The sequence below is a fragment of the Leucopleurus acutus genome (assembly GCF_964270905.1).
Source record: "Leucopleurus acutus genome assembly, chromosome: 5".
Lineage (NCBI taxonomy): Eukaryota > Metazoa > Chordata > Mammalia > Artiodactyla > Delphinidae > Leucopleurus > Leucopleurus acutus.
Genome location: NC_139147.1, coordinates 9147319 through 9291497, shown reverse-complemented (window position 1 = coordinate 9291497; position 144179 = coordinate 9147319). Strand labels below are relative to the sequence as shown.

The 144179-nt window shown below is 44.4% G+C and overlaps 1 protein-coding gene across 3 annotated transcripts; it reads right to left on the bottom strand.

The window, feature by feature from the left end:
• Positions 1-32460: 32460 nt before the first annotated feature.
• Positions 32461-142896, bottom strand: SETD4 (SET domain containing 4). 3 transcript variants are annotated; one of them, XR_014326201.1, is made up of 13 exons: positions 142533-142896; positions 140802-140971; positions 137137-137232; positions 132805-132842; positions 130332-130420; positions 128376-128805; positions 126211-126385; positions 124653-124734; positions 123431-123511; positions 120778-120901; positions 119346-119512; positions 59619-59763; positions 32461-32536 (listed from the first exon to the last, which is right to left on the bottom strand). XR_014326201.1 is itself a non-coding variant. In XM_082839166.1 (11 exons), exons 2-11 carry the CDS (start codon positions 140872-140874, stop codon positions 119378-119380), a joined length of 1323 nt encoding a protein of 440 aa, XP_082695292.1. In that variant the 5' UTR covers positions 140875-140971; positions 142533-142896; the 3' UTR covers positions 119280-119377. The 3 variants fall into 3 exon arrangements, 1 of the variants encoding a protein (XP_082695292.1); XM_082839166.1 differs by lacking the exons at positions 32461-32536; positions 59619-59763 and having other exon boundaries at positions 119280-119512; XR_014326202.1 differs by lacking the exons at positions 132805-132842; positions 140802-140971; positions 142533-142896 and having other exon boundaries at positions 137137-137215.
• Between the last annotated feature and the right edge of the window lie 1283 nt (positions 142897-144179).

The window sequence follows — 144179 nt, the reverse complement described above, 5'->3', positions numbered from 1 at the left end:
CAGGGCTATCGGTAGTGGGGAAGCCACGTGTGTGTCGGGGCAGTGGGTGTATGGGAAATCTCTGAACCTTCTACTCAATTTTCCTGTGAACCTAAAACTGCTCTAAAAGGTAAAGTCTATTTTAAAAAAATAAGTAACCAATCCTGTTGGAAGAAGGTCTTCCTTAGTGCACTCATGGGCTCTGAAAGAATGCTTCCTTTTGAAACACAAGAAAGTATGGGTATATCGGAGAAGGTTACCTTTGGAAGTGGGAGATTTTAGGGTAGATTGTTACTCCCTTGAGATGTTTACACCTGATGGTCTCCCGACCCTGACATCTCTTCCCCCAGGTCTTTGCATGACTGATCCCTCCCTGTTACACTGAACTCAGTTGCAATGTCATCTCCTCGGAGGAGCTGCCCCTCCCCCCTCCCTCCCTCATCCACCTGAAATAGCTCTCTCTTAGTGTCACACCAGCATGTCCCCCTTCCATCCCTGCACCCCAGTTCTCCTCGACTGTAGTAGTTCTTTGTCCCTCTCCTTCCACATTAAAGTTTTCCCAGCGCATTCTGTAATATTTCCCGAGAGCCAACAAACTGCCAAAGTGAGGTGTCTGCCTATATTACCAGGACGCTGCCCAGTTGATACAGAGGAAGTCAGACCAGTTGGCTGCCACACGCTGTTTTCATGGGGCACCAGTGGCCTCCTTGTGGCCTGCTACCAGGTGGGCATCTAGGGAAGGAGAGACCCAGGCAGCTCCATCACTGCTGGGAGAGTCTCAAGGAGGAGGTGCGGACACACACGGCTGACCCAGATGTAGTACTATTCCCTGTCTGTAAACAAAATGTCCTTACTGCTAAGAGTTTTTGTGAAAGACTCTCCTCCCTGGCTTAAATGCAGTCTCGTCTCCTCCAGCTCAACCTAAGAGGATTGTGCCTGAAAACCATGGAAGCTGCTGACCCAGGAAGCTAGCGGGAACTTGCCAGGGGCCAGTGAATCAAAAATATAATCACAGGGACTTCCCTGGTGGCGCAGTGGTTAAGAATCCGCCTGCCAATGCAGGGGACATGGGATGGAGCCCTGGTCCGGGAAGATCCCACATACTGCAGAGCAACTAAGCCTGTGCACCACAACTACTGAAGCCCGCACGTCTACAGCCTGTGCTCCACAACAAGAGAAGCAACCGCAATGAGAAGCCCGTGCACCACAACGAAGAGTAGCCCCTGCTCGACACAACTAGAGAAAGCCCATGTGCAGCAACAAAGACGCAACGCAGCCCAAAATAAATAAATTTATATATATATATATATATATATATATATATATATATATATATATATATATATATAAAATCACAGATGAAAAGTTTAGGACGTTGTTTCTGTTCCAAAGGAGATCATCATCTAACAGGGCAGCTACAAACTCCCCAACCCCATATCACAGTGACTGAGCCAAAAAGAACTCTAAGACAGATGGGAGCATTCTCACCGGAATCTTATAGATAGATACATGAACTAGAATCGTACGCATATGGAATCACCTATACTGCAATATTATTCACTATGTATACTATACATAGTACATAATATAACAAAATACATTATATTCTTATATTTTACTTGCATTTACAGAGATGATTTTATATGTAGAATGGAGTCTCTCTCTCTCTCTCTCTCTCCATATATATATAAAGATTGGTCAAATCTTAACCCCTCTCTGCATCCACATCCTTGACCAGACCATTTTTTTCTTGCTTGTTGACTTTGGACTTGGCCATAGGACTTGCCTTGGCCATAGCATGTGGGTGGAAGGAAAGTGTGCCACTTCCCAGCCTAAGCCTAAGAAGCTCCCCTTGTTTCCATTTTCCTCCTGCACCTCTGCCACCACCTGGAGAAGAACCTGCCTCAGCTTACCCCGTGGTTAACCTCAGCACCAGGGGAGGTCTTGGAACAGGACCGTCCTAGCCACATCCATAGGCACAAGAGCAATCAAAATTAATTATAGTCAATGGCTTTTGGGGTGCTACTACGTGGCATTACATGGCAAATGAGAACTGATACATAGGAGATGCAGATATTTCTCCATAAAGGTCTGAAGCGCCCAGCGTACATTTGTCAGTTTGTCCTTTCTTACTACTCTCCACGTCAGCCTTCCAATCCCTCAACTGACGTTTTTATGTTTTGAAATTACAGAGGAGTACAGAGAAATTAACAAACACCCATGTCCCCAGTGCCCAAAACTGCTTATCATTGTAACATCCATCATTATTTGCTCCCAACCATTCTTAATATACAAGATTACCCATAAAGTTCAAGTCTGCTCTGAAGATGAACCAACACATCCCTCCACACTTTCCCAACTTGCCATGTTGTCCACAACATTTGTCTATTTGGAGGCTGGAGGAGCTGGAAGAGGACTGAAGGAGGGCAAAGGACAAGGGGGAAAGCATCATTCAGAAGTTAAGAAACTTCACTGTGCCTTGGTTAGGATCAACAGAATCTACTCCTTACAGAGACGTCACGTCCTGAGATACTCATGAAGATTGCAAAAGGGATCACACATCATCACTCCCTTGGGAAAGTGGCTTAAAAACTCAATGAGGCAATTGATAAGCTCACAAGTCTCCCAAGCAATCAGTGGAAAATTTATTTGGAGTTTCCATGATTTGTTTGCCAACTCCCAAGAATACGCACACACCACACACACACACACACATGCACTCACACACAGCAGCATCCAGACTTCTTCAGCTCCAGATCTTAACCTGGTGAGGTGAGACTTGCTAAGTCCCCTTGCTGAGATGGGACTTGCCTCTAATATGCTTTTTCCCAAGATCCACTTTCTGTGTCACCTCCCTTCCCACATTGTACTCCCCACCACCAAGCTACCAAAAAGTGCGCAGGGGCTACAGCCATGGTGGAGAAGCCAGGAGACACGTGTTCCCAGGGCATGTATTTGGTTTCCTCAGTGCATTAGAACACACACAGGGGACAAAAGTGAGCAGAGCGCACGGGAAAAGTTTCTTTGATCTTCAGTCTGGAAACAAAACATATTGGCGTGAAGCAATGAAGAGCCAGAAACGGCAAATGAGAAACCACAGCTTGACTCTCAGAATTAAACATCATTATCAAATTGGTGTAGGTCCCCGATGGCCCCTAAAAGCTCCATTTCAAAACAAACCAAAACTATGGCTGGAGCTGAAGAGGCTCTTATAATAGGTGAGCCCGCGGCCTGGGTGAGAGAGTCAATGTCTTACTCAGCTCCCCTCACCCAGGGGCATTAACACCTCCAAGCTTCACCCGAAATAACTCATCGCGGCCACTCTTTTTATCTTGGCAGCCTCTGGGAGACTTTCGCCAAGGTTCTGGGCTCTTTCAGTCAACATGACCAATTCCACATCCTTTATTAATCACTAACCATTTCCCCTTGTAGTCAGCCCTGAAATCCCTGCTTTGATCTGCCTGACATGTCACATGGTGTGTGCTTCTGAACACAACCTCTCCCGTAGCTGACCAAGCACCGGCAGGCCTGGCAGACACACACACGAGCAAGGGAGACATTTCCTGGAGACACTAGAAAAAGGGGAATTCTACCGGGAAATCAATGGCCATAAGCAGAGAATTTATTTTGTTCATTCCCTCTTTATTTATTGATTGATAGCCCTTTGGTATATGCTGAAAAATCCAATTTCAGTGGCTATCATAAACGCCCCACATCCCATCCAATGAGAGGGTCCATAACTTATTTAGCCCAAGAATTGACTGTGATTCTGAAAGTAAATTCTGATGAGCTGAATTAGGTGCTTAACCAAGAAGACTCACAGACAGGCCTTCTGGTAGCTTCCGTTAACTTTTCCAAAGGCACCAAGGTGTCTGCTGCTCCTAACCAAGTCAGAATGGCTTGTGATGAGATGCCTGTCTTGTAACCAAGACAAAGGACATGAGCAGATGCCCGTCATCCAGATCCACTTTCTTCCTGGGACCAGTCTCTACATAAACAGCCTTTATGATATTTCAAATCGGCATAACGATAAACCAGAAGCATTTCCAAAGGCACACGTACAAATCCGTTGTCTCCCTGGAGCCTGAAAGCAGATGCTTCCAGGGAAATCTGAGGGTAAGCACTGTACTGAATTTAGCAAAAGTAATTGAATTTTTGGAGCCCACCCCAAGGATCAAAAAGAAAATAGCCATTACCAGCAAGCATCCCATCTTACATGAGCTGAAACTGGCCACGTGATTAAAAGCATTAAATAACAAATGATTTGCCTTGATTAAATATTTAGACCATTTCTATTTAACAAAAATGTGAATCTTTTTTCTTTGCACAGCTTAAGATGCAGGTAAGCTAAAGCTTTACTTTTTCTTTACTTCCTCTTGGCAACCCCTACACATACAAGTCAGTCTTGCCTATTCCCCTGCAGTAAAAAAATACCAAGTCGACTCTGCTTCTGCTGAAATTGCTGTCTGGTGCAAAGATCAAAGGGGCCTCTTCCCCCTGCAGATTACTTGTCTATAGTTCCCTGGCTTCTCAGTGTGGTCTCAACTGCTCCCACTCGTCCAGGGCTGCTCCAGAGTTAGCAGCCGCCTAGATCTTCCAGCTATACAACTGGGCTTGTAATGACAGTAATTGCTAGTCTGTCAAGTCACCTCCAACCAAGAAGGAAAATGCCCTCCAGACACACTTCTCAGGCCCACATGAAGAGATAGGAATGAATTCAGTAAAAGAAAATTATCCAGTCCTGTTTATACAATGCCACTAAGACCAGGAGGCTTTTTTTTTCTTTTTGTTAATAGGGATATTAAACACTGCTGGGCCACAAAGTGGGGCAAAGGTTTTATGTCTGTTCCCTCAAATGTCCGTGTCCTTGACTTGCTTTGACCACCAGATATCCACCGAGAAGCAATAAGTCCTTGAGCATTTCACATCTCTCCAAGGTATTGTTGGGCTGGGGATGCCTTTGGGAGGATACCTGCACAGGCAAGGGGCCACCTGGTTTCTTATCCAAAGTGGAAGATGTTTCATCTCATTCCTTCTCTACCTTTTCTGTTTAAATTTGCTCCTTTTTTGTTATTGTAGAAAGATAGGATTAGTATGGCCAAGACCTAGGATGTAAATGATTGTTTTGGTCTTGTTTCTTACCAATAAAGCCAATTGGATAATTAGTCTGAATAAACATTAACATGAACCTTTTAAATATATTATCCATTAGCATCTATACAACTTCAGAGTTGTATGCATATGCTAGATTATAACGTTATATGATTCCACAGAGACGGGTTTAAAGAAGTGATAACTAGTAACAAAATGTATCTCATTCATTAATTTAATCAAGTAATGTGCATCTACTTTAAATTTACGTAGGATACGTCCTTGGAAATGGGTGCTGACTAGTCTTTTGTCCCTCAGCTCCACTCTCTCCCTTCTTTATTCTCCCATCTGGCCTTGGGGCAGAAAGCTTGAAAACCACATTTCCCAGGGTCCCTGGCCAACCAGCCCCCTGTTGGGTTCTACCAATGGGAGGCACCAGCAGCAAACCGGAAGGTGAGCGGAAGGGAGATGCTATTTTTCCACCTTCTTGCGGTGCTTCTGGCAACGGCGGCGGCAGCATTAAAGGCAGTGCTGTGGCTTCTGGGTTTCTGCTAAGTCAGCTCAGTTTTAGCAACAACAGTTTTGTGGCCAAGTAAACCAAAGCTGAGAGTCCCGCCATGTTCCTTGTGGCTTCTTCAAGCCTAATACACTACCATGTGTAAAACAGCGAGCTAGTGGGAACCTGCTGTGTAGCACAGGGAGCTCAGCTCGGTGCTCTGTGATGACCTAGGTGGGTGGGATGTGGGGGTGGGAGGGAGTTCCAAGAGGGAGGGGATATATGTGTATGTACAGCTGATTCACTTCGTTGTACAGCAGAAACTAACACAACATTGTAAAGCAACTATACTCCGATAAAAATAATTAATTAATTAATTTCTTTTAAAAAGCCTAAGGGGATAGTGGCTTCCCGCAGTTACTAATCTTTAGGTAACCCTGCCTCCTCATTTTTCCTCCTTCATCCCTCTCAAATCATGTACTGCATATTCTCTGTAGGAAGCACACCTCATTTTATTGCACTTTGCAAATATTGCATGCTTTACAAATTGGAGGTTCATGGCAACCACGTGTTGAGCAAGTCTATCGGTGCCACTTTTCCAACAGCATTTGCTCACTCCATGTCTTTGTGTCACATTTTGGCAATTCTTGCAATATTTCAAATTTTCCCATTACTATTATATTTGTGATGGTGCTCTGTGATCAGTGATCTTCGATGTTACTATTATGACTCACTGAAGGCTCAGATGATGGTTAGCATTTTTTAGCAACAAAGTATTTTTTAATTAAGGTATATACATTGTTTGGGGGGGTATAATGCTATTGCACACCTAAAACACTACAAAATAATGTAAACATACCTTTTACATATGCGCTGGGAAACCAAAAACTTCGTGTGACTCACTTTATTGCAATATTCACTTTATTGCAGTGGTCTGGAACCAAACCCACAATACCTCCAAGATACGCCTGTATCAGATTCCTTCTTTGAGACACCTACAGTGGTTTCTAACAGAAAATTGCACTGATTGGAAACCGATCGATTCATCTTGTCATACAAGACATTTATCCCCGTAAACTGCATTTCAATGAAGCAAAGTTTAACCAGATGTTTAAAGATGATACTAAAGTCATTTCATTCAGTCTGCCAAATCCATGGCAGAATTAGGAATAAAAGTTTAATTATATAAATTCTCCTTCTAAGACGCCATACAAGAGGCAGTGAGTGGTGCAATCCCTTTTCCAAACAGCTTTGGTTTGGATGTTACGCTTGTTGGGTTTGGGTTTGTCCGTGTGGGTCACGTGCCGGCCTGCTGCGGGATCTCAGGATCGTCACCAAGTTTGCACAGCTATTCCCTAACCTAACGAGGCAGATATTGGATGCCACAGCTCTGATCCACGCACACGCACAGGATATAGACATGACCAGACCAGACCAGACCAGACCAGCTGGAAAGTCCCCGTGGGAATACTCCACGACATAGTAATCAAAGTCAAATGGCAGAGCAAATTGAACTGGTTCATTAATTATGAAAATTCTCTCACAAAGTGACATCTTGTTAACTCTGTGGAAGCTTAGCACATTTTCACAAGGTCCTTGCTGTCTACTCAGATCTAAAATGTCGCATTTAGTAATAAATAGAGGAGGGTTTTTTTCTTGTTGAAGAAAAAAAGCTCTGTTATGCCTAACCCACACGTAAATATACACCGTGTGTTTCCCTACGCCCACTATGTTGTGGATAGAGGTAGCGAGCTGATAAAAGAAAGTTTACAACACCAGAATGTGTTTTACAAAGATGTATAGGAGGAATTAGGAAAATAGATGTTGATTATTTTCAAACCTCTAAATCCATGTCAACTGCCCATACACCTGGGCTTACTGGGAAAATTCAGCTGTCGTACCGAAAGCTGGCCTTATTTCTCTATGAATGCTGGCTAAAATAGTGAAAAGAATCTGTGCCTCGTATCCACTATCATTCAAAGGAGCTTCAGTTGCTTGGGTCTTTTCCTCCTTCAACATGTGGGGATGAGTAGTTTAAGTGACTAAATGTTCCCTTTCAATATTCAGACCTTTTACCTAAACTGAGACAGCCATTAGACACAGTTTGACTCACCTCCTGTAAGTCTCTTACCGCTCTGTAAGATGGGTGTCTCACCTACCCAATCTTACGACAAGGCCTGACCACTGGAAATCCTTTCTAGATCAGTTAGTTGGGTTACTGATTTGGCTGCTGTAACAACGGCCAAAGTAACAGTGTCTTAAACTGAGAGAAGTTTATTTCTTTCACATAATGGTCTAATCATAAGTATTTAAAGAGTGCAATGCCAGCCCATATCATCAAAGTCCCATCTCTGATTTCCTCCTCTGTCATTCAGAATACATGGCTTCCATTTTGCCGGTTACTGATATGTGCAGACCTAGGCCAGTCCACAGAGGCCAAATAACAGCCCCTGTCCACAGCCCCTCAAGGTCAGATCCCATTGGCCAGAACTTAGTTTCGCGGCACTCCTCACACAAGAGAATACGGGAAAGTCTTTATCCTGGGCTGCCGATCGCTCAACAATACTAAAGGAGGGCAGTGACTGGCCACCTCTGCCACGCTCTCCCTCTTGTTAAGGTGCAGTGTATCCCTAAGTATTGGCACAGGGAAGGCACAAAATAGATAACTGTTAAATGAACAAATAAACAAATGAGTGGATGAAATCCTTAAGGAAATGCTAATTTAAAAACAGATATGATGGGCTTCCCTGGTGGCGCAGTGGTTGAGAATCTGCCTGCTAATGCAGGGGACACGGGTTCGAGCCCTGGTCTGGGAAGATCCCACATGCCGCGGAGCAACTAGGCCCGTGCGCCACAACTACTGAGCCTGCGCGTCTGGAGCAACAAGAGAGGCCCGCGCACAGCGATGAAGAGTGGCCCCCGCTTGCCACACTAGAGAAAGCCCTCGCACAGAAACGAAGACCCAACACAGCCCAAAATAAATAAATTAATTAATTTAAAAAAAAAAACGAAACAGATATGAGGACAGATTGCTAGGAGGTCCATGGTTCGTTTCTTCATCACTCTCTCAGAAGTGAAATTTAGGTTTAATTAGATAATTAAGTTGACCAAGAAATCGTATATTTGTATGTCCGAATCAGAATAGTGATATAAATACCCAATGATGACTCCATCAGATTTTTCTCCAGAATTTCACAAACTCATACAGTCATGGAACCCTTTTGTCAGAGAATATTCACTAACAATTCATGAGACATTCATGAAAAACACTCTCCTGCCCAAAATCTTAGCAGAAAAGTAGAATTCAACCATTCATCTTCTCAAGTAGGACCTTAAAGAAATCATTCTATACACAGCAAAATATATATTTTTTAAAAGCAACAACACACAGCAAAACTACTCTGTTTGACATCATAATGGTGGATACATGCCATTAAACATTTGGCCAAACCCATAAAATATACAACACCAGGAGTGAACTGTAAGGTAAACTATGGACTTTGGGTGATTTTGATGTGTCAGTGGAGGTTCATTAATTGTGACAAGTGTAGCACTTTGGTGGGAGATGTTGATGGCGGAGGAGTCCATGCATGTGGAGGTGAGGGGGTATATGGGACATCCCTGTACATTCTGCTCAATTTTGCTGTGCACTAAAACGTCTCTAAAAAACTAAAATCTATTTCTGAAAAAAGCAAAAGAGGCTTTTCAGAGCACACTAATAATGGTTCCATGGTATCTTGCCATGACTGCGAATGGCTAGACGGGCTGACCTGCCACCTTACGTGACATCCTCTTCTCCCCAGTGATTTCCCAACAATCATGGAAGGTTAGAAATGGCAGGGACCTTCAAATGTCATCGAAGCCATCCGTGTTCAGATCCTGATGTCACCGCAGGACTGAGAGAAAACAACATCAGAACGAAACTTCATGACATGATCTCATTCATATGCAGGGTCTGGATAACATCACTTCCACTTTAAATAAACACTGAAAAGGGAAGATTATCCAGACAGACGATCTCAGATGCACTATATTTGTGGACTAGGCGACTGTAACCAACAGCCCCAGGAAATCTGGCATTTGTTTGGAAAACACGTCTGGAGTTTGAAAGGGCTCTGCCTTAACACCTTCAGTGTATGCCCAGAGGTCTCTGAGGAAGTGCACTCACAAAGAGGATGCGACTGTGCGAGGAATTTTGATTGATGCCACTTTCGTGCTGCAACTCTGGCTCAAAAGGGAAGTTAGTCCAGTTCCCCTTTGAAACTGCTTCTCAGCAGCAGGTGGCCACCAACCACTCAGAAGGCAGGCATGTGAACGCAGCTGTCTTGAAATTCCACTGTTTTGTAATGATTCTCCCTTAATCCATTAAAAGGGCATGCGAGGGAGGACAGAGAAGGTCGATGTTTAGTAGACAATAGTCTCTTGGAATTACAAAACTCAATATATCATGGAGACACTGGTTCCTTTCTCCCATTTCGAAGAATTGTTATAAAATACTGGAACTAACTGAAAGCTCAGCGTTGGAGACCCCTCTGTAATTAGCATGGTTTGGAGGTGGAGAGTTGAGGAGGAAGTCCGTTGAAAATAGTTTGGAGTAATCTATTAGGCAACTCTCTACACTTTTCCACCATAATTTTCATTTTTCCCCTAATAAGTTCTTTTTTTGTCTCAAGTTTCTATATTTAGTCTGGAAACCTTCCAGACTGGGAGATTGTTTTTATCACTTCCTTTTTAATTGAACTAGAGCTGATTTACAATATTGTGTTAGTTTCTGGTGTACAGCAAAGTGATTTAGTCATATATATATGTATATTCCTTTTTCAGATTCTTTTCCATTATCGGTTATTACAAGATACTGAATATAGTTCCCTGTGCTATACAGCAAATCCTTGTTGTTTGTTTTATATATAGTGGTGTGTATCTGTTAACCCCATACTCCTAATTTATCCCTCCTCCCTTTCCCCTTTGGTAACCATAAGTTTGTTTTCTATGTCCACCAATGAATTCTGAGTCTCCAGAAATTAGAAAGACTATTTCTCAATTTACCTGGGCAGTAATCCATTTTAATGAAACTAAGTCTGGAGACTGAGGGAAACTAGATAATAATAGAAATAACTGTGCTAATTTTAAAAAGAAAAGAAAAAGAGCAAGGTTAATGTTGGTTACGGTAAATATTAATGAAAAATATGTGTTATTCAAGGTAGTCACTAAAAGGATGGAAATATTTTCAAATGTGATTCATTCCAGTTGAAACAGGAAGGGGAGCAAAAACATCAACATCTGACAAGGCAGTTAACCTCACTAAGTGACAGCAGCTCAGCCCCCGTGGGGAGGAAACCGCCCTCCTCACAGTGGGGGGCTGGACCAGCTCACTCCAACCAGCAGCCTCTGGAGAAAGAGTCATGGAAACACACACACACACGCACACACGCACACAGAGAGACAAGAGCCAGCCACAGAGTGTGAAAGACAGAGGGGCTACACCAACCCCTTCAGGACCACACCAGCCAAAAGATATCCTTCAAGAAGGAAAGGAATCACGAAAAAGAGCTGAACGTGGAGGCGTCGGGGGCAGTCCTAGGCACTTCTGGTTTTGCGCTGCCCAGCTGGAACAGATTTTTGCTCAAATAAACTTACAATTTTTTTAAAAGAAAAAGAAAAACAGTTAATGGATAACTTAGGTCAAAATCTTCTTGGGAGAGGGTTGACCAGTTTTCTGGATTCAGGGGTCCTGAGACAAAAACCTAAATGTCATCAGCAGGCAATTCAGGTAAGGAAGCCAGAATAGACTCGGAATGAAAGGGGAATGGGGGCCCCCAGGAATAACACACTGTAAATGTTCAGGCCTTGGGGATTTGCAACTGGAAGAAAACGGCCAAAAGTTACTTCTGAAAGCTAGGAAAATGTACAGAAAACACAAGCATCTAAAAAAGGAGGGTTGTGAAGTGGGAGAAAGGGATGACCTTGGCTTCTATGAGTCTATGCACCTACTTTTAATTTCCTTCACTAAAAAAAAAAAAAAGTTTGTGCAATGATACTTTTAAAACCCGTAAGTAGAAAACCTAGCTGGGAAATAATCAGTGTGAGTTGGCAGAGCATAGATATAGTAAGACCCTTACATACGAACCTTCACGTTGCAGACTTTCAAAGATGAGAATGTGCGTTCACATGTCCAACCACGTAAGTCAGTTCACGTGCCTGGCGTACACTGTCACACGTGGGCATCCTCTACAAGCGGTTGTGCTTTTGTGTACTTACTTTGTGTAGCTTACTAATGAAGACCTGATGGAATTGGAGGCCCAGAGAAAGGACGAAGAGAGACAAGAGGAAGAAGAAGTAACTGAAGAACTGAAGAGATTCACGATGCAAGAAATGGCAAAGAGATTTTCTTTACATGAGGAGGCACTGTTGGGACTTCCCTCGTGGGGCAGTGGTTAAGAATCCACCTGCCAATGCAGGAGACATGGGTTTGATCCTTGGTCTGGGAAGATCCCACATGCTGTGGAGCAACTAAGCCCATGTGCCACAACTACTGAGCCTGAGCTCTAGAGCCTGTGAGCCACAAATACTGAGCCTTTGTGCCACAACTACTGAAGCCTGCGCACCTAGAGCCCATGATCCGCAACAAGAGAAGCCACCGCAATGAGAAACCCACTCGCCACAACTAGAGAAAATCCGCGCACAGCAACAAAGACCCAACGCAGCCAAAAATTAATTAACTAATTTATTAATTTTTAAAAAAGAAGGAGGCACTGTTAGTTTTTGAGGCACAGGACCCAAACGTAGAACGGTACACGAAGGCTGCAGCAGCCATTCAGAACGCAACCCAGTGCTACCATGTCATCTTTGATGAGAAAAAAAGAGCTACTACCCAGACATCACTAGATTGTTTTCTCAAGAGGGTAGATAGAATTGAATCCAGCAAGGAACCAGAACCTGTGCCACCAGCATCAGGCGAGAGTGAAATTGCAGCCTGCCCTCCGTCTCCTACTGCTGACAACCCTTCAGCTCTCCCGTCTCCCACCTCCTCTCCCTCCTCCAGGCAGTAACTCTTCTTGCCTGTTCTCTCGATGCCAGCCCCTGGATGCCAGCTGTTGTACTGTACCACTGTACTTTTCAAGGTACTGTACTGTAAGATTAAAAATGTTTTCTTTTTTTCTGTTTGTTTTTTATGTATTATTTGTGTGAAAAGTATTATAAATCTATTACAGCGCAGTACTACACAGCCAATTGTGTTAGTTGGGTACCTAGGCTAACTTTGTTGGACTTACAAACAAATTGGACTTAACGAACATGCTCTCAGAATGGAACTTGTTCGTATGTAGGGGACTTACTGTATTCTCCTATTTATCTAACTTCCCTGTAAGAGAAGCCACGGGCTCCACGTTACAGAAGGGTAAACGGGTGCCGTGTTTTAATTTTTTCAAGATTTTGATTTAATCTAATCAAGATATTGGGGTTTAGGGGGTGGAGTCAACTACCCTAGGGAGGCGGATCCAGTTACAGACTTGAGGTGCACTCATATCTAGACCCTTCCTCCTGACTTGACAGCTCAGCATCACCATCCGGCCGCACTGGGCACTCCACCAGGAGACCCTGCAGACCCTCAAGGAACTCAGTACCTTCCCTTCTCTCACCCTCTTTCCTCTTTCACTTTCATCTCCCTTCTCCTCTCAGCCTTCTCTGACACTGTCTTCTGCATCTCAGTTAATGAGGTCACTACCCATCTGATCTCCAATGCCAGGAATACTCAGGCACATCCCTGACTAAATAACTCTGCAACCTCCCTCACCTATAGGATAAAATCCAAACTTTTCCATCTCCATTGAGAAGAGCTTTTCACGTTCAGGTCCCCATCTACCTTTCAAACCCTCCCTACCCTATGCTCCCAATTCACCCAAGTGTCCTGCAAGACTCCACACCCGATCACGTTCCAGTGCCCTTGGACATACTCCCTTCATTGGGGGCACCCTCCTATTCTCCTTTGCCTCGGGAACTGCTGCCTCACTTCAAGGTTCTGCTGAAGCATCACCTCTTCTGTGAAGACCTCCCTAAGTCCCCAGGCAAAGTCTGTCTGTCTGTCTTTCATCCTCTTGGGTTTATAGAATAGCACTTGCCCTGCTGACTGCTAACCATTGAGTTTTTGAGACTCTCTTCCCCAGTGAGCTGTTAGAAGGCATGGAGATCTCTTATTCATCTTTGTGTGTGAGCAGTAAGCACCTTAGTCACCTTACTTAACACTGCAACATACACATACACACATCCTGCTGTGTTTTCACCACAGCACGAATGTATACACACTTTGCCTGTTTATTTATTCTCTGGCTCCCCCCACTAGAATACGAGCTCCATGAAAGCAGGTATTTTGGTCTATTCTGTTCTCCCCTCTACCACCGATTCCCAGAATAATACCTGGCATGTGGTGGACACTGAATAAACATTTTGATGAATGTGCATCCAAAATGACTACAATGGTGTCTACACATCCAACGTATTCATTGTTGAATGAATGCAAAAGTCCCACCTGCCTCTTAGAACTTTCCTCGGCTTTCTCCCACCTTTATTCACCTCCTCTGAACTCCTACAATAGCTACAGTGAGGTCCCACTACTCTCAGTACTTTGTTCCATTAATGTATTTTAATCTTGTCTCTCTAAGGAGATTATAAAAATTCCAAGGGCAGGCGCCACATCTTCTAAGAAAGATAATGTTAAATATAACTGGTGCCAGGTGCTTCCAAAGTGATTTATTGTATCACTTAATTATCTCCCAAACATCTACAAAACTAGTTCACTATTCCGATTTGGCATATGAGGTAACTGAGGTGCCGACATACCCACGTTCTCAAGGCCTTTAAGTAGCAAAATCAGGATTCAAACCAGGTTTGACTCTAACTTCTGTGTTCCTTCCACTAACCCACATTGCTTCTGGGTTAATGTAGCTCACTGTTCATGTTTCCAAAAATACAGAAAAGCCAAAAACAGAAAAACAATCACCCACAAACTCTTCATCCAAAGACGATCACTATTAACATTTATTCTATGACTTGGTCTTTTTTATTCTACACATTTTTAAATAGTTGTGGTCATACTATATCTAAAAAATGGTTACACCAACTTTCTAATTAAGATTTTAAGTTTGTGTCCCATATTTATAATAAATGTTAGGATATGATCATTATTGTCTGTTTATCCATGAAGCTAAACGTTTTTTCAAGGTTTTCTTAATGTGTACTTTTTCCCTTTGTGAATTATTTATTCTTTCCCTACTTACCTAGTCGAGGTCTTAATAATTTTCTTGTACATTTTATAAAGAATACTTTCTGAAAATTGTTGAGACATCAGATTTTTAAAATTTTAACCAAAAAGAATTGTAACTATGTGAGATGACGGATGTGATGGATATGTGAACAAGCTTATTGTGGTGATTTTTTCACCACATATACGTACATCCAATCGTTATGCTGTACACCTTAAACTTACACAGTTTATGTAATTCATATCTCAATGAAGCTGGAAAAAAAGAATACTTTCTTACCCATTTTTTCTGAGTTATTTTCTATGCTATTTCTCAATTCTCTTACCCAATAAGTGCCTAGCACTGTGCTGAGTGCAAAATGAACGTGACATAATAGTGCTGATTAATCATTTAAAATTATTCACCCAACCAAGTGATTGTGGTTCACATCATCAATAATGTCATATTGATATCATGTCTTCCTGATATGAAACAATAAGAAAAGCACTTCGGGTTTCCCTGGTGGCGCAGTGGTTGAGAGTCCGCCTGCCGATGCAGGGGACGTGGGTTCGTGCCCCGGTCCGGGAGGATCCCACATGCCACGAAGTGGCTGGGCCCGTGGGCCATGGCCGCTGAGCCTGCGCGTCCGGAGCCTGTGCTCTGCGACGGAAGAGGCCACAACAGTGAAAGGCCCACGTACCGCAAAAAAAAAAAAAAAAAAAGAAAAAGAAAAGCACTTCCTCTCCATGGTGTTCTTCCCCAAAATCCATAACCCCGGTCTCACCATGAGAAAACGTCCGACAAACTCAAGTTGAGGGACATTCTAAGAAATACTTGACCAGTTCCTTCAGAAATGTCAAGGTCTTGACAGATGAGGAAAGACTGAGAAATTGCCAGAGATTGGAGAAGATTAGGGAGACACAATGACCAAATGTAACGTGGTATCCTGGATTAGATTCTTTATAGAGAGCGGGCATTAGTGGAAAAGTGAGTGAGCTCAGAATAAAGCCTGTAGTCTGAGTAACAGTACTGTACCAATGTGGATGTCTTAGTTTTGATAAGATACCTTGTTAGATGAGATGCTGACATTAAGGGAAACGGGGTGGAGAGCATACAGGAAATCTCTGTACTATCTTTCCAACTCTTCTATAAATCTGGTTATTTCAACATAAAAATTTTTTTCTTTAAATGATTCACTCTGGATACATAACTATTATCATTTCACAGAAGAGCATAACTTTACCTGACACAACCTTAGTTCTTTCAACAACCTTAAATGCCAGAATAAAGAACTATTTATTGGCTTCATAATAAATTAGAGGATAGCTGAAACCCAGAAATATAATGTACTGGATGTGAGTTTGCCAAGTTGGAAAAGAGATCAGAAACAAGACTAGCTCAGTTAGACAGGTCAAAAATCACCTTTCTAAGGCAGAAAAAGTGGACCAGACAAACTAAATACAAGGTCCCCTAAAAGCAGGATGGTATGTTGGAAACAGCCCGAGTTCTGAAGTTGAATCCTGGCATTGCCCATCTCCAGTTGGTTGGGGACCTTAGGAAAGTAAACAACCTTCCAGAGTCTTGGTTTCTTCAAGTTTGAACTTGAAATAGTTATATTTCTTTCATGGGCCTCTAGAGGAGAGATCATCAAACTTTCTTCCTAAGATAAGAAATATGTTGGGTTTTGTGGGTCAGATGGTCTGAGTCACAGCCGTTCAACTCTGCCAATGTAGTCTGAAAGTAGCCACAGACAACACTTAAAAGTGTGGCCAGAGGCTCAAAGAAGAGATTAGCTGGGGAAGAAGAAGACAGAGTAGAAGAGATTGATAACTTCCATGTGCCACAGAATTCCCCCATTTCATTGCCAGGATGATGGTGAGGGTAGCACTGTCTACAGAGACCTTCATTTCCAAATGTAAATATTGTTCATGTATTAGCACCCTGGGAATACAGCAGCTATAACGTGTTTGCTGTATTTTTAAATATTCAGTACAATTATAGAGGACAAGAAAAATAAACGGGGTGGCTGAAACCCAAAGGGTACATTACTTAGATGGTAAGTAAGCTAGTGGCTCGTGCAAGGCAGGTGAAATTCATTGACGTGTTCACCGTAGGTAGTGAGTAAGCATATAGCATAATGCAGAAGATATGTATTTCTTGAAATAGCACAGTCATATAGGATGTATCCAAATATTCCTCTTCTTATAGGCATATCAATCATTTTAGATTAGGGCCCACCCTAGTGACCTCATTTTTTTTTGGCTGTGCCTTGAGGCACAGGATCTTAGCTCCCCGACGAGGGATCGAACCCACACCCCCTGCAGTGGAAGCATGGAATCGTAACCACTGAACCACCAGGGAAGTCCCGACCTCACTTTAATTTAATTACCTCTGCAAAGACCCTATCTCCAAACATGGTCACACCATGAGGCACTGATGGTTAGGATTTCAATATATGAATTTAACTGGGATGGGGGACACGATTCAGTCCATAACACTTGACTTTTCCAACGTCTAGATGCCACCTGCATTCCTTGGCTCATGGTCGCCTCCTTCGTCTTCAAAGCCAGCAGTATAGCATCTTCAAATAGACATCTAGGGCTTCCCTGGTGGCACAGTGGTTGAGAGTCCGTCTGCCAATGCAGGGGACACGGGTTCGTGCCCCGGTCCGGGAAGATCCCAGATGCCGCGGAGCAACTGGGCCCGTGAGTCACAACTACTGAACCTGCGCGTCTGGAGCCTGTGCTCCACAACAAGAGAGGCCGCGACAGTGAGAGGCCCGCGCACCGCGATGCAGAGTGACCCCCGCTCGCCGCAACTAGAGAAAGCCCTCGCACAGAAACGAAGACCCAACACAGCCCAAAATAAATTAATTGATTAATTTTAAAAAAACAGACATCTATCTCTCTGACCTCTGCTTCCATCATCACATCTTCTTCTCTAACTCTGATTCCCCAGCCTCCCACTTCCCTAAAAGGAATCTTGTGATTATATTGGACCCACCAGATAATCCAGGATAACCTCCCCATCGCAAGCCCCTGTATCACATCTACAAAGTCCCTTTGCCATGTAAAGTTACATATTCACAGTTCTAGGGACTAAGACGTGGGCATCCTTGGGTGCCATTATTCTGCCTAACACAACCAGTCAGCAGGTTGATTGGGGATCTATAGCTACTGGCTGGACATCATTCCAATACAGCAAGGATGTGCTGGTTACAGGCACCTTTCATCTACTGAACACCTTGTTTAACCTCAGCTCGAGTCCTTGTAAGCACACCATGGACAGACAAGGCTGATGCAGTGGACAGGCAGTCAGAACGTAGCCCAGGGTTCCAGAATCCTGGAATTATGGTCTTTCCATCCTGCAGGCACTGGATCCTAAGTGCGTTCATCACCCCATCAATTTCTCCTTGCTTTTCACTGCATGTCTTGAATTGGTTGAATACACCATGTGATTTGAGCATCTTCTGTGGTCTGTGAGCCTTTCTGTTCCGTGATAGCCTGCCTGGTAGGGTCTTAGAGGCTGCCACAGCATCAAGGTCATTTTCGATACATCATCAGCTTTCATACAGGAGCAGATTGTTGAGTCAACAGAACACAGTGAAATTTGATGGAGAAGGGTATGTAAGCCTCGGGCTCAGAGAGGGTGGAGTTGGGAGGAATCCAGCAACGAGCATCCCAGGATCCCACGAAGGCCTCTGCATCAGAGGACTGGGGGTGACCAAGAATCCACCATGGAGGAGGAAGACCCTGCCGGCCAACTTCCCCGGGCACGCTGCCCAGACCAGCCCTGTCCAACAGCGCCCGAGGCTCATGCCAGGCCAGATTCCAGGGCATTGTGTCATCTGAGGCAGTTAGACGCACCAATGAACACTGAATAGTGTGGGAAATCTGACAGTCAGGATACCAACAGGACGGCCAGGAAAGGAACAGCGAACAGAACTCCTGTTTCCTCTTTGTGTTGTTTCGGAGCCATAACTTCCATAATTTGTGAAATCCAAAGCAGAAAAAGAATGTTAAAAGACTTGTGCATACATAGGTTTAAAACACTTTCTGTCCTTTTCCCAAAATACCAAAATCAGAAGCATTCCAGATTTCAGGGAGGAAATACATATTTAATTTATGTTTTTTAAAGGAATGCCATTTGAAAAACATTAAGAGATGCTCTTGTATACCAAAAGCTGACTTTTAGAAATGAATTTATCTTCACTTTAAAAAGGCTTTAGGGCTTCCCCGGTGGCGCAGTGGTTGAGAGTCTGCCTGCCGATGCAGGGGACACGGGTTTGTGCCCCGGTCCGGGAAGATCCCACATGCCGTGGAGCGGCTGGGACCGTGAGCCATGGCCGCTGAGTCTGCGCGTCCAGAGCCTATGCTCCGCAACGGGAGAGGCCACAACAGTGAGAGGCCCGCGTACCACCAAAAAAAAAAAAGGCTTTAAAGAGTAAATATCCTTTTAATTCAATGTCAATCTTTTAAAAATTAAAAAAAGAGCTTTTCTCAATAGTAATTGTCACATTTCAAACCCCTACATTCTGGATTTTTTCGGAAAATGAAAATAAAATGTGTCCTATCTGTTGAAGACACATGGAGTGTTACTAGGACCACCCCCAAAACTCTGCCCTTTAGACTCCAAATTCTAGATCAGGACGAGCCCTGCGTCTGTCATCTACGTTAAGCCGCCGCCACCACAGTGATTGGAATAAAGTGTTTCCTTGAGTGATGGGCATCCTTAATAATTCACAGGTGACCACTCACAGGTCCCTCCAAGAGACAGAAGACCCTCTCAACCCTATAAAGCTGGGTAACTGAGCCCGTATCATAGGGTTATGAACAGCAACCTTTTCTGATAGAAACCTTCAGAGTTAAGTTTGCAGGAGAAACACGCTACCGGTGTCAGACCAGGAGAAAAATAGTTTATTTGCAAAGCACAACAATCCAGGTTTCCTAGCCCTAATGTTGTCTTATGTGAAGAGATGCTACATGAGAAACGCTTTCCAGACTTCAGGTACAATCCTAGGGGTCAGAATCCCCTGATCCAGCCCCGAGTTTATAACAAGAAAGAATACCAGCATATAACAAATGAAACATAATGAAAAGGATGGAGAATTCTTCCTGAGAAAGTTTGCATTCTGCTTTCATATCAAGAATACATGTGTCCTCCCTTTAATTCCAGTTACAGATATTTATTCTAAGGAATTAATCAGAGATGTGAAAAATGTATATATAACAATATTTATTTCAGCATCATTTCTGAAGTAAATTTGGAGCAACCCAAGTGTCCACCAATAGGAAAATGATTAAACAAAGTGGAGCACGGGCAAAAGATGGAATAATACGTTACCGTTAAAAGTTGGGTTTTGAAGAGTAATAATACAGGGGTATGTTCTTGATATAATGTAATATGAAAAGGAGGATATAAAATTATAAACACCATCTGATTTCAATTTTGTTTCTAAAACGGTAAGGATTGTTATTTTCATGATACTTTCCTGTTTTTTCCAAGTTTTCCACACTGGAAATGTATCACTTCCATAATCGTGGGGTGGGGAGTATATATTATTCAACGAAATGGATTTATCCCAGAAGACTCCCCCTTTTTAATTCTACTGTTTTTTTTTTTTTAACTCTACTGTTTAATTCTACTGTTTTTACAATAGCCCGGCACATGGATGTGAAAAGTGGCTACAATGAAGGCTGCAGTGACCACAACCCTGTGGGCTGTTTCTCCCCAGGCCTCAGCATCCCCCATCTAAGACTGCGTCTGCACCCCCAGGGGAAACCCTACAGACAGTCCGGGGAACCTGCCCAACGATGTCAGTTACTTTGATAATTCAAAGTTTGACCACAAGGCAGCATTCGTAGAGCGGGTCCTGTCTGTTCAACAGCAGACGGTCCTGCCCCCCAATAATCACAGATAAGCAGTTCAACAAATGTACTCTCCTCCTAAACAACACCTACAAGGCTCTAGCACACGTGTGTTGACACAGAAAGTGCCATCAAAGTGTGTGTGCGCGTGCAGGAGCCTGTGGGCAAGAGAGAAGGCGTGCGCGTGCAGGAGCCTGTGGGCAAGAGAAAAGGCGAGGGAGAGGAGAAGCGGGAGGGAGAAAGAGAAGGGAGGGAGAAGGGGAGGGGAGGGAGAAGGGGAGGAGGGGAGAAGGGGGAGAGGAGGGAACAAAGGGAGGGAGTGTTCACACCAATGACTCAAGTCTGTGCCTGGCTAATTTAAAAATTCGCTGACTCTAAAATTTTCCTAACATTTCCAGGATAGGGAAGAACTAAGAACTCCAATCCCGACTAAAGGAGAATAGCCCCTTCTGTTCCTTCTTCCAGCAACTTAACACGAACATCACCAGCTTTGTCTGTGTACACAAGTCGTCTAGAGCACTTGAAACTGGTGCCCAGCAAAAAAGGAGAATTGAGCCCTTCTTTCAGCAGGATTCCCTAGCCCGGGCTGCAGGCGTTATCTACATGCATTAATGTGTATGCAAATTACCGCCGATCTAGCACGGACACCGAGAGACATCTAGTGACAAGTCGGGTGAAAAACACGACAACATACGGACCACAGAGAGGAAGCAATGTGCCATCCACCTGCAATTGTACTTTATTCAATAAACTGTTATTAAACATCTAACGTGCTAGGCACCAAGCTAAGTTTGTGGGAATACGAAGAACAAGACAAACAAAAGAAGAATTTTCCATCATTTGTATCAGAATTTTCCATCATTTGTAAATATCTCTCATTAGAAAATGTCTTTCTTCTGCTGTCTCTATTTATGAGACACAAAACAAAGTCCCACATTCAAAACAGAGCATCTCTCAAAGGAAAGCCAAATTATTTGCTTTCCCATGGTAAGAAAATTATTTTCCAAAAGCTCTAGGATTAAAAGAATATTCTGTCAGTAATTCCAAATTTGCAGTCCTTGCAAAAGGCTGGGTTTTTTCTTTGATTTTTATAACACTTTCCCCATATTCCCTCTCCCAACCCAGAGGGCTGAGCAGAACAGAAATAGTGCTTTTAAAGTGAGTTTATATAAATTTTGTTCTGGTAAGTTTAGAAATTAATTTCATAACATTCTTTAATCAGTTCAAGCATCAGGCTCATAAACTAACCAAAAGAAAATATAAAACTAACATTCAGGGCTTCCCTGGTGGCGCAGTGGTTGGGAGTCCGCCTGCCGATGCAGGGGACACGGGTTCGTGTCCCGGTCTGGGAAGATCCCACATGCCGCGGAGTGGCTGGGCCCGTGAGCCATGGCAGCTGAGCCTGCACATCCGGAGCCTGTGCTCCGCAACGGGAGAGGCCACAGTGGTGAGAGCCCCGCGTACTGCAAAAAAAAAAAAAAAAAAACTAACATTCTGAATTCAGGTCTCCTTGATACTGTCGATAGTTTGTACACAGAAACTTTTCTATACTAAGAGTGGAAAGGTATCTCTGTGTGCGTGTGTGTGTATGTGTGTGTGTGTGTTTACTCTCTGTATACCTCCCATCACTAAGAAATATCAACATGTGGAAATTCTAAGCTGTATTTTATCTTCAATTATATCATAATGTATTGCATATATAAAATGGTACGTTGCAAATAACTCCATCATACATTTCTTTTCCTTGTAAGAGAAGGAAAACAGTTCAGTACTCTGTACCTCGAGTGCTAGAGAGGTTTGTGAGCAATCATAAGAAACGTTGGTACCTTTCTTCCAGGGAGGGCCGAAGGCAGTCCAAATCACCAGATCTCATAAGACCATATAAGTAAAAGCAACTCAACTTAGAGCTTGTCCTACTTAGCGGTTTTGGTGAATAAGAAATACAGGATATGCCATTCATTTTAAAAGCAAAGACCAAGAAACATAAAATTATTGTGTAAATGCAGTAAGTGAAAATAAACTTCCCTTCTACGTTATGCACATTTCAGGAAAAGACATAGTGATGGGGAGGGGGGAGTCTGGAAAAAAGACAGATTATGAGACCAACCTGGGTCTTACCATTTGCCATGTGCCCTGAAGGCAGGATGGCTTTCTTTGGGAAAAATCTCAACCCTTTAGATTAAAAGGATGAATAAATCTGGCCAAAATTTTTTCATTAAAAAATATGTTTAACTGTTGCCATTTGATATATTTTTGTCCCTCTTCATTTCCTTCCCAAATCACCAGAGTCCCATTGCATGCAGCCCTCCCAAATGCCTGCAGCCTACAACAGGGCATCCTGGATGTGCCTCTGTGATCTGTTTTACAGCCCTGCTTCTCTATCCCAGCAGCCTGTGACATTTCTTTCCAGACCTGCATTGCAGTAAGTGCAGACCCCTTGCACGGTACCTGCCTGCAGAAAAGCCAGGGTGGAGAGCACACTACATTTCCTACCTGTCACAGCTGAACCCCTGCCACCATCTCCTTCTCAACAGGTATCTTCCACCTGGCTTTGAATTCCAGCACCGCACCAGGCTGAGCCCGCCCGGGGAGGAACTGAGATAGGGCTTGACTCACACCTGTTTGACCCCATGAGTGCTGCATATACACAGTGCACACACGCACGCGCACACACACACAATCTTTGATAATTTTCTGAGATAACTGGTCAACACCGCTAGGTCAGAAGAAAGGACCATGTGCTTCCAAATGAAAAATACCCAGAGAAATTACTGAGAGAGGTATAGTAATTAATCACGTTGGCAGATACTTTCAAACAGGCTTTCTCTCGTGCCTCCGTTCACGACAGCACTTGCAGGTCCGTATCGGGACAGTCCAGCAGCCCAGCGACACCTGCATTCAGGCAGCCCTGGCTTGTGCTCTTGTTGCAGCCCCTAGTAGGGACCGTCACGCTGCCTCTCCCCCCAGGGCTGCACCCAGGTCTCTCTCAGCCCCGCAGCCTGCTGCAGGGTGGCCATCACCCCGTTAGCCCAGGACAGTCCCAGTTTACACTGGTTAACCTGTCATAATGATTATTAGCACCTTCTTTTATTCTGAAAAGAGCCCTGGTTTGGATAATAAATTTCATGGTACCTCACCTTTTAGGAACATTCTTCCCACCAACACACCTTTCCTATCTGTGCAACTGTACAGTCGGCTGAAAAACGGGACTTTGGCACTTGTGTATTCCCATGATTATATGCCCTGGGCCCATCCATGGTTCCCCAAGGCTGACGTTGGCCGCTTCTAGACCATCTACTGGTCCAACATAGACAGATCACACGTGTTCTCTACCTTCCCCTTTCCAACAGGTTGAACTCTAATCACATCAGATACACGTGTGCATGGATACTCATCAGGGACAAACTCTAACATATGGGGTCCTGTGGACTGATCTGTATTAGAAAAGAAGATAATGTAAGATAATGTAAAAATAAGATAAGATAATGTAAGTTAGGGAGGATACTCAGTTGTAAGTCCTCATCTGTGAAACCTTTTACAGAGGCTTCATTCAAAATTTAAATAGGATAAAATTCACAAACATCACGATTTGCTCCTAATCGTTGGTGACTCCAAAGAATGTCACAGACCTTCTTCAAGTTACTAATGAGAACTGAATTCAAGTGTCTTTAATTTATAAATGTCATCATTATTCTGTCCAACTGTGGACATGTACCTACCACCACTTGGTAGACACCCAAAGAGTACTTGTTGATTCATTTGTTAACAGAAGGGGAACCACTTCTCAGGCCACATTTGCAGGCAGCATTGCAGGGGTGAAGAGCTGGGGCATGTGGTCAGACATACCTGTCTCTGCAGCCTGGCTCTACCCTCTTAATTCTCTTCTACTTTGAATAGTCTCTGAACCTCTCTGAGGCTGTTTCCTACTCTGTGAAGTAGGGATAAGAGTCACCAACCCCCTAGCATTGTTATACTACTGCACCTAACAAATGAATGGATAAAGAGGGTTGTGGTATACAATGGAATACCACTCAGCCATAAAAAAGAACGAAATTTTGCCATTTGCAGCAACATGGATGGACTTGGAGGGCATGATGCTAAGTGAAACAAGTCAGAGAAAGGCAAATACTGTATGATATCGCTTATGTGTGTAATCTAAAAAGTACAACAAATGAGTGCATATAACAAAAAGCAGCAGACTCACAGAGAACAAACTAGTGGTTACCAGTGGGGAGGGTGGTGGGCAGGGGCAATTTAGGGGTGAGAGAGAACACAGCCAGTATTTTGCATTACATAACCGTAAACAGAAAGTAATGTTTAAAATGTATAAACATGTTTTTAATTTTAAAGAAAAATACCGCACTTAAGGTGTTTGATACAGTGCCTGGCATCTAATAAGCTTTCAATCATTATTTTTATCTAACAAATACACATTGTGCTTATTAAGTGTCACACCCAGTTCTAAGCACTTTGCAAATACAAATTCATTTAATCCTCGTAACAACCCCATGACATAGATAGTAAACATTAGTACTATCCCCATTTTACAGATAAAAACTGAGACAGAGAAAGTTTAGGTCCCCTGCCTGGGGTCCCACAGTTGGTTACCACCCAGTCAGACTGGCTTCAGACACTAACCTCTTCCCCGGTATGCTAGGCAGCTCTGCTAGTTTTCCACACTGGTTGAGCGCACAGATGGTATCATTAGGACCCACTGAGGCCAGCTGATCAGTGGAGCTGAGGTAGGAGCTCCACAGTAGCGTCTGGTACACAGACTTGGACACAAGGACACTTCCTGTCACCATGACACACCAGGATGGTGACCCACTGAGATAATCAGTGGCCAGATAACTCTAGCTTAAACCCAGATGCGTCCTGCATCAACTTCTATTACATTTTTTTAAAAGACTTCTGTTTTCTCCTTGCATTGATCTGAATCCACACGGAATCCACACCCAACAGCACAGGTTCTCCAGGTAAAGAACCAATGTCAAATTAATCCTTCAAAATGGACGTGTTTTGAAGGGCTCTGCTGCTTTCATTTTAGAAAAGACACATAACTCAAACTTCACATCAGAGATACATTCAGTCAAAAAACAGGATTTACTGAGTGCTAGCAGGACCTCCTGAGCTCACCAGTAGGTGAGGGGCAGGACCTGTGATGTTGAATTGTGTCCCCCAAAAAAGATACGGTGGAGTCCTAACCCTTAGTGCCTCAGAGTGTGACTTTATTTGGAAACAAGATCTTTACAGAGGTCATCAAGTTAAAATGAGGTCATTAGGGTGGGCCCCAATGCAGTATGACCGTGTCCTTATAAAAGAAGAGGAAATTTGGACACAGAAACAGGCAAACTCTGAGGGAAGATGATGTCAAGAGAGACAAGGAGAAGACAGCCAGCTACAAGCCAAGGAGAGAGATCTGGTACGGAAGACTTCCTCACAGCACTCAGAAGTAACCAACCCTGCTGATACCTTGATCTTGGACTTCCAGCCTCCAAGAGTGGGAGAGAATAAATTTCTATTGTTTAAGCCTCCCAGCTTGCGGCACTTTGTTACAGCAGCCATAGGAAATTAATACAGACAATGGTATCGGGAGTGGAGTGGCTTAAACTCAGAAACCTAACTGGCCAAGAACTGAGAGGCACCCCTGAGACACACAGTGAGCTGATGTGAGTTAGACAGTGGGCAGACGGGGCACCTGTGCCCCCAGGTGAGGCCAGAAGACTCTCTTCCTTGGCCTCGATTGGAGGGGGTAGGGGGTGGTCCACATGCTCTGAGCACTGAGGGTCACCTGTCCAGTGGAGCCAGGAGCAGGCTTTACTGTCCCCATCCAGCTCAGTGCCCCTGGCCATTCCAGCCAAGAGCACACATGTCTAATCTCTCCATGTCTAAACTCTCCAGGTCAGACCTCTGTCTCCTTCATGTTGAGAGTCCTCTCGACTGGCCTGTGGGTCTCTTGATGCCTCCTTGACTATGAAGAGGGACAGCCTCAGCTCCTAGAAGATGGGGCAGGCATATGTCAATGTGGGTTCCTCTCTACTTAAATTAACCCTTCACCTAGTTGGTACAGAGGTGTAGCCAATGAAGCCAGTTGAAACTGGGGGTGTTACCCCGTAAAAGCAGAAGCCCTTCCCCATATACTCTCACCTCTGTCCTTGACATCAAGCCTTCCCTAACAAGTAATCTACTGGCCTGTGTACTCCAACGCCTCTGTGCTGCCTCTGATGAACACGTCACTCTACCCTTTAAAATCCTAACCCCTCCACACCCTCAGTGATTACAATTCCGGGGCCGGTGCCATGGAACAGAGGCACAAGTGTAGCAGGGATGGTTTGATCTCTGTAAAATATTGCATTTACATTCAACATCATCTTGAGATGAACCCTCCAGATTTGGAGAAATCACTTCTCTTATTGAAATTTAATTACTCCTATTGAAATTTAATTACTCCTGTGATTTTGGTCTACCAGAAAAAAATACAATGTACAGAATATAAATAAGAAACAGAACAGGCAGTGCCAGATATCTGACTGCATTTTTCCTAATATAAAACATATAGGTCCTAATTCCCTTCAAACATCTCTTGCCCTGTAGATGAAATATAGATGCCTTTATTTTTAATAAACAAAGGGGAAAAGGATCCTTTATGCAATATTTTCTTGAAAATACCAAATATCTAGCCATGTCAAGGATCAAATAACCTAAAATTAACCAAATAAAGCCTTAACCATTCCTACTGTAGTCAAAGAATATTCAATAACATGGAGGAATTATTTGTACATCAATGTTAAAGGGAAAAAAGCAGAATTATATATTTGTTATATATATATATAATCACACAATGATTATATACATGTATAGAAAATAGAAAAAAGGAAATGCCTCAAATAATGGTAATTATAGCTGAGTGATAGATACCAGGTGCTTTCTGCACCTTTGTGTATTTTCCAGATTTACTAAAGTAAGTTTGGATTACTTTTTTTTTTTTTTTTACTTTTTTTAAAATTTATTTACTTATTTTTGGTTGTGTTGGGTCTTCATTGCTGCGTGCAGGCTTACTCTAGTTGCAGCAAGCAGAGGTTACTCTTCCCCGAGGTGCGTGGGCTTCTCACTGTGGTGGCTTGTTTTGTTGTGGAGCACGGGCTTTAGGTGTGTGGGCTTCAGTAGTTGTGGCACGCGGGCTCAGTAGTTGTGGCTCACGGGCTTAGTTGCTCCGTGGCATGTGGGATCTTCCAGGACCACGGCTCGAACCCGTGTCCCCTGCATTGGAAGGTGGATTCTTAACCACTGTGTCACCAGGGAAGTCCTGGATTACTTTTTAATCAGAGAAAAATGTTATATTTTATTCTGTTTATTAATAATACACATACTTTATAAAGTATATGAATACCTGATTACTTTTTGCATGTAAGCAATATTAGCCCATTAGGTAAAATTTTATGGCCAAACACAAAAGTCATTACGAGTTGTGTGTCGGACCCCATAGAAGCACACTACACACACCTGTAAATAACAATTAAAGAAAATATATAGCTTGTTATCACTTGAGCAAGTTTAGTTTTTGGTAACTGATTCTGTTTCCATTTGCCACAAGAAATATATCCTCTTTATCTATGTCCTCCCTTGCTTTTTTTAGGTGTATAAAATGACAGCTTATGTGGAAATCAAACTGAGGTCAAATTACCAATATTCTGTGTGTGGCTGGAGGTCAGAATTACCTTTGTAAAGAGCCCTGAGGCCCAGAATGAATTTCTATTTATTCAGCAGTCTACCTCCCAAACTCTGCTAACAAAAAAAGAAGAAAAGGGCAAAAGGTTCCCAAGCTCAGAGCTCAGCTTGTGTTTGCAAATGACCAGGAAAAAGAAAGATGGAAGCAGGCACAACCAGAGAGAATAGGGGCTAGAAGTCCCTTGTATTTGTAAAGGCAAATGCTTATTGGTTTGACTCAGTTTGCATCATTTCAGTTGCATGGTATTAGAGAGAAAAGAAAACTGTACACTGCCAGATGATGAAGAGACCCTTGATGTGCTTTGTGGGCTCCGTGTGTGTGTGTGTGTGTGTGTGTGTGTGTGTGTGTGTGTGTGTTCTTTTTAATTTAATGGGCACCTACTATGTGCCCAGCACAGCGCTAGGAGCATAGATCCCTGACAACTGACTGTGGCCCTAAACCCTAGGAAGAGTCTGGCCACTTCTTTCTCAATTGTTGACCATGTTCTCTATTTGGGGTTCTACTACATGTTATAGAGGCTTAATTCCCCTTCCAGAAATACCTGCTAAGTCCCATTGGCTTAATTGTGTATAATGCTTGTTCTGGCTTCAACAAAGAGACATCTGGATTATGGATTTCTGCAGAGATTGAAAAGTCAAGGCCTGCACGATGCAGCCCATGGAGCACTGCCTTTCCCATCATTATCCATCTCCCCCGCTCCTACTTCATGCTGCCTCACTGAGGTCAGTGATGCTAGTCTATTCAGGCTAATAGCACGTCCTTCTTAGTGAGCTGCTCCTAACAACGTGTGCTGCTTTTGCACACCCCTGGCTACTTTTATCTCATTTGTGCTTTACAACGTCTTTGAAAGATGGATGGGAAAAGAGATATAAGTTGAGACGTAGAATGTTCTAAAACCTTGCAACTTAACACCAGTTTCCACTTTGATACTACTTAGTTCCACAGGCTGCTAGCTTTCTCCTTGCCTTCTCCAGCCTTGTCCCATTCCCATCCATTCTCTGTTATGGCATCAAAGGGCTTTTTCAGAAATGCAAATCCGATCATGATATTCCCCAATCTAATCCTGCCCAATGGCTCTATGTCACCAACCAAGAACAGTTGGAACTACTCAGTGTGTCTTCCTGGCTGCCCCTTCTGGCTGCTTCCCTCCTGCTGGGGCCAGTGTTTCAGCCCCATCCAAGCCTCTGCATGTGCGTTCTCCCCACCTGGACCACCTTCACCACACCTCATCGCCAGCAGAGAAACTCCTTCTCATCCTCCAAGGGCCAGCACAAGCATTCCATCCTCCATGAAATGTGTTTCTTAGAAACACTCAGCTTTTAATAAGGAAAGACATTTGAGTCAGTATCTTCTTCGGAGGAGACAGGAGAGTGGTCTTGACCTTGGAGAGAAAGTTACACTCAACCTCGGATAACCTGCATCTGTGCTTTTTCTTTCATCCAGTTCCCATAACTAATGAAGAAGCGGACTCGGCACACCAGGATGAAAATCACATTGATTTTTACTACTAAAGCCCTAGGAAAATAAACAAGTCATGGAACCAGTCAGAGCTGGCAAGATCTCACAGGAAAATGCTCATGGAAACAAAAAATACACTTTGATATTTTCTGCCCTTGCAGAATATTTTTTCCACAGAAGTGTGTCTTTCACTATCATCACTATCCCCAAGAGCTTGGGGGAAATAAGATGGTTGGATTGAGGGCCCACCCGAATCCAAGATGATTTCATCTTGAGACACTCAATTTAAGTACATCTGCAAAGACCCTTTTTCCAAATAAGGTCACATTCACTGGTTCCAGGGGAATGCACCTTCTGGGGGACCACCATCCAACCTGCTACAGACAGCATGCCTCACTCTGATTGAAACCTCATCACTAACACCCCAGTTCTGAATCCTGGCCGACCACACTGCTTTCCAATTGTGGGTTCATTCCCAGGTAGCACGACCTCTCTGGAGTTCTGGAGACTTCAGCCTCTCTGCAGTTATGTTTCTTGTGGGAAATCAATGGACTGGAATTCTGGTTATACACTTGAGTCTCATAATTGACTCAAGTGCATAATTTCACTTGAGTGAAATAATTGTGTATCTGTGCTAGAGAGAGAAGAGCCCACCTCTTAATGTGTCAGCCCAATACTATTCCTGAGCCTGCAGACCTGGAGCCCAACTGAAGCCTGGGAAATTAAGGTAATTTTCCTAAGGTGAGCCATCTAGGGAGGCCCCTAGAGAGACTGCCCGCCGGCCATTCCACAGATGACCTTCCCTTAGGCCTGGCCAAGTGAGGACATAGAAGCACAGAGGACAGAGGACCAGAGCTCCTCGGGGAGCCTGTAGTCCATCCAGGTCTTTCCACCCAGTTTTGTGCTGGCCCTTTGAGTCAGTCTTCTGGAAGATAAGGAGTGGGGCCAGTCAAGATGGCAGAAGAGGTAGTGAAGGACCTTGAAGGCCACCCTGAGCCCTAATGAACCATGTCAGTGAGCAATGCCCACTGTCCAAACACAAGCAGCCAGGAAGCCATGTCTAAGAAGCACCTACCTCCTGAAGTGGAACTTGACATGCAACCTCGCCTCCTGGAGCAGGTGATGCCATATGCCAGCTGAAATCCTACTTTCAAAGCTCTCCCTTAGCTACTATCTAAAAAGGCAGTAGAAACAGACCTACACAGAGCCTTTTTTTAACTGAAGTATAGTTGATTTACAATGTTTCAGGTGGACAGCAAAGTGACTCAGTTATACATATACATATACTTTTTCAGATTCTTTTCCATTATAGGTTATTACAAGATATTGAATATAGCTCTCTGTGCTATGCAGTAGGTCCCTGTTGTTTATCTATTTTATCCATAGTAGTACACAGAGACTTCTTAACCTATTGTGTGCTGCTGGTTTCGTTATTGCTGTGGGTATTTCTGCATGATTTCCAACGGATCTGGCTTCTTGGAGAAGCTGGTAGTTTTCCAGTGATTAGAACTGTTCTCCATGAGAGGAAAAGGATGATAAACTGAGATCTTAAATGTCACGGTGACACTATGTGTGTGTCCTCAGAAAAACATTTCTGCTGAGAGATAAAAATCTTCTGGATGCTTTTATCTCTGAGCTTCTGGCAACTGCAGAAATTCCCTCATGGAGCACGTGCTCATTACCAGACCACAGACACTGAAACAGGGAAGAAGGACCTGATGTGAAAGGACGGAGGGAAGGGCAAGTTTGTGGGACCTGAGAGACAGCGCTAGCAGCAAGGAGCTTAGCGGCTCTGACTGAAGCGATCCTGGATTATGCTTTCTGAAGTTCACTTAACTTAAATTTACCTTCTTCTTTATGTGTGAGGTACATGGGCCTATACTGAGTGTCCTGCCTGGCTTCCCTCCATTTTCTGTGCCAAAACTCAGCCTAAATGCTGTGTCTTCCCAGTCCCCCATCAATTTTGGCCAACCAAGTGGAAATGCAGAGGCGAGGAGTTCCAGCACGTTCCTGCCCAGTCTCCTCCCAGGACCTACCTGTGTCCCCAGACATGGATGAGAGGCTGTCCAAAGGGACAGTGGTTTCTGGAGGCAAGAAAATGGCTTACCAGTATGAAGGGGCCAGGGAGAGGGCTGTGCATGTTTTGAATTTCATTTCAGACCTAACCTTCCCCTCAGTCTCTGCCTAATAGAAGAGAAATAGTGAAAGACTCACAGACCTAGAGAACGAATTTATGGTTACCGGGCAGGGGGAAGGGTGAGGGGAAGGGATAGTTAGGGAGTTTGGGACTGACATGTACACACTGCTATATTTTAAATGGATAACCAAGAAGTCCCTACTGTATAACACAGGGAACTCTGCTCAGTATTATGTGACAACCTAAATGGGCAAAGAATTTGAAAAAGAATAGATGCATGTATATGTATAACTGAATCACTTGGCTGTACACCTGAAATTATCACAGTGTTAATTATAACATTGTTAATCAACTATACTCCAATATAAAATAAAAAGTTTAAAAAAGAAAGAGTGAAACATTCTGGAAAAGATAAGCAGTGGAATCATTAAGTGCTTACTTTTAGGAGCAGTGTTCCAGAGACATATACCCTCACAGCTCTTCAGACAGGAAATAGCAATATAATTTCAGGAAATATCAATGATCTTCATGGCTTAGTATTTCCTGTAAAGGCGTAGAGAAAAGGGGGGAAATGACATACTCAGCTTGCAAAAACTGCAGCTTCTAAAAAAAACTGCAGCTTCTAACACATGCCAATTCTTACTTATCTAAAGGCTTCAAAAGTCAACCCCAACGTGAACAGAGAAACACCCTTGGTTGAGGACTGTGTTTATATTGGTTATTTACAATATTGTATCACACTGACACTCCAAATGCTAAGTTTCCTACAAGGATTTTGGAATACGTCATGTAAACCAACGACTAGTTTATAGTAGATAGTTTTGCTACATTGAAGAGTTTTTCACTCTCAGGTGACGATCAACCAAGAGCCTTAAGTGACAACGTTTTTAAAGCTGTCTGCCTTTTTAATGGAAGTTTGCTTTTTCGAAGGTGAAGTACGCTGTTCTTTATGACCGCTTTGTTGACACCAACAGAAATTCAAAGTAAAGCTCTGAAAGTGAATCAGGTAGGATTACCTACATGTTCTTGGAATTCAGCTCGGCTTATGGGAAATTTGTCAATTATTTTCATATTCCATTTCCCAGGAAAACATAGTCCATGATCAACAGAAGCTCATTATCCCAGAGCAGCCAATCAAGGAAGCATACCCTGTCACCCGGTGAGATACGGCTACATCTGGGTCAACATCATGAAGAAATACATCATCATCGTGTAAACATGAGCAGTTTCAGGAAGACAGCCTTTGCATTCCTGCCTTGTGTTTCATCGAAACCAGGACACGGAACTCACGCTTCCAGACACAAGTCAACTCTGCTTTGACCCTTGCTTCCACCAAGTTCACCGACACTTCAGGAAAGCAGAGAGTTGCCTGGATGAAACCAAAGAATCTTCTGGCAACCCCCAAATCCTGCCCCTGACAGCAGCCTATACAAAGTGAGTCTGAGAAATGTAATACATCTTAGGAATGCACCTGAAAAGCAGCAATATTATATCCACCAGGGGAAAAGTCTTCCTGGGGATTAGTGTGGGCTCTGAAACTTGATTCTTCCCAAGCTTTCATAATTGTTATCCCAATTAATGGAACTGCAGACACCATTCTTCTATTCCCAGGTACAATCATGTCACGTTCTTCTGAAGCTCACAAAGCCATTTCCTTCAACACTGCCCTCCGGGAGGGAGACTTGAGGTTAATGACCCTCCACAGAAGACTATCATTTACGTACTGTACAAGTGCATCTCCTTTGCATTTCAGTCATGCCCTGACCTTGGAGAGGACGATGGAAAGGGGGATGCCTGACCGCCTTCCCATTTATAAACCGATTATTTTCCTATTGGCACCTTCATTCTGCAATCACTGACATAAAATCTTTTACCAAACAAAATGTAAGAAATGAGAAATCGATTGGATTTCTAAAGTTTGCTTTGAACTCAGCCATTAATAAGAGGTTCTTTTAAGAAGAGAAGTCTATAGAAGTGACTCCACACCAGAACCCAGCTGTGCTACTTTCCGAGGAGATGCGGCCACAACCAATCGAAGCGTAGAAACTCTTAGTCATTTTTAACTGAATTGACAGAGAAGTACTATTTCTCTACCAAAAAAAAAAGGAAGGAAAGAATGCTTTCATGTAGATCTACGCAAGCTAAACTTACACCAAAAGCTCACGCAAGGTCAATGAATAACAAAGTTTTCTACTCCCACCACAGACTCCTTGCCATGACGTGGCCCTCCCAGACAATCTTCCCCAGAGGGCAGCTCAGCTGCTTCCTTTCTCTTCTGCAGGTCTTCATCCAAATGCCACCTTCAAGGCAAGGCCGTCCCTAATCACCTGTTGACAATTGTAAAGCCTCTGCCCTACCATGCCCACCTGCTTTCTCCACTCAACTTTCCTTTATAGCGCTTCTATATCTGAGATTCTCTACAGTTTGTCTAGTCCTTTATTCTGCCTATTGCATGTCTCCCCTCACGAGAAGGGATGCTCTATGAGGACCAGGAGATAACAACAACCCCTGAACAGAAATCATCACAGAGCAGACACTCCGTAAATATAATGATATAAGATGTTTAAAATGGAAAGTCAAAATAAAATCGCCCAGCTTTTTGTCGCTCTCCGGCATTCAAGATGTCAAAGCGAGGACATGGTGGGTCCTCTGGTGTGAAATTCTGGATTTCCTTGGGTTTTCTGGTTGGAGCCATGAACAGTTGTGCTGACAACACAGGAGCCAAAAGTCTGCATATCATCTCTGTGAAGGGGATCAAGGGACAACTGAATAGACTTCCTGCTGCTGGTGTGGGTGACGTGGTGATGGCCGCAGTCAAGAAAGGCAAACCAGAGCTCAGAAAGAAGTGGTAATTGGACAACGAAAGTCCTACCGGAGAAAAGATGGTATGTTTCTTTATTTTGAAGATAATGCAGGAGTCGTAGAAAACAGTAAGGCGAGATGAAAGAGTCCGCCTTTCACAGGACCAGCTGCAGAAGAAAGTGCAGACTCGTGGCACAGGACTGCATCCAATGCTTGCAGCATTGCATGATTCTTTGCTGTATTTGTAAAAAAAACCACCCCCCCGAAATAAAAATAAAATAAAATCGCCTGCCACGAACAAGTAACCACCTTCTCTCCACTAAGGTAGACAGTATGGTGAAGCCGTTGCCCAGAGAGCCAAGGACGAAATAGGAGGAGAAACACTGCTCATGCCCTGGCACATTGGATACTAAGCCTTGTGCCTTCCATTTCACCTTGGAGCCCTGATCCCTGTGCACACCTCCACCTGAGAGACTAGAGGGAAGAGCGGAGACGTTCCCTCTGGTTTCCAGCTTGCTTGTCAACTCACTGGTGAGTTGTATCCAGGACCGACTTCCCGGGAATGCAGCCTGCATCATGCCACAAGTCTCCGCACTTGGAAGGGACCCTATGTTTGGTTCAATGCTCTGCTGTCCATACCTTGAAATTCTTAATAATTTTACCTTCCAATTTGTCTTTTGTAAGTGAAATTCAGTGGGACAATGGAAGATGCGTATGAGCAGAGGAGAGTCATGAAATAAAGGAAAAACCTTCATATTTTAGACCTTTAATGGCACTTTTCCCTACCTTTCAACAAGCAGCCCCATTTCCACTTTGCACTGGGCCCCAAAATTATGTAGTCGGTCCTGGTTGTATCCATGTTATTTCTGGAGAGCAACAAAAACTTTCTAAGGTAGAGGAAATCCATTCTGTCCTATATGGTCTGTTCTCCCAGCTCGAAAGCAACGTGGTCATCTTTTTGGCTGGCAATGACCCCCATCACCAAGCTTAGATTCAATTAAAGTAGAAATTAAGGATAGCATTTGAGGCAATGAGTTGATTTTGGAAAGAAAGAAAAAAATAAAAGAAAATCCTGTTATAAAAATAATTACTGAAAATGTTAACAACAGTAGCTTGGAAACTCTTTTTGTTGTCTGAGAACTTTTCAAAAAGTTTTTTTGGTTTTTTTTTTTTATTGTTTCTTTTTTTTTTTTTGCGGTACGCGGGCCTCTCACTGCTGTGGCTTCTCCCGTTGCGGAGCACAGGCTCCAGACGCACAGGCTCAGCGGCCATGGCTCACGGGCCCAGCCGCTCCACGGCATGTGGGATCTTCCCGGACCAGGGCACGAACCCATGTCAGGCAGACCCTCAACCACTGCGCCACCAGGGAAGCCCTCAAAAAGTTATTTATTGGAATCATATGACTATATCTACTACAACTACACCATGTACGAAAAGAAAATGGTTTAATCCACCTCTTCCTGGGGAAGAGTAGAGATTAGTGACATTACCCAAAGAGTCTCAAATACTGGAGAGAATTTGGCCATTCGACAATGACGCAAATTAATAAAAGGCAATGCTCATCTTTATTTTCACAACTTCCTAATTTTGAGAAAACTCTATGAACTCACAGGTTAAATTAAAATAAGAGAAAATTTAAACGAGCTGCTAGTAAATAAAAGTTAGATGGGTCATTCATAAATTAAATGCTAATGACACCCAAATTTGGTAACTTGCAAGAAATAAAATAGTTTAACCTCATATTCCCAAATGACTAATATTTTTCTAATAGCCAGCCCTTCCCTATGTCTCTATTTCCAGGATGCTGTCAAAGAAGACGCAATACCTGAGCTGTAAAATCAAACACCTGTAGGGATCAGACACATAACACAAATGTGTGACTCAGATTAGATACAAGATAGCAGAGGAGATGGGACAGTAAGAACTGCATGTGTCCCTTATAAAGAAGTGTTTCATTTCGTTTTGTTTTGTTTTGAAGGGGGCCTGTGTTAGTCTGGGTCTTCTGAAAAGCAAAAACCAAGAGAGGATTAAACGTACAAGTAATTTATTAAGAGAAATACCTATGAAAGAACATGGGAAAGGAGCCAGTCTCCAAGAGGTGATGGACCGTGATGCAGGTCTGACGTGAGGGAAGGAGAGAGGGAAGGAAGGGAATTTGCATGGATGCCTCCTGGGCTGCCTGGAGCTCTACAGAAAGTTCGCCAAGGCCACTGGGGGAGGCCTAAAGCCACAGTCAGAGGCGTCCCATCTCTCCCAGAAATGGACCTGCCTCAGCTTCCTGCCTCACTCAGCCTTGGAAGGCATGGCCTCAGTACCAACCAGTGATGGATTTCAAAGCTCAGAAGCTGGGGCTTCTGAGAACCACTGGAGATATGAGGTCATTCTCACGGCCCTCAGGGTGCCCACAAAATACACCTGCAGACCAGCAGTTTGAGACTCTTCCTGGGCCCAGATTACAGTTACTTTCTTCATTCTCCCGACATCTCTCCCTTGATGAACCACTGTTGTCTTTCTGTGTCTATACATCTCTTCAGACACAAGGAGAGTGTAGTCATCCAGTTCAGAGGCATTGAAAGGATTCATCAGTTGAAAAACAGGACTTGCGCCGCTAGGAGAAACATTTTCAGAACCAGCTGTCCTTAGAGATCTGTTGGAAGTCAGTCACTGAAGTTGCCTTCAGGCCAGAAAAGTTGGATCAGGTATCAGATTGTTCCATGTCCCCACAGAGGTCACGGTGCCCTCTGCTGAATGTGGTTCCAGAACCAGAAAAGTTACGTAGGAACAACCAGCATTTTTTTAACCAATTAATTTTATACCAGTGTTTGAAACATAAAGGAATCTCTCACCCTCTTCTTTTTATACAGAAAAGTGTTCCCCTTGGGAAAGTTCCAATGATCCCACAGTTCCTCCCATGGATACAGAAATAGCATCAGTGTTACATTTAAGAAGTTGAGAAGACAAAACCCTGAGTACTACCAGACGCAGGGCCTGCAAAAATATTAGCAGCAGTGTTGCCACACAGCAGGGCTGAAAGTATCGTGGCTGTATCCCAAGGGGGCCTCAAGTTAGCAAAATTATTCTGCTGAAGGACTGAAAGAAAATAAAGGAGAAAGCTCCCTGTAAATACAGAACCAGTGAAGAGAACAAAAACAAAAGGGCATCCCTTTAAAAACACAAATGAAATATGAAACACGAAGGAAGGTTAACAGCTAAGCCCTCACAGGCGGGAACCAGAAAAAAAGGAAACTTGGTTGCTGACGTGTCCAAAATGCCACCTGAGAAAGCTGAGTGCAAGGGGCCTATCGGGGGGAACGATGGTCTTCTTCAAGATCTTTTCTCTAAAGGATCCAAGGCCCCTAAAATAACATGTCATGCGTTTTGGGGAACAGATGAGTAGAGAAATACTTTGTCAAGAACTAACATGGGGTGATTGCCAGGGAGCAAGCAGACGACTGAATAAAAGGGGAATGACAGTTATATGAAGGTGTAGACTGAAGAAAAACCATCTAAGTGTAAACTTAATACATGTACATTTTATTGATATAAGTTATGCTTCAATGAAGTTGAAAAATCTTAACAGAAAAAAAAACTAACATGGGGTATAGAAGAATAAAAAATGTGAGACTTGGGTGTGAGCCACATTTTACTGATACTGTTAACCAAGTGTGTGGTTACACTGTGTATTCTAAAAATGGAATTGTGACATGATCTGTGTGTTGCCTTTCCAGGTGATGTGTCTTCTACTAGGACATTCAAACATCCTCAGATCCATCCTCACCCCCAACAAACAGCCTGCCCTCATGTTTTCTTTCAGGAAATGGCAGCCCTGTCTATTCTGGAAACCTATCCATGTTGGAAGACGTCTCTTCTCCAGCCTTATACAACCCCTCATCAAGACCTCTCGGTTTCACTTTCTCTTGACTCCATCTGCTTCTTGTAACCGTAACCTCCACCCTGGTCTAAACGAAGGTCACTTTCTTCCAACTCTCCAGAGACAGCCATCCAACTGGTCCCCTTGATTCGACTCTGTCTCCACACCCCACGTCCTTCTCCAAAGAACAGCCAGTGACCTTCCCAAGACATAAATGGCTCATATTGTTCCACTGTAGTCTCAACCTCTCCGGTGGCTTCCAATTCTGCTTTACTTACAAAGACCTTCATCCTCAACATGCCCGACAAGATCTTCATGTGTGTAGCCCCCCTTGCTAATACATCCACCCCATCTGCTCAGTCCCTACACAGCATCAACGCCGCCTTCTTCCGGTTCTTCAAATACTGTGCTCTTTGTTGCCTCAGAGCCTTTGCAAATACTGTTCCCTCTGCCCCCATCTCCTCACCTCTTCCCTCCTGCATTTCATGGAGTTCAGAAGGATTTTCCTCAAGAAAGCCTTCCCTGCCACATCCTTAACTAACCCGTCTCAGAATAACTGAGGTCCTTTTCACACTTTTTGTAGCATGATTGCCATTTTAGTGTATTTATGGGATGATTTGACTAATCTCTGTCTTTACATCTAGAGTGAGGCCAGGAACCATATCTGTTTTCTCAATTATTTCCCTTGTGGCTAGTCCAGCACCTGGCACAGAGGTGAATAATTGTGTTGGATGGATGGATGGATAAGTACAAAAATATTATAAATGCATAAACCAAATACATCTTTCCAGGGGCGGAAATAAATTTCCAATGTCGATAAACACTAATGGGTAAATATACCACATTTTCAATGTTTTAATTGTTTTGAATAGGTAATACATTTACATGCTTCAAATCTAAAAGATATCCACTGAGAAGATTTGTTCCTACCTTGTATCCTTCTATTCCATTCTTCACCACCCCTATAAGGCACCTACTAGCACCTTATATCCTTGTATCTTCACGCACATACAAGCAAACACATGTTCTTAGTTTCACTTTTTCTTACACAAAAGAGAGCATACCATACACACTGTCAGTTTACCGAGAGCTTCTTACTCTTCTGTACAGGTGTGTGGTAGTCTGTTTATTTAACCCTTCCCCTCCTCTCTTTTTTTTTTTTTTTTTCTCTTTCAAACGAGACTGCCATGAATAACACTGTGCATGTGTCATTTTGTATGTGTCCAGGTCTGACTGTAAAGTCCACTCCTGCAGAAGGAGGATAGCTGGGTCAACGTGTAAATACACTGGTAATGTTGCTAGATTTCCATCTACACGCATTTTAAAGTCTCATTGTAGAAATCTGTAACTTCGAAAAAAGGTACGTTAGGAGAGAGTGGGGTAAGCCTTAGAGCCAGAGATGTCTGGCTTTGAACCTTCACTCTATTACTTATCAACTGTGTTAGCAGGGGTTAGATCACCTCTCTGAGCCTGTTTTGTGGCTTCAAACAACCCCCAAACCTCCATCTGCAGCTGAGACTCGCCTCACTTGTCCAGTTGCCAAGTGGACACCTCCTCCTGTGTGCCCCACATCCTTAAGTTGCCCATATTTAAAACAAAACTCACGATCTGTCACTTAACCTGGATTCTATTCCTGCGTTACCCAGTCATCCAAAGACGCAGAGACCTGAGGGGTTTCTTCTGCTCTTTCTCCTTCTACCCACGGTTCCAATCCAGTCATCAAATCCTGGTCATTCTTCTTCCCAAATCTTCTGGAATCTGTTTCTTCCTTTATTCTCTTTCCATCTGTCCCATTTTAGTTGTTCATAGCTTCCCAACTGGACGATGACAAAAGGGACCAGGCTAGTTTTTCTGACTCTGGTCTCAGGGCCTTTTAGGACAATGTCGCTAACCAGTTGTAAAGGGATCATTCTAGAACAGTAACCAGGTCTTGTTTCTCCCTGGATGAAAGCCACTTGTTGTCCTCCACCTTCTGGGGGCAGGTATCTAAATAAACAGCATGTAAACTGTATGCACCACAGCCTTCTCTCAGCTTCACCTCCAGCCCCTCGCCTCCAGCCCCGCCAGCCTCTCACCCAAACAGATTTCTCTTTGCACAAGGAACTCTTCCTGTATGTTTTTCACTCATTTATTCATTCAGCAAATATTTCTGAGTGGCTAAGATGTGACATTTATCCTTTAATTTAAAAAAAAAAATATGTCTGGCACGCCTCAGACTACTGGACCCCCAGAAGCTTCATTGGTGCAACAGATCCCTGAATTTTCATAGGGTAAATCTCCCAGCTCTGCTACACAGGTGTCTTACTAAGGCAGTATTTCTCAACATGGCACTATTAAAATTTGGGGAAAGACAATTCTTTGGTGAAGGGTGAGGGTTGTCTCAAGTATTGTAGAATGTACCTCCCTGGACTCTACCCACTAAATACTAGTTACTCACAATCCCTCATTTTTAACAACCAAAAATGTCTCCAGATATTCTCAGGTGTACCCTGGGAGTTAAAATCCCTTGATCGAGAACCCCTGTATTAGGGCATCTATGATACTTGCAGCACCCTGATCAGTAAGTCCAAGTACCATGATGTCATTAATAGGTGGGCAGAATGATGTTCGGTAGAATGTCAGGATGAGCAAGGTCCCAGCAGACGTGTAGACAGCGAATGTATACTGCTGCCCTTGCCATGTGAAGGCCAACCACTCTAGATTCTCCCCGTTGATGGGGACTGAGAGAAAAGCATGTGCTAGATCAGTAGTCCCATAACCAAGTTTGAGAGTATGTGTTGATCTTCAACATTCAACACATTCAACACATCTGGTACAGCAGCTTCAAAAGGGATTATCACCTGAATAAGTTTAAGGTGGACTAATAACACCTGCCATAATTCATCTGGTCATTACAGGGATGCAATGGGTAAATTGAATGGAGCTATTATAGGAACCACCACTTTGCATCCCTTATGTCTTTGATGGTGAATATCTGTAATTCTTCCCTAGGATGCAATATTATTTCTGATTACCTATCTTGGATAATGGGGGAAGAACAGTTTCAGATTACTTTTATTTGGTCCTTCCTACCATAATGTCCCACACTCCACAAGTCAGAAAACCTCCTAGGAGTTCTGCCAACCATTAAATATATCTATCCTACTTGGGAATCTGAGAAATAACCACAGGGTAGTTTTGTGGACCCAAAGAGCCATTATAAAATGGACTTTGGGAAAGACTTAATTTGTCACCTGGCCTCCTAAAGCTGCTGATGGGACCAGTATGTGGCATTTCAGATACCCTGGTACTACTGTCAGCTTAGACCTTATATATAGTAGTTCTCAAAAGGTCTGGCTAGTCCCCATTCCATAGCACTAGTTACTTGGGGAAATATCTACAGATCCCTTGAAGGGGAGGATTAAAGGAATAAATTTTCACGTATACTAGTAAGAAATAGTAATGTTCTTCTCCAAGAGGACCTCAGCCTCCCTTAGAATCTACAGATTCTAGATATGTAAGTTGACTTACATTTGAAAACCAAGCAAGAAGCCATAATTTTCCACTGCAGTGACTGATGATAACATCCTCCTCTCCAGGTTTCATTTTTGTTATTATTATACAATTTTAACAACACCCTAGTCAGCTGTCCATCCGTCTCCTGTCTAGAAACACCACAATCTGTTAGTCATTGCCACAAATCTCTGAAGGTTAAGGCACCCTAACTGCTACTCTGTGGTGCTTCCGGTTATAATAAGCATGGCTACCTTTGCCTCTGGTGGTTAAGAGCTGCCACCTAGTCCTTTAATTGTGGAATCTCATTACCCTCATTGACATTAAGGAGTCTATGGCAACGTTTACCACCATTAAGCTCAGCCTACAGAAGACAGACACCAACCTCTCAGAGATGTCAGTGAGCCCTTAATTTGTGACTTTGTATTGCCTACAGAGGAAGTGTCCTCCAGTCTCTTTCAAGAAACAGAGTGGGCTTCCCTGGTGGCGCAGTGGTTGAGAGTCCGCCTGCCGATGCAGGGGACACGGGTTCGTGTCCCAGTCCGGGAAGATCCCACGTGCCGCGGAGCGGCTGGGCCCATGAGCCATGGCTGCTGAGCCTGCACGTCCGGAGCCTGTACTCCGCAATGGGGGAGGCCACAACAGTGAGAGGCCCGCGTATCACAAAAAAAAAAAAAAGAAAGAAACAGAGTTAAGTGGAGGTTCTTAGGTTTTACACAGTAAATCCATTCTAATATTCCCAACTCTTTGAGTCTTACCCTTTCTTCACACTCCTGCACCTCCACTTTACCAACTGTAGGCCATCATCCTGCCTAAATGTCAAGGAGCCACCCCTACTGACCAGCTCCAGGTGACCATGACAATCTAACACTCTCAAGACCCACTCCTACCCATCTTTGCTGGTGCACATTTGACAATCCCTGTATGTCCTTTGACACATAGATTGTTTTCCTTGGAGCGGACAGCTGTGATCAGACCTGACTCTGGCTATTACCCAGGAGACAACAAGAGATGATAGGGACCGACAGTGAGAAAAACAATGGTCAGATGTGAAGCATCTTCTCTGGGAGGTCACGGTGGGATCCCCTGGGAAGGGGAGGCTGATCCCTTCAAGTCACTGGGACAGCTTCTGCCAGCTGGGAAGCTTCAGGCCATTTGGGATCCAATATTCTCAGTCTCAACCAGGCAAATGTCACCATCCAAGGGTCCCACTTCTTTCCTCATCAGGGAATTTCCTTTGACACAGAGGAGCCACTGAGGCTGTACATTTATTCTTTATGTTTCTAACATCTTATCATCAGATCCTACTTTAAAAGTCTTCTGCCTTGCAGCTTGAGGAGATGAGAAGCCCCTTTACAGCTACCGCAGGATACCCTGGCTTTCAAAGACAGGCTCAAGATAGCACCTATCATTTTTTTGCAAGGCTTCCAGAGCCTTCAAAAGTGATTACCGCACATCACCGTCCTAATATTTATTGCCTCAAAACGGCTTGAGTGCCGAAGTGAAATGATATCCGCACACTTTACCTCCACTTCACCCTTGTCCTCTTTAACTTCGGATAAAGGTTTTAGTAATCGTGACGCTACCACGTGTGGAGGGCTGTCACCACGCACTCACCACTGCCAAAGTGCACCAGAGGGTCTGCTTTCTAGAGCCAACCTAGGTTCCCACTCTGTTGGCCCAGGTTCTCTAGACAACAGACCCTGGGGCATATGTTTATTGGCTAATACTTCATTCAAAGGTGTGATCCTAGAGAACGGGGTGGGGGAGGGGTGGAGCAGCGAGGCAGGGGAGAGGGAGCCCAAGTGCACGAGGGCAGGGTACTGAGTTGGGCAAAGCTTTGTGACAGCCTGGCTGATTGTGCAGCCTCACGTGATGTCTTCAGGAAGGTTGTAGGAACTGTTGCATCTCAGAACAGTTTCTGAAGAGAAAGGAAAAAGAACTCATGGACCAGCTCCTTCCTATCTGCCGCCTCCCACTGGGTGAAGTTGGCCCCAGGAGGTTTTCATCTCTCCACATTTCCAAGATGCCTCAGCCTCCTCCGGGGCGGTGGCCTCTTCTTGCTGGTCAAGCTGCATGGAGAGTGGCAGCTGCAGTAATCTGACGTCGTGACCACAGGAACAGAGCAAGTCATTGCTGGCGCAGCTCCAGCCAGTAGGCAAGAGGGAGGTGCAGATCTGGGCGGGTACAGAAGCGGAGTCTGGCACAAGCCCTGAACACTACCCTTGCATTTGGATTAAATAACGTCAATGAGTTGGATCTAAAGGAGGTCATTTCAGCACAGACACAAGATACAATAACATGCGAAATCTTTTCTTATCCTTTTCAAATTCATGTCGTTAGATTTTTTTATTTTTTTAAGAAAGAAAGCTGTATAGCAGCTAAGATGTTGACATTTCCTTAATACATTCATTGAACTTGAGAAACTAACCACAGATTTTCAGGGAATTCTACCTGTTTAACCAAGAAAGTTAATGTAGGAAGCCAGAAATGTTGAAATTATAAATTCTATGCCACTGGGCACAGTCTAACAGCTCACTACTGCTACTCTGTCAGATGGATTTTTTCTCTAACTAGTCAAATTGCATAAATTCTCCACTTCTATTTGTACTTTGTAGCCAAAGCTCCTTCAGCTTCTTACAGCCTCACCAACTCTCCAGCTGAAGGATGTCTCTGACTGCAGGGCAACTCTACCTGTGTGCTGTGGGGGAAGAGCTGACTTGTCCGAAACTACAGTTTGGTAAAATACAAGACAAAGGGCTAGAGAGAAAGGAAAGGATTTTTTTTAAAGTCTCCCATTTGTACTAACCGTGAGCCAAACTGAATTCGAGGGACTTGTGTATTTTAATTGTAAAATGTACTATATCTGACTTCATTACAGATTCTGCTCTTAAAGGGACATCATATTTTATCTGGACTAGGAAAATTGTTCTTTAAAGATACTGCAGTGATGAGGAATACGGGGTTAACAAACTACTATACATAAAATAGATAAGCAACGAGGATTTACTGTATAGCACAGGGAACTATACCCAATATCTTGTAATAACCTATAACGGAATATAATCTGAAAAAAAAAAAGAATCACTATGCGGTACACCTGACACTAACACAATATTGTAAATCAATTATACTTCAATTTAAAAAAAAAGGTACTGCAGCAAATTTCTTATTGCTAAGTGTTATTTTGTGATATGAAGAATCACGACTTATTTTATCTGTTTTTTACATTCAAATCTATCCAAAAATCTTTCAGGACAATATCCCGCTATTTCACATCGAACTTTAGGGCATACTATCCAAAACATGCTTCACTTTTGTATTCAATGAATAATCCAATGCAATACAAAGCAATACAGACCGAAATCAGGAGCTAAAACAAAAATGCATTCGACGGCATGAGGGCAAATTTGCCGTGGCTGCGACGTCTCCTGTTACAGCCTACCCAACGTGCTGTCACCACATCATTCTGGTTTTGCGTTCAGTAAACCAGCAGTCTCGTGGCATTTGGATGCCGAGACAGGGCAAAGTTTAGAGCATAATCTTTCATTTTAATCTTCCATCCTCATGAGATGTGACGCATATGCAGCTATCTTTGGACTGCTCGACTTCCAAACGTCCACTCCCTCCCTGCACGGACACAGGCCCACAAAGGAACGAAATTGATAGCTCTGAAGTAGAGAGAGCCCACACAAAGTTAACCAGCAATAGGAATATGGAGTGGTTTGGGGGCTTTTTCCCCAATAAGAATACCCTCTGTCAACATGAATCTTTTAGACGGGATCAGAAAGGGACTCCCTTAAACATCCAAGCAAACAACAGGTACCCTTGGTTCCCAGCCACAGCGCCCTCTGCTGCGTATCGAAGAGGGTCCCCCACAGAAGCATACTTTGCTTTAGACTCAACTATTTTTCAATGTATTGACTTTCTGGAGCAAAATGAGGAAGAAAATTACGCAGTTAAGAGCCATGTAGGAAAAAAGACCTCACACAACAAAGGTATCCACTAAATGCTTGGTCAATGAATGAATGAATGAATGAGTCAATGAACGTATCTGAGCATGACATGGCACAACAAGCATTTTTTTGAACCTCAGATCCTATGTAACCGGTCAAAGCTTTGGTCAGTTAAACTAAGCAATGTCCTTTTTTTTTTTTAATTTTTTTTAAATTTTTTTTTTTTGGCTGTGTTTGGTCTTCGTTGCTGTGCGCGTGCTTTCTCTAGTTGCGGCTAGCGGGGGCTACTCTTCGTTGCAGTGTGCGGGCTTCTCATTGCGGTGGCTTCTCTTGTTGCGGAGCATGTGCTCTAGGTGCGCGGGCTTCAGCAGTTGTGGCACGCAGCCTCAGTAGTTGTGGTGCACGGGCTTAGTTGCTCCGCGGCATGTGGGATCTTCCCGGACCAGGGCTCGAATCCGTGTCCCCGGCATTGGCAGGCGGATTCTTAACCACTGAGCCACCAGGGAAGTCCCAGCAATGTCTTTGTAATCTCTTTCTAAAAATACTATAAACAGTTATCACACTTATTTTAGAAGTAATAATACTAAAATATGGAAAATAAGAAATGGAAGTTCCCAAAGTCCTATTCCTGAGAGGTTATCTCCCTTAACAGTTGGCTGCATATTCTTCCAGGGTTTTTTTCCCATGCATATATAGAATATACGTACATATTTTTAATAAATGGGGTCCTAAACTGCATACTATTCTGTAAGTCACTTTTTTTTTCTTTTTTTTTTTTGCCACACCACACGGCTTTCAGGATCTTAGTTCATCCACCAGGGATTGAACCCGGGCCATGGCAGTGAAAGCACCAAGTACTAACTACTGGACCCCCAGAGAATTCCCTGTAAGTCACTTTTTAAATCTAAGTCTCTATTACAGACATTTTACATGTCAGAATATATAGTAACTATATCTCACTTCTTTAAATGCTAAATAATATTTCATAAGTCACTTAACTTACCCCCTATAGATGAAGTATAATTGTAAGGTCAAAAATATACGCACTTTTTAAAAACAGATATTGTCAAATTTGTCTCTAAAAAATTATACCACCATCATCAATACTGAGTACTGCTAGCCTTCTTAATACGTGTAATCTCATGGAGAAAATGCTATTTCATTGTTTTAATTTGTATTAATTTGATTATCAGTAAGGATAAGCATCTCTTCTGCTTATAAGCTATGTATACTTTTTCTTCCATGAACTGCTTTTTCATAACCTTCGTCCATTTTAAATTGGATTGTTAAGTGCTTGCTTACTGATTTGTAGGCACTTAGACACTTCTTATACTAACCTTTTTAAATGACACAGGGTGAATATTTTCCCCAGCTTCATATGCTGTCTTTAAATTGGGTTATATAGCTTTTAGTTACATAGAAGAGTTTTCCTTCACTGTTATCAAATATGTCATTCTAAACCATTTGACTTATGGGCCATATGTCATTTCTTTTAATGCTTTGCTCACTCCAACATAATGAAAATATTTCCTATGCGCTTACTAGTATTTTAAAGATTTTTCTTAAGGTTTAGATCTATAATCATTTCAGATTCGCTTTTGTATGTGATATAAGTTAAAGATATAACTTTCTTTTTAAATGTTTTACTTCTTAAATCTTAGCTTATTTTTTAATTTTACCAAATTACAGCCAGATGTGTAAACATAATTCGTTCAATAATTTATCCTTTCTTCACTGACGTAAAATGCCTCCTTTATCATATACCAGTTCTCCATGTACAGTTGAAGGCTTTACGAGCAAAGAGAAGAAGCAGGAGAAGAAGCAATTCTGCCCAAGACTGCAACACGGAAACCCTGGCTGAGTCTCCAGCCTGCCTGGTCTGCCCTGCGGAGTCTGGACTCAAGACAGTAACATCAGCTCTCAGTATCCTGTTCATCTCTTGGTCTCCTCCTGGGCTAGCATCTCACTCTTTTAATTACTGTAACTTTATAGTTCATTTTCACATCCAGAAAAGTAAGACTCTCCTTCATTCTTCTTTTTGGAAAGTTTCTTGACTCTTCTAGAGCATTTGCTTTTCCAGATTAACTTTAGAATCAAATCTGCGATAGTACAATCATACACATTCTGCCTTGGAAGATTTATTCTCTTCCTGCATCCAAAGTACGCTAACTAGGCCTCTTTTGTGTGTTGGCCATCGTATGTAGGGACCACTCTTGCAATGGTTCGAAGCATCAGAGAGCCGCAATCTAAGATGTCATAGACTAATAAACAATACATTTCCACCGCAGTGGGGGAAATAAAGGATGACCTGGATGTCCAAAGAAGGTCACCTAACCCAGATTTCGTGTCAGAAAAGTTTCCATAATAGGTGATATCTAAACATTGACATAAATAATATTAGGCGTTGGACAGGAAAAACAGACAGAGGAGAGTATTTCGGGAAGACAGAAGGCAGTGAGGAAGAGAAGGCACAGTGAGCCACAAGACCTGAAACGTCCACTGTGACTAGAACATGGCGGCCACCACCAGGGGCCTAACAAGCTCCATGAAGGCATCTGTGTTCTTTCCCAAGAGCAATGAGCTGCCTTAAAAAGGGTTGGACAGAAGAGAGTAAAGGAAATGAGTCAGAGTCATTGAACAGTCATTGAGTGCCCAAGCAGCCCCTCTCTTCCCAGTGACATGCAGCACCCGTCACAGGGGGCAGTACCATCAACCAGTTCTGGCCAATGGGCTGTGAGTGGAAGTGATCGACGGCATTTCCATGCCAAAGCATTTAAAAGCTGACCCTCCCACCCTGGTTGCCCCAGCAACCTGGAAGTCACATACAGAGATCTCGGCTTCCCAATATGGAAGTGGCCTGGATCACCAGGTCCCTGAGTGGAGGACAGTGCCCTGAAGACTCGCCTGACCCACACCAGAATTTTCACGAGTGAGAAAGAACTCTTTATTGTGTAAGCCACGGAGTTCCAAGGTTTATTTATTGCTACAGTACAGCCTGGTGCTAACCTAAGAAAGTCTCCAAATACAATCTGATGACAGGGGATCCAGCTTCTCAGAGCTCCCCAACACCACTGAAAGTCCTTGTCTTCAGAAGCTGAGAATACTCCTTCCTCTTTAGGGGAGAACAGTACTGATATCAGCAAGGCCGTCGCTATGCCTTCTCGGGGGGTTACAAGCTACTCCGTTGATGAACACTTCGCTCTACTGAGCAGGCGTGAGATGCTTCCTGCACAGAGAATGTTAAGCGATCTGCAATTTTCCACTCTCTCTCCCCTGCTTCATGGTTGTACCTTTCTTTCTTATGTCCCCTGGTTCTTTCATCCCTGGCCTTTTTCCTATTTTTCTTCAGCAGTGAGATGGTGCTGGCTGATAACTCAAGGGTGGCCACATGGCAGTTACAGCCACAAGCAATGTCCTAACCTCTAGCCCCGCTGCACCTCCAAGAGGGAGGACAGACTCCCTAGCACTGCTGCTGCAGGCACAGCAACCCAAGTTCAAATCCAGCCCAGCTCTTTCCTCTTTGTATGCAGTCTGAGAGTTTCTAAACTTCTCTGAGATTTCATTTCCTATTCTGCAAAACGAGGATAGTGATACTTACTTGAGAGTCTTACAGGGATTATAGGAAAAAACAAATGTAACGTTCCCAGCACAGTGCCTGGCACAGAATATGAATTTCCTAAAAGTCTGTTTCCTTTGCCCTTTCTCCTGAGGGAGAAACCGACTCCTCTCAGATCTCCATGGCTTAATCCTACATCTATCTATGTTGGCCTTTTGATGGGCAAAACTGCACTCTTAGGTCTGTGGAGGATACAAATGATCAGACAATGTAGCTGAGGAGGCCAGACGTACTCATAGGGAAAAGTTAACAGGTTAATTATTAATTAGATGTGTAAACACCCGAGGGTTTAATATAAGCCGTAAGTGCTAAAGAAATCCAGAGAAAGGAGAGACATGCTCAGGCTCCTGGGATTGAGGCTAAGGATTCAGCACAGGGAGACGGGGATAAGGAAGCAGCTCCTGCTTTCCCGAAGGCCGGGTCTCCCATCTCTGGGTCAGCATCCACCCTAGTTCAAGACGGGCTTCAGATTGATAGCTGTCCCAACGATGACAGAGCTGGAGAGACATTTTCGGACAGGCTCTGTCCACTCACAGCAGATACATCTCTGAGTACTACCTACTGATTCAGGAGGGTATAACAAATAAACTTTTGAATGAATGTGCCCACCCTACAAAAGATTTTAGAGGGTCCCCTCTGTGTAAGGTACAAGGGTGGTCACTCCAAAGGCTATACTTAATATCAAAGGCGGGGACTATGCCGGGTACCCTTGCCAAGCCAGAACCTAACACCAGCACCAGACACCCAGAGGTTATTTACAGGCTGTCACAGGAGGTTCCCGTGGCTCTGCAAACATGCCTACAAATGCCCTCAAACTTCTAGAGAGGCGGGGTCAGCTCCTGATTGGGAATGACGCCGTCAGCTTACTCAGCTGCACGTGTGCTTTAGCCGGGACGTACAGTTCCTTTCAAAAAATCTCACAGAGGGGCTTCCCGGGTGGCGCAGTGGTTGAGAGTCCGCCTGCCGATGCAGGGGACACGGGTTCGTGCCGCGGTCCGGGAAGATCCCACATGCCGCGGAGCTGCTGGGCCCGTGAGCCACGGCCGCTGAGCCTGCGAGTCCAGAGCCTGTGCTCCGCAACGGGAGAGGCCACAACAGTGAGAGGCCCGCGTACCACAAAAAAAAAAAAAAAAAAAAAAATCTCACAAAGGTGGGGATCATTTAGTAAATGTATAGAAATTTCAAATCACTACTGTGTGAACCTGGAACCAACATAGTGTTGTAGGTCAATTATACTTCATTTTTTTTAAAAAAAAAGAGAGAAAAGAAAGGACGTAATCACCGTATTCTAATAGGTTCTGTCTGCGGTGAACAATATTTACATAATTAGAATGTTGCAAACACTAATTACTGGCATAATTAAAAGTATGATAATTGGGGGGAAAGAATGAGGAAGGAGAGGTAGAGGTATTAAATCTTCATCTCTTATAACACCGATAAATTTAAAACCTGCTTTTTTCTTTTCTTTTTACTGTGTCTATACAAGACAATAAATGTTAACTAAACCTACTGCGGTCGTCATTTACAACATATATAAATCAAACCAACACACTGTACACCTTAAACTTATAGAGCAATGTGTGCCAACTGTTTCTCAATAAAACTGGGGGGGAAAAAAATCTAACAGCTCCAGCCACCACTCCCAAAGGAAAACATGACTTTTAGTGTGATCCTATCACATTAAGTATGCAAAACAATGCAAAGTTGCATATCAACATAATATATCCACTGGCTGAAGACTCTCACATCAAACGGCATATTCAAAGGCCAGCAGAAAAGCGAAACAAATGAACAGTGACTAGGTTAAAATGTTCACTTCTGCTTCTTTTCAGAATCCTCTGGGTACATGGAAATGTAAGGGAATAACAGGTTGATTGTTCTTTAGACTTTAAGGTAAACACAGGCCAACGGTGTGACACAGCTACCAAAAAACCAAATGAGATCTCAGGATGGATAAATTAATAGAAGTACAGTGTCATAAGCAAAGGAGGTGACCGATCTCTGTACATGAACGATGTGCGGGGTCTATATTGCTACTGGACAACTCCTGCAGGAGGTGAGAGTGTTCTCCCTTCGCGTCAGAAAGCAGTGAGGACATTCAGACAGGAGACGATAAGGCAACGTAAACACCAGTGTCATCTTTAAACATTGCAAGGACCTCAGTATGAAGAGAGCTGGATTTTTTTCATATAGTTTCAAAGGGCAACTGAGACCAAAAGACAAAATTGAGAGGGAGACAATTTTTAGCCAAATGTGAAGGAGACCTTTCCAACGACGAAGGCTGTTCAAAATCTGGAACAGTCTCATGAGGTGGTGGGCCTTCCTCGCACTGAAGCTTTCCTACAAAGGTGTCTTCCCACTTTTTTGGCTGCATGAAAATTTAGAGGAACATGAGATTCTTCAACTTTCAAGGCAGGTTTTGTAGAAAGCATCCCTTAGGACAGAGAGTTTAGGTTGGGTGGCCTCAAATGACTGCATAGAAGCTAACCCAAAATTCTTGCTTCCTCAGACATTATTTTCCCCTATTACAAAGGTTAAGAATTTCCCGGGTCAGATTTTAAAGGGGCATTTAATCGGGTCATTAAAGTTCAGTCCTTTTCCCAACTGGCAAGTCCCGTGCTCACTGGCCTTTGTGCGGTTCTGCCGTCTCCTCTTCCCACCCCAAAGTCACACCCGCGCTCTTGCTAAAAGCTGTGGACTCTAAACCTCATCATGTGTAATGCAGAAAGGGAATCATTGATTTTGTTCTGATGAGTCATCATAATGCTTTTCTCTTATATGTACTTAATCACTGTGGTTTCTCCAAGAATGGAAAGCTTTCCTTTCTACGGGAGAATCTAAATAGCTCTGCAAACAGACAGCAGCTGAGCAAACAGTGCAGAGAATTTCGGTGCCCTGTGATGAGAGCCACCGCACCCTCAGCTAAGGCCAAGCAGCTCCTGGCACGGCAGCCAAGTTACAAATAGCTGCGGAGTGATTCCTTTTGATCAACGGTGGACGCTTCCATTTCTTACGAGAATGTTCCATCCAGCTTTGTGGTTAGTCACAGAGCCTGAAAATGATAAATGTACTAGAGAATCAGCCAGCGTTTCCCTTCCAGGACTAGGACCAGACGGAGCCCGGGCAGCACCACTGCAGCAGGAAATAGCCGTATAGCTGGCCCCCTGGCAAGGAGCCGGCATGAAATGCTTCTCCCTGGAGTCCTCATTTCTCCGCAGCCTGCGCTACGCACCCTGCCTGGCCCACTCTGCCTGTCTCTGCCCAGTGATCAGGCCTTTAGTACTTTGCAATCTTAAGCACAGGAAACGCACAAGTCAGCACCCACAAAAGCGCACATCACCTCTTGCTCCTAAGGAGAATTCCCAGCAGCTGTTTAACAGGGTATATGCCCACTCACATTATCTAATTGCTGAGGCAGGATGAGATGGGGTGGAAAAAAAAAAAAAGGAATGAATGACTCCTGTGAGACTGCAGACTGTTGAATAATAACCAGTTGGCATTCTTCCCTTAAGTAATGTTCTAGTGTTGGGGGGGAAATGTAGGTTTGAGAAGTGTTGCAGCCTCCTCGTGTTCTAGGGGAAGAGGGCTGGCCAGGGGCTTTTGCTAAATAGAGAGGCTCCTTGGGGCTGGTACTGGGAGGAGTATTTCCAGCTCAAAGCACCAGGTGATGCTGCAGCAGAAGGAAGGGATAGAAGAGTACAGTGTCTTCAAGGCCAAGGCCACCTGAGGTCTGACTCTGGGCATGGCCAGCCTCCCAGAGGAGGCCACAATGAACTTGGAGCCTGTCTCCTTGGGGGCGGGACTGCTTGGCTTCTTGCTCTGTGGGAGAAAGTATGAAGCCTTGTCTTTAATTTGCATTTTCTCATTAAGTGGAGTCAAGCCCTCTTACATCTGTGCATGTTGTGGTTGCCTTGACTGGGTAGTGTCTTTACATTCCAAATTCCAAACTACCAGCTACAAACACACTTTTATTTATTTGCCATCTGTCTTTACACAACCTGGAACGCACTCAAAGGAAGCTGGGCCTCATGCTGTAAAATCATTATTTTTCCCAGGTCGTGCCGAGCTCAGGCTACAGAACCCTGACCGCATTACTAAAGCTGGGTCTACCCGGGCCAGGTCTTACTGCTGAACATTGACCAGAGGCTCTTAAATACAGGACTTGGTGAGGGAAGTTTCTAGCAGTACAATCCTACCTCAAGAAACAAGAAAAATCTCAAATAAACAATCTAACCTTACACCTAAAGCAATCAGGCAAAGAAAAACAAAAAAACGCCAAAGTTAACAGAAGGAGAGAAATCATAAAGATCAGGTCAGAAATAAATGAAAAAGAAACGAAGGAAACAATAGCAAAGATCAATAAAGCGAAAAGCTGGTTCTTTCAGAAGATAAACAAAATTGATAAACCACTAGCCAGACTCATCAAGAAAAAAAAGAGAGAAGACTCAAATCAATAGAATTAGAAATGAAAAAGAAGTAACAACTGACACTGCAGAAATACAAAGGATCATGAGCGATTACTACAAGCAACTCTCTGCCAATAAAACGGACAAGAAATGGACAAATTCTTAGAAATGCACAACCCTCCGAGACTGAACCAGGAAGAAATAAAAAATATAAACAGAGCTATCACAAGCACTGAAATTGAAACTGTGATTAAAAGTCTTCCAACAAACAAAAGCCCAGGACCAGATGGCTTTACAGGCGAATTCTATCAAACATTTAGAGAAGAGCCAACACCTATCCTTCTCAAACTCTTCCAAAATATAGCAGAGGAAAGAACACTCCCAAACTCATTCTATGAGGCCACCACCACCCTGACACCAAAACCAGACTAACATGTCACAAAAAAAGAAAACTACAGGCCAATATGACTGCTGAACATAGACGCAAAAATCCTTAATAAAATACTAGCAAACAGAATCCAACAGCACATTAAAAGGATCATTCACCATGATCAAGTGGGGTTTATCTCAGGAATGCAAGGATTCTTCAATATACGCAGATCAATCAATGTTATACACCACATTAATAAATTGCAGGATAAAAACCATATGATCATCTCAACAGATGCAGAAAAAGCTTTTGACAAAATTCAACATTTATGATAAAAACTCTCCAGAAAGTAGGTACAGAGGGAACTTACTGAACATAATAAAGGCCATATATGACAAACCCTGAGCCAACATCATTCTCAATGGTGAAAACCTGAAACCATTTCCTCTAAAATCAGGAACAAGACAAGGTTGCCCACTCTCACCACTATTATTCAACATAGTTTTGGAAGTTTTAGCCACGCAACCAGAGAAGGAAAAGAAATAAAAGGAATCCAAATCAGAAAAGAAAAAGTAAAACTGTCACTGTTTGCAGATAAAATGACACTATATGTAGACAATCCTAAAGATGCTACCAGAAAACTACTAGAGCTAATCAATGCATCTGGTAAAGTAGCAGGAACAAAATTGATGCACAGAAATCTCCTGCATTCCTACACACTAATGATGAAAAATCTGAAAGAGAAAGTAAGGAAACACTCCTATTTACCACTGCAACAAAAAGAATAAAATACCTAGGAATAACACTACCTAAGGAGACAAAAGACCTGTATGCAGAAAACTATAAGACACTGATGAAAGAAATTAAAGAGGATACAAACAGATGGAGAGATATACCATGTTCCTGGAATGGAAGAATCAACATTGTGAAAATGACTATACTACCCAAAGCAATCTACAGATTCAATGCAATCCCTATCAAACTACCAATGGCATTTTTCACAGAACTAGAACAAAAAATTTCACAATTTGTATGGAAATACAAAAGACCCCAAATAGCCAAAGCAATCTTGAGTAAGAAAAACGAAACTGGAGGAATCAGGCGCCCAGAGTTCAGACTATACTACAAAGCTACAGTAATCAAGACAGTATGGTACTGGCACAAAAACAGAAGTATAGAGCAATGGAACAGGATAGAAAGCCCAGAGATAAAACCATGCACATATGGTCACTTTACCTTTGATAAAGGAGGCAAAAATATACAATGGAGAAAAGACAGCCTCTTCAGTAAGTGATGCTGGGAAAACTGGACAGCTACATGTAAAAGAATGAAATTAGAACACTTCCTAACACCATACATAAAAATAAACTCAAAATGGATTAAAGACCTAAAAGTAAGGCCAGACACTATAAAACTCTTAGAGGAAAACATAGGAAGAACACTCTTTGACATTAATCACAGCAAGATCTTTTTTGATCCACCTCTTAGAGTAATGGAAATAAAAACAAAAATAAACAAATGGGACCTAATGAAACTTCAAAGCTTTTACACAGCAAAGGAAACCATAAAAAAGACGAAAAGACAACCCTCAGAATGGGAGAAAATATTTGCAAACGAAGCAACTGACAAAGGATTAATCTCCAAAATATACAAGCAGCTCATGTAGCTCAATATCAAAAAACAAACAACCCAATCCAAAAATGGGTAGAAGACCTAAATAGACATTTCTCCAAAGAAGACATACAGATTGTCAACAAACACATGAAAAGATGCCCAACAACACTAATCATTAGAGAAATGCAAATCAGAACTACAATGAGGTATCACCCCACCCCGGTTAGAATGGCCATCATCAAAAAATCTACAAACAGGGCTTCCCTGGTGGCACAGTGGTTGAGAGTCCGCCTGCCGATGCAGGGGACACGGGTTCGTGCCCCGGTCTGGGAAGATCCCACATGCTGCGGAGCGGCTGGGCCCGTGAGCCATGGCCGCTGAGCCTGCGTGTCCGGAGCCTGTGCTCCGCAACGGGAGAGGCCACAGCAGTGAGAGGCCCGCGTACTGAAAAAAAAAAAAAAAAAAAAAAGTCCCCCCAAATATATAAATACAGGACTTGATGAAAACAGCAGAGCTAGTAAACGCTCCGTGTAAACAGAAAGCTGAATTCTGTGTATATTGACTCCCTTAGGAGGTGACTTAGGCATTAGTGATTTCCACAACTAAGACTCATGTTTTGCAAGATACTGATATCAACAAGGGGTGAGGCCGGAGCAATGAGGAGCTCCCTCCTCTCTTCAGAGGAGACCTAAGCAGGGCAGAATCTGGAGAGACTGGAGGAGGAGGAAGAACGGGAGGCAGACGGGGGCTTTGTTCGTGGCACAGAAAAGCACATCCTAGCAGAGAGGGCGTCTGCCTTGGGCACAGGTGATGAACATGAACATCCTACGGACACCGATGCTAAAGGCAGCCAAGGAGAAGCAGCAGTCCGTCCTCACAGCTTTGCCCCTTCCCAGCTTCTCCCCACGCTCTGCCCTCCTTCCTTCCTTCCTCCTCCAGAGCTTCACTGGGAAGCAGCTGCATCATGGAGAGGTGGTGAAGCTCCTGGTGCCTGTGTTCTGTCTCCGGACACAGCGGGGAGGCCTCTGGCTGGGGTCAGGGCAACGCGCCGGCTACACTGGCTCAGCCCCACCTCCGTGCCAATTTTCACTTGCTCCACCTGGAGAGCAGCCCCCTCCTCTGGTCTGGATCTGTCCCCGTGGACCCTGCGCATCCTCCTCTGTGTACCCTGCATCCCAGGACTGACACTGGGCTGTCACTTTCTTCTTCGCAGGGACCTAACTCTTGGTCTCTCCTTACGAGCTGCCCCAAGTCTTCTTTCTGTATCAATTATAGACCTTCATCAATTGTCTTGGCAGACGCTGGCTTCCCATAGATTGATCGATGCCCACAGCAACTTTGCTGAAAACCTGAGTGAAAGCCAGAGCTCTGGCTCACTCTTCATCCTCTGTCTTCTGTCTGACAACTATATCCTCCACTGCAGTCAGTGCCCTGTGTGTTCTAGGAGCGGAATCAGTGGGAAGAGGCATTTCTCAACTGGGTTCCAAGCTGGAAACGGTTCCCTCCAGGTGGAACCAAAAATACCATGACATGTTGGGAAGGAAAAATCAACCATAGCTGGCAATGAGATGTGAAGGGGGAGGGAGGATTCCTGCACGACTCCCCAACTTTGAACTTGGATGACTAGGTAGATGGCAAACGAGGGCAGGAAGACAAAACGGAAGGGGGTGTGAGTGGATATCCATGTGGGGTCTCTCCCAAAGGTAACAGCTACCTGGAATGTTGTTAATCATCCCCTTGCTTCATCATATATATGCAGTGATGTGATGGTAAATGTTTAAAAATCAGCTCTCCAAAAATTAAATATGTGTGCATATCCTAATAAGTTTGTTATAAATTGTTTGATACAAAGGATGTATATCACACAGTTTACAAATAATAAAATACATAATATCCTTATTATAAACCTCTAACATTCAATTGATTCTCACAGAATATTTTTTATTTTTGCCAAACTTTCATAATTGTGGCCAACCTACGGTTGCAACAGATGAACCAATGTAGTTTCAGTATGAAGGTTGGTTGATATTTTCATTTACATAAACAAGTAAGAAGAAAGCAAAATGACAGAGACACATGGTAGAAAATCACTTTTTTATCAATTATGTGAGCAACTTCTTTGTTGAATCGGATAATAGTTTTCAAATACTGGAAGGCTATTTCCTCAATTTCTGTGCTATTCACAATGTAACAGCCGCAGACATGACAAACATTTAAGTTTAATCTGTTAATCATTAACATTTAGTCCGTCATTTTGTTATATCCAGACAATCAACAAAGCAATCACGCCCTGATTTGTAGCACTGGCCAATTTCTTTCATATAAATAGGGGCCCATTTCAAGCTACCAAGGTGATGTCACTGAACACTGAATTGGAAAGAGATCATGGTAGCATGCCAGTTTATAGGATTTTTACCATACAGATGCAATAGATAGAATAACCTCAACAGCATAGATAATAGTAAAATAAGTAAGATAATTAGGAGGTGATGAGTTAGAGTATTTATTACCATTCCTGTTGCTGTAATTATTTTATTGTAAGCTTATATAATTTAATTTTTAATAACAGCTGTGTTTAACAACTGCCTTGCTGAATTCCTGAAAATTAAACTATTGGATCTCGCAAGTCAGTTCAAGCCGGCTCAGGCAAACCACTGCGTGAATGGCCCAACAACATGTTGTTTAATTTTATGCTTTATAAAAATGGTACCATGTTGAGATTCCCCGGCGGTCCGGTGGTTAGGACTCCGCGCTCTCACTGCCAAGGGCCCAGGTGCAACCCCTGGTTGGGGAATTAAGATCCCACAAGCTGCACGGTGTAGCCAAAAAAAAAAGGCACCATGTTGCAGGTAATCTTCTGGGAGCTGCTTTGTCACTCGCCATCGTGTTACTCTTGTCTAGGGACACTCAACACTGTCCTGTCCCCTTGTTCTCAGCTCTGTCACAGGAAGTAAAAGCCTGAGGGCCACAATCCCCAAAATCTCTTGCCAACAGGGTTTCTGTTCCATGACCAACAACAGGTGGACGGTGGTACAAGGTGGATTTCACTCTTCCTCAGGCAGCGATGGTGTCTGTGGTAGCCATGGTGGCTTCCTGCAATGTTCTGGTTTCCGAGGAGCATCCCCATCTCTGGATTTCGCCCCCTCCCATCCCTTCCAACAATTTTGTAGGACCTGATTTCCTGTACTAAACCCTTCCGACTGGAAATATATAGAATGGTTTCTGGGCTTAGGATTAAAAGACTGGGATTTATCCACGTTGATGCATGTAACCTAGGACCGTCTTTTCCACTGTGGTATAACAGGCCACACTGTGACAGTATCACATAGGATTCTCCATAGTGAGGCTGCATTTTATATCCTGCCTGCCCACCTTTGATACTTTCAATACAGCCAGTGTGCCCAGAGGATACTACCACGGGCAACAGGAGATCACACCCTGGTGCTGACCCACACAGTTCTCAGGCTCACTCACTGGACTCAACATTCCTGCCCTTACCTCCTTCTCCATCTCCTTCTGTAGGTGATCCGCTGGATCCTGCTCTCCAGTCCGTCAACCTTGGCCAAACATGCGATCATGTACTGAAGGAGGGTCTACTGGTGATAAAGAAGTCTGGTTCCCGTGGGCCAGTACAGGCTCCCAGCTACAGCATGGGGAAAAAAAATCACATAAGGAAAATGTAGCTTGGGTTAGCACATGTAAGCTTTTATATATGGAGTGGACAAATAACAAGGCCCTACTGTATAGCACAGGGAACTATATTCAATAACCTATGATAAACCATAATGCAAAAGAATATTAAAAAGAAGAATATATATATATATATATGTATAACTGAATCACTCTGCTGTACAGCAGAAATTAACACAACATTGTAAACCAAATATACTTCAATTAAAAAATATTGAAAAAAAACATAGCCTATCTGCTCATAGTAAATTACCTTGAGACATAAGTTGACAATAGCATGACATAATTGGCAACAGCCCGCCCAGATTCATTAGTTAATCAAACCCAGCCAGGACTTTTCCAGAATGTCCTCCCTGTTCCCATACAACCTGTGCTGAGCTGCTCAGGAGATAAGTTAATTTATTTCTGGGAAGAGGAGAGAAATATTGTCTCCCCTTGTCTATGGGTTGAAACCCTATTCGCCCTTCAAAACCCAGTTCAGATATCTCCTCCTCCGTGAAGCCTTCTCAAATGCTACCCATCTGAAATACCCTGCTCTGTATCCTCTGCACCTTGTGTATAATTCTTTACACCCTTGAGAGATGGGATAATGTCTTCCCCCAGACAAAAAATGGACTTGCTTATCACTTACTCTAAGAACAGTGGATTCGCCAAGCTCAGCATTCCTCGGCTATGACACAAACCCACTGCACACCTAACATCCACCTGGACCCCTCATATTGCCCCTGTGGGGCTTGGAGGACAAGGGGAACCCAGGCCGTCATAATACTCATTCAGTCTGCTCTGCCATGAATAATGAAGTCCCTCGTCTCTGACCCAGGACTCTGTCTTCTGCCAGCAGCCAGTGAACCAGTAAGAGGCTAAGTCATTAGCCTGTGAGTGAAATCCCAGACCCTTCCCAGATCCAAGACTGAGTCTGTGTCTTATCATCCTTGGGGCTCCAGAGTCTACTACAGGCCTGATTAGTACAATATATGTTTGGAATTTCATCAGGTTGAATGGACTAGACCAAATACCGGGAACTTCTCTTCTACTGAGTACCGGTGAGCCCGGAGTCTCTCAACTTGGGCACTGCTGACATTTGGGGCTGGATCCTTCTTCGCTGGGCGGAGGGTGGGAGGCGCTGCAGGATGTGCACCACAGGATGTTTAGCAGCATCCCTAGCCTCTACCCACTCTCCAACTGTGGCAACCAAAACTGTCTCTGGACATTGCCAGCTGTGCCCTGAGGAGGCAATACCGCTCCCCTTTCTCCAGCAACGAGAACCACTGGTGCAGCCTACCCAGAGGGTTGTGGTGAGAATGGGAAGAGCAAGCAAAGGGGCCGTCACTAAGTTATAATGTAGCATCCGGACAGAGATATAAAATATTACACAGAGGGGCCTCCCCCGGTGGCGCAGTGGGTGAGAGTCCGCCTGCCGATGCAGGGGACACGGGTTCGTGCCCCGGTCCGGGAGGATCCCACATGCCGCGGAGCGGCTGGGCCCGTGAGCCATGGCCGCTGAGCCTGCACGTCCGGAGCCTGTGCTCCACAACGGGAGAGGCCGCAGCAGTGAGAAGCCCGCATACAGCAAAAAATAAATAAATAAAAATATTGCACAGAGATGTAAAATACTGCACTGCCTTTGCACAGCTAACAGTAAACACAACCGTGTGAGCACCATAGGTGCCCCGGGGGCATCAGCTAGATCACCTCATTCACACCCTCCAACATTTCACTCGGTAGGAACCGGAGGCATGGATGGGGTAAGCGGCTCACCCAAGTGGAATAGTTTGGACTTGAACCCAGAGCTGAGGGTTTCCAACACTCTTGTTCTTAATTCTTAGCCTCGTTATGATCCCACAAAGAAAGGGGGGGAGACAGACTGGGGCTTAGAAATAAGGAGATGGGAAATCAAAGTTGACCTTAAGAAAAAATAATAATAATCAAAATTACATGTCAACACCAGTCTCTTAAGGGTTAAAAATACATAACCCTTTAGCTATTTTAAGTGGGCAAATAAGTGCCAGAATCTGTATTAACATGTACTTTAATTCCTACATAAAATGTTTAAGTACAAGCCCTCATGAGCTGCTCTCTTTTCTGCATCCAGAAAGTCCAGAAAGGAGAAAAAGTGTCAAAGGCTGTTTTAACGCAGCAAACGCATTGGTGAACTTCAGTGGAGTACCTCTGCCATCTGGTGGCGAGTTGAAGAACTGTCCTTAAAACACGCAAAGCCACTTGGTACTACTCTGCGATGGGTGTTTGAAGGAGTGCCCACCTCATTCCCAACTGAGTCAGACAAGAATTGATGCTCCAAACTGGCTACAGGTTGATACCAGATTTGGGTAATCTGGAGAGCAGAAAAATTACTGATTACCTATGGAATTACAAAGCTTGAGTAACTCCTAAGGAAAAACACTATTTTGACTTTATTTTAAACTTTCCCTGAGAAGCTAACATTCCCCTCATCCTTAATTCTCAGAAATGTTTTCAATGCACGATAGCGTTGTGTTTTGGAGGCAGAGAAAGACAGCAAGAAAGAAGGAGGGGGAAAGAGAAGAAATGAAAGAAAGGGGACATCACTGCCATATTTGGTGCCCAAAACCATAATTCTATTAAAAACATGCATATTAGTCAAAGATTTTCCAACATCTAAGTCAGTTTCTCTCAGGAATCCTAAAAACATCATTAATGTTTTTATTAAGAAATTAATGATGACTTCTTAGTTAAAATAATAAATTTACTTAAAAGTGGGATTAATGCCCAATACTAAGATACATCTACATAACTCATGTTGATAAAAGTAATTTCCTCCCATTATTTTATGTTCCAAATAGAATTGTCTCATGTCTTCATTCCTCAAATCTTTAAACTGTTCTCTTCCTCTACTCAGTAATATCACAGAAAAATCTACAACACGTTTTTCTTAATCTAATGAGTATTTTCTTGAGCATCTACTACGTACCAGGCATTGGGATATAGCAGTGAATGAGACATATCCTTACCCCATGGGGCTTACAATCTAACAGGGAGAAAGGCGATCCACAGGCTCTATGTAACGTGGTAAACACCATCTCATTTAATTTTCACAACTCTATGTAGTGGGCCTTATTATCCCCATTTTACGTATGAGGAAACTGAGGCTCAGGGAGGTTAAGTGGTTTGTCCAAGGACTCAGAAGACTAAGTGGCAGAAGCAGGATTCAAAATCAGATACCACCTCTCCAAAGCCCAGCTCTTAACACCTGTACGATCCAGTTACACGTCTTCAACAGCGAAGCAGGCAGCGTGCACTGAGAGCTGATATGTTCAGGGCACGATGCCAGGCCCTGTGGGGTATAGAGAAGCTGCCTCCAAGAGTTAGAGCAGCATCTGCCTGCAAAGATTAGTACATGAGGCTTCCGGGCCCAAGAGCACACCTCCCCACTCACCAGCATTCATTAAAAATAACGAACGGGGCTTCCCTCGTGGCGCAGTGGTTGAGAGTCCGCCTGCCGATGCGGGGGACACGGGTTCGTGCCCCGGTCCAGGAAGATCCCACATGCTGCGGAGCGGCTGGGCCCGTGAGCCACGGCCGCTGAGCCTGCGCGTCCGGAGCCTGTGCTCCGCAACGGGAGAGGCCACAGCAGTGAGAGGCCCGCGTACCGCCAAAAAAATAAAAATAACGAACGATCCCAAACTCCACTCTAATACTCTGGGGGGAAAAAAATCATTCTTACAATTATAATTTAAAATGTATAATAAAAGTGAAATTCAACAAAAAGATTCCCATTAAGAGGATCATCAACAGATCCAGCCATTTCCCCATAGAGGGAAGAAAAGTCAGGTTTGGGGCAACGGATATCGTGGGGGGCTTCCGCTCCCCCACCTCACGCATTTAAAGTCATGATGAAGGACAAGGACTGGGATTTGCAGGTGGCCAAATACAGCCCCTGAAGTGGAGATCTTGCTTCTGTACCAACAGTGCATTTTGAGAGGCTCCGTGATGTAGAATGTGTAAAAGGAGGAGTGGGAAATTGCAAAAGACACTCCACTTGAACAGACGGAAAGTCAGCACTTCTGGATATCACGTGCCTCTTGGGCAGGTATCCTAAGTCTAGGCTGCATCTCACACAGACCCAAAGTTGACCTCGGAAGAGAAGCCCCGCTGCCTACACCACTGTTAAAGCCCATTCCCCCCAGCCATTTCTGGCAAACCTCTGATTTCCACTTGTTGTCTGAAACACAGTTTGCTTGGCCAAAGCCAAAAGACCTGAGAACCTCCCAGGGCAAATGTTGATCTAAAGAAAATGTCCTAAGTGATCGGTGGTATTTATCCAGGTATTATTTCCGCCACCTGAGCTGAGTTTACCAAGCAGGTGGGGAGAGCTGCTCTCTCCCCTACGTTTCACTTGAGTTGCCTGGATACCACGTGTTGTGTTCAACAGGGAACATACACATAATTGTTCCTCTCTGCACTTAAACCATAAGGATTCCAAATTAGCTCATATCGCTGAACCACAAGATGGAACCCTGTGCACGTGAACTCTGCGTGGCTGGCCGGAGTTGCCCTGTGAAACCAGAGGCAGCAAGGTTTGTAATCGAGAAGATGCTTCAGGGTCTCGCCAAACCAACCAACATTCAAGAATCCCTCCTCTTGGCAGGCGTCAGTTTCGGTGTGATCGCTCCTAATTGCTGGTGACATTAAGGAATGGATCTCTGAGGTCTGATTCCCTTTCTGCAGCCAAGTTGCTAACGTACATTAAAAACACCCTCATAAACTGTCATCTGTGGGCAGAACCATCAGTGCCCATTCCAAGACATGCTTGGCTTCCACAGACTGGAAAAAAAAGAAGAAATCGGAAAAAAATAAGCCCAGAAGGGATGCAATTATAATAAATGTAATACAAGGAGTAAACTTCAAAGTTGCAGCTACCGTAGAATCTTTGGCAAATCTTAAAATAAGATTAGGAAACGTCATGGAAACGTTTTAAGGTATCTTTTCACGAAATCAACTTTTTTTCTTTGGGTTCTATTTTCATTTCATAGCACTTATCCCAACTGTGATTCATGAATTATGCACATGATTTTTTTATTGGATGTCAGACTCCCTGGTTATTCTGTAGCTCCCTCAGTGGAGGACCCGAGACTGATTTATCCACATTCCCTATGCCCCATATATGGATGGGCACATAACAGGGGCTCAACAAAAATCGATGCTATCTTTGCAATAGCACTGTGATTTCATCATCTTGATGTGTCACCTAGCTGTTTCAAAAGCACTCTGCATCATTTCATAGTTTTGTTATTATCGTTAAGCAAGACGTTGCAGGGGTAAAGGGTTCATGGTACCTCCCTGTATATATTTTTTTTTTTGCAACTTCCCGTGAATCTGTGATTTTTCAAAGTCTTGGATTTCACCTAAATAGTGGAATTTCCATTTCGATCTCTCACACGCATGACGTCACAATGCTCTTGGCTTCCTGGATTTCACCAGTGTGTTCTGGGTTTCCCCAACTCTACTTCCAACAATCGGACACCCTGAGCAGCCAAGTGATAGCTAGAAGCTCATCTTTTTTTCCCTCCAACACTTGACAGAGCACATCCCTCCGTACAACAGCTACCCCTCGGAGACAGCCAGCCAAAATGTCAAGACGGATGCCAATTTTCATACCATTTATCCTTCTCTGTCTTCTCCACACAGAGACCACCAAAAAGTTATCACATGGCAGTAATTTTCAAGAACTAGCTGGAATACCAAGGTTCAGGGAGAGGTGTTGTGTTGCTAAGCCAATCATTCCCTCAAGACTGTTAGTTGGCAATAAAATCCAGAACGTGTGTGTCCGGATTCCAAGTCGGTGAACCACACACTCCTAACTCTTCTTTTGCTGCGTCCGTGGCAGCCTTGTGTTACACAAAGAATCAGGCCGCCACCAAGCCGCCAAGAGCCTTGGAAAACTGTACAAAGTGCATTAAAATCAACAGAAAGGTTTCCCAGGTCACAGTATTTGGATAACTTCTCACCCCTGCAAGGTCCCCCAAAAGCTACTGGCTGAAGTCTGACACACTGGCTTGAGTCGCACAATCAGATTCAAACTTTTAAACAAAGCACTATGCAGATATTCACTTCCCCATGAGCCTGGGAACACAGCCCAGCCCCACTGGACGTGAGGACAGATCCCATGTCTAGGGGCAGAGCCGAGTCAGGACTGCAGAGCGCTCTCAGAAGGTGAGTATACGAGCAGCCTCCGCCAGCCCCGAGCTGAGCCCACTCTGCTTCTTCAGCCTCCTAATTAATGACCTTCTCCGGGAGAAAACAAAAAGTCCTGCCTTTAACATTCACATCAATCTCTGTGAGTCAGAAGACAGAGGCTGTCTGGCTTTCCAACACCTTCACAGGCTCGGAGCACCGTCCTCTATCGACCCTTGTAAAAGCAGATGGCAACAGCAGAAGTTCAAGGAGAAAGAGCTTTGAAAGCTACTCCAACAGTGAGACCGGGCTACCAGGAAAGACGAAAAGGAGTGAAAGCCAGTTTTCATCGCCTCCTGGACCAAAGTGGGAGAAGAGGGAGAGAGGGCCAGGGGGAGGAGAGAGAAATGATCTTCATTATTAAAATGCTTTAATAAGGTAGCATATACACTACCAAACGTAAAATAGAGAGCTAGTGGGAAGCAGCCGCATAGCCCAGGGAGATCAGCTCGGTGCTTTGTGACCACCTAGAGGGGTGGGATAGGGAGGGTGGGAGGGAGACGCAAGAGGGAAGAGATATGGGAACATATGTATATGTATAACTGATTCACTTTGTTATAAAGCAGAAACTAACACACCAATGTAAAGCAATTATACTCCAATAAAGATGTAAAAAAAAAAAAAAAAAAGACTGATATTCTCACTGCCAGGCAGTGGGCCCAGAGAAAGACAAATGCCCCATCCTCTCACAGTTTTTTTAGCATAAAAATAATGTCCATTGGTATAGCATTTTTAAATCAATAAAGTACTTTCACATACAGAAACTCACAAACTTTCAGCAGCCTTGAGCTATTATACCTACTTTGCAGATGAGGAATCTGAGACTCATAGCAACACGAGTAAGTGGAGAAGCAGGATAACAGTGGGACGGTCAGCAGTCAGCAGGGAGACGAAAGAAGCAGGCGAGAACTGCCTTGCTACCCTTTGGGGGAAAAATAGAATAAAACACAGTCCCCAGATCAGGGTGTGGGGGATTCATCTCCACCTTTGTGGTGGGCCTAGGACTCCAGAAAGGACTTCAGAGAGTTAGTTTATTCTTATTCTGACAATTCAAAAAGAAGAGTCCCTAAGCTGACAATTTCTCATTTCAGAGGTGATTCATAGAACATTGTCTCCAAAAAGAAATCCACTGAGGAATGTGACATGAGAGAGTTATAAACAAAGGGCCCCCAGCTGCTACTTGAACCGGTTACATGCCTCAAATGGGACGGGAGCCTAGGCCAAAATATTAAAGGGCTCTACAGCGGGGCAGCTCACCTTGAAGTGACTCTGCAACACGACCTGGTCATGGATGAAGACGCAGAAGCTCAAGCCAGGGCCTCGGTGACAACAGGAGGTCAAGTCCACGACTCAAACCTCTGACCTCAGATAATGAAAGGCAGGTGGGCCACACCCTCTGGTGCTGATGGAGAAGCCGTCTGCTCCAGGTTTCACAGAGCACCCACTTTCTAAACACAGAGACACGCACCCCTGATTTCCATGTGCAAACAGATGTGGCCTTGGGGGATGGAGAAGTAGGGAGGAGAGAGGAAACGGTGCTGCAGGAGAAACTGGGCCCTGAGTGCTGACCTATGCCCTGCCCCTCAGGGTCCTGTCCGAACATCTCACCCTAACCCTAACCCTAACCTGACAGAGCGGGGATGCAAGGCCAAGCTTGCCCGGGGCCCCTTGAACATATAAAAGTAAAGCTTGGTTCCATGACCTTGGGGAAATGAGGTTTCTGTCAAGCTCAGCCTACAACTGCCTTTAGGAAACCTTTGACAAGGGTTTCCTTTGCCGCGTCCGGCTGTGCTCTCTGCAGCCACACCGGTGTCCCCACAGGCCTTCGAGGAGGTGGGTACCTGCTCACTTCAAATGTACTGAATCCATTTGACCTGTCCCAGGCTGGGCCACTTGGACTGCATTTCCCCCTTCTGGTAGAGAATTTGGGAGCACACTGCCCTGGGCGGACACTGAGAGCAAAGAGTGTGCTCCCCAAGTATAAGCACCCAACTCAACCTGGAGGCTGGGGGAAGGGATGGAACGGCGACACTGAGGAAGGCCCGGCCCCCCCTGCCTGGTCCCAGGGGGACCCCATGGAGCAGTGACCACCGAGCTGCCCCCCTACCGCTCTGGGACAGAGAAATAAATGTCTGTGTCATTGAAGGCGCTCAAAACACACACAAACAGGACGGAGGGAAGGGGCAGCCCAGGACAGAACTTTCTTTTGATGAGACTTTGGATTCTATGTCATGTTTTAATCCACAAGAAATCTGGTCTCACTTCACGCCCTGGGAAATAACAGAGCCTCCCTCCATTTTCCCAGCCTACTCTTCTGAAGTTTTAGTCCAGATTTCTCTTTTCGTTCTAAACGTTTTAAGGAGGACTTCCCCGCGGTCCAGTGGTTAGGACACTGTGCTTCCACTGCAGGGGGCCCGGTTCCATCCCTGGTCAGGGAACTAAGATCCCGCAAGCCATGTGGCATGGCCATGAATAAATAAATACATAAATAAATAAATTTTTTAAAATAAAAGTTACAACAAATTAGGCCCATTGTGTTGTCCTTTCATTTATTTTTTTAATTGTGGTAAAATACACATCACATAAAATTTACCATCTTCACCATTTTTAAGTGTGCAGCTCAGTGGCATTCAGTCTATTCATACTGCTGTACAGCCCTCGCCACCATCCATCTCCAGAACTTCTTCATCACCTCAAACAGAAACCCTGTTCCCATTAAACAATAACTCCCCACCCCACCCCCAGGCCCTGGCAACAACCATTCTGCTTTCTGTCTCTATGGATTTGATTCCTCCAGATATACCTCATGTAAGTGGAATCATGCAGCATTCGCCCTTTTATGGCTGACCTCCTTCACCCAGCACAATGAAATGTAACCTTGTGGTGCGTCCATGTTGTGGCAGGGCTCAGGATGTCCTTCCTTTTTAAGGCTGGATAATATTCCGTTGTGTGGATATACCACACTTTGCTCATCCAGTCATCCTTCAATGGGTGCTTGGACTGTTTCCACCTTTTGGCGGTTGTGAACAATGCTGCTATACACGTGGGCCTACAAAGTCTGTTGGAGTTTGCTGCCCTTCCTTACAGCCGCCCAAACTGAGATAATTAGAAATGAACAGGGCATCACAGAAGACCGTCGGTTTACTATTGCGACGTCACTGCCCATGCCCATCTGAAGCTTGGGCCCAGGGGTCTGTCTCAGCAGCTTCCAAGGCCCCAGTTCCTTTTCAGTGCCCCCCACACACATGACAACCAACCCCACAGGCCCAGCCATCGAAAAACACAGACCCCCCAACCTTCACACAACCCAACCCTCACACACACCCAACCCTCTCACGGCCCTGACACAGCAGAGGCCCTGTTGTCTCTGGGGGCGTCATGGAGCAACCTCCCGCCTGCACTCCAGGACTGCAGCACTTCCCAGCCTCAGGGCATCACCCCCGGGGCCCTGTCCCCAGCCCTGTCCCCAGCCCTCTCGAAACTGAGTTCTTTTGAAAACCAAACGCACCCTGCCTCTGTTGCGTGGACAAGGGCAGCTCCAGGTCTCCTGGACACAAAGCCCTGCTCTCCCCTCGGACACCAGAAGTAGAGAAAATATATCCCAGTAAATCATCCTCTGCACCATGAAGGGTTTTGTGTCCTCTCTGACTCTGGCCTCTTTGGTTCTATTTTTATTACATTAGTTCACTTTGCCTCCAAAGGGAGGAATCGATTAGAAAAACACATTTTAAATATCCTCATAAGATTCTCCCGCTGTCCTTGGGATACAGGTGCTATAGGAAGAATACGGAGAGAGCTTTTAAGGAAGGAAAATGTGTCTAGAAGCTATTCTGTGGGTTGGAGAGAAACAGGCTGTGCGGGTCTCATTCACAAGTGTAGCCACAGTGAAGACAGCTGGTATATAGTCTGCTTGATAAATAACTGCTGGGTGAGTAAATGAATGAATGTTGGAAGTCAATGGAAGGATGAAGGGAGAGAAGGGGTCCCCCTTACGCATCCGCCTTCACCTCCCATCATCCAGGGCAAAGTGCTGCTCGGGATGGGGAGCTTCAGGGAAAACAGGGATCAGTCTGATGGCTCCTGGCTCCTGGCTCATCACAAGAGCATGGGCCAAGGTGACATTCACAGGCAGGGGACCCCATGTGCACCTGCCCGGCTCACGGACCTTACCCAGCCTTCCTCTACGCCGTGGCCATGTGAAGTGTAAGGACAAGTGCCATGAGAATCACACAGATTAGTCAGGAAGAGCAGTGAGTCTTCCTGGATCCTCTTGACAGTGGGATGGATACCTGCGGTGACAAGAACAGGAGGGGGCGGCAGACGTCAACCTGGACTTCACCCAGCCCCTTAGGGAGGCAGACTCTTCACTCACCGCGCCATAGACAACCCACCCTTCACACTTCCACCTGGGCAGGTAAGCATCAGACGGTCAAAGGGGGGAGAAGGATGCTTTCCCACCCCTTTTAGGAAGATTAGGGAAGAAAAGTCCTTCTGCCTACAGTGTCTGTACATCGACTGGCTTTGCCAAGCCTGTGGATGGTAATGGCCACAGATTTAGACAAGATGCACAAGACAAGATGACCCAGACGTCAGAAACCAGGCCTGTTTCTCAGCAAGGTACTGAGGAAGGAGATCAAGAGACCAATCAAGTTTTTGTGAAGAAACATGATCAGAAACAACAGGAAAGACACCTTCTGTGCCATCTCCTTTAGATGGGCCTTTTTCTGCGACAGGCCTGCAGTTTTTGTCATTTGAACCAGTGCATTTAGTTGTAACTCTAAAGACCCCTGGCTCTGGATCCAGCAGACTTGAACTTGGTACAGGAAGACTGGAAACTGTCCTACCAGGAACCAGGAAGACAGGTAATCTACAAGGAGTACAAAACTGTTGCCACCTCTTAAAGAAAGGGTTGCTCTCACTTTATTTAAAACACTAGGGCAACTGCAGAAATAATTACATGCAGTAAAAATACTACTCCCCACTGCAACACAGCAACTGGGACCCAGGACAGTCTGTCATTAAGGCCCATAAAGAAAAGAAAGGCGTATCAACATTGAGGTTTTGTGGTGAGCGGAGATGAAGCCTCCCTAGAGTTTGCTGGTTCTGTCTCACATGGCCACTTTATCCCAACATGGCTGTGGTTTGGTCTTCAAACAACTTGAAAGATAAGCAAATCCCTTCCTCCCAGGTTACATTCGACTGCCCTCAGCATCCAGTGTGTTGCATGAACACCAGCGGTATAGCAGAAAGCCACAATTCACCCACACTCAACCACAGAACCTCATCTAGAATAGACCATAACTGGGGCAGAAGATCCCACCCAAACAACAAAATCAAATTTGATTAGAAGGTGAGACAGCCAGCCTCTTTCAGCCACTGATCTTTTTGATGTGGGAAATGTGAGAGTTAGGGAAATCAGATGGGTAATTCAGACCACTATAAAACACAAGCAGGCATCACAAATGATGTCTTACCATCAGAAACAAACACTCTGAAATGGATTGATAGACTAAATGTGCACTGTCCAACTGAGTATCCCTAGACACATGTAACTGTTTAATTTTTAGTTAATTAAAATGAAATAGAATTGAAAATTCAACTCCTTAGTCATGCTAACCACCCAGGTCAAGTGCTCAATGGCTACATATGGTTAGTGGCCGCCATATTGAATGGCACAGGTATAAAACACTTACCAGGAAGTGTTATTGGACAGCACGGAACTAATTACTAAGAAAGGGAGAAGGAAAGGAGTTTTAAAAAGAAATAAAAGGGTTTGTTTTGTTTTGTTTTAAATCAGAAACTTAACTATCTACTGGGTCCCTCTCTCAGAGAATCCTGAAGGCGTATTCAAACACAACAGACACATGGATGACTTGACATGCAACTCTAGGCCTACAGAAGCCAATGTTGTTCCACAAAAAGGTAGTAGTAGTAGAAGTGCCATGGGGTAATTACTTTTGTAATTTTCATAGCTTTTTAAATAGACTGAGAACAATGCTTTCAACAAAAGGTTAGTTGGCGCTCTCATGCTCATTTTGGTAATGTGTTCGCATATTATCATCTTTATATGTTTGCTGTGAAAAACTAAAACAATGAAAGCTTCTAGGTTGCTCTCTGTAGCTCATTTTTTTGGCAAACATTAATACTGTATTTCAATTTTTTAATGCCATTTACCCAAATTTTTCATACTAAAACTTCATTTCAAGGAATACTTTTCCCTTGTATTGAAAAAAAGAATTTGTTTCCATTTGGATCTTTTCACCAGGTACGTTTTCTCTCCCTGGAGTTCCCAGAATAAAATAAAGATCAAGTCATTTAAAATGAAACTGGGTCTGCTTTATTCATTTGGCCCAGAATGGCCAAGGAAGTAGGTGACAAGCTGAACTCTGTTTATCCCATTGGCTTTTCATGTCTTGTGGTCCAAACTCTCAAGGTTTCCAGCAATCCACCCAATTTTCCCTCTGTTCATGGTTAATGGGATAACAGGAAAAACATAGGTTTTGAAATCAAATACCATCGATAAACTCTATGATTTTGAGCAAATTACTTATTCACACAGCGCCTGCTTACTTACCTGAAAATGAGGTTAATAACAGAAACATCACAGGCTTATTGTAAACATTGAGTCAATGTGTGTAAATCACCTAACCTAGTCCTCAGCACACAGCAATTAATCTGTATCAGTATTATAATTATTATTGTTGTTGTCTTTCTTTCTATGGCATTGCTTTTAATATGTACTGTATTCCTGAAAGTGATCGTCTTTAGCTTGGTCTTGAAAATCCCTCCTCTGATCTGCCCAAGGAGCATCCTAGCTAGGCACGTAATCTAACGGTCCAAGGTCCCTCCCAAACTCAGTTCCAGCCCTGGGGTGCACCTCAGTCCAGACATTGAAACAAAGGAACATCAAGAGAAAAGTAGATTCTTTGAAATAGGTAATAAATATTGATAACCTTCTGTAAGTCTGATTAAAGAAAAGAGAGAAGGCATAAATAAAAAAGATTAGGAATGAAAAACAGAAATATAGATGTACAAATTTAAAAGACAGAAAATTATGAACAATTTTTGCCAATAATTTGAGAACTTAATTAAAATAGATAAATACCCAGAAAAACACTAATTGTCAAAAGTGAGTATAGAAGAAATAGAAAACCTGAATGGTCCTATAAATATTTACAAAATTTAATCACTAATTTAAATTCTTTCCTCATCTGGATGATAAATACATGGGGTTTATGATTCTATTCTCTCCACTTTTTATGATCAAAAATTTCAAATATATGCAAGAGTAAAATTAGTAATAATTTCCCACATAGAAATGTTTCTGCAGGTAAATTCCATCGAACACTCAAGGAAGAGGAATTCTACTCTCTCATAAAATTTTTCAGATACTAGGAAAAGAGGAAACAGCACAACTCATTTTTTACACTTACAAAATCTTGAAGTCAAAAGCAGACGAGGATGAGATGAGAAAGGAAATTTTAGGCCAGAGGAGCTACCCTGGGAACTGGCGTGTGTCCACGCAGAGGTTGAACTCCACGGTGAACTTGCCCTTTAATTAAAAGAAAGCCACATTTTACATTAAGAGCTTTATCATCCTTCACCTTTTACATTGTGAGTTATTGAAATTAAACGCCAATCCTTCCATTAACACCTGATAAATCCACACACTGGAGGGTTGTGTTGTGGACGAAAGTGAAGAATAAAGCCTGTGTTCCTCCCACCGCCCTGGCTCCCAGAGACCCAGAGCGCACATGAGGGGCCTCTAGCCTGTGTGTTCCAGGTGGAAATCATAAGCAGAGTGAGGGGTGAGGATGTAAGTGACTCCTATTGGCTTTGCCGTTGCTCAGGTCCCATCTCCAAGTGACTACTCAATGACATGATCTGATGTGGACAAATCTTATGAATTGGGGACACCCCACAGCAGCCCCACGGCCATAGCGCAGGACAGGCGGATGCCTTTCCCCTCCCCTTCTCATCAGACGTGAAGCCCACTCCTCACTGCCCCTCCGACAAAGGTGTCACATAAGAAACATCAGAGGTTTGAACTATCAACTACTTCACTCCTCTGTCTCTCCTGCTGGCATTGTGACCTCATTCGTATCCTTAGCCCAACTATACAGTGTCTTGCTAAGTGAGACCAATTTTAGTAACTTCAAGAACTAACATTTTCTTGCAGTCAGTAATTTCCCATTTTCCAAGGCTAGATCATTTTGAACAGAATCAGGTAAGCACGGATGGGCATGAAGTATTTAAGGGACTGTGAGATTATCAGGCTGATTGAGGTAGAGAGTAATCTGGGGAGTACTGAAAGGTAAGTTTAGTGATACCAAGCTAGACCAAGATGAGGGAGATTTTACTTGTTTGAATAAGCCAAGGGGTTTTCCAGCTTCTTTTTAGCAACAGTGCAGTTTTTATAGATTCTTTTTTTTTTAGAAGAGATAATGAGGGTTCTTTTGGGTTTTTTAATTAATTTATTTATTTTTGGCTGTGTTGGGTCTTTGTTGCTGTGTGTGGGCTTTCTCTAGTTGCGACGAGCGGGGGCTACTCTTCATTGCAGTGCGCAGCCTTCTCATTGCACTGGCTTCTCTTGTTGCGAAGCACGGGCTCTAGGCGCGCAGGCTTCAGTAGCTGTGGCACACGGGCTTAGTTGCTCCGCAGCATGTGGGATTTTCCCGGACCAGGGATCGAACCCGTGTCCCCAGCATTGGCAGGCGGATTCTTAACCACTGCGCCACCAGGGCAGTCCAGCAACAGTGCAATTTTGATGAATGAAATTTTATGTAGGTCTTCAATATATAAAATCGATCAAATCAGAGCTGGTCTTCTTATAGTAGGAGGATGGAGATTCAGAGATTCACCCACTGGACCTTCTCATATCCTCTGAGTCAGCCCCACCCCCAGACCTAGACCCCAGCCCTCAGCGCTGTGGGCTCTGGGCATACGGCTCAAAATCCACTGCCATGGGCCCTAAATGTCAACTTAAAACCTTCGCCATAGGGTCATGCATAATTTAGAGGCAGGAGGTTTATGTAAACCAAACCCTTCATTTTACCAATGAGAAAACAGTGGGAAGAAGGGTCTTCCTGACTTGTCTGAAGTTCACAGCTATTCAATGGCAGAGGCAAACATAGTGTATATGCACCCTGATCCCTACCTCCTCCTATTTCTACCACATCCCACTGATGCAATTAAATAGAATTGAAATTTTTTTTTTTCTGGCTGCACTGGGTCTTCGTTGCTGCGCATGGGCTTTTCTCTAGTTGTGGTGAGCGGGGGCTACTCTTCGTTGAGGCGCGCAGGCTTCTCATTGCGGTGGCTTCTCTTGTTGTGGAGCATGGGCTCTAGGCGTGCGGACTTCAGTAGTTGTGGCTCACGGGCTCTAGAGCGCAGGCTCAGTAGTTGTGGTGCAGGGGCTTAGTTGCTCCGAGGCATGTAGGATCTTCCTGGACCAGGGCTCAAATCCGTCTCTCCTGCATTGACAGGCGGATTCTTAACCACTGCGCCACCAGGGAAGTCCCAGAATTGAAATTTTTGAACTTGCATCCACTAATGACTCCTATACTATTTCTATCCCGATATCTGAACGATATGTGTACATACTTCTGCCAGTTCTAAGGATATGTGTAGCAGAAGTCCTTGCTAGGCTGCAGATGAAGCTTGTGGAGATGGCTGGACCACCCAGACAGGTGTCATCCACTAAGTATCACAGGGGCCCGAAGCCTCCCAGAAATTACTTTAATATCTGTTGAAACTGGGGGCAGGAAGAACAGGGTCAAGTAAGGAGAATCAGTAGAAGGTAGGAATAGGAGAGACTGTGAGGTTCCCTAGGAAAGAGCAACCATGCTGGATAAAGGGATGGATCTTAGGGGCCAATTTCACCAACAGGACCTAAGGGATAGAGGGGAACGGCGATTCCAGGTGTGACAAATGCGTCTCCCTAGATGCTGCCCCAAACTCAGCCACAATGACAGTGTGTACATGCCTTGGGAAAGAAAAAGGGGTATGGAATACAAACACTTAAGAAAACTGTAAGTCCTAAAAGAGCCAGCACCCAGCATCTCCGCAGAAGGACCCCCTCCAGAAAACAGAGATTGGAAAGGTGTTCATTACCAGGAAGAGGGGAGTGAGCCTCAGGACATGACAAGACCCAGAGGCAACAGACACTGTCTTCTTCCCCCACTCCTACTCGCCACCCCACCCGCAAGCAAGTGTCAGCAGCCTGAAGGGATCTTAGAGCAGACTTGGAGTTCCAAACAGCAAGCTCTCTCTGCAAGTCCAATGTATACATCTACAGAAAACAACACTAATAGGCCCCGCTTGTGTCCCATGACAATGCCTGGGACCAATCACCACGGTGGGAAGGACAATGGCACACACCTGAGTCAGACGCCCATAGGCCAGCCAGCAACACATGATGGGGGAGGAATGGCAGGACCGCAAAGGTGAAGAGAAGTGCTATTGTGGAAGGGATGGGTGCGAAACAGACCAGAACAGCAGATATCTACCAAGACTCTTAGCTTGAGACATTTCTACACCATTACCTCAAGATCAAGAATTAAAGGTTGGAATAAGCTGTAGTCATTTTAGAGAGGGGTATCTGAAAAAGAAGACGCAACGATGAAAATTGGGACTTCCCTGGTGGTGCAGTGGTTAAGAATCCGCTGGCCATTGCAGTGGACACACGTTTGATCCCTGGTCCGGGAAGATCCCATGTGCCGAGGAGCAACTAAGCCCGTGCTCCACAACTACTGACTCCACGTGCCACAACTACTGAAGCCTGCGTGCCTAGAGCCCGTGCTCCGCAACAAGAGGAGCCCCCGCAATGAGAAGCCCGCACACCGCAACGAAGAGTAGCCCCCGCTCACCGCAACTAGAGAAAGCCCGCGCGCAGCAACGAAGACCCAACGCAGCCAAAAATAAATAAACAAATTTATTAAAAAAAAAAAAGATGAGAATTTAAGAAGGTAACTGTCACATCTGAGGGGATAACAAAGAAAAAGATAAGGAGCTGAGCCAACCCAAGACAAAAGTGCAGGAATGAAGCTAAAAGGAATAAACTAAAGAATAATCAAAGTTACCATGTGGTCTCGCCTCCTAGCGCTACATACATTGTTTCATTTTCTCCTCCTAACAGCCCTGCACTGTAGAGTATCCCCCAGGTTCCCACCCATCCCCACCACCCTGTGAGAGCTGAGAAATCTGGCTTTCATAAGGTCAAATATACCAAGGTCATTCAGCTGGTTATGCGGCAGAATTGTTCATCAAACCTAGGTCTGAAGACCCAAAACCTCTCCCACCGCCTTTCACGCCTCTCTGCCCCCTCACGCCCACCCCCAGCACCCTCCTACACCACACTGTCTCCCTGTAGAGCCTGGGTGGGCTCTTCAGGGGATACCGGGCAGGAGGGAGGACTCCCCTATGGGGGCATGGGCATCATCTGGGCACTGATGGCTTGGCCATTAAATGGAGGCATGAAGGCCAAGAACAAAAACAAAAAATTGGGGAGCTGGTGCAAACATTTTTGAAAATACAATAACAGTCATATTAGAGGCTAGTGAATCAATCGCTACTTAGGGTGTCACCGGAAGGAAGAGAAGAGAATTGGGAAAGCAGGAAGTGAGTCTCAGACATTAATGCTGAAAGCACCGCTGGGTCCTTGTTACACTGCACCTTCTGGGTCCTCATCCAGAGATTTGGATTCTTTGGGCCTGGGGTGAAGCCCAAGAATGGCAGCTTCAACAAGCACCAGGGATTCTGAGGCAGAACAGCGTTCAGAAACACCGGTGAGAGACGAGGGAGAAGTAAGGATAGCAAAGTGTGGTAAAAATGGGAGAAAGATGTACGTGTTCTAATACTGTGAGAACTGGAAAAGAGGAAAGAGAAACGTGTCCAAGGCCACCGCTAAACCCACTTACCTGCCTTTGTCCCAGAAAGGGAATATTCTGGAAGAGCCAGGCAACTGATAAAGGGAGGGGGGAGGGGGAGGTACCTCCTGCATCACTAAGTGGCAAAGGACCAAACCTAAGCCAAGGCTTAAAATAATTATTAATACTTAATCTAAGGTTATAAAAGCGTAAGGAAAGAAAATAAGAGGAAAGAATGCACTAAGTCAACGTTATTGATTTACACTCTGAAAGAAATGCCAGAACTATTATTTAGATGTCAAAATAACTCCGAGAAGAGTACAAGGCTGTTTTGATCATCTGAAACCAAATACCTGCCTTCTTTGAGATGGGGCTTTCAGACAGAGAGCCTCCTTAAATACCACTGCGATGTTCTGAACAGATCACATTTCCCCTTCAAAGGTTATACCACTTTAAATTATATGCAATTTCAGAAAGAACAAGTCGTTGTCCTACTTTGAGTCCCCTTCTCTTAAAAGCATGTTTTGACTAAGATTAATTTATAGCCCAAGGAGATTTGGGGAAAGGAAAAAGCCTTGAAATTGCAAGTAAAAATAACTAAGAATTCCGGTCGCTTCTTAAATATTGAGTGACGTCGTTTTGGGAATAGGACCAGAACTGCACAGAGCTACAGGTAAATGGGCCGACTGTGGGATCTGCGGTATCCAGTAGACACTTGAAGGGGAAAATTCTAGCTGGATGGCATGGTCAGGGAGTACTACTACGTGAGAAAGACAAATACTGTATGATATCACTTATATGTGGAATCTAAATTTTAAAAAGCATACAAATGAACTTATTTACAAAACAGAAAACAAACCAGAGGTTACCAAAGTGGAAAAGAGGGGAGGAAAAAATTAGGAATTTGGGATTAATATATACACACTACTGTATGTAAAATAGATAATCAGTAAGGACCTACTGTCTAGCACAGGAAGCTATACTCAATATTTTCTAATAACCTATAAGGGAAAAGAATCTGAGAAAGAATCTATATATTTGAATCACTTTGCTGTACACCTGAAACAAACACAACATTGTAAATCAACTATACTTCAATTTCAAAAAGTAAAAAAGCATCTCTTTGTGCTTTTTTTCTGTGTTTTCTTTGTGCATGTGAACAATCTCTTCATCTTTCACTTCCGTAACACTTGCTCTACCAAATCAATAAAACTCATTATTAAGTGAAGGAACCCCAGAAGAGCCTACACAGCCGACAGAACTAGGGTTCATTCATCCACCAAAGGAAGAAAAACTTCTTATACTTCTCATCTTTTGCACATAGTCACTTTGGTAATTCCATTTTCCATCATTTTTTCGATTCTTCAGATGCAAATTACTGAAGGGAAAAGACGTTTTCAGTGGGATAGGGGATTAAGTACTTGCATTGTGGCTTTGATCTGTTGGAGCATTTCCTGAGTCCTGGCCCAACACTTGTTTCCTTAATAAGAGGATCTATTAGCCTGCCTGGGCTGCCATAACAAAATCCCACAGCTAAATGGCTTAAACAACAGGCATTTATCTTCTCACAGTTCTGGAGCCTAGAAGTCCAAGATCACAGTGTCAGTAGGGTTGGTTTTTCCTGAGGCCTCTCTCCTTGGCTTGCAGACTGCCGTCTTCTCACTGTGTCCTCACATGGCCTTTCCCTGTGCACACATCCCTGGTGTCTTTACCTCTTCTTAGGAAACCAGTCCAGTTGGAATAGTGCCCACCCTCATGACTTTACTGTATTAGTGGAGTTTTCCAGAGAAACAGAACCAATAGGATAGAGAAGAGACTTATTATAGTAATTGGCTCACATGGTTAAGGGGGCCAGGAAGTCCCACAATCTGCTGCTTGCAAGCTGGAGACCCAGGAGAGCCAGTGGTGTAATTCTGTTGAGTTCAAAGGCCTGAGAATCAAGGGGCTGGTGATGTACGTCCCGATCGGAGTCCAAAACCAAGAGAACCAAGGGTGCCAATATCTGAGGTCAGGAGAAGGTGAATGTCTCAGTTGAAGCAGAAAGTGAATCCACTCTTCCTCTGTCTTTTAGTTCTATTTAGGCACTCAGTGAATTGGATGATACCCACCCACACTGGGGAGGGCAGGCTGCTTTACAGAGTTCACCAATTCAAATGCTAGTCTCCTCTAGAACACTCTCAGACACATCCAGAAAGAATGTTTTACCAACCGCCTCAACATCCCTTCTCCGAGTCAAGGTGACATATAAAATTAACCATCACACTCACTTAGCCTTAATTATCTCCTTAAAGATCCTATCTCCAAATACAGTCACATAGAGGGTTAGAGCTTCAACATATCAATTTGTGGGAACACAGTGCAGACCATAACAGAGGATATACCAGAAATATTAACAGAACCAACTGTTAAAATGCTGCAGAATGGGGACTTCCCTGGTGGCAGTGGTTAAGAATCCACCTGCCAATGCAGGGGACACAGGTTTGAGCCCTGGTCCAGGAAGATCCAACATGCCACAGAGCAACTAAGCCCATGCACCACATCTTCTGAGCCTGCACTCTAGAGCCCATGCTCTAGAGCCAGCAAGCCACAACTACTGAGCCTGTGTGCTGCAACTACTGAAGCCCACGAGCCTAGAGCCCGTGCTCCGCAACAAGAGAAGACACCACAGTGAGAAGCCACAATGAAGAGTAGCCCCCGCTCACCACAACTAGAGAAAGCCCGCGTGCAGCAACGAAGACCCAACGCAGCCAAAAATAAAATTAATTAATTAATTTTTTTTAATGCTGTAGAGTGATAGAGAAGTTTAAGGTATTACTCTCTTTTAACTTGACCCATAAAACCATCAATGTACAAATACCATGGGTTAAACCACACCCCTGAAATAAATCAACTATCTATCTACCTATCTACCTACCTATCGATCGATCGACAGACAGGTAGATAGATATAATAAAAGCACTACATTTATGGAAAGTAAATTATCTTCCTAACCTCTATCTTTTAACATAATTTAAAGGGGCTTCCCCTCCACCAGAAACCCTTGGACATTCATTTCAGATCCAAATGATAAAGTAAGTCAAAATATATATCTTAGAAACCATCTGTATTTAGCTTCTGATGGGGAAAAAATGCAGATACAGCATTTAATAAATAAAAGACAAGGGCTTTTCACACAATGTCCTTATGATCTGAAAAACTGCTGTTGTTAAATTTAATAGCTGTTATTATTTTAATAAGCAATGAGACAATCCAGAAGGCACTTAGTCCAAGATCATAAAGTCTATGTAAATCATCGAATGTGACTAGCCTATGAGGGAATTACAGCTTCCGGCACTGAATCACTATTGGCCCACGGTACTTATTATTCTTCTTCATCAAGATGCATGACTCTACAACTCCCTGAGGACTGACAAATAGCTGTTCTGCAAATGAGATAACACAGCCAAGGGGCAGGTTAGAACGTGGGATCATTGAAAGGAGGGATCAGGTCCAGGAAACAACCTTAGGTTGTACTAAACAGCATCTTAAAACACACTTAACCAAAACGTACAGAGAGATTTTTTCTGAACCTCAGAGTAACCAAGTTTTTTTGCAGCTCATGACATTTCTATCAGCTGCCCCACACCTGACATCATCAAAGTAACGAAGTGTCTTCTTAACCAGTACTCTTAGCTTAAATTTCCCATATATCTTTTCATTCTTTATCATTTTCTCCCTGCTTCCAGCACTGTGTTACTTTCTTTTAAGTCCCCAAGCCATGCTACTTCGTATGACTAAATCTTCATGCAACATGTCCGAACTTCCATGGAAGTTTTCTTTCAACTTCTCTGCTGCTGGAGTGTTATGGTGATGAAGATCTACTAATAATTATTAGCAAAATGGGATGGCAGAGGAAAAGGTACCGTTGTGAGGGAAACACAAGAAGGAATAACCCCTAGAACAGATATCTTTGTAGTAAAGATATCTGTCGATTTATGATATATTTTACCATAAGATATCTGATTCAACATAAATACGACTGGTAGCAGCATCGTAATTGGGGAAACCCTCACTTAACACTTCTTCTAAACTGGGAAGAATCATGGCCAAGTTCTTTCTGTCAATGACATCCAAGCTCTGAAGCGCTTCCACAGATAGGACCTACTCTGTCCAATTTCTTTCCTGATTGCTGTTCCCAAAATATTAACCAAAACAGCATACTATAGGTCAGGATCTACATTCTCCTATTGCTTAAAATAGTAAACTGTATTTTACTTCAGTAAGGAATATTTAAGGTGAGCAGTACAAAACATAATATTACATTAAACTGTCCAGAGGAAACCATCTGATCACTTGGTTTAGAGTGAAGATGGCCTTAATGGTTCCCTCAGGTTGACTTAAGTTTAGACAACCTTATTCCTCACTCTAGGGTCTGGCCTCCTATTACTTAGAGCATTTTTTCTAGAAAACTTGTCACTGTAAATTCTTCCTCTGCCACTTTGAGAGATATATAATCTTTTTTAAAGCCTGTTGCTAGTTTTACAACCCAGGGATGTCTTTCTCAAGGACCTCGGAGCCATTCCCTTAAAATGTAATCATCAAGGAAAAGAGTACCCTATCTCCCAGTCTCTGTTGGGAGGGTGGGAGCCTAATTTGATGGTCTTAATCACAGAGAAAAACATTTGCAAACTCGGGAAATAACTCAGTGTGCTCGACACACATCCCATTGATCAACCTCCCTGCTAACTTCCTCCAGTATATTTCCACTAGCTCATCCCAGCCCTTTAAACACCCCCTGCCCTTTATTGCAGTAGAGTTGAAGTCAGACTTAGTTCTAGTCTCTCTCCCCTATTGCAATAGCCTTGAATAAAATCTCCCTAGCCTGTTTAACTTCGTATACTGCAATTTTTGCTTTGACAAGGGTTTATCATTTCTATGACTCTGCTCATCATGGAAAAAAGGTAAAAGTTACTTATTTCACAATTAACAAAGGATCCATAATTTCTTCAGGGTATAATGTCTATAAGGCATCTATCGCAAATTGCTGGCAAGCTGTTTGAGAAGTACATATATATTTGTTTATAGGGACCTCTACTGATATTCTTCATCATCATCATTATTCAACAAATAGTTACTGGAAATTATGCCTGGTCCTAGGGCTGCACTGGGAAGCATGCAGACACAATCCCAGCCTGCAGGAAACTTCATTCCAGCATCAGTGTTACAAGGGTAGCAGTTTGGAAAGCACTAATATGCTTTTCTCTTTTGCTTTTCTCTTTGCTCTGATCTTTGAAGACATCCCTCTGCTTGGGGGGGGAAATGAGAAGTATATAAGGAAAGCAAAGAGATAGGCCAAGGAAACATTCACCTTCATGCATTAAAAATGATGATTTCGCAGCAAGAGATAACCTTTCAGGCTGGGCTGCTGACCAGAGAAAGGATGCCCAGCTTTCCTTGTCTCCTCATTAGTGTATCAAGAGCCAGGCCTGGAGGACTGGAGTGTATACTCTAGTTTATACTGGAGTATAAACACCATAGAGTGTTTATAAGGGAGACCTAGACAGGACCTGCCCCTTCTGGCCCTGGGGGAAATGTGGTGAGGAGAAGGGAACCAAGAGGCAGGAGGTCAAAACAACTGCCTTGGTCCATTCTTGCTGCTATAACAAAAATACCATAGATTGGGTGGCTTAGATGACAAACATTTAATGCTGACAGTTGTAGAGGCTGGGAAGTCTGAGATAAGGGTGCCAGCACAGTCAGTTTCTGGTGAGAGCTCTCCTCCTGGTTTGCATCAATCCATTTTCTCATTGCGTCCTCACACAGCAGAGGGAGAGAGAGGAAGCTCTGGTCTCTTCCTCTTACAAGGGCACCAATCCCATTATGGGGGCTCCACTCTCAGGAGCTCATCTAAACCTAACCACTTCTCAAAGGCACAAAACCATCACGCTGGAGGGTAAGGTTTCAACATAGGAATTTGCAGAGGGGCACAAACACGCAGTCCAAACTTACAAGCCAACAGGTGTGCTATCGTTCAAGTGAGGATATACCCAGGACAGGGAGTTCTGGCTTTACTACGTGTGTCAGGCTATGAAGGAGCCACCTTACAGGCTGCTCCGTATTCCAATCCAGGGCCCAGACACACCCTAAAAATTCTGGCAGCACAAAAAGCAGGGTGATTCTGAAGGACGCCTTGAAGACCAGCTGTCCTGGGCTACACGGATCCCTGGCCTGGGGCCAGCTAAAGAGTCAGGCTCAGGGGTCTGCAGACAGCAAAAGCCAGCAAGGGAGAAATAGCAGATGTGTCCCAGAGGTACTGCCGGGGCCCAAAGAACAGACTGCAAGTTCACCAGTTCCAGGCAGGAGAACCACCACAGAGGGCAGAACACTAAACACACAACACCCCTCCCACCCAAAGCCATTTTAGGCAAAAGACCAAGAGAGACTATTGGAGCAAATTTCACTTTCGGCTATTGCCTAAAGGAGCTCTTTAAACTCAACTGTGGCCTTTTAAATTAGATTGGATGAGATGATATAAACTGGACGGGACTAAAAGCAAAATTTTACCCAATAACCCGTCGGGTGGGCTCACGGAGGATCGGGCCATGCAGCCAAAATGAAGGCATCACATTTTCTCTGCAGCGAAACTGATGCCCCTGCACAACAGCCAGGCCTGGCTGCACACGGAGGTACGCTTCATCCTTCCAGCAGCCCTCGGACATCAGTGCTCTGCTTGTCCACACTTACAGATGAGGAAAGGAAGGCACAGGATGGATATAAACTTTCCATGGCCACAGAACTAGTGAGTGGTGCATCAGGACCCAAACCCAGGTCAAGGCTGGGGGCCAGTCTAGAACCCATGCTTATAATCCATACCCCACACGGCCCCTGATCAGAGTACAGTGAAGCAAGAAGCCCATGCCGTTAAAGCAAAAGGAAAATACCATACAAAGCTTTCATGACAAAGCATCAAGCAAAAGTGCTCTACCAGCCAGCGAAGCTACGTGACGTCGAAGTGCCTCGTGTCAGGTGACACAATCTACCCTCAAAACTAAAAAACAAAAGCAAACAAAAAACACAGCAGCAGCAATAATTAAAGATGAGATGAGAACAGTTAAAGAGAAAAGGCAAGCTGGAAGAGGCTTCCTGTCAGAGCTGCACTTTTAGGGAAAGAAAGGGAGAAGAATGATTTTTCTTTCCATGACTGGATCAAACTCTGAGGTCTGAGTAAAAGAAATGACCTTGAGCCACAGCAGAGAATAATAAAAGACAGTTTCCAGTAAGCACGCTAGCTCAAATTAATGATTTACTTTTTATTTTTAAACTCAATTCAGTAGAGATTTACATGCATTAGGTTACGGTGATTAACATTTGAAACTCGACCGTGAAATAATCTTTACATTGTAAATTCTTAATGATCAAAACAATGTTCTCAGTGATTAAAACATATTAGTAATTAATGAGTAAAGGAGAAAAATTGCAAATATACACGCCTAAAATCTCAAGGCTTTTAAACCATTTGTACAAATGACTGGACATTTCTTACATTTCCAAAAAAAAAAAACCCTCCATCTGATTCTCATTTTCATCATCAATCCAACAACAAGAATGGTACTTCTCTGCCTCTTCTGTTGTCTTACAAACTAGAAATGTACACAACTACCTTTGATCCCATCAAAGCCAAAGAAAAAAATTGTCCCATAATAATCTGTAACATTAAGAAATAATCCCAAGAACTTTCTTGAGTAAGGTTAATAAAAGGTCAGTGGTTTTGATGATCATCTGTCTTTAAAAAAAAATCACTTTGTGAAACAGTTTAATAACATATAGTCAGGACACCGTCTTCGAGCTCCACCTAACAACCACGAGTGATGCTCAAACCGCTAACAGGACAAGTGGAACTTACCTAGCCAACTGGATTTGCCTGAACAATTTTTCCTGAGTAATAAGGTTTCAAGAAAGAATTATATCTCATTACATAGAGAAAAAAATTCAACCAGGTATCAGTCCCGTGTATTTTAAGCAATCTTTCCCAATGCTGAGGCTTTCCTTAACTTGGATGCTCTTCCCTGGAATAGATTTCCTCCCTATAGAAGGAACCCACAAATGTGTACAAGCCAGCGCTAACTGTGGCTTCCACTGGCCAATGACCAGGACAAGGGCTTCTCAATACACTGGCCTCCCAAGGGCTGATCACACCTAGCCAACTCTCTTGGAGAAGATGAAAAAGTATCCCCTACACTCTCCTTGTCTGTGAGGTCCCATCAGAAGTGACAATGTTTAATGGAAAAAAAAAAAAAAGAGAGAGAAAAGGCAATTTGCTGGGGCATCTGATCTATGTAATTTCCTGAGTTGCCAAACATTACTTTTAGTAATTTACTTTATGTTGATCACTGAGATATTCTTTCAATATAAAGGAGCGATATTTGAAATGGTACCTATGTTAATTTTCTACTGCTGAATAACAAATTACAACAAACTTAGTGGCTTAAAGTAACACAAAGGTATTGTTTCACAGTTTCTGTAGTCCAAGATCCAGTACACTTTAACAAGGTTCTTTGCTCAGGGTTTCTGCTATGGACTGTTTGTGTCACCCCAAAATTCATATGTTGAAGCTCTAATCATCAATGTGATGGGACCTCTGGAAGGTAATTAAGATTAGATGGAGTCATGAGGGTGAGGCCCCCACGAAAGGATTGGAGCCTTGTAAGAAAAAGAAGAGACCAGAGCTCTCTCTTTCTCTGCCGTGTGATTATATAGCAAGAAGGCAGTCCCATGCAAACCAGGAAGAGGGTCTTCACCACACACAGGATCCACCAGCACACTGATCTTGGACTTCCAAGATCTTGAACAGTGAGAAATAAATGTCTGTTGTTTAAGCTACCCAGTCTATGGTATTTTTGTTATAGCAGCCTGAGCTGACCAAGACAGTCTCACAAGGCTGAAATCAACTTGTTAGCCAGGTGCATCCTCATGTGGAGGTTCAATGAGGGAAAGATCCACTTCTAAGCAACATGGCGTTGTTGGCAGAATGCACTGCCTTAGAGCTATAGGACTGAGGTCCTCATTTTCTTGCTAGCTGCCAACTGGGGACCACTCTCAGCTACTTGAGGCTATACTCTAGCCCTTGCCACGTGGCCTCCTCCACAGGTCCCCTCACACTTCAAATCTACCTCTTCAAGAAGGACTTGGTCCCTTTTGAGGGCTTGCCTGATTAAGTCAGGCCCACTCAAGATAATCTCTTTGGATTAACTCAAAGATAACTGATTTGGAGTCTTAATTATATTTTGCAAAATCCCTTCACTTTTATCATATAGCATAACCTAGTCATGGTATTCATAGTCCTGTCCACACTTAAGAAGGAAGGGGGATTATACAGAGTATGTACACCAGGCAGCAGGAATCTGGGGCCATCTCACAATTCTATTCCTTTGGTTTTTCTGGAGAACCCTGACTAATATACCTGTTCATTCTGTGAGTTACAATTCGGGCTCCACAGTATGTCTCTCCAAATTCAATTTGTCCTTTATATTACCCACGTTCATACAAGGGGCAAAAACGGTAACCCCTTGAGGGTTTTTTTAATGGTCATGACATCCTAAAGAGCCCTGGCAGAGCTACAGACCACATAACCTTGAGACTGTACTTGGTTTATTTTAAACAGAATCCAGTGACTGTCTAGTCCCTCTGATGATACCTTTCTGCAGGCACAATATGTCTTAACCCGATGACATAGAAAGTGGAAGAAAATTTAAAAAACAAGGAATGCTCCTATTGCAGAGGATACAATAATAACTATCAGATAGATATTTTTAGCTGCAAATAACCGAAAACCTAACCAAAAGGGGTTTAGACAATAATAAAGACATGTTACTTCACATAACAAGAGACCTGGAGACAGGAGGTCTCCACACTCATAAGGAGTGTGTATTCTTTCCTTCTTTATACTCTGCCATCCTCAGGGTGTTGACTTGGGATGACTCCCTTCATAGTCCCAAGGAAGCTGCGTAGATCCAGGCATCATGCAGAGATGACAACATCTAGAAGCACAAAGGGGCTATTCCTTCTCACTTGCCTCTTTCAACATTTTAGAATGGAGGCTGAGGAGATCTACATTCTGCTGTAAAATACAGTGAAAATCACCAATACTTCATAAAGTCTTCCAAAGAAAAGACGAGGAAACACTTCCAAACTCATTCCACAAGGTCAGTATCATTCTGATACCAAAATCAGACAAAGATATTACAAGAAAAAAAAACTATAGACCAATATCCCGTAGGAATACAGATACAAAAATCCTCAACAAAACGTTAGCAACATATAAAAAGGATTATGCTCCATAATAAAGTGGGATTTATCCCAGGAATGTAAGGTTAGTTGATACGAAAATCAATCAAAGTAATATACCTTATTAAGAGAATAATGGATAAAAACCATATGATTAGACATGGAAAAGACATTTGGCAAACCCCAATACCCTTTCATGATAAAAACACTCAATAAAGTAGGAATAGAAGGGAACTTTCTCAACCTGATAAAGGCTATCTCAAAAGCCCAGAGTTAACATCATGCTTAATGGTAAAAGACTGAAAACTTTGCCACTAATAGCAGGAACAAGACAAGAAGGCCCCTCTCACCACTTCTATTCAATATTGTACTGGAGGTTCTAGCCAGGGCAATTAGACAAGAAAAAGAAATAAAAGGCATCCACATTAGAAAGAAGTAAAACTTTCTCTCTTTGCAGATCACATATATAGAAAATCTTAAGAAATCCACAAAATAAACTGTTAGAGTTAATAAAGAGTTCAGCAAGGCTGTAGGATACAAGGTCAATATACAAAAATCAACTGTATTTCTATACAGGGCAATGAACCATCCAAAAATGAAAATAAGGAAACAATTCCATTTACAATAACATCAAAAACAACAAAATAGGTAGGAGCAAATTTAACAAAAGAAGTGCAAGACATATACAATGGAAACTACAAAGCCTCCTTGGAATAAATTTTTAAAGATCTAAGCAAGTGGAAAGATATTTCATGTTCATGGATTGGGAGACTTAATATAGTCAAGGTAGCGGTGATAAGTCAGTTTTATGTGTCAGCTTGACCAGGCTACAGTCCCCAGTTATTCAATCAAACACTAATCAAGGTGTTGCTATGAAGGTATTTTGTAGATGTGGTTATCCTCTATAAACAGCTGACTTTCAGTTAACGAGATTATCTTAAATAATTCAGGGGGGCCTGATTCAATCAGTTGAAAGTTGTAAGCATAGAACTGAGGTGTCCAAGTAGAAGATATTCCACCTGTGGACTTCAATTTCTCCTCGTGTCCCAGAGTGCCAGCCTGCTCTTTAGACACCCTGCCCTGCAGACTTCAGATTTGCCTAGCAGGCCTCACAACTGCAGGAGCCAACTTACTGCTGTGTGTGTGTGAGTACGTGTGTGCCTCCTACCAGTTCTGTTTGACTGATAGAACCGTAACTGATATAACGGTTACAGTCCTCAAATTATCTACAGATTCAACACAATCCCTCTAAAAATCCTTGCTGGCTTTTTTGCAGGAACTGACAAATTGATCCTAAAAATCATATGGAAATTCAAGGGACTCAGAATATCCAAAAAAATAATAAAATCTTAAAAAGAAAAACAAATTTGGAAGGCTCACATTTTCCAATTTCAAAATGTACTACAAAGGTACAGTAATCAAGATAGTATGATATTAGCACAAGGACAGACATCTACATCAATGGAAAAGAATTGAGAGTCCAGAAGTAGACCCATACACTTACGAGCAATTGACTTCCAGCAGAGTACCATGACAATTCAATGGGAAAATTATAGTCTTTTCAACAAATGGTGCTGAGACAATTAGATATTCATACACAGAAGAATGAAGTTGGGGGACCTCTCTGGCGGTCCAGTGGTTAAGACTCCGCGCTTCCACTGCAGGGGGCACAGGTTCGATCCCTGGTCGGGGAACTAAGATATCGCATGCTGCATGGTGCGGCAATATAAACAAATAAATAAATAGAATGAAGTTGGACCTTTGCTTCACACCATATACAAAAATTAGTTCAAAATGAATCAAAGACCTACGTGTAAGAGCTAAAACTATAAAACTCTTAGAAGAAAACAGGTGTAAATTTTTGTGACTTTCAATTAGACAATGGTTTCTCGGATATGACACCAAAAGCACAAGCAATTAAAGAAAAAAAATAGATTGGACTTAATCAAAATCAAAAACTTTTGTGTTCCAAAAGACACTATCAGGAAAATGAAAAGATACCCCACAGAATGGGAGAAGATATTTGCAAATCATATGTCTGCTGAGGGTCTAGTATACAGAATATATAAAGAAGTCTTACAACTCAACAATAAAAAGCAAATAATCCAATTTAAAAATGGGCAAATGACTTGAATAGACATTTCTCCAAAGAGGATACACAATGGTCAATAAGAAACATGAAAATCTGCTCAACATCATAGTCACCAAGGAAATGCTAACAAAAAGCACAATTAGATACTACTTCATATTCACTAGGATAGCTATAATCAAAAAGATAGACAAAACAACTGTTGGTGAGGATGCAGAGAAACTGCAACCCTCATACATCGCTGGTGGGAAATAAAATGACACAGCCACTTTTGAAAACAGTTTGGCAATTCTTCAAAATTCCACTCCTAGGTATATACCCAAGAGAACTGAAAACACATGTTCACATAAAACCTCGTATAGAAATGTTCATAGCAGCAATGTTCGAATAGCCCCAAAATGAAAATAACCCAAATGTCCAACTGATGAATGAATAAACAAAATACGGTATATCCTTATAATGGAATATTCTTCCACATAAAAATTAATGAAGTACTGATATATGCGAAAACATGGATGACCTTTGAAAACATCATGCTAAATAAAAGAAGCCACTCACAAAAGGCCACCTGTTCTATGATTCCTATTACATGAAATGTCCAGAATAGGCAAAGCCATAGAAACAGAGTAGATTAGTGGTTACCAGGGGCTGAAGGGAGGGGAAGTGGGGAGTGACTGCTAACAGACCAGGTGTTTCTTTTGAGGGTGATGCAAATGTTCTGGGATTACATAATAGTGATAGTTACACAGCTTTGTGAATATACTGAAAATGACTGAATTGGATACTTTTAAAAGGTGAATTTTATCATAAATTATCTCTCAATTTTTAAAAGGACAGTGAGGGGGCTTCCCTGGTGGCGCAGTGGTTGAGAGTCCGCCTGCCGATGCAGGGGACGCGGGTTCGTGTCCCGGTCCGGGAGGATCCCACATGCCGCGGAGCGGCTGGGCCCGTGAGCCATGGCTGCTGAGCCTGCGCGTCCGGAGCCTGTGCTCCGCAACGGGAGAGACCACAACAGTGAGAAGCCCGCGCAACGGGAGAGGCCACGACAGTGAGAAGCCCGTGTACCGCAAAAAAAAAAAGGACAGTGAGAATTTGAAGTTCCTAAGAGTGTTCCCCAAAGGATGTGAAGAGAAAGAGGAAGGAAAAGGAGGAGGAGGGGGGTGACATGATGAGAAGCATGGGTTTCTCTGGGGGTGGGGTGCAGTGGGTGAGAAAAGTTTGTTTTGCAGGAGAACTTATGGAAAGGAATCAGGAATCAAAGATAGAGGTCCAGGAGAAATCAGGAAGGGGCCTCAGGGAAGGAAGGGGGAGTGGAGGGGTTTAAGAGGAACTAAGGGAGAGCAAGGCACTCCACAGAAGGGAGAGGAACCGGGGGAGGGATTTGGTGCCCAAGAGACTCAGCTTGGACAGAAAAACATGTTTGAGGAAGAGAGTTCTTCTGGGCAAAAGAATGAGAGAAACAGAATTATCTTAGGAGCCACCGTGAAGTATACTTGGATCCATTTAAGATTCTTCCAAAAACTCTAGTAAGATGGAAACTCCTATTGGGATTCTGCTTCATTAAACACCACATCTCAGGCCACAGATGTGAAAACAAAACTTGTCAGGGATATATTATATCTAAACTATTACGAGTCCAAATTGATGGAATTTTATGGCAAAAATCATTTAGAAACAGATTCTTTACTCACTGCTCTTCCGAAAGGTGTGCAAATCAATCTCACTTCCTAGATGTGTCAGATTGGCAAAATTACAAAACAAGAAATACAGATGAACTGACTCCCTGACAGGCCTGAATGGAAATACAAGCCACTGCTTCTCCATCCTAAATTCATTGCGTTTCAATCCACTATTTCTTTAAAGTTGCTCAGTACAATGTTGGACATGACTCCTCAAAGTCTCAAAGCCCTGCACATTCAACATCAATTTAAAAAAGATGTAAGACATTGGCCTTTTTCTTTTTCTGTATTCGAAATATAGAATTTATGCTCCTGTAATCAGAGGATGTAAAAAACTGCTGTTTTGGGCTTCCCTGGTGGCGCAGTGGTTGAGAGTCTGCCTACCGATGCAGGGAACGCGAGTTCGTGCCCCGGTCCGGGAAGATCCCACATGCCGCGGAGCGACTGGGCCCGTGAGCCATGGCCGCTGAGCCTGTGCGTCCGGAGCCTGTGCTCCGCAACAGAAGAGGCCCGCACAAAAAAAAAAACACAAAAACTGCTGTTCTGTAGTCATGGCATCAATCATGAGAATTCACAATTTTGTGTGCGAGGATTTCTCATATTTGATAAATGACTTCATTATTGTGTACTACTGGTTATTTGCTTTTCAGATACATTACAATTGTTGGAAACATCCATTAGCCAGTACTTATCCACATTTTAGGGACTGATTAAAGTGAATCAGTGTTTGGGGAACATAGAGGAACCACTTGTGCTCTGAAGACAATGAAGACATCCAGTAGATACTTGGGGAAGAGAACAATAAACAAGAATCTGGGGGGCTTCCCTGGTGGCACAGTGGTTGAGAGTCCACCCGCCGATGCAGGGGACGCAGGTTCGTGCCCCTGTCTGGAGAGGCCACAACAATGAGAAGCCCACATACCGAAAAAAAAAAAAAAAAAAAAAAAAAGAATCTGGGGCCACCTATCACTGTCATTTGTTTTCTACAGGTTTACCAGTAAGCTCTTCACTCTTACCATGAAAGTAGCTCAGAAAGCAAAACAAGTCAAGGGGAGAGTACAGACGCAATCTAATGTTATAATACAAGACCACCACTTAGACTGCGTCTGTAGTTCATCTTTGCTTTTGGTTTCCATCTTAAGTTTTTAATTGGGGTCAGCAAACTTTTTCCATTTATTCATACTAAATATTTCAGCTTTGCAGGCCTGAGGGTCTTTGTTGCAACAATTCAATCAGCCTTTGTAAGAACAAAGCAGCCACAGACATTGTGTAAATGGATGGGTTTAGCTGTGTTCTCATAAAACATTTACCAAAAAACGAGCATCAGGCCAGATTTGGTCCATGGGCCGTATTTTGTCAACCACTGGTTTACACTATACTAGAATCAAAAGTCATGATTTACGCTTTACAATTGATATGACTGTTGGGAATGATTATATTTCATATTTCTCCTACTTCAGGCAAACCGTGTATTTTCTTTTTCTCTTTGCACGTTGCCAAATTACGTGGCAATGTTATGTCACAGATTTGGAGGTGCCACATGTTAATGGGAAGGGAACATGGTGATATGGAGACAGATACACATCAATCCAAGTCTCTCCAGCTCTATACTACGGCCTTTCTCCATCCCTCCTAGCTGCAGACACACAGTTGAGCTCCCAAGAATACGAGGTGATTGGGAAGAGTAGAACAACCCTTGGGTAGAAGCTGCGAAGTGATTATAAAAACCCTCTGCTTCTCTCCCACAGTCCTTAACTTCCTTCCCTCTTCTCCTTTTGGAGTAGGATTTTGCATGGTAAGATTGGAGGAGGCGTGTTCTGAAATTAGGTGTGCTTTTGATGGGGAGCCAAGGCAGGGCCCCAGGGGTGTGAAGTGCTGCAGTGGCTTCCTCGGTGTGATAGCAGGTCACAGGTCCCTCCCTGTCTGCAATGCCCTTTGGTGTGTGCTCACCCCGCCTCCCCCTGATTATAGATGCTGGAGAGGCTGCTTGTTTCCTTGAAGTCTTCTTATCCTAATTCTATCACGTTCTCTGTTTCTCCATGATCCACTCCAAAAATCTCACCTCAAAGGATCAGTCCAGCAGAGTGGGGACTGCATTGCCCAGGCCACTCCCGTTCCAACCCATGCAGCGCTAGACAGCCCCAGAACTCCTAGCGCCTACTCTGCAAGCTTTCATATAAAAGGACCCCCTGCTTTGTCCTGATCTTTGATCGCTCTCCAGAAAATGTAGCTGTGACTCCCATTTCCACTGCTGTGTATCACTGTGGTCCTCTGGCTGGAGAAGTCCCTAATTTTTCAACAGGGAAACCACCTTGCATATTAAGTTCAACCTTCACATTATCCCAGGCAGCCCAAGGTGTGCACAAATAACTTGTTATTAATAAAAATTTAACAGCTCTGATGTAAAATTATTCTTTCAATAATTTAGAGTAGATTTAATGTTACTCCTGAAATAATGTCATTTTTTTAAATCAAGAAATAATGATGCACTTTTCCAATTAAGAAAAAAAAAAGTTGGCTTAAGATGAAGGAGAGATAGTTAACTACTGTCCCACCACTCACACCCAAAAGCCCATGATACAGTTGACAGTTGTGGGAACTACAATTTATACTGCTCATGAGGTGTGATTTTCCAGTTTCTGTTGTTCTCTTTTGAATTTCACTCAGGGATATATTTTCAGTAAGAAAGACATCAAGGACAAGCAAAGAATGTGTCAGCAGTCTCTGCATCACCAGGGAACAGAATGCTACCACGCCCCTCCTCAGTCAGCGTGCTAGAGAAATCTGCAAGCTGGCTGTATTCGGTATTCTTTATTTTTTTCCAATTTACTTTCAAATTATTTCAAATTTACTCTCAGGCACGTATCACCAAAAAAAAAAAAATCAAACAGCTTGAATATGACTGTGTCCCTTATAAGCAGGGAAAGCCACCTGCAGATCAAGGCCATCACGTGATCTCTCCCTACTAATAGCATTCAAATATCTGTGAATTCCATTTATCGTGACTTTTAACAAAACGGTCTTTATTTAAACGTATTTATTGTAGCACGTGCCTACTGAATTATCTGAGGAATACAGAAGGAGAACAAAATCAATACTCATTTTTTTTTAAATCTGTACCATAAAATACACTTTTAAATAATTTTCAATAATCACATTAACAGTTTTTTGCAAAGTGAACAGTTTTTGAGATCATCACATGGCTACTTTATTTAACACGTGGATAAATGTATTTATAAAAGTCACCCAAGGGCTTCCCTGGTGGTGCAGTGGTTGAGAGTCCGCCTGCCGATGCAGGGGACACGGGTTCGTGCCCCGGTCCGGGAGGATCCCACATGCCACGGAGCCGCTGGGCCCGTGAGCCATGGCCGCTGGGCCTGCGCGTCCGGAGCCTGTGCTCCGCAACGGGAGAGGCCACAGCAGTGAGAGGCCCGCGTACCGCAAAAAAGGGAAAAAAAAAAAAAAAAAAAGTCACCCAAAAAAGCACAGTGTCATTTGCCTTATTTCCCTGCAAGATTTCTTTGTATTTTCCAAAAATCTGAGTCCACTCATGGGATGTGTCCTTATATCAGATGTATATATATATCTATATAGCCTGGATGTGAATGTCATCCATTATATGTGTGGTGGGTTGAAGGGTGTTGAAAGGGATCAGAATATGCCACCCCAAAACACGCCACTTTGGCATAAGGACTCTTTTGCGCTGAAGGCAACTGAGACACAGCAGGTGCAGGAGGAACTCTCTGCCCTCCTCCTTTTTGCCTAAAATCAGGGCATAAACTTCCATTTGTTAAGGTGTCCTCCCCTGTCCCCACACCAGGAAGAGAACAACTCTTAATCCCCAGAGATTCCTATCACTGGAGATTGCCAACTTGGCTGCATAACAAACCTTACTAAATAGCCCTTATCTTCCATTAGTTTCCCCAAACATTCTCCTTCCCACAATTTACCCTCCCCCCAGAAGTACAAACCCCTTTTCCTTTGTCTAGTCTTTTCTCTACAGTATATCACCTTTTTTTAAAAAAAATGACATATAGGCTTCCCTGGTGGCGCAGTGGTTGAGAGTCCGCCTGCCAATGCAGAGGACACGGGTTCGAGCCCTGGTCTGGGAAGATCCCACATGCCGCAGAGCAGCTGGCCCCGTGAGCCTGCGCGTCTGGAGCCTGTGCTCCGCAACAGGAGAGGCCGCGATGGTGAGAGGCCCGCGCACCGCGATGAGGAGGGGCCCCCACTTGCCGCAATTAGAGAAAGCCCTCGCGCAGAAACGAAGAGCCAACACAGCCAAAAATAAATAAATAAATAAATAAAATTTTAAAAAAAAAAATGACATATAAGCTCTGAAACCTAACTACATTTTGGAGTTTTCATTTCTTTTCTGTGTGGCCCTTATGTTAGGGAAAACACTGACTGAAACCGCCCGCCCTAGCCAGGCAAAAACAGCAACAATTTGCATGAGTTATTTTATGACAGGAGATCCTAGCGAGGAACACGGAACTCACAAGCCAACACAAACGGGAAGAATACGGGAAAGGTCAAAAGAAGAGAGGAGACGCCAGTGCCTATGTCCTACCAACCTCCCAGAATCCTTCTCACTGGAATCCATCTTGGCTGAGCCGTCGTGTGTGCCACCAGAAAGGACCCTGAGCCAGAATGATTGGCCAGAGGCAACCCAGAAACTAATCCCATCACCATAAAACCTGAGACTTCGAGCCACGAGGCAGCGCTATCCGCCTAGGTTCCCTTACCCTGCTGCTCTCCTCCCGGGCGCCCCTTCCCAATAGTCTCTTGCTTCGTCAGCACGTGTGTCTCCTCAGACAATTCGTTTCTGAGTGTTAGACAAGAGCCCACTCTCGGGCCCTGGAAGGGGTCCCCCTTCCTGCAACACTTACATGCATGCAAAGTAAATCTTTCTCCTCTTGGTCTGTCTACTGCCAGTTCATTTGCAAGCCCCAGCCACTGAACCTAAGAGAGCAGAGGAAACGTTTTTCCCTCCTCTACTGTGTCCTCACCACACCCTCATAAGAAAGGTCCAAGTCCCAAGCACCAGTACCCATGAATATGACCTTATAGGGTTTTTATAGATGTAATTATGTGAAGGATCTCAAGAGGAGATCACCCTAGATTAACCAGGTGTACCCTCAATCCAATGCCGAGTCCTTTTAATGGAAAAGAAGCAGAAGCAGATACACAGAGAGACACAGGAAGGTGATGTTGGCCCTAGCGGCAGAGATTAAGGTGACGCTGCTACAAGCCAGGGAACCCCAAGGATTGCCAGCGACCGCAGAAGCAAGGAGAGAGACCTGGAACAGAGTCTGCCCTAGAGCCTCCAGAAGAAACCAACTCTGCTGACACCTTGATTTCAGACTTCCAGCCTCCAGGACTCCTTCCTTCCTCCAGGACTTCCGACTGCCAGCCTCCAGGACTCCTTCCTTCCTCCAGGACTTCCGACTGCCAGCCTCCAGGACTCCTTCCTTCCTCCAGGACTTCCGACTGCCAGCCTCCAGGACTCCTTCCTTCCTCCAGGACTTCCGACTGCCAGCCTCCAGGACTCCTTCCTTCCTCCAGGACTTCCGACTGCCAGCCTCCAGGACTCCTTCCTTCCTCCAGGACTTCCGACTGCCAGCCTCCAATATTCTTTATTGAGAGAATAAAATTCTATTGTTTTTAAGCCACCGAGTTTGTGGTAATTTGTTACAGCAGCCACGGGAAACTAAAACATATGTGTCGGGGCAAGAAAAAAAAAAAGTGTTGCCACAGCACAGATCATACTTGCTCTAGGTTTTAAGGGAGGGAAAGAACATTATTGTCAGTCCAGGCCCTGGGAGGAGAGCGGATGTATTAGGGCCAAAAGAGCTTGTCTGCGGTTGGAGCAAGCCCGGTGTGATACCAAATACCAGGTACCAAATACCTGGTAAAGTGAGTGCAAGATACCAGGTAAAGAACTAAGCCTTGTTCAAAACCAGTTCCCAGGAGACGGAACTCTCCAACAGAACCACCAAAGGAAGCACATATTTGATTAGATCTAGGGCAGGAGTCAGCAGACTTTTTCTGTAAAGGGCCAGACAGTAAATATTTTCAGCTTTGTGAGCCATTTGTGAGCCATCGGGTCTCTGTCACAACTACTCAGCTCCGCTGTTGTAAACTCTGCCATAGACAATCAGTAAACAAAGAGATCCAGCTGTGTTACACTAAAACTTCGTTAACATACCCCTGGGTATATACCCAAAGAAAGTGAAAGGAGATGTTCAAACAGATACTTTCATATCCAAGTTCATAGCAGTGTTACTCACAAGAGCCAAGAGGTAGAAACAGCCCAAGTGTCCATCAAATGACTAACAGATAAACGAAATATGGTATATACGGACAGCAGAATATTATTCGGCCATGAAAAAGAAGGAAATCCTGTCACATACTACAACATGGAGAAGGCTTAAGGACACGATGCTGAGTGAAATAAGTCAGACACAGAAGGACAAATACTGCTTGATTCTACTTACATGAGGTATCTAAAGGAGTCGAACTCTTAGAAACAAAAGTAGCATGGTGGTTCCAGAGGCAGCGGGGAGAGGGTAAAGGGGAGGTGTTATTCAATGGATACAGAGTTTCAGGTCTGCAAGATGAAAACGTTCTAGAAATCTGTTGCACGACACTAAATATAGGAAACACTACTGACCGTACATTTTAAAATGGTTAAGATGGTAAATTTTATGTTATGTTTTTACCACAATAAAAAAAAAGCAATGATGCAAGGTGAGTTAAGTTCTGAAGATCTAATGTATAACACTGTGACCACAGCTAACAATACTGTATGTGTTTTTCAAATTTGCTAAGAGGATGGGGCTTTCCTGGTGGCGCAGTGGTTGAGAGTCCACCTGCCGATGCAGGGGACGCGGGTTCGTGCCCCGGTCCGGCGGGATCCCACATGCCGCGGAGCGGCTGGGCCCGTAAGCCATGGCCGCTGAGCCTGCACGTCTGGAGCCTGTGCTCCGTAACGGGAGAGGCCACAACCGTGAGAGGCCCACACACCAAAAAAAAAAAAAAGAAAAAAAAAAAATTTGCTAAGAGGGTAGACCTTAAGTGTCCTCACCACTAAAAAAAAATAATAATTTTATTTTTAAAAAAGATGGTAACTACGTGAGGCGATGGATATGTTAAATAGCTTGATTGTGGTGATTCTTTCATAATGTATATCAAAATCATCAAGTTGTACACCTTAAACACATACAATGTTTAATTGTCAATTATACCTCAATTAAGCAGGGGGAGCAATGAAGTACTGACATATGCTAGAACAGATGAACCTCAAAAACATTATGCCAACTGAAATAAACCAAGACACAAAAAGACAAATGTTATATGATTCCACTTCTATGAAATATCTAGAATAGAAAATTACAGAGACATAAAGTAGATGAAAGGTTACCAGGTGTGGGGGCGGGGGGGCAGGAGGGAATGGGGACTTATTGTTTAATGGGTACAGAATTTCTGTTGGGGTGACAGAAAATGTTTGGAAATAGATAATGGTGATGGTCACACAACACTGTACTCAATGTCATTGAATTATACACTTAAAAATGGTTAAATGGCAAATTTTTATTATGTTACACCTATTTTACCACAATTTTTTAGAAGTCTGCATTTAGAAAAAAAATTTTATTTACAAAAATAGGGGCTGGCTGACCCCTGATCCAGAGTTTTCTGTAAAATGTGTTCTTCAATCTAACACTCTCTCAACTGTAACATGTGTTCTATAACGTGTGTGTGTTATGACTCCAGAATTATCCCCGTGTCACAGATTCGAGGTGGGAAGCTCTGTGGTCCTCGTCATTGGTCTGTGCCATTTCCTCATAGGTACATACTTATACACATGTGGAACATGGAGAAAGGCAAATTTATGTTGGGTTGTGTGACCTTAAAAAGCCTCCAAACTATGTCATTTACACTCTGCTGTGTACCTAAGAGGGACTGTCTGATACAGTATGAAGACTTATGGGTTGGGAGACCTGTCACCATTCACTTCCTGGCCCTCAGATGCATCATTTCTGCTCTCTGGGACTCAGTTTGATCAGACGATTCTCATTTGCTGGTTACATGATATCCTGCACCAGAGAAGCACGCAGCCTCCAATGGCTACGCATGAGAGGGCATCCCAGCATCCCAAGCATGGCTGCCACCATCCTTAGGAATATTTTTATCCAGAAGAATAAACATCCTAGTAGAAGGAGACATGAAACGCGAAGCTTGAAGTCATAATTCAATGTATAAGCACCCGCAAACCGGTGCAGGTTTATTAGATGGCTAATAAAAATAAATCATGGTCATGTTTTTAAAATGACTTCTCATGTGTTGTGGTTACTTCTTGGCATACTGTAAATTAGCTGTGAAGGGCTACTTCCTGCCGGGATTTTTTTGTCCCTCAAATATAAAGGGTTATAAGGCTAAAGAATGCAGACACGCATCATGTCTGCAGAAATCGTAAAAAAAGATCAAATGTAATATTTTCTTTCAACATGGACAATGGCTTTGAGATTTTCCATTCAGGCAGCCTTGAACACAGCCTCCAGCATTTGCCAATTACTCCTGACAAATACCATTTGGGCCTGAGTGATGTTGTAAGTGAAATAAAACAGTGGGAGGAAAAAAACCAGAGCATGATAAAAGGCATTTTTTTTGGTCTGCTGAGAACTTACTGTAAGTTATACATTCACAGGGGAAGGCCTCGCTTCCTGCCAGTGACAGGCCCCATGTGATCGAGAGTTCTAAGGTGACTTTTGTTTGACAGTAATAGGAAGAGAAGACAAAACTCAGTTATCGTGTCCCTTAAAAGGGAGTCAACTCTTTTTTTCCCCTCACAAAGAAAAATATGTCTATAAACAAAGGAAAGGACACCAGGCACTGCCCCCACCCCATTCTGCATAATGTGAGCTAATGGGTGAGAACAATGCCGTGAAATCAACCTGGCCAGAATGCCCTGGGCTGCCAGCACCTCCGACTCGCTGGGATCTGAGCTTGGGGCATGTCAGAACCTGCAGGGAACCCAGGCCACAAGAAAGAAAGGCACAGCCAGCACTCAGAGTGAAGCTGTCTGATCCTTCCCAGGGCCCATCTCTCCCGAAATCTCCTCCACTGCTGAGGTCTTTCTGTCCCAGAACCCATGGGTGGCCTCAGATAAGCGAAGACCAAATCCATCCCTACCACCACCACCGCTGCCTCATTCTTCAAGGCTCCAAGGAAACTCATCCCTACACTCAACCTTAGTGCTCTAGGGAGTCAGAAAGCAGCTCATGGAAATGACCAGAAAGAAGCTGTAGGTGTAGGAAGGCTCCTTTATACTCCTAAGTTAACACCATGGCCGGGTCTGAAAGCCCCTGGACTCTTCCACTCGAGGCCCACCAGCCCCCATGCATTTGCAGTGGCTCAGGGAATTCAGAACCACACCGCTGCACGGGGATCTATTTTTTTCCCCGTGAATGTGAACCTCAGAAATGGATGTTAGGAAGACTGGGGTTCCACAGCTGACTGCCCAGCAGCCGCAGCAAGGGGTGGGGGTAAGGAGCTGGGTGGCTTCCGTCGGGCCACCTCCCCTGGCACTTCCGAGGAATTTGCGAACAGCCGTCCCCCAAAGTCAAAGGGGCAAAACTATGATAATCGCCAAGGATCTGGCCACGTGGATCCTCCCAGCAGAGCTCCAGGGTCCCGCGAACAGCACCCTCATGTCAAGGATGGGCGTCCCCCAACTGCGCCAGATGGCTTGCTGATGGTCCGACCGACTGGTCCAGGAGACTGGGAATTCTCTACCACAATGGCTTGGACCCCAGAGCCAGTCACACTTCTGCGGGACTGCTTCTCTAGCTCCCAGTAGGTTCAGGGCAGGGCCTGAGACTCTGCTTTTCTCACAAGCTCCTGGTACTGTTGATTCTGTTGGCCTCCAGACCAGCTTTTAAGGAGCAGGGTTCTAGGGCAAGCCACCCCATAAAAGATGCCGACAGTGCTTCGTTAGCTTTCTGGGGGACATTTTCAGTGGCAGTGGCCTCCCCCATAGACTCCTGCCACTAGCAAACTATAAAAGAAAGATGATGAATTCTAACAGTTGCTCACTGCCAAAATTTTCCTCCTACTGGTGTCAGAAACACTGCCTTGTAAATAGACAGAATATTTCCTTTTTCATAAAATTTCTGCTGATGGCTGTGTCCATGTGTGCCACGGCTCCCAACCTGGGCTACGGTGTGGTCCCCTGGCCTGAATATTGAACCACAACAATCACAAAGAGCTCCTTATCCCAACGTGAATACTCTGAAGCAGGATCTGTTTCCCAAACAGCCAGCCACCACCAGTGAGGCAACTCCAATCAGAGAAACTGTCATCTGTAGTTCACTCCTCCAAATAAGGGGAAAAACTTCAGTACCATAGTAAGGGCCTCATCCAGGTCTTGCTACCACGCTCTAGATGAAATGCCCAAGAGAAAACAAACACCCACTTAAGACAAGGCTGGGATGTGTATAAATAGCAAGAGGTGTGGAAGGAGAAAAGAGTGAGAAGGGAGAAACCGCGATCAGAGCTCCCTTGATCTGCAAGTTGAATTCATCTTGATGGAAGGACAGATCACAGAGGCACTGGGAAAGTCCAGCGGACCAAAGAGATCGTTTCAAAGGAGCCCCCCCCCCGCCACTGTGCAGTCACTAGGTGATGTGTGCTGGGTGACGTCACTGCCCCAGCCATGTGGGATCTGGAGCCTGTCAGTCACCTGTAGACAGAGCAGTCCAAGGACACCCTGGTGTCGTTTTCACTCTACTTTGAAGCTCTGTCCTCAGATCAAACGCACGCCTCTAACAACAGACAGGCAGCCCTCCCGTTGGTTGGGAAGAAGTGGCTCCTTTCCAGCTCTCCACCAAATGGACCACTTTCTAATTCTAGAAGCCTCTGGCAGAAGAGGGGTCACAAGAGTAGCCCCCCTTTCTTTGTGTGGGTGGTCAGTTTAAACTCCAAAGCGACCCTTGCTCTTTTTGCCTGTAAGTCAGGACCTGTCTCCCTGCTCCCAGTGATAGAAATTAAATAGAACAGAAGAAATTAACACCTGCTAGCCGGTGTGAAAAATGAATTAAAACCTGCTACCTGGTGTGAAAACTTCTGGCCAGGTCCCTTCTCTGTCAGCCATCCCCTTGAACTATTATTTATCGGTCGGCGTTTCTCACTCAAGGAGATCCAACGGCCCACAAGAGAATATGAAGTCTGCATTTTATCCCAGTAGCAACACATAGAGTTCTTGTTTGCCTTGTCTGGGTCCTAACATCTGAAAAAAAAAAAAGACACTCCCTGTTGCCTGATTTTGACGGTAGCCTCAAGGACCTCAGTCTGCATCCTCAGCCCAGCGGTCTTCTTGCGCCATCCAGTGTTCAAAGACGGAAGTGTCTCAAGCTCACTGCAGAGTCCCACAGATTCAGAGATCCATTTCTTATTTTTCAGGCATCAACCATAACACTTGGGACACTCACAGGTATAGCTAGTTTTTAAAGGAGACTTGTGAAAAGAACTAAAAAGTACTGAGCACGTGCTGTGGTCTGGCCACTCATATTTCACTGTCCTGGCTGAAATGAATGTTAAAGCACTTGTGCTTTGGATTAATCTGTACTCAGCAGGGATTGGTACTATTTTAGAAACTATTTAGGCAGCATAAACTTGTTCAGTGGAACAGCAACTGGCATTCTCTCTCCTGCCTCCCAAAACTATTGTAACTGTAGGCTTGAAAATCCAGAATGTTCCAGCTGGGAGAAGTTAAAGGAGCTTGTTCCTATAGCCCAGAGACTCAGAAAGGAAACTCTGGTGAAGAGCAAAGTCACCTGGGAGCTTTAGGACCCCCAGGATGTTGGCACACCCCAGACCAATTAAATCAGACCCTCGGGATGGGACTCCGGCCTCTGCAGTTTTTAAAGCTCTGCATGTGAGAGGGAGGTGACATCAGCAAGGTGGAGGGCTAGGAGGTCCCAATGTTCACCTCCTCACAAAGACAGTGAACAACTGTAAACCAACAGAAACAGCTCAGGGAAAGCTCTGGAATACAATGAAGAAGCATCAGAAATCCTGCAGAGCTCAAAAACCGAGGATGGCCATGTAAAAAAGTGCAGGAAGCATCTTACCTGGGTCACCCCAGCCTCAAGCCAAGAGCGTCTGAGTGCCAGGGAGATCACCCCCAGAGGAATTCCACCTCCTGGAGAAAAGGAAAGCAGAAGGTCCAGCAAGCCTCACCACTGCACGTCTGCAGCCTTTGCTACTGAGGTCTCCCCCAGTCTACACCAACGCTGATCCCAGCTGACGGAGCTGCCCCGAGTGCCCACCACCATGTCCCCTCCCTAGGGCTGGAGCTGTCACCGTCCGCAGAGGCCCCAGGCACTGCCGCGCCCCACTCTCTGGGATCAGGACCTCACAGCGCATCATCACATACATGATGGGAGCCACGGCTGCCCGGAGCCCTGCTGTCTCAGGTCACAGCTTTGTGCCACCATTGCCGGGGCAGCCTCTGCTGCCCTGAGCCCCACCCTCTGGGTCCCAGGTCACACTCTGACCACTACCAGTGTCACTGTTACTGCCCTGAGCCTCACACCCAGCTCCCAGGTCTTGGCTCTGAATCGTCGCTGATGGGGCTGCCCTGACCCCCAACCCCACGACTCAGGCCACCACTCGGAACCATCACTGCCAAAACACACTATCAGTGCTCCCGGCCCTGCCCCTCGGTCCCAGGTCAAAGCTCTGAACTGTCATTGCCAGAGGCACTGCCACTGCCCTGAGCCCTGATCCTAACACAAGGTTTTAACAAGCCACCACCAGGTAGGTGCTACTACCGCCCTACAACTGCCCCTTGGGGTCAAAGGTGGGACTTCAACCCACCATCTGCAGGCTGTGCTGCTACTGCCCCCTGCCCCCTGGGGCCCAGGACCAAGCCATTGCTGCACCTTGTCACCCCAGGGTCTGTGCCACTGCTGCATCACCACCCCCCGCCAGCCAGAGTCACTGTGGTGAGACCCAGAGACCCAGACCTTGGTTCCACAGGCCATCTGTACATGCTCACACTTTAGACACAAGTGATGCTGCCTCAGCAAGTGGTCCCAGGACTCCAGCTCCACTTCTACTGTTTGTCAGCACAACAGACCACAGCCAAGAGGGAAACCATTGGCTAGAACTTGCTCCCATGGGAAAAGCAGAAGACCCCAGCAACCTTCACCTCCGAAGTACCCAAAAGCCTTGTTGCCACTCCTACCCATAGGACCTTGGCAGTCTTGGCCACAGAATATTCCAGCAGTCTGCACCTACAATGACCTCAGCTGACAGAGCCGCATGGAGACTATGCTGCTGTGCCTTCCAAGAATGAAAGACACTGTATCCCACCAGGCTAGTACCCTTGCAACCACATTTAGGTGAAAGTCTTTTCCCACTGAAGCCAGTCCAAAAAGTGAACGCATCCTCAAATGCACAGACATCAATGCAAAGCCATCAGAAATATGAAAAAGCAAAAAATATATATATATATATATATGAAAAAGCAAGGAAACATGACACCATCAAAGGAACATAATGATTTTCCAGTAACCAATCCCAAAGAAATGGAGATCTGCGAGTTACCAAAAAAAGAATTCAAAATAATTATTTTAGGGCTTCCCTGGTGGCGCAGTGGTTGAGAGTCCGCCTGCCGATGCAGGGGACACGGGTTCATGCCCCAGTCCAGGAAGATCCCACATGCCACGGAGCGGCTGGGCCTGTGAGCCATGGCCACTGAGCCTGTGCATCCAGAGCCTGTGCTCCGCAACGGGAGAGGCCACAGCAGTGAGAGGCCCACATACCACCAAAAATAAATAAACAAATAATTATTATTTTAGGAAGTTCAGCAGGATTTAGGAGAACACAACTTAACGAATTCAGGAAAACAATAAATGAAAAAAATAAGTTCAACAGACAGAAATCATTTTTAAAAAGAACCAAACAAACTCTGAAGCTGAAGACCACAATGAATGGAATGAAAAAATGCAATAGAGAGCTGTTGAAGTTCTCAGGCAGAATAAAGAATCTGTGAACTGGGACTTCCCTGGTGGCGCAGTGGTTAAGAATCCACCTGCCAATGCAGGGGACACGGGTTCGATCCCTGATCCAGGAAGACCCCACATGGCATGGAGCAACTAAGCCCATGCGCCACAAGTACTGAGCCTGCGCTCTAGAGCCCACAAGCCACAACTACTGAGCCTGCATGCTGCAACTACTGAAGCCCACAAGCCTAGATCCCATGCTCCGCAACAAGAGAAGATACCACGGTGAGAAGCCCGTGCACCACAACGAAGAGTAGCCCCCACTCTCCGCAACCCGAGAAAGCCCGCGCACAGCAACAAAGACCCAATGCAGCCAAAAATGAAATTTTAAAAAGTGAAAAAAAAAAAGAATCTGTGAACTCCAAGATAGATTTGTTGATATTATCCAGACAGAGGAGAAAAAAATTAGATTGAAAAAGACTGAAGAAAACTTATGTGAATTATGGGATACTATCAAACAAAACAAAACAAAAGAAGAGAGAAAGAAAAGGACAGAAACATATTTAAAGAAATCATAGCTGAAAAATTCCTAAATCTGGGGAGAGACATGGCCATCCAGGTACATAAAACCCAAAGGTCCCCAAATAGATATAACCCAAAGAGATATTCACCAAGATACATTATAATTAACCTCTCAAAAATCAAAGACAAAGAGAGAAATTTTAAAACAGAAAGAGAAAAGGGACTCATCACATACAAGGGAATCCCAATAAGGCTATCAGCAAATTTCTCATAAGAAATCTTGCAGGCCAGAAGAGGGGATGACACATTCAAAATGCTCAAGGAAATAAACTATTCACCAAGAATACTTTATCTAGCATAACTGTACTTCATTAGTGAAGGAGAAATAAAGACTTTCCCAGAAAAACAAAAGCTGAGGGAATTTATCAGCACTAAACCTGCCTTACAAGAAATGCTAAGGGGAGTTCTTCAAGCTGAAACAAAAAGACACTAATTAGTAACATGAAAACATGGAAGTATCAACTTTACTGGTAAAGGTATAGTAGAATTCAAAATACCCTAATACTGTAATGGTGGTGTGTAAGTCACTTTGAACTCTAGCATATAGGCTAAGAGACAAAAGTAGTAAAAATAATTATAGCTACAATATTTTGTTAATGGACACATAATATAAAAAGTTGTAAATTGGGACAACAACAATATAAGTTGAGGGTGGGAGCAAGTAAATGTGTAGAACACTTTTATGCAACTGAAGTTAAGTTATAAGCTTAACAGTTATAACAACAAGATGTATTATGAAAGCCTCATGGTAACCACAAAGCAAAAACTATCTGCTGTATAGATACATAAATGATAAAGAAAAAAAGAATCAAAGCATACCACTATAAAAAAAATCAACTCACAAAGAAAGACAGCAAAAAAGGAAGAGAGGAACAAAGAAACTACAAAACAATTAGAAAGAAATTAATGAAATAGCAATGGTAAGTCTCTGCCTATCAATAACTACTCTAAATGCAAATGGTTTAAATTTTCTATTTAAAAGGCAAAAAGTAACTGAATGGATAAAAAAACAAAACCCAACTATATATACTACTTAGAAAAGAGTCATGTAAGCTTTAAAGACACAGGCTGAAAGTGAAGATATTTTATGTAAATGGAAACCAAGAGAGCTGAGACAGCTATACTTATATCACACAATATAGACTTTAAGTCAAACATTGTAACAAAAGACAAAGAAGGTCATTATATTGTTATAATGATAAAGGGGTTAATTAATCAAGAGGATATAACAATTGTAAACATATATGCACCCAGTATTGAAGCACCTAAATATATTAAACAATTATTAATAAAGCTGAAGGCAAAAAATAGACAGCAATGCAATAATCGTTGGTGATTTCAATACCTCACCTTAAGCAATGGGTAGATCATCCAGACAGAATCAATTTTAAAGATGGGCTTGAAAGACACTTTCAATCAAATAGACCTAATAGACATGTAAAGAACATTCCATCCAACATTCATCTCTAGCACACATGAAACATTCTCCAGGGTAAATCATGTTAGGTCACAAAACAAGTCTTAATAAATTTAAGCAGACTGAAATCATATTGAGTATCTTTTCCAACCACAATGGTATGAGACTAGAAAACAGTAACGAGGAAAGCTGGAAACTTCACAGATACATGGAAATTAAACAACACACTTCTGAACAACCAAGAGGTCAAAGAAGGAATAAAAACATATCTAGAGACAAACAATAATAGAAACACAGCATACAAAAACTTATGCGATGCAGCAAAAGTGGTTCTACGAGGGAAGTTTATAGCAATGAATGCCTACATTAAGAAAAAAGATCTCAAATAAACAACCTAACCTTACTCCTGAAGGAACTAGAAAAGGAAAAATAAACTAAGCCCAAAGTTAGCATAAGGAATGAAATAAAAATTAGAATATAAAGGAAATAGAGATGAGAAAGACAATAGAAAAAGATCAACAAAACTAAGAGTTGGTTTTCTGAAAAGATAAACAAAATTGACAAGACTTTAGCTAGACTAAGAAAAAGAGACTACTCAAATTAATAAAATTATAAATGAAAGAAGAGACATTATAACTGATACCACAGAAATCCAAAGGATCATAAGAGACTACCATGAACAACTATATGCTAATGAATTAATTTAGAAGAAATGGATAATTTCCTAGAAACACACAACTTACCAAGAATGAATCATGAATTAATAGAAAGTATGAACAGACCAATAATGAGTAAGGAGATTAAATGGGTAATCAAAAATCTCCAACAAATAAAAGCCCAGATGACTTCACAGGTGAATCCTACCAAACATTTAAAGAAAAATTAATGCCAATCCTTTTCAAACTCTTCTAAAAAACTGAAGGGGAAGGAAAACTTCCAAACTCATTTTACAAGATCAGCATTACCCAGATACAAAAGCCAGACAAGGACACTACAAGAAAAGAAAATTATAGGTCAATCATCAGAGGTTGAACACAGATGCAAAAAACCAAGATACCAGAAAACTGAATTCAAGAACACATTGAGGGCTTTCCTGGTGGCGCAGTGGTCGAGAGTTCGCCTGCCGATGCAGGGGACACGGGTTCGTGCCCCGGTCCGGGAAGATCCCACATGCCGCGGAGCGGCTAGGCCCGTGAGCCATGGCCGCTGAGCCTGCGTGTCCAGAGCCTGTGCTCCTCAACGGGAGAGGCCACAACAGTGAGAGGCCCGCGTACCACAAAAAAAAAAAAAGAACATTAAAATGATCACAAACCATGATTAAGTGGGATTCATCCTTGGGATGCATGGATAATTGAACATATGTAAATCAATAAATGTGATACATCACATTAACGGAATGAAGGATAATAATCAAATGATCATTTCAATAGATGCAGAAAAAGCACTTGACAAAATTTAACATTCTTTCATGATAAAAACTCTCAACAAATCAACTATAAAAGAAACGTTTCTCAGCATAATAAAGGCCATATATGAAAAGTCCACAGCTACATCATACTCAATGGTAAAATTTTAAAGCCTTTCCTCTAAGATCAGGAACAAGACAAGGATACCTACTCTCACCATTTCTATTCAACATAGTACTGGAAGTCCTAGCCTTAGCAATTAGGCAAGAAAAAGAAATAAAAGGCATCCAACTCAAAAACGAAGTAGCAAAATTATGTTTGCAGATATAATCTTAGACATAGATAACCCTAAAGAGTCACCAAAAATCTGTTAGAACTAATAAATAAATTGCAGGATACAAAACCAACATCGGAAAGCAGCTGCATTTCTATACACCAATAACAAACTATCTGAAAGACAAATTAAGAAAGCAATCCCATTTACAGAAACATCAAAAACTATAAAATACTTAGGAATAAATTAAGCAAGGATGTGAAAGACCTGTACTTAAAACTATAAGACAGTGTTGAAACAGACTGAAGAAGACACAAATAAATGTAAATATATTCCATGTTCATGGATTGGAATAATTAATATTATGAAAATGTCCATACTACCCAAAGTGTTCTAGAGATTCAGTGCAATTCCTATCAAAATTCTAATGGCATTTTTCACAGAAAAAGAAAAAAAACCACCCTAAAATTTGTATGGAACCACAAAAGACCCTGAACAGCCACAGTAATCATGAGAAAGAAGAACAAAGATGGAGGTATCATATGTCCTGATTTCAGACTATATTACAAAGCTACAGTAATCAAATAAGTATGGTACTGGCATAAAAACAGTCACATAGACCAGTGGAACAGAATAGAGAGCCCAGGGATACACCCACACATATATGGTCAACTAATTTTTGAAAGGGTACCAAAAATCCACACTGGAGAAAGAATAATCTCTTCTAACAAATGGTGCAGAGAAAACCAGATATCTACATGCAAAAGAATGGACCGTTATCTTACACCACACAAAAAGAGTATCTCAAAATGGATCAAAGACTTAAATATAAGAACTGAAACTGTAAAACTCCTGGAGGAAAACATAGGGAAAAAGATCTTTGACAGTGGTCTTGGCAATCACTTCTTAGATAAGATATCAAAAGTACAGGCAACAGAAGCTAAAATAAACAACTGGAACTGTATCAAACTAAAGAGCTTCTATACAGCAAAGCAAACAAGCAATAATTTTAAAAGTCAGCCTACAGGATGGGAGAAAATATTCACAAATTGTATACCTGAAAATATACAAAGAACTCATACAACTCAATAGCAAAAAAGCAAATAATCCAATTTAAAAACAGGCAAAGGACCTGAATAGACATTTTTCCAAAGGCATACAAAAGTTATATGAGAAGGTGCTCAACATCACTAATCACCAGGGAAATGCAAATCAAAACCACCTCACACCTGCTAGGATGGCTATTATCAAAAAGACAAAAGATAACAAGTGTCGGTGTGGATGTGGAGAAAAGGGAACCCTTATACACTACTGATGGAAATGTAAACTGATGCAGCCATTATGGAAAACAGTACGGCGGTTCCTCAAAGAAGTAAAAATTTAACTACCCTGTGACCCAGCAATCCCAATCCTGGGTTATATCTGAAGGAACTGACATCAGTATCTCAAAGAAATATCCATACACCCATGTTCACTGCAGCATTATTCACAATAGCCAAGATATGGAAACAACTTAAAATGTCCTTCAACAGATGAATGAATAAAGAAAATGTGGCACATATATACAATGGAATATTACTCAAACATAAGAAAAGAATGAAATCCTGTCATTTGCGACAACATGGATGAATTTGGAGATAACCCAGATCGAGAAAGACAAATACTTATGATATCACTTATATGTGGATTTTTTTTTTAATCCAATTTCATAGAAACAGAAAATAGAATGGTGGTTATCAGGGGCTGGAAGGAGGGGGAAATGTCAAAGGGTATAAATTTCAATTATCAGAAGAATAAGTTCTGCGGGTCTAATGCACAACGTGGTGACTAGTTAATAATATGGTATTGTGGACCCGAAGTTGCTGAAAGTAAATCTTAAGCATTCCCACCACACATGTGTGCGCGCACGCGCGGGCACACAATAAGCTAACTGTGTGAGATAATAGATGTGTTAATTATCTTGATCTTGGTAATCATTCTACAATGAGTATGTATCAATATATCAAATCATTATGTTGTACATTTTAAATATATACAATTATATTTGTCAATTATTCCTCAATAAAGTTTTTTAAAAAGGCTCCACATGTGATTCCCTTGAATGGTTAAGGCTGCGAACCACTGGTCCCACCTTCACTATCTGAGGCTCAGAGGCCAGTCACCCAGGACACTGAGTCCCAGAGATGACCTGAGAATCGAAGGTCTGTGCTGCCCATCTCCAACATGCTCTATACGTGACCTGCTTCCTCAGTGACCTCCTGAAACCCCCTCTCCTCTTCATCAGTTTAGAGTCTCCCTTTGTGAAAAGGGCAAAGTTAGAACTGCAGTTACTTACCGCCCTAATAACTGCTTAATAGATGCTTTGCAGTCTTGGGTTTTGCCTCACCTTCTGATTCTAGGCACCAGAAGGCGTCCAAATGCTTGTGGCCAGAGCTGCAGAGCTGGACAGGGACCCTTGATATCAATAGGGATCCCCACCCCAGGACAAATTCCTCCGGAATGGGAGAAGCCTGCCTGGCGGGACCACTCTCCCCTTCTTGCCCCTCTAATAACACCTGCTGCCCTTTATGGGATGTGGGTCTTCAGGGTGAGTGGGAGAGGCCAGAAAACTGAAATTCGACCATAAAAAGTCAGGCTGCAGGGAGAGGGCTTGGCCCGCAGGGACTTCCGGGCAGGCCTTCTTTCTCCTCAAAGCTCGGTGCCGCTGGGTCCTCGTGGCCAATGAGGTCGCCCATTGTAACACAAAAATGAGACACAACAAAAACTGCTCTCAGGTGGCCCATCCCTACCCTGCACCCTAGGCTGCCCATCTTTGGAGGCAGAAACAGGTGTGGCTGACAGGTGATAGACTTGAACTCAGACACTCCTGGGGTCAAACCCCAACTGTATGATGTGGGATAAGTCCCCTGACCCCTCTATGCCTCAGTTTCTTCACATCTAATAAAGACATAACACGTGCGTCCCAGAGCCACCGGGAGACCAGAGGAGGCGCTGAAATGAGGACAGAGGCCAAACCCAGGAAGGACTCAGCTCCAGCGCGTCCCTTCTCCAACCCTTCTCAGGCTAACGCTACCGCTCCCCTTTCTCCTCCAACAGCCCCGCTCCCACTTTCTGATTCTTCCCTGGAAGAATACAGTTTGGGGGGTTCATTTGGGACAGTATCTGGAAGGAGGATGCAGGAAAGCATAAAGTCTGCTAGAAACAGCAAGAAAATGTGGGTTCTGATGCTAAGTCCATGGCCCAGAGCAAGCTTCTCACTGTCTGGGAGCTTCACCCACAAAATGAGGGGTCAGAGTGGATCACCCCAAGGACGTCTCTCACTGCCACCCTCTGATGCTACACATATTCAGAGGCCCAGGGTCGGAGTCACACGATCGAGGGTCAGGTCTGTCTAACACTTCACCTCAAGAGCCTGTGAAATGACAACTGAAGCCCTGGGACCAGGGACCGGGGCGCAGCCCCTCCTCTGGCGTCTCTAGGTCAGTGGTTTGCAGACAGCGCGCCCTGAAACCACCTGGGGCCTCAACAAATACACATTCCCGGACCTACCTCCCAGAGACTGACTCAGTGGGTCTGGACTGGGCTCGTGCACCCTGGCTGTTTCTGATGCCAGGGTCAGGGGACCCCACCGTGACAAACGTGCTCCTAATAAAGGCTCCTGCTGCCCGCGACGGAGAGCAGCCTCACTGCCACCCTCACATCACTCCGCATTCCTTCTCTCCTCGGAGCCTGTTTCCTTTTCTCTAAAACGTGGCTAATAACACGCCCTCTCAGGGTCAATGTGAAGTCAGGTTCCCTGGGCCCTGAGTCTGCTCCTCCACGTACTAAGGCGTCTCTGCTTGTCAAGAGGCCAGTGATCAAGCCAGGAAGGAGCGTGCTTAAACAGCAGGACCGCAGATCCCAGCCCTCCAGATGCTCGTCCAAGGGCGACCACTCCAGCTCCACTCTGAGTCCACATGATCCTAATCAGGGGAGGGCAGGTGCCCACCTAAGCCCGCCTGTGCTTCACACACACAGTCACAGGAGCATCAACCTTAGGAGAGTGGGGCATGGAGGTTGACCGAGGTTTGAATCCTAGCTGTGTGACCTCAGCAATAACTCTACCTTCCTGAACCTTTGTCTCCACACTTACAAAATCAGGAAAGTTATTCCCACACAGATCATTGTAAGAATTAAACGAGGTGATAAATGTCACGCGTGGGGCAGAGGACCTAACGCTGCCAGGCCTCTACCATCGTCATCAGACTGAAAAACTCTAGCCCTGCCTGTGAAAAAGTGTTAGCTGAGCATGAGAAGAGGGATAGAATTGAATTCCCTGGCGGTCCAGTGGTTAGGACCCTGCACTCTCACTGCCGAGGGCACAGGTTCAATCCCCTCGCCAGGGAGCTAAGATCCCACAAGCGCACAGTGGCGTGGCCAAAAACCAATTTAAAAAAGAAGAGGGACAGAATTCTCCAATAGGTACTAACCCTACTTTTTTTAGAAGAATAGCTTTATTGAAATATAACTCACATGCCATACCATTCCCCCATTTAAAGTATCTAATTCAATGGGTTTTAGTATATTGAGTTGTGCAACTATCACCACAATTTTAGAACGTTTTCATCAACCCAAAAAGAAACCCCCTACTCTTTGGCTGTCACCCTCCAATCCCTCTAGCACCCTGCCCCACGCCACAGCACCTGCTAATCTACTTTCCATCGCTACGGATTGGTCTATTCTGGAAATTTCATGCAAATAAAATTCTATGTGGCCTCTTGTGGCTGGATTCTTTCATTTAGCATAAGGTTTTTAAGGTCCATCCGTGTGGCATGCGTTGGTGCCTCATTCCTTTCTATGGCTGCATGATATTCCATTTTATGGGAAGACCACATTTTGTTTATCGATCCATTCACCCACTGATGGACATCTGGGTTTGGGGCTGTTATGAATAATGCTGCTATGAATATTCATGCTCATGTTTTTGTGTGGACATATGTTTTCAATTCTCTTGGGTACGTACCTAAAGGGGGAATTGCTGAGTCATAAAATAACTCTATGCTTATCAACCTCTTGAGCCACTGCCAAACTATTTTCCAAAGCAGCTACACCATCTTCCTTTCCCACCAGCAGTGTGTGGGGTTCCAATTTCTCCACATCCTCAACAACACGGGTTATTATCCACTTTTCTTATGATTGCTGTGCTAGTGGGTGTGAAGCGGTAACCTTACATTTTTCTTAAATCTTACTATATTTCTGTGAGTTTTTTTTTAAATTTTACTCATAGCCTGATGTTAAAACTACATGGAACAGAAGGAAATTAAACAAGAAAATATCCCCTCAAGGGAAGGTTACAACAAAATGATGAAGACAGAGAAATGCCCTCTGCAAGGTGAGCGGGAACAGCCCTGGAGAGACAGCAGATGGCACTGCTGTACATGACGCATTGTATCGTTGTATGTGGTACAATGACACCGTTGTATGTGGTACACTGCACTGTTGTATGTGGTATGACATTGTTGCCTGTGGTACAATGACCCTGGTGTATGTGATACAATGACACTGGTGTGTGTGGTACATTGGCAGGGATGTAGAAAAGTGCATCAGGACTTCGTCCTAATCTTCTTGTTCCCTTTAATTCACATGTAACTTCCTGGACCTGTAAAACAAAGCTCTTTTCCAAGTAAACCAACATGGTGGCATTCCTGACAAAGCTCTGTATTCAAATGTCAGCTGACAACCCAAAATAGGTTTTGTTGTACTTTCCTCCTCAGGACAAAACTTACTGCTGCCCAACACTAATCTATCACAGAATATAGCTGCGGTTTACCAACTAAAGGAGGAGCTAAAATAAGTCGCCCATTTCTGTGCCCGGACTCCCCTCCAAGGGGGTGTCCAGGTGTTTCAGTGAAAGCCATTTTCACAGCATTACAGCACTGATTTCCTGAAAGGTCATTAACAGTCTCCACCTTCAGGCAGAAGCACTTAAAGTGCCCCAGTCCGAGGAGAGTCTCCTCTATTTTTATCTTGAAAGATTTCAGGAATGCCTCAAATCATCCTTCACTTCTTGGTGTCTGTCCCCTCAGGCCAAGGCAGCAGTTGGAGGTTTACCACCCACAAACTCCGGAACCAGATACCAACAAGGGTGGGTGTACTACAAACCGCAGGCCTGCCCAAGGCCTAGGAGAGAGAAAACAAAAAAGGGGGAAGGAGAACAATGGCAGTGGGGGGGAGAGGCGGTACATGGGAGAAGGGAGCAAACAGTTCTGCTGGTAAAGGACAGTGCAGGCTGCCCCCCTGCGTGGGCAGACGCGGGGTGCTGGCCCTCACAGGGACTGGCAAGGACAAGCCTAGGGACGCAGTGTGTGGCCTCCCTGGGGTTCGCCCTGAGGGCCAGACTGTCCACAGGAGCCACGCGTTTCTTGCAAAGAGTCTGAATGCATTTATACACCAAGGGTCATCTGCAAACTGTAAGTCTTATACTTCTGTTTTCTTTTTTTTTAATTAATTTTTATTGGAGTGTAGTTAATTCACAATGTTGTGCTAGTTATACATATATATCCACTCTTCTTTAGATTCTTTTCCCATATAGGTCATTACAGAGCATTGAGTAGAGTCCCCCGTGCTATACAGTAGGCCCTTATTATACTGCTGTTTACAAATAAGGGTAGATCTGTCATGGATGATGAAATAGCTCTCATTTGTCAATGTCTCTGAGTAGTTGCTTCTTGTCATTGTTCATTTTTTCTAACCACGGACAACTAAAGCATAAGTCCCACATGCGTCTGAGAAGTTTTTCCTGTTGGGGGGTGAGGGGCTTTAATTTCTAAAGGTATAAAGCACTCTCAAGTAAGAATTAATATATTTAGGTCCTAAATGTCCACGAATAGGGGACAGGAAAAATAAATGGTGCTGTAGTGCAGGGTCAGCACCCCACGGCTCGTGGCCTGTCTTGGTAAATCAGGCTTTACTGAAACACAGGCATGCGTGTGTATACATTGCCTACAGCTGCTGTGCACTACAACTGGGCCAAAGACCATATGGCCCAGAAAGCTTCAAACATGTACTATTTGGTCCTTTACAGAAAAAGCTGGTGAACCCCTGGTAGAGTGTATCATGAAACACACTACAGCTATTAAAAAGCAGAGTAAGGGGGGACTTCCCTGGAGGTCCAATGGTTAAGACTTCGCCTTCCAATGCAGGGGGTGCGGGTTCGATCCCTGGTCAGGGAGCTAAGATCCCACACGCCTCGTGGCCAAAAAACGGAAATGTAAAACGGAAGCAAAGATGGTAACAAATTCAATAAAGACTTTTAAAAAAATGGTCCATCAAAAAAATCTTTAAAACAACAACAACAAAGTCAACCTCAACTGCATCTATGAACAGGGAGAGATGCTCAAGATACAATAATGAAGATGTTTTATTTCTAACTCTGATCCCCGAGGTGAGTGGGCTCCGTTCACCTGTTTTTTGTTGAGCTTCACGAGAGGAATTCGCTTCTGGGGAAGGCTGAAAACAGGGCAGGGAAGACAGGACTCTGCGCAACAGAAACGCCGGGGCTGGGGCAGCCCGCACCCCCCATGACCCATTCAGGGATCCCCGAGGCCTGAGGAGCGTATACACCCCCTTCCCACGCTAGTTCTGAAAAGGATGAAAAATACTCCTAGGTAAGGGCAGAGATCAAAATATAACCATGGCCTTAGGTCAGTTTCCCTACACAGAGGCCCAGAATCAAGAAGACGTCCCCAGGCGGCACGGCTGCGCTGGGTGGAGCTGGGTTCCCCCAGGGGCGAAGCGCAAAGAGCTACGCAGGGGGCCCAGCCCTTCTTCCCAAACTGGCAGTCACGTAATCCCTGCCCAGCGAGGTGCGGGGACCCGCCCCGTCCTCCTGGAAATCCCCAGAAGCCTCCTGCAACGGCCAGCTCGATGCGTCCACGCCGGGAAGGCACGCAGGCCGAGCCGCTGGGTCCACGGAGCACAGAGGCCAGCCCCTCGCTCCCCGGGCAGGACCCTCTTCCGCCCCGGGACCAGCCACGCTGCGCCTGTGCGCTCGCGCCTTCCCGGGGAGGGCGGTGGGACCGGGCGCGGCCACGACAGCCGGAGGAAGGACCGGCTCCCGGGATGCTTCTCATCCCCACTCTCACATCGCAGGGCGGCGAGAGCGAGGCCGACCCTGTCGCGGACTCCCCAACATAACCTGCAGTGAAGCCGCGCGCCCACCAAGGCCGGTGGGCGAGGAGCGCGGCCGTCGGTGAGGACGGAGGAGAGGCACGTACCCGAGTCAGGAGAGCGCGGAATTCCGGACACTGACGCCCCCGAGCTGTGACCCGTGTCCCCCAGAGGGTCAGCTGAGAGGCACCGTCGCTCTGCCACACGCTAGGTGTGGGACTTCCGGCCGTTTCTTCCGGTCTTTGTTTGTAAAATAGGGCGGCTGTGAGGCTTCCGTAAAACTCCGCGCACCAAGCCGGAGCACAGGGCCTCGACCCAGCGACGCTAACGTTTAATAAACGTTACTGCTGTATGTTTCAGCAACGTCCAGTTTTTATAATAAGCACGTATTTGCTTCTGGGATATATGATGACACCCGCTCTGACCCCCCTCACAGTTGTTAATTGACGGGCATGAAAGCGCTGTGAGAAGTTTAAATCCGGAGCCAAGATCTAAAAAGTACTAATTAGAGCACACTTTATATAAAACCCATACTCAGAGTGCCGTCAACAGCCTAAAGGGCTTGTATTGTCTTTTTAAAAAAAAGAAAAAAAAGGAAAGCAAAGCCTGAATTCAAAATGACCAAGTGAGCACAAAACTTTATCTCCTATTCCTCCCAATACCCCCATTAAAATGAAGAAAAGGAGCAGAATAAAAGGGTTAAACACCCACCACAAAGCATGGGAAAGGGACACGGGCTGAACAGAGATTTGAACACATTCTGGGAAACTGTAAACAGAGGGAGGACTGGTGAGGCTCCACGAGTCTCCTGTTGGACAAGGACGAACTCGCTTTCTGCGCACAGAAATCACAGGTAGTCAGGGCTGGAGGGGCCCTCCCCGTGAGCTAATCCCTGGTCCTCAGTGGACAGGGGAGGCGCAGACGGGGAGCGGCAGCACCACCGGGGCCTGTGCCACAGGCCCTGCTGCTAGGTGGGAGCACAGGGGACCCCCGTAACAATCTCGTTTCCAGATGGGCAGTCAAGGACGGAAGATTCAAAGTGAGTTGCTCTAGCTCAGCGCGGCGGGGGCGGAGCCCGGCTGGGAGCCAAGCCGGCTGGGCACCGCCCCACACTGCCCCCTCCGAAGCCACCCAGCCACTCACCGCCACAGGCTACCTGCCCCTCGACCCTAACCCGCTGGCATCAGAGCACAGAGCAGCACGACGTCTTGTGCTTTTACGGCCGCTGAGTCGGGTAAGAAGCAGGACACCCAGAGGAAGACCACAAACGGGGCCCCGGGCTGACCCCGGCCCCCTCCCAGCCTCGCCCTCCCGTGACAATTCATTCATTCCTGGGACGTCTTCCTCCAGGACTGATATTTGCTTTGACAGCAACAGAAATGCTGATGGGACGGAGCCCCCAGGACCTGCTCTGCCCCTACAGATGCCCTTTGACGTCCCCAAGCAGCCACCACTCCTCCCCACAGACAGACAGAAGCAGGGGAATAGGATTAAGCAGATAACTGTTTAATAGAAACCGTTGATTGACTGTAAATGATTCTATATAAAATAAACCTTAGTTTAAAAATGTTTAAGAAGTCACACCCACCATTGGAGGTGATCACCTGCACTTCGGTGAAGTTACGTAAAAGCTGTTTGCAAACTGGTTAGGGTCTCAGCAGAGGCCTGGAGAATCTTCAGCTCTTCTGTCCACAGTGTTTCTACCAAAGTTAGTTGGTTTATCAAAGCCACTTCTTCATCTTTCATATGAGAAACCTGGAAGTTATTTTTAAATGATTTTCTTTAGTGTAGTAAAATATACATAAACATAAAATTTAACATTTGAGGGCTTCCCTGGTGGCGCAGTGGTTGAGAGTCCGCCTGCCGATGCAAGGGACACGGGTTCGTGCCCCGGTCTGGGAAGATCCCACATGCCGCGGAGCGGCTGGGCCCGTGAGCCATGGCCGCTGAGCCTGCGCGTCCGGAGCCTGTGCTCCGCAACGGGAGAGGCCACAACAGTGAGAGGCCCGCGTACCGCAAAAAAAAAAAAAATTAACATTCTGACCATTTTTAAATGTACAATTCAGCGGCACTAAGTACATTCACAGTGTTATATAACTACAGCCACCATCCATCTCCAGAACTTTTTCATCATCCCAAACAGAAACTCTGTCCCCATCAAACATTAACTCCCCATTTCCCCCTCCCCAAATCCCTGGTAACCTCTATTCTACTTTCTGTCTCTATAAATTTGCCTATTCCAGATATCTCACTTAAGTGGAATCATACAGTACAGGGTATTTGTCTTTTTGGGTCATGGTTTATTTCACTCAACACAAGGTCTTCAAGGTTCAATAAAATTATTTTTTTTAATCCTAGTAATGTTTTCATTCAAATAAGCTAATTCCTCATTTAATTAAAACATTCATTAAATAAAAGGGAAAGACAGGACTTCCCTTGTGGTGCAGTGGTTAAGAATCAGCCTGCCAATGCAGGCGACATGGGTTCGATCCCTGGTCAGGGAAGATTCCACATGCCGTGGAGCAACTAAGCCCGTGCGCCGCAACTACTGAGCCCACGCACCGCAACTACAGAAGCCTGCGCCCTCTAGGGCCCGTCTGCCACAACTACTGAAGCCCCACGCGCCTAGAGCACATGCTCCACAACAAGAGAAGCCACCGCAATGAGAAGCCCGTTGCACTGCGACGAAGAGCAGCCCCTGCTCGCCACAACCAGAGAAAGCCCGTGTGCAGCAACGAAGACCCAACCCGGCCAAAAAAAAATTTTTTTAACTAAAAGAAATTTAAAAATAAAAGGGAAAGAGTACCTTAAAAATCTGTTACCAAGAATTCATGCAATAATTTTACCTATTAAAAGGTGTAGACACATGTTAACAGTCAAAACACGGATTACATCAGTGTTCATTTATTGAGGCATTAACAACACCCTAAGAAGGTGGACTATCCCTATCCAACAAGCATCAGTACAAAACAACTTCATCAACACACTTAAGAAAAGAACGCAATATTCTAGAAGCATACCTTTTGAAGCACAGCCTTACTCTCCTTGATGAAATAATGGCATATTTTCTGGGCTATGTCCAAACTTGCCTTCTCATTTGTATCTGAAATTATTTCCCCAATAAGTACTTTTTTCCAGCATGTCCTAGAACCAAAATATTCAATAAGGTCATTTCAGCAGGTTTTCAAAAACAAAGGCGGCTTTTCCACTTGAACACTTCTCCTATTTTTCCAGAAATATAATAAAACTCATTCCATCAGCATGTTCCCTCAAACCTCCCACCACACGCAGGTCCTGTGTTTGAGCAGACAAGGTATACAGGACAGAAGAAGGAACGCCGAGGATAAGAAGCGAGGGAACTGGCGCTCTTTGCAGGCAGGGCCTGAGTTGTATTAGCACCACAATCCTGTGTCTGGCACATGAGTAAGAAGAGTTGCGTCCACCAGCCATAGGAAGAGAACAAGGGACAGACAGGAAGGTGAGTCCACAGTCAAAGTACTACCGACTAAGGAGCAAAGGCGGAGGTTTTCCTTTTCTTCAAATGACAGCCTCTCCTAAAAAAAATGGCAAACGGAACAGGACATGTTTCACAAAGTAAAATGCTCTACAGATGGAAAGAGGAATCTACAGTGAAGCCTTTCTCTACACGCAGGTCCTTCCAATTTTACACGAAGGAAGTCCGTAGGAAATGGGGCTCAGTGGGCTGGCGGGGCCAGCTTTCTGCAGAGGAGGCAAGAGGGGGCCACGGCCAACGTGCCGAGCAGGAGGGGCTGAGTCAAGCCTACAGGCCGGTGAGGAGCACTAAACAGGGAGGAAGGGGGCGGGGGGACAGATGCTGGATGCGCAGAACGCGAAAGTGCACGTGGCTGAGGAGGGAAAGGCCACAGTGACAGCTCTACCATCCCAGTGGAGGGCACAGAAGTCGCTGAGAAATTCAGAACAGCCCAAGAGCCACATAGAAAATGAAGTCTTAGATGTCATCAGCTTCAGGGATCATGGCGGCAACCCCAGAGCAGATGAGTTCTCGGGAAAGAAAGGAAGTCAAGAAATAACATTAGGGACTTCCCTGGCGGTCCAGTGCTTAAGACTCCGCACTTCCACTGCAGGGGGCACGGGTTCAGTGCCTGGTTGGGGAACTAAGATCCTGCATGCGCGTGGCACGGCCAAAAAAAAAAAAAGGAAGAAAGAAAGAAGGAACACCATTACTGTGTGCCAGGAACAGTGCTTTATACGCAGCCAGTATCTGTTTTAATCTTCACAAACGCCTAGCAAAGAAAGCATTATAATCCCCACCTCAGACACAAAGAAACTGAGAATCCGGAACAGTAAAGCACTCACCCTAAGTGACGGAGCTAATGAGAGGCAGAACTAGCGCGCAAATACCCGTCAGGCAGAATCCCAAACACATGCTTCCTCTGCCACACCACTCAGGTAGTCAGAAAGCACCCAAAGGGAAGAAAGGAGGCCTCAGGAGGACCTCTGGGAAACATCCAGTTGCTTTATTTAATTTGAGGTTGACGTCTCCAAGAACGACTTAAAGAAACTTATGTGGGTATGCACGAGATAAAATAAAGCACAAGATGAATGGATAGGGAAAACAAGATGAAGGAAAGACGAAGAAAGATAAGATACAGCCAGGAATGAGTCAGCGATAAACTGCATGCCTTAGAATCCTGCACACGTGGATGGACCACAAATTTGCCTCTGAGTTTTCTAGCGAGCAATAAAAAGAAGGAAACACATCAGATACAGAATTCAGTGTCTGTATGACAAAAACACACCATCTGCTGAGACGAGACACAACTGCTTCTGGTGTTGAGACCAGGGGATAGTTTTTCTCCCCAAGTCCCTACAGAAAAGGAAGTAAGCAACACTGTAAACAGCAACATCACGGGCACGATGGAATGAGCACAAACTACTTCCAGGCACTGTGCTGAGGGCTACTTCTAGGCGTTATCTCACCTAATCCTCCCAACTGCTCGAGGACGGGGTTCGCCATCTTCAGGAAGTCCTCCCTGTGGTGTCTCTCACCTGAGATTTGCTAAGTAGCAGGCATTACTCCCCGACTCCCTCGCAAGGAGCTCCAGGGCTGGGCAGCGCACGGCCGTGCGTGTGACCATCCTTTCCACACTAAGGGAAGGACCAACAGCCTCTCAGGAATAGTGAGGACCTGACCAGGATGCGTGTCTACACCAGGGGCTCCTCCACCTGCCTCCTCTATGGAAATATCCAGGCCTCTCCTTGAGCAGGCGTCTGGATCTGCCCCCAGGACAGAACCGGGGGGGCCCAGCCAGTGGTCAGGAGCTCGGTCTGTTCCCAGGAAAAACCCACCTGCTCAGAGGCTCTCCTCTGACCAGGGCCAACGTGCACGCTTTTCCAAGTGTTTACCCTGAACAATGAGCTGCAGGTCACCAGGGGGATACATGTGAGGAGAGACCAGTTCTCAGGCCCGTGTACTCTGACTATAACTCTAAAACCAGAATTCCAGAAATGGTGCAAACCTAGAAGTGAACCACTCCCCACACGGGCAAGTTACACAGAGAATAAGCAACCCCAATATACAAGGGCATTCCTTTCTCCTCTGAGGTTGGGCCTTTGAATGTAAGCCCCAAAAAAGCCAAAGTTACGTCCAAATCGTAACTACAGCTCATGACCAACACACAGGGAACTTACAATTCTTCAGCTTCCAGACATAACAACTTAAGAGCTGTGAGTAACCGCCAAGACGGTCCATCCCATCCAAACGTCAAATTTCTAAAGTAGAAAAAGAACAGATATATGTATATGTATAACTAAATCACTTTGTTGTACACCTGAAACTGACACAAGATTGTAAATCGACTACACTCCAACATAAAATAAAAATTAAATTAAAAAAAAAATTACCAATCTGTCATTTCAGTACTTCATTACATCACGGTAAATGACTAAAAATCCAAACATTTTTTTAAAGGGGCCACTAAACATGGCACAACCCATGGTCTTAGTCACAAAGAGAAAAGTCAGTCTGCAAATACTTAAGAATAAGGCCTGAGTAACAAAAAATTCTTTGTGTTAAAAAAAAAAAAAGAAAAAGAGTAGGGCTTCCCTGGTGGCGCAGTGGTTGACAGTCCGCCTGCCGATGCAGGGGACACGGGTTCGTGCCCCGGTCCGGGAAGATCCCACATGCCACGGAGCGACTGGGCCCGTGAGCCATGGCCGCTGAGCCTGCGCGTCCGGAGCCTGTGCGCCGCAACGGGAGAGGCCACAACAGTGAGAGGCCCGCGTACCACACACACAAAAAAAAGTAAAAAGCTATTTTTATTTGGTAAGAAGCTGAACTTGGATGAGGGGCCACAGTGAGATGAATGAAGAATCTGGATGATCCTCTGGATGAAACAAATGGCAGCCAACAGAGCTAGTGTCCCTCACAGTGCTGCTGGATTATTTAAAACTTAATTTCACCTATAGAAGAAAATCTGAAAGGGAGGGTGTCAAACCCAGTTTATCCCATTTGGCGTGGAATCACCTAGGCTCCTCCCATCCCAAGAGCCTGCATCCTGTTGCCGGGTGACTGATGGCCAGGCTGGCCTGCAGTAGCCGATGCCACCCCACCTGACCACACGTTTGCCACAAACACACTGGGCCACCGATCAGTACGTACGGGGCTCTCCCGGTACAGAACTTGAGACTTCAGCTTGTATCTTAGGTCCCCAAACAAGTCGCCTGACCAGCAAATTCCCCTCCTGTGTATCCCGCAACATGAAGCACGATGTGCCGCACAGAGTAAATGCTCAGTAAGTAGCTACCTGTCACCGGATACAAGTCGGGAGGCAGCTCACACCTGTAAAAATCCCAGCTCTCAACTTTTCATCAAGATTTCCTGAAGGAATAATTACTGGAGAGAAACACTTACTCTATAAAGTCGTGATCCTCTAAAATGGAAATCTTTTGGTTCATCCGTTTATCTGTTGATGGAAGATATTTAACAAGTATATCTGCATTAAAAAAAAAAAATCAGGCTGAGATTTAGGGTATAATTCAGGTGGAAGAGAGGGGGGACCCTTTCTTCTCAGCTTACTTTCCTTCCCGTCAGCAATCAAGACACGTGTAAACAATTTTACCTATTTCACATCCAAAAAATCTAGTCTTCAAGCCCAACTCAATGGGAGTATGATTCAGCCCTCTGGAAAGCTACAAGAATTCCAAGGCAGGGGACAAAACGTCTGCTACCTCAGCTGCTGCTCTCACTAAGCAAATCAACCCGCGAAATCGGGTAATGAAGACATTAGCAGGACTGCTGAGAAATTACACCCACCACAAGTACAGACTCCGTACAAACATGAGGAAATGTTTCCAAGACTCAGTTTTTAAAAGCCAGAATTCAAAACTGTCTGGATATTAGTGACTGTAATCATAAACAACTGAAAATGAACATGTAAAAATTAACAAAGCTTTTTGGGGTCATAGGATAATGAGGGATTTTTCTATTTCTAAAATTTTTTACATTTCTCTACTTTTATTTTTTAAATACAGAAATAATGAAAGTGAATTTTGTTCAAATTATTTAACAAATCAACACTTCATGGTCATCGATATTAAAGTTACTCTCATAATATAAGGCTAATTTCAAAGCTAGCTTTCTAAGAGACCCAGCAAGGCCCAGTTTTCGCTTTTCCATTTCATTCTGAGAAATAACATTATTACTTTGGCTACTAATAGGATGGAGTAGTATCACCTTGACCAAGTCTCTATTTCCATTAGAACTTATATTAAAACTACCTCAAATTATACACTCAGTAAATCTCTAGCCATTTCTTCAAAGCCTAGAAAACTATTTCTCTGCTGCTTCAAGGAAGGGGGAAAAAAATCAGCCCCCTATGTACTATTTTTAATACCACATTTGAAATTTTCACAGCATAAATTTAATACGTAAATCATTATTTTAAAAAGGGTAATACCAGTGATGACGCTAGGTAACAAAAGAACATAAATGGAATGCATATTTTATCATGCCATTAAGCCGCCCAGAGAAGGACTGTGTAACATAGTTACCATGTGATTGGTACACCACCTTACACACAGTGGGTGCTTCATAAATATTTTTTACTTGTTGCTCTCTAATCCTATTTTATCTTTAGTGACAATGTCTCAGTACAAAAATTTCCACTTCTTGCCATCTATTAATACTCTATTTATTTCCCTAGCAGTTTCTCTTTTCTTCCATTCTACTGTCTGACCTAATGCAATAAAAATCTCAGTTCTTCTCATCCTCAACATCGATCAAAGCTTTGCTGGTTTTACTTCAACAATGAAATGACGTGGTCAATAAGAATTAGGCTAGCCCTGCCTAGGAGAAAATAAATGATACACACTTTAAGGTTTTGCCATTGTGACAAAAACTTAACATAACCACAGATGGGGGGATGGGGAATTCTATCATCTTAGTGATCAGAACCAAAGTTAATTCCAACCTTTTGAGACATAAACACAAGCATGAGGATTGCGGACGGAAACAAATCCATACTCAAGGAGCAGGCGGTGGTTATCGTGAGGGCCATAGCAGATGAGCACCTCTTGGTGTTTCCCACAGCTCACAGCTGTTCTAATTTCATAACAGCGAGTTTCCTCATTAAATGCTGCTTTTACCTAGAAAACAGAATTGTAAAAGATGTTTTTAGAGCAAAGCAGAAAACTAAAAAGATTAAGTGAGCGTATTAATTTAAGCAGGATGCCGCTTTCAAGCACTCATCACGGAATTTATCCACCTGGAGAAAAAATGCCACGTCCGCACTTTGGCCTCTTTGGTTCTCCTCGACCTCCCCCCATCGGGGTGGGAGGGAGTCCCGCCTGGGGGCTCTGAGGATGGCCAAACACACGACACCTGACATCGGACAGATGACTAACGGCAGTTTATTGTAAGTCACCCATACGGCCACACAGGGGCTGCACCTGGGAGCGGAGTGTCAGCAGAGGCCGTGGGAAGCAGGCCTGCAGGCGCAAGGGGTGACACCCTGGTTCCCCGGGGCGATGTGATTTGCCTGTTTGAATAATTTTGAGGGCTGGCAGGGAGTTGACACGCATTCGGTTGAGGACCAGGTGGGCTACAGCCAGTCCGGCTGAGGGCAACTTCCCGCTGGGTGGGAAATATCCGGAGAGGGCGGAGGAACTCACGGTCAGGCCTTCGGGGCCCCGCGAGGCCCAGACATCCAGGCCAAGCATGAAATTTCAGGTCCTACGATACACACACAGCCTTTTGTGAGCAGCATGATGTTGGCTAATACTGTCATATGGATTTTGTGACAGCTTTGTTAGGTAACAGGCAGAGAGGAAAAGACCAAGGAGACCGGACTGCTCCCACAACAAGCGGCGGGTACAAGCACCGAGGCCTTCTCACTAAGCAGCAAACTGCAGTGAGACGGGGATGAGGAACAGGCTGAAATTCTAGCTTTTGTGGCACCTACAAGAGGTCAGGGCCAAGGCCAGCGGTGTCATGTCAAATGCCAGCTGCAGTGCACTTTTTTTTTTTTTGCGGTACGCGGGCCTCTCACTGCTGTGTCCTCTCCCATTGCGGAGCACAGTCTCCGGATGCGAAGGCTCAGCAGCCATGGCTCGCAGGCCCAGCCGCTCCACAGCATGTGGGATCTTCCCGGACCGGGGCACGAACCCGTGTCCCCTGCATCGGCAGCGGACTCTCAACCACTGCGCCACCAGGGAAGCTCTCCTTTGCTTAATTTTGTTAGAAATGTATCTTTCTACAAAAGCAAGGAGCAGATAGGCACGGCGATGGCCGCAGCCTAAGAAAGCACAGGGAGGGTCTCCCCTCCATCCCCACGCTCTCGTCTCGTGGGCACGTGGGCTTCTCAGGGTGGCGTGGGTCACGAAGAGGACAGCGTGAGCGCAGGTCCCGCCAGTGCGCCTGCAAGCGCACCCTGAACAGGCAACAGGTTAGCTGACACACAGACATCCTTTGCCCTCATGCCAGGCCTTCAGCCCCGTGTGCCCCGCAGATATAATCATCTCCTTTATGTGCTGGAGCAGAGAAGCCTGGGGAAGAAGAGATCCCCAACTGACTCCCAAAGTGGGACCCCTTAACGATTTCCCACAAATAGCCATCCAGCCAGAAACTGTTGATTGATTGAACAGGCCTACTACGTGCCAGGCCCTGTGCTGAGCACTGGCGTTACAAAAAGTACAAGGCAAAGTCCCTGTCCTCTAAGACTGCAGAGCTCCAAGCGGGGAAGGAGCAAGTCCCTCAGAGATCACGGCAAAATGCTGACAGCGATGCCACCAAGTGTGAAAGGGAAAGAGACAGGAAAGCAAGCGAGACTTTAGCCGCAGGTCTGAGAGGAGGAAGAAGGATGCTGCACCATGGGGAGGTGGGGGAGGGCTAGGGTTCAGGGCATAGAGGGGATAGACCACCTGCAGGCCTGGAGAGCAGAGCAGGGAAAGTGGCAAAGGAAAAGGATGCCGGAGGGGAAAGAGGGTCGGGAAGAAAGAGAGGAGCCTACCTGACAGCAGGTGGGTTTACCAGCTGCACCTCTCCCTGCGGTTCTGCTGGCTTTTCCGAGCCACAGGTTCTACACGTTAGAGTCCTTCCTATTGAAACCAAACACAGGTCTCCCGGTTAACGTCTCACCTGGGCGTCAGGGCTGTGGTTCAGCAGATCGAGGAACGGGGCGAGCACGCAGGTGTCCGGCTCTGCGGAAAAGCACTGCCTCGGCGCGCGCTCCATGTACACAGCCCTGGTGTTGACGGTGCACCAAGCCCACAGGAGGGCGCTGTAGCTGAAGATGCTCTCGACGGCCTCCGAAAACAGAGGCTGCAGGGAAGAGAAAAAGTCTCTGGAGGAAGAAACGAACTCCTGCACGTGGGTTCTCTGCTCTCTGGCCTTTGCTTTCAAAGGTCTGGGAAGAAGATTCACCACTTCTGGCTCCAAACAAACAGGGCAGGTGTAGGCCTTGGGCAAAACCTCCAGGTAAGGCTTCCAGGGAGACCGGTCCCCAGCATGCTTTTCTGAAACTAAAAAGGTGCAAAGAGCCAGCACAGGAGATGGAGGAGGCTGCCACCTTTTAAAATGAAAAGCAGATTAAAGGAATTACTTTCATTCAAAATACGGCGTAAGCAAGAGGTACAGACATCCTAGGGCTTACTTCTGCTCCCAGAGGGACTGTGGCCAAGCTCACCTAATGCACCCAAGAGAGGTCTTCCTTCCTCAAGGCTTTCCTCCCCGGATTGCACCCCAGTACAAATGCAGTGAACCAGTCACACTGATACAAGAACTGGCTCACTAACCCGAGCTCCAGCTTTGTTTGCCAGAGATTCTTTCTTGCAAAAGCCTCTTTGCTTCCAACTTGGTTCTCCAGTTTTAAAGCTTTTGCTGGAATTTCACTTGTTCCATTTGGTTAAGGATATAAATCTTGGGGGGTAGAGGGCAACTGGTGGAAAGAACCTAGACGTGCCCCATCCAACACAGTAACCGCTGCGTACATATAGCTATTTCAATTTTTATTTTTTTTAATTAAATAATATTGAAAATTCAATTCCCCAGTCATACAAGCCACATTTCAAGTGCTCTTGAGCCATATGTGGCTGGTGGCTACCGTACCAGACAGCACAAGGTAAAACAATGCTATCATTGCAGAAAGTTCTATCATATGATACTAACCCAGGCAGAAAACTGAAGAGGCTCACTATATACCTGTTACAGATCTAAAGCTTTTGTCCTAAATGTACCCATTCTATTGCAAATTATACATCGCAGTGTTTTTATTTGTTACCAATAAAAAGATCACATGTTGCATGAATGTATTTAGGAAAGTTTTCGTTAATCCTTCAAAGTTCAGATTCCTAAAATACCATGCGTTCTACTCAAACTTTCAGAAAATGTTAATACTAAGAGCATCCTTGCCTCTACTCGGGCCAGTGAAAATACACCAGCCCTCTTACAAAAGTAAGCCAGGGAAAAAAAGTCCAGAACTTACTGTGGGTTGAGAAACAATACAATCTTTCAACCTTTATAATTTAGAAACCCCTTATGCTGAGGATCTCCCTCACACTGTCCTCAGAAACCCACCCAAAACAGAGACCCCCTATAACATAAGCCAGAAAATAGTTCTCAGCTCCCATGTTGGCCTCCTCTCTTCTCTGCCAAACAAAACCAACTCTCTCATACTGTCAACAGCTCTTCAGAGCTGAAGGGGAATTCAAGCAAGTACAATAAGGGTAAAAATGAAAGAGTAAATAGAATTTGTCAAGACCTACTACAACGGACGAGAGTGGAGTGTCATGAGACAAGGCACTCAGCCGTGATTTACATCTATTATCCCATTTAATCCTTATTTTCTAGTAAGGTTAGATCAGGATTCAAACGCACATCCCAAGCAGCCTATTAAAACCTTAAAAACGCAGTTTACAACGAATTAAGAATCAACTTCATAAAACAGAGTAAACCTTTCAAATCATTTCAGATATTTGTTAGCTACGTGAAAGGGCTGGGTCCTAATGAGCTACGTCTTGGACGACACACTCTCCAATGATATAAACTTTAAGGGAGAAGCACTTGGCCCAGACAAGCAGGTGAGCGGTCACTTACTTAGCAATATACGCCCCTAAGCAGCTTCTAAGCACTGTGTCCGTGGTGAGCAGGCAACTCTCAGGCAATGAGATAATCATCTGTCCCTCCTTGGCAAAAAGAAAGTAAAGTTTAGGACGTCCATGCTTTGGGAAGGACCTGAATGAGTCTTTAAAGCCCTTGATTCCACAATCATCTAATAAGAACCCAGCAGAGCCCAACCACCGATGACCGAAGAGCCCTCAGGGGATGGGCTCCCCAGTTTAAGTCAGCAGACGCAGGCAAGGCTGCTCCCACGCCAGGGATAGATACTACATCCCCAGCAAGAATTAAAGGTTAATTGTGTGACTGACACCCACCACCAGTCAACCTTCCACCAGAAAGGAATGTGGAAACACTGACAACTCGAATCATATTATCCCTTCATTTTCTGACACCAGGAAATAGTGCTACCTATAGGCAACAGACAGAAACCACGCCAAAAAATTCTTCCAGTGAAATCCATGTGTCCAGTGACTATTCCCAGCAATGGCCTACTCGCCATATAACCTGCGCCAAGTGGCTAAAGAAAGAAGGGCAGCCCCCCCAGCACAAGGGTCTCATCTGACCACCTGCCAAAGTATAGCTTTCAGTTTCTCCCACTGAGACAGAAACATAGAAAGAAAAATCAAGATGTCAAGGAAGAGACATCAGAAAGAAAGCACTAAGAAGCCAGATATAAGATCCTGCTTTCATCATAACTGGCACCTAAGTTGGTTAAACATCACAGCCAGGGCTTCCCTGGTGGCGCAGTGGTTGGGAGTCCGCCTGCCGATGCAGGGGACACGGGTTCGTGCCCCGGTGCAGGAAGATCCCACATGCCGCGGAGTGGCTGGGCCCGTGAGCCATGGCCGCTGAGCCTGCGCGTCCGGAGCCTGTGCTCCGCAATGGGAGAGGCCGCAACGGTGAGAGGCCCGTGTGCCGCAAAAAAAAAAAAAAAAAAAATCACAGCCAAAAATCTCCTGGGTTCAATTTCTGGTCTCCTTATCTGTGATTCAAGATTGAGTTGGGATGGTCACTACAGTCCCTTCCTGCTCTGACATCCCATGACTTTCTGATTTAAAAAAAGGCACTTAATAAAATGCTCTATGTCTTGACTGGGGTAAATGACTTCATCATCAAAACTCATCAAACTGGACACTTTACATCTGTGCATTTCACTATGTGTAAAATACATCTCAATTTTCAAAAAGTTTTCACAAAAAAGCCACATTTGAAAGTACATGTAAAGCAACTGCCAATTATCATTTCATGATCTTAACAAAAACTGCCCACAGCCACTGCTGTATTCATGAGAGGTATATTTCTCCCCCCAACTTCTGCTACACAATGAAGTCATATACCTCCCCTCAAAAAGAAAAATATTGCACAACAATGTTAATGTACTTAATACTACTGAACTGCACACTTAAAAAGGGTTAAGATAGTAAATTTTATGTTGTGTAAATTTTACAATTTTAAATGTTTAATAAAAAAAATTAAGATAGCATAATAGAATTATAACATTAAAAGCTACCATTCTTTAGGCTAAAGATATATACACAGCTGGATTTTTTTATAAATTAAATTAAGGAAGTAAAAATAAAACAATTTTGAAACAGAAAATTAAGATCATTACAAATAAGTTAAGGAATTAATTTCTAGCTTTACAGAAAACCGTGCATTAGATACCCTTTAAGTAGCACAGAAGAACTAAAACAGACCTTGGAGAGCATCCGCATCACTTACCTCCCGCTTCCCAGGTGAGGAGACAGAAGCCAGGAGGGTTAGCAGCCTGCTGGGCTGCCTGGCCGTACTTACTATGGATGTTCAGATTCGAGCAGCTCCCTTCCGCCCCCAGCCCATCCCCAGCGCATTTACAGTATGATCCGATTTACAAACCCTGCTGCCGCAGAGACTGCTGGCCACCCCCCCCAACGCGCTCCCTGCTCCTGCTCCCCATGCAGTCCCACCTGAAGGGTGCGGCTCGCAGCAGCTGGGAGCTCGCGGCAGCTGGGAGCTCGCAGCAGCTGGGAGATGGCGGCAGCTGGGAGCTCGCGGCAGCTGGGAGCTGGAATTTCCGGGGTGAGGGGAAGCCTGCCCTTCCTCACTCCTTGCGCCGTCCTGCTGCTCAAGCTCCTGGAGCTGCACCCTGGAGCTGAGGGTGTGGGGCTCCCTCTCAGAACATGGATAAGAGCTGGACGGAGCCCGAGAGACCAGCACACCAGCCCAGGTCTGCCCGTCCACGCTTGTTCACATGACGGCACGAGACACTTGCACTCTGTTACCTTGGGGTTGTCTCTTATACGCTGCAAACTTAATTCTAACTGACAGAACTGTATTCAAAACTATCCATTAAGTAAAAAATAAAAAACTGTATGTCTAAAATATCTTTAATTCACTTGAGTGAACCACAAAAACAAAAACAAAGCAGCAAACTCGACTTTGGGTTTCAAGATAAGAGAGAAATTCTCACCCGTAGGGATGTTTTGCTCATCAGCCCTCTTCCTGTACCTAGGAATGCAAAGACAGAAAAAGGGTAAATCCTACTCTTTCTTCAAGGTCTTAGAGATACTATTTTGCATAAAAGATGTGGATGAACTTCAAAATTACACAAAGCTGAAGCTGAGTGTCTCGTATCCTTTGACTCCCAGGGGAACCAAAGGATCAAGAAGCTATTCTGGGGCTTCCCTGGTGGTGCAGTGGTTAAGAATCCGCCTGCCAATGCAGGGGACACGGGTTCGAGCCCTGGTCCAGGAAGATCCCACATGCCGCGGAGCAACTAAGCCCGTGCGCCACAGCTACTGAGCCTGTGCTCTAGAGCCCGTGAGCCACAACTACTGAGCCCACGTGCCACAACTACTAAAGCCCATGCGCCTAGAGCCCATGCTCCGCAACAAGAGAAGCCACCGCAATGAGAAGCCCGTGCACTGCAACGAAGAGTAGCCCCCGCACGCCGCAACTAGAGAAAGCCCGTGCTCAGCAACAAAGACCCAATACAGCCGAAAATAAATAAATTTTTTTTAAAAAAGAAGCTATTCTGGAAAATGGCCCGACCTCCTTCTGGGCTTATAATCTTGAAGGGCAAAGTCAGCTTCAGAGTCAACACCTAAAGACCATCACCTTTAGGCAGATCTGCTGCTGGGTCTCTTACAGGAAACGTGAAGCTGGATTCTCTCCCCTGGGGCTCACCAGCCGGGGTGGAGCCTAACCCTAACGCCCACCCAACCTCAGAGGCTGGACCCACAGGCCACTTTTACCCACTGCCAGACCCGGCCTTCCCCAGTCATGATCTCGAGTCTTTAACCAAATGACCAGTAAAGCTCACTCAGGTCCCTCAAAGCCTGAGGCCTACCCCCTCCCCACCCCAGGCAGGCAGCCATTAGCCACGGCCTCCGTGACCTGACGAGCTCAGCAGGGTAGATCCAGGGCCAGCTGCTCCCCGTGAGCCAAGGCCTTGGCCAGAGCACACTCACAAGACTAACCTCCACAGCAGCTCTGTCAACGCCACCAACACGCAGACGTCTACCCCTCTGTGCCCAAGGCTGCCCTCCTGCAACAGTCAGACGACAGCTTTTCCGGCAGGGATGGGCACAATATGTATGACCTGTAACTATCATACGGAGTCTCTCTAGTCATCTTCTCAAATCCACAGTTGTTGACTTTTTTCTCTCAGCTAGGAGGGTATATAATTCAGCAAAGGTCAATGCCTGCGGGACTAGTGGAAGCTGCAGGTTCCTGGAGGAAATTCCCGCCTCGAGTCCCGTCCGGTATCTGGCAAGTTTGATTTGATGAGTTATCTCCCTACCCAGAAGCGTCTGTCTGCTCAAACACACGGTTTTGGTTTTAAGAACTTACTTAATTTCTTCTGTGTGTCCCACTGTGGAGTTAATCCCCGTGGGCCAGAACCCTTCCAGAAATCAATTACTAATGAGAGGATTTTTTTCTGTGGGGTCATCTTTTAAAAAAATTCATGTGCTGGGCTCCCCTGGTGGCGCAGTGGTTCAGAGTCTGCCTGCTGATGCAGGGGACACGGGTTTGTGCCCTGGTCCGGGGAGATTCCATGTGCCGCGGAGCGGCTGGGCCCGTGAGCCATGGCTGCTGGGCCTGCGCGTCCGGAGCCTGTGCTCCGCGGCAGGAGAGGCCACAGCGGTGAGAGGCCCGTGTACCGCAAAAAAAAAAAAATTCATGTGCTAATTTAAGTGGAAATTTCTCTTCGAGCACACATGAACAGAACTTGGCATGTCGAATAAATCCGGAAGATACTTTACCTATATGTCTACAATATAGTATTCAGGAGATCAGAAAGCAGATCACAGTAACCTGCACTTACTAAGGCAAGGTAGCAAGTGGCCACGAGGATCTTATTACAGACCTCTCCCTGCCTTATAATTTCTGCTACCATCCATCTACCCGGGAGGCCCCGATTTGGACAGTGCTTTTAGCATTAAAAGGAAATACTAGGGTCAGCTCCCAAAGCACAAATCAGGTCAGAGTCTAAAGACTGAACCCTGCTTGCAACTTGGGAGCCTTGCCACAAACCAGGACTAACTCCCCAGAATTCTGTCCATTCTGACAGACTCCCGTCAGCATGCTCTCCTATCACACACTGATTAAGAGCTGAAGATACAGAAAGCCCTTAGGGAAGGTGTTGCAGACCGCATGCTTGTGTCCCCCCAAATTCATATGTTGATTTCTCAGCCCCCAGTGAGATGGCTTTAGAAGGCAGGGCCTCTGGTAAGTGGCTAGGTCATAAGGGTGGAGCCCTCGTGAATGGGATTCGTGCTCTTATAAGAAGAGACAAGAGAGCCTGCTCCAGCTCCCAGCTCTCCACCATGTGAGGACACAACAAGAAGATGGGAATTTGCAAAGCAGAAATCGGTCCTCGCTAGACACTGAATCTGCCCACACCATGATCTTAGACTTCCCAGCCTCCAGAACTGTGAGAAGTAAAGGACCGTTTTAAGCCGCCCAGTCCATGGTAATTTGCTATGGCAGCCCGAGCTAAGGCAGAAGGTTCCCTGACCCCAGAACTGTAAGTACTGGGTTCTGATCACTGCCAAACCACTTTGCTTTAGCTCCTCCAAGACCATGAATCTGGAGGTGGGCCCAGAGAAAGTTGCTCCTACTTTTAAAACTGCTAACTCTTCACTGCTCCAAACCACAGACAGATTACTTATTTTCAGGCATTCGATTGAAACCATATGCCAATTCCCGCTTGACAATTTTAAACCTACCCTTCTTAAGGCAAAGTGACACCCGAGGAGTAGGCAGGCCTTAGGCACAGCAAGTCCACTCCTGACACTACCTTCCCTTGATCATCTCATAAAGAACTCCATCCAGTAAAATCTAAGAGTATGGTTTTTACTGACCGTTCCTTGACACACAAAAAGAGAAAGTTAAACATTCCGTTAGAGGCTGATAAATATGGTTCACCATCATAAAGAAGGAGCAATCCTAATAGAAGTTGGTTCAAATCAAGTATTTTAGCCCAAAGTCATCATGTATAACTGACACATAGGGAACAACTTTACACACATCGCCTCACTGGACCAGGGGCACACATGGTAAACCATTTATCTTGGGTGATATATAAGGAAGTTAGTTTGCTCAAAGTTAAATTACCTAATGGGTACTTGAATGATCATTTTAATCGCCAAGGGAAGCATTCAGAGGCATATGGTCTAAATATTCTACAAGGTGAAATGTCTGCACCTGCCCTGTGATACAGAACTTCAAGGCCCTCAGCACATAACTGTCTCTGTGCTACAGCAGATCTGTAGCACAGAGACAGGTGGTCCTCTCTGTGGTTACCTCAAGCCCACTTGTGGACAGAGCTGGGTCGCCTTGTATGCAGGCACAAGCCCATAACAAGCTGCCCAACTTCTGTGAGAGAATGTTCCGGAAGAGAATGTTAACCCAAACTCCATGACAAGCTCCTCAATTTTCAGAAAACAATGTTAATCCAACCTTCACAACAAGCTCCTCACCTTCCAGAAGAGAATGTTCACCCACCCCTGTTCAGGTGACTGTGGACGCCAGGGCCACACAGGGGCTCCTCCTCCAACACTCGGGGGGCAATACCGCTGAGGCCTCCCTAAGGGCTCCTCTCCTGGAGCCACCCCCAGGGACCAAGCACCCCTGCTGGTTCTCTGGAACCCCTCCCCTTAGAAAACTACGGTGATGCTCCGGAGCTAAGGGATAATCCCATCAGCCTGCACGGCTTGAAAATCCCATGAAATCACCATAAGCAGGTTGGTGCGGACACCAGTCCCCACATTACACAATGTCCTCCCAGAAAAGCCCAGTGAAGGTGTTTCCCTCAGGTCTAAGTTCCAGAAATACCTGTACTTCTGATGAGTAAACAAGTTAGCTGGGTTTACAGAACACTAAGATTCAGCTAATTAATCATATACATTGGGCTGCCGGAAAGATGAGTCAAATTTGTAGCTCACATCTGACAGGGGTACGAAATTTCACAATCATGGCTTTTATGTGTTATCCTTATCCCTGCCTTCGTCTTATTTTTCTACTCTCATTTCCCTTTTCTAACTTTTAATTTTATTTCACCATTTTGGAATTTCTCTCCACAAGCCACTTAAACTCATTTTTAGAATAAGGTCAAGTAAATATTACACCTACAAGGCACGAAGGCTGCCACCCAACAGAAGATGTTAGATATTTTTTGTCGGGTTGAGGAGATGATATGCCCCCAGAAAGAATACAGCCCACCTGCAAGAATCACCCCTGCTTTCCTACCACCTGGGCCCACATGTCTCTCATGTGAGAGTTGAATGTCAGACCTTACCTGGAAAACGAGCAGGTATTAAGTTTGTATCTTCAAACTTCCTATCTTTCAGCCACTTCTTAAGCTCTATAAATTCAGGCTTGTAGCTCTCATTCACTAATCAAGAGAGGAAAGAAAAACTGGTGATTAAAATCACTATATAATCAGATCACCATTTAAAAAGTAAATCTCTGATGAACTGTCTCAGACAGTCATATCATAAAAGGAAATAAATTTTAAAACATGCACAAATAATGTAAACTAAAATAGAAAAACCACAAGATCATCTCAAAGATGCAGGAAAAGCATTGGATAAAATCTGGCACTCATTCCTGATAAATACTCCCAGCAAACAAGGATAGAAGGGAACCTCCTCAACACGACAAAAAATATCTAACAAAAAACCTACAGCTGACATACTTAAAGTTGAAAAACTATGTGCTTTCCCCCTAAGATCAGGAACAGAAGGATGTCTGTTCTCCCCACTACTATTCAGCACTACACTGGTTCTTGCCAGTGCAAAAGGCAAAGAAAAATAAATAAAAGGCATCTATTATGGGTTGAATTGTGTACCCAAAAATTCATATGTTGAAATCCTAACCCTCAGTACCTCAGGATACGACCTTATTTAGAGATAGGGTCTTTACAGAGGTAACCAAGTTAAAATGAGGTCATCAAGGTGGACCTGGATCCAGTACGACTGATGTCCTTATAATAAGGGAAATTTTGACACAAGAACAGAGGGAAGATGATAGAAGAAACACAGGGAGAAGGCAGCCAACGACAAAGCCAAAAAGAGAGGCCTAGAACAGACCCTTCTCTCACAGCTCTCAGAAGGAACTAATCCTGCTGACACATGCTTTATAGATGAATCCTCAGGGCATTATTGAAAGTGAAATAAGCCATTCACAAAAAGACAAATACTGTATGATTCCACTTACATGAGGTATCTAGAATAGCCAAGTTCATGGAAACAAAAAGTAGAGTGGAAGCTGCCAGGGGCTAGGGGGAGAGGGGAATGAGGAGTTATTATTTAATGGGTATAGAGTTCCAGTTTTGCAAGATGAAGAGAATTCCGGAGACTGGTTGTACAACAATGTGAATGTACTGAACACTACTGAACTACACTTAAAAATTGTTAAAATGGTAAATTTTATGTTACATGTAATTTTACTACAATTAAAATTTTTTTTAAGATCTCAAATCAATAATCTGAACAAATGAAGAGATACATCTTGCTTATGGGTTGGAAGATTCAATACTTGTTAAGAAGTCAAGTTCTCCCCAGATTGATCTATAGATTCAATACAATACAAATCAAAATGTAAGCAGGCTTTTTTGTAGAAATTGACAAGATTCTAAAATTCATATGGAAATGCAAAGAACCTAGAATAGCCAAGACCACTTCGAAATGTTGATTTCAAAACTTTTTATTACTATAAAGCTACAGTAACTAAGACTGTGCGATACTGTCATCAAGACAGACAACGAAATCGATGGAACAGAAAAGAAAGTCTAAAACAGACCCACACATATGTGGATAACTGGCTTTTCACAAAATGCAAAGGCAGTTCCGAGGAGAAAGGATAGTTTTTTCAATAAATATTGCTGGAACAACTGAAGTAAACAAATCATGGAATATTATCAGCAATAAAAAAGAATGACCTGTTGATACACACAACAGAGAATTATCTCAAAATAATTATGCTGAGTAAAAGAAGGCAGATAAAAAAGAATGCATACTATATGATTAAAGAAAACTATAAAACAAACAAATCAATAGTGAAAGGAATCAGATCAGTGGCTGTCTGAAGATGGAGGCGGGGGGGGGTTCAAAGAGCGCAAGATGAAAGGATTACAAAGGGAAACAAGGAAACTTCTTGGGGTGATGAATATGTTCATACCTTGATTTCGATAATGGCTTACTGTGTGTATACATATGTCAAAATCTATCAGATTATACACTTTAAATATGTGACATTCATTGTATGTCAATTATACTTCAATGAAAGTGTTTTCTAAAAAAATACATGATCCAAAATCTAAGGCTGCTAAAATACGTTATCACAACCTAGAGAACAGAGTTTACAGCAAGAACATTTAATAAGCAACTACTACACTCCCAGCACTATTAACCACTGTGGAGAGCGTTCAACATGTTCCTCACCCTCAAAAAGTTAACATTTTAGTTGGGGAAACAAGACTTCCATGAAAAACAACTGGTAAACCATAGCTCCTAAAGAATAATACCCAATAAGCATGATAACCCAGTGACATTAGTGAGCACTGGAAATGGCATTACCAAAACCATAAGATCTCAACTCTGCCCCGAAGGTTAGAGAGAAACTGAACAAGCAGGGAGAAGGGAAGAACGATGTTTTGGCTGAAGAAGGACCTTGAGGAATGGCAGAGGTGGAAATGTGGGAGGTGTGCTCAGGAAATGGTGAGCGGAGAACATACTGTCAACACAGGGAGTGGGGCGGGGGAGCCACTTAGAAAGGCAGTTGATGTCAGGCAGGAATTCAGAGAGCACACAAAAGAGAATGAGGGGGACTTCCCTGGCAGTCCAGTAGTTAAAACTCTGTGCTCCCAATGCAGGGGGCACGGGTTCAATCCCTGGCTGGGGAAGATCCTGCATGCCGTGTGGCACGGCCCAAAAAAAAAAAGAGAGAGAGAGAATGAGGATCCTGGAGGCTCCTCTACCAAAAAGGCTACATCCCTTAAGAAAGTTAGACTGACAGTGACAAATGGAACAACAAGCAGGGAAGAAAACAAGAATGTGGTGAACCGGCCAAGAGCTGGCTGAAGTCACCTCTGGGTAGACAGAGGGAGAAGTGAACCTAAGAAAGGCCAGGTGAGAGTCAGTAGGACATGGGCTCCAGAGAGCGAAGAAGGGTACATGGTCAAAGATTACCTCCATGGTGCTGACATGCTGGGGGTCAGCTAGGAGGAGTGCTATTAATTTTTATGAAAAATAACAACTGCATTTATGTAGTACTCTCCAGTGGTCCAAGCACTTTCACATACGGTATCTCGTTCAGACTGGGTTACACTGAACTTGAAGTGATAAATTTACATCCAAATATTAATATCCTTTAGGTAGCTAGAGGTCAGCAGAGAGGTCAGGACCAGAAACAGAAACCTGGGAGTCATCCCCAAAGAAGACATAGTTGAAGCAATATATCTGTATTTCTACAAGGGTTTAAAAGAATATAATGGCACTATTTAAAAGAATATTCTTTAAGAGGTATTCTCTATGAACACTGCTCATGGGCTTCCCTGGTGGCGCAGTGGTTAAGAATCCGCCTGCCAATGCAGGGGACAAGGGTTCGTGCCCCGGCCCGGGAAGATCCCACATGCCGCGGAGTAATTAAGCCCGTGCACCACAACTACTGAGCCTTCACTCTGAGCCCGCGAGCCACAACTACTGAAGCCCGCATACCTAGAGCCCGTGCTCCGCAACAAGAGAAGCCACTGCAGGTAAGAAGCCACTGCAGTGAGAAGCCGCGCTCCGCCGCAACTAGCCCACGCGCAGCAACGAAGACCCAACGCAGCCAAAAATAAATAAATAAATAATAAATAAATTTAACATTGCTCGTGTGCCTCTGAGAAAAGCTATGTGTTAACAGCAATCAACAAAGGATTCCTTTTTTCCATCACTGGCACCAAAAGAATCAAAACTGTACCTCCTCTTGATTCAGAACTTGTGAAGAGTTTTCGTCTTCTGATTCGGCTTGTTCTTCCACCTCCGTTCTTCATACTAAAACTGCAGTTTCTGCTTTCTTGCCCAATCTAAAATAAAAAGCATTATCTCTGCCTTTCTTTCCAGCTGTATGATAATCACTGTTGATTGTACCTATAAAGATTTAAATATACAAATGTAACTATTTAGTAAACCATTTCTCTAAAGTGTTTTTGTATATAAATTGTTTATACTCTGACCTAAATCATGCACAGTAATGGAATGCCCATTATATTGGTCCCTCTAAAAGTTTTATCTTGAGGTCCTATTACATGCTGATTAATCATAGAAATCCTCATAACTGATTTCATAATTGTGTGCTTTGGTGACGTGTACATCAACGATAATCAACACTTACTAAGCACCAACCTATCTGTACTTTGAATAAACAGTAGTCCTGAAGCCCCCATCTGCTAGGAAGTCTTAGAGAAAAAAACCAAATCCTCTTTCAGCGTGAAGTAAATAATGATTTGTCCTTAAAACCAGCATCCTGAAATAAATATAAACTAAGCGGGGGTTTGCCACAGATTAGGGAGAAAATGAGAGCCAAGAGAACAGACAAAACAAAGAGATAAGAAAATCTAAAATGACTACAGTTTCTATACGTTACTTCCTCGGAAACATAAAAATGAAATCTATTAAACACACCAGCATGATCAGATAATTGAGTGGCCTACTATATGAAGCCATTAATAGTAAGTACGCGCTAAGATGTAAAAATGTCCAAGATATATTACATGAAAAACTAAAGTTGCAGAACAAATTCAATGATCCCTTATGAGTTTGATACTGCGCACATTTTATGTTTATAAAATAAGAGGCTTTAAGGAAGGATATTAAAAAATATGCACGGGGAGGGGACTTTTACTATTACTTCTGTATCTTCCTAGTCTGTGCCTTATATATGTATGAGTACATAAGTGACATAATATGAATATTACTTAAGTGCATATATATGTGCATTTTAACCATACCACTGTTTTTTTAAAAACCACTAAAAGCTACCGAACTGAAATTAATAACAAGACACGAACTCCAAGCTCTATTACTATCCCACCCCAGCACTGGAAGGTTCACTATTTGATCGACCCGAAGTTGGCAAGTCCGGTCCCAGGGCCACTGGCGGCTCGTCCCCTCCGGGTCCCCAGCGCCCCGCCCGCTCACGGGCCGAGACGCGTCCACACTGACCCCCGGCCCGGCCGCGCGCGGGTCCCGGGGTCCGGCGAGCGAGCTGTGCACGTGGCGCCAAGGCGACAGCACAGCTGGCTGCACTGTCCTCGCCCCCAGTCCTCAGCCCCTAGACTGAGGCCGCCCCACAGCTGCGACACACCCCGCCCCTCCCCAGCCCCCTCCGTTTTCCGGCCGCCGGCTTGGCTGGGCAGGGGGCGAGCTCAGACCCCGACCAGTTACAAACTCCCGACCTTAGGGTCCTTCGCGCCTGCACAGCGGCTTCTCGGGTCGACATTCGCTAAATGAACGATTCCCAGATAACGGGGGGCGGGGGTGGGTGGGTACTGTAATGAGCAGCATCATGCCAGGCCTGGCAGGGGTAGGCTATCCGAACTCAGCTCTCTTTTTGACCCCCCAAAATTAAAATCTACGGAAAGCTCCGGCAGGAGCAGGTTCCCGTTACCTGGGCAACGGTAGGCCCAGCCCCGGAAGTCGACCCGCTCACCTTGGCACAGCTTCAAGACGGCGGTGGGCGGGCCCACGTGGAAACCCAGAACAGCGCGCCAGATGCTCGCGAGTTAAAGAAGCGAGCCGCAGCAGCAAGGGAAGGGATAGAGCGCCGCCAGGCCCGCCTCGAGTCCAAACTGACCCACGCCCTCAGTCGCCAGGCAGAGCCCTCTTTCCGCCGCGGGCCTCAGCCTCTCGGCGTGCGCATGCGCATTGTGTTCCGGAGGCGCCACCGCCAAAACCGGCTGGGCTCAGAGCGCCCCAAAGCTGGACCGGGGCGCCGGGGGGAGGAAAACCCTGTGGTCCGTGGACCGGGAACTGCGCTCTGAAAAGCCGACCTACGCAGTCCTTCCGTACCACCAGGGAAGGAACCGCCAAGTGCGCGCATCCCAGAGCGGACTCCTCCCCGCGCCTTGGCCCGCCAGCTTCCGCCTCGCCTCTGGGCCTGGCAATCCCGGACCTTCCCCCACTTCCTGCCCGAAGTTGCCTCGACCCCGCCCTGCCTCGGGTCGCAGTCCGCCCTGAACCCGTTGCAGGGCAGCCCAGCCCCACTTCACCCTGCTGTCCCTGTTGGCGGACGTGTCCCAGGATCAGCCTAACAGGAAAATTCCAGTCGTTTATGTAAATACGCCTCCCTGCAGGAGATGGGGCTCAATCTCTGCCCCACCCACCCCACCTTGATTATCTCTTGCTTCCAAGACAACCCAGCATGGAAAGGAGGGAAAAGTAACTTTACAGTGGAGAAACTTGGCAGACACTGCCTTGGCCGAGTGATAAGGGTTAGCATATCAGTAATAAGTTATGTTGATTGCGAAGTTCCCAGCTATAGGAAGGGTACTTCACCTAACATTTGGAGATGTTACTCTCCAAAACCCATAACCCTAGTTCTGTAACACAGAAGAACAACCTGGCTCTATATTGGATCTATTCCTTTAACTCTAACGGTTGTGTTGTTGCCTGTGCTTAGTCATGCTGGCTCTGCACCTTTGTGTTACCAAACGGCGAAAGAACGTTGTCCACAGCCTGAAATACACATAATAGTCCTTCCACAAGGCTCTGCCTCCCAGGCTTGCATTTTAAAGGCTTAACACTTTTCATTTGTATAGAGATTAAAAAGTTGCAGAACTTGTTGAAGGTTTACGAGAACATCATGACCCGACCAACCGTGGACGGCTGCAAGAACAAAGGATTATCACACCCCTCTGAGTCTGGCCAGTACCAAGGGATCTGCAACAACCAGCCACAACCCCTCCCCTTTTGGTATAAAAGAAGCCTGAATTCTAACTCAGGTAAGATGGTTCCTTAGGACACTAGTCCGCCAGCTTCTCCGTCTGCTGGCTTTCCAAATCGTCACTATTCCTTGCCTCAACACCTCGTGTCTCAATTCATTGACCTGTCATGCACCAAGCGGTACAAGCTTGGACTCAGTAACAGTTCTTCCTTGAGAATAACATGAGACAAACCCACAAACACCTGACCAGTGCAACCGGCCCTCTGTATCCACATCTGTGGATTCAACCAACTGCAAGTCCAAAAATATTAGGAAAAAAAATTTCAGCAAGTTCCAAAAAGCAAAACTTGAACTTGCCACACACCTGCAACTACTTACATAGCATTTACATTGTATTAGGCATTATAAGTAATC

Coding starts and splice junctions, on each gene's coding strand:
- SETD4 (XM_082839166.1), bottom strand. CDS start 140,874: ATGAAGAACGGAGGTGGAAGAACAAGCCGAATCAGAAGACGAAAACTC. Junction 126,386..128,375: donor ACCACAGCCCTGACGCCCAG/GTGAGACGTTAA, acceptor TCTGTTTTCTAG/GTAAAAGCAGCATTTAATGA. Junction 124,735..126,210: donor TTGTGTTTATGTCTCAAAAG/GTTGGAATTAAC, acceptor TTTTTAATGCAG/ATATACTTGTTAAATATCTT.